This window comes from Phocoena sinus, chromosome 13, assembly GCF_008692025.1.
Source record: "Phocoena sinus isolate mPhoSin1 chromosome 13, mPhoSin1.pri, whole genome shotgun sequence".
Classification (NCBI taxonomy): Eukaryota; Metazoa; Chordata; class Mammalia; order Artiodactyla; family Phocoenidae; genus Phocoena; species Phocoena sinus.
The window spans coordinates 73,031,918-73,176,096 of NC_045775.1; the positions used below are offsets into that span (position 1 = coordinate 73,031,918).

Sequence of the window (144,179 nt, forward strand, 5' to 3'; positions counted from 1 at the left end):
ATTATGTCTAAAAAAACAACATACATACCTTAATTAAAAATACTTTATTGCTAAAAATGGCTATCATCTGAGCCTTCACCGAGTCATAATCATTTTGCTGGTGGAGGGTCTTGCCTTGATGTTGGTGACTGCTGACTGATCAGGGTTGTGGTTGCTGAAAGCTGGGGGTCACTGTAGACATTTAAAATAAGACAACAATGAAGTTTGCCCAGTCAATTGACTCTTCCTTTCATAAATAATTTCTCTGGATCATGCAATGCTGTTTGATAGCATTTTACCCACAGTAGAACTTCTTTCTACAATTGGAGTCAATCCTCTCTAACCCTGCCTCTACTTTATCAACTAAGTTTATGTCATTTGCTATCTTTTCAACAGTCTTCACAGCATCTTCACCAGGAATACATTCCATTTCAAGAAACCACTTTCTTTGCTCATTCATAAGAAGCAACTCCTCATCTGCTGAAGATTTATCCTGAGATTGCAGCAATTCAGTCATACATACAAAATGTATTTCTTAAATAATAACACTTGAAAGTTGAAATTACTCCTTGATCTATGGGCTGCAGAATGGCTGTTGTGCTATCAGGAATGAAAACAGCAATAATCTTACTGTACATCTCCATCAGAACTCTTGGGTAAACAGCTGCATTGTCAATGAGCAGTCAGATTTTGAAAGGCTTTTTTTTTTTAATTTCTGAGTTGTGGGTCTCAACAGTAAGCATAAAATATTCAGTAAATCATGTTGTAAAGAGATGTGCTGTCATCCAGAGTTTGTTGTTCCATTTACAGAGCACAAGCAGAGTAGATTTCACATAATTCTTAAGGGCTCTCAAATGTTTGAAATGGTAAATAAACATTGGCTTCAACTTGAAGTCAACCAGCTTCATCAGCCCCTAATAGAAGAGCCAGGCTGTCTTATGAAGCTTTGAAGACAGGCATTTACTTCTCTCTAGCTATGAAATTCCTAGGTGACATCTTCTAATAGAAAGCTGTTTTGTCTACATGAAAATCTGTTATTTAGTGTAGTCATCTTCATTAATCACCTTAGCTAGATCTTCTGGATAACGTCTTCCAGCATCTATATCACCACTTGCTGCTACACTTTGCACTTTTATGTCATAAAGACAGTTTCTTTTTCCTCAAACCTCATGAAGCAACCACTGCTTACTTCAAACTTTTCTTCTGCAGGTTCCTCACCTCTCTTGCCTTCATAGAATTGAAGAGACTTAGAGCCTTGCTCTGTATTAGGTTTTGGCTTAATTGTACATTGTGTTTGGTTTGATCTTCTATCCAGACCACTAAAACTTTCTCCATATTAACAATAAGTCTCTTTCACTTTCGTACCATTTGTTTGTTCACTGAATTATCACTTTTTATTTCCTTCAAGAACTTTTCCTTTGCGTTCACAACCTGGTTAACCTTTTGGCACAAGAGACTTAGCTTCCTGCTGATCGCAGCTTTCAACCTGCCTTCCTCACTAAGCTTCATCATTTCCAGCTTTTGACTTAAAGTGAGAGATGTGTGACTTCCTCTCACTTGAACACTTAGAGCTATTTTGTAGTGTTATTAATTGGTTTAATTTCAATATTATTGTGTCTCAGGGAATAGGGAAGCCCAAGGAGCAGGAGAGATTTTGGGGGAAAGGCCAGTTGATGGAGCAGTCAGAATACACACATTTATCAAGTTTGCCATCATCTGTGAATGCTTGTTCATCATGCTCCAAAACAGTTACAGTAACAACATCAAAGATCATTGATCACAGATCACCATAACAGATATAATAATAATGAAAAAGTTTGAAATGGTACAAAAATTACCAAAACATGACACAGAGATGCAGAGTGAGCAAATGCTGTTGGAAGAAAGGTGCCAATTGACTTGCTCTACACAGATTTTGCCACAAACCTTTAATTTGTAAAGAATGCAGTATCTGCAAAATGCAATAAAGTGAAGCAAAATAACATGAGGTATGCCTGTACAATGTCAAACACTATGCTAGACATATAGGAGGTAAAATGTATATGATATCAGATGTTTTCCTTACTCTTGTGGAATGGAAGTGTTTTCAATTCAATATTTTCAAAAGAGATGGAGACATTGTGTCAATTTCAATAATTATTGCCTGACTATAGATGCATTGTTACAGATAAAGGTTTAAAGAATACATACTTCATTGCAATCAAATTAGTAATTTCATAATTCAAATCCAAATTTAGGACTTTCACAGTATATGCTAATTTTTAACTAGGAATATGTTATAAGGTGGTATAGTATTTTGATAAAATAAACAGACACAGACACAAAAGGAAAATATTCTTGTGGAAAAGATTTTTGCTCCAGATTATCATTGACCACACTATAAATAAGTAAATGATCCCTTAACTATATATAAACAGCCTCCCCACTCATACCCATACACTAGCCTAATAACATTTTATTTCAATGAGTTTTTAGTTGAAAAATGTTGTTTTGGAATGGATGTTTTTCCCTGCTTCTGTGTAAGATTATCAAGTCTTTAAAATATAAAATGCAGAATTTTGACTTTAGCTCTCACTACAGTTCATTAAATACTTTAGTGTTTGGCCAAGACAACTTTGTACCAGAGGCTGAAATGTTTTCTCACAACATATGTGCATTTTTAATTATTACGGTGGTCCAGGGGTGATGTAATAATGGTCATAAAAAAAAAAGGGAGACCAAAAGAGCTAGTTTTTGGGAAAGTAAATGTGCCCCCTCCTGGGAGAAACAATTGATATATAGAATGCAAAGATAATTAGGCTGAAGATATGATAAAAGTGCATCTGAAAACTAAATGCTGCTTTGAGGTAAAGTATTGAAACCTTGAATAATATTCCTCAATATCCAAATGTTTCTTGATATCCCTCAGGAAGAACAAGGGGCTCTGAACAATGAGTCACAAGAAGTACACTTTTGGGCTTCCCTGGTGTCGCAGTGGTTGACAGTCCGCCTGCTGATGCAGGGGACACGGGTTCGTGCCCTGGTCCAGGAAGATCCCACATGCTGCAGAGCGGCTGGGCCCGTGAGCCATGGCCTCTGAACCTGCGGGTCCGGAGCCTGTGCTCCACAACGGGAGAGGCCACAACAGTGAGAGGCCCGCGTACTGCCAAAAAAAAAAAAAAAAAAAAAAAAAAAAAAGTACCCTTTTGTAAAGGGCATGAATCAATGAACTTAACCCAGATCATTTTCTTGAGAAAATGGCCAAGTACGCAAATCTAATGGAAATCTAATGTGCTATAATAATGGATTCCTGGCATATTTTGATGTAGAATAACTTTTAGCTGAGTTTTCATTGTGTGGGTGGCAAGACGCAAACATATCTATGTCTTTCTACATGAGTACATGCCTTGGCAGAGTATATTTAGAGGCTAGAGTAGCTCTAGAGAACAGATTTTGGACTCCCAGCAAATCAGAGTAGGAGGATACTTACACCTTGCTTGTGGAGAAACTACTAGCTAATTATTTGTCATATGTGATACTACAAATCATGACAATCCTCTTACGTACAAAGTGGTTGGGTTTGTGCAGAATTTGCTTTAATTAAAAAGAATTTGAATGAAGTTCTTAGGTACTCTTTATATAATATAAATCTTCTTATATTATACACTGTGTGTTACACTGTGTTATGCCCTTTCCATCCCCTTGGGCTGTTACCAGTCTTTTATTATCTTCCAGTTCTCAGAAGAAGATTGGATATTAACTATTTCCTTCATGCCAGAGTTAAATCTGTGTTTCCAGATGAACCTCCTATTTTGAACTGAAGGTCAGGCCATTTCCTATTTTAAAATAAAATAAAAGAAAATGTACTTTTATAAAATATGTACATTTTAGGAGTTGTGTGAAATTTATTTATGCACTTATTTTTTAAATTTTTGTTATCTGTGTGCTAGGTAGTAAATTTTTATTCTTGAAAGATTTTGAGACTGTGTGGAGAAGACAGATATGTGGTAAAATATCTAACAAAAATGGGGATCCCCTGGTGGCGCAGTGGTTCGGGGTCCACCTGCCAATGCAGGTGACGCAGGTTCGTGCCCTGGTCTGGGAGGATCACACATGCTGTTGAGTGGCTGGGCCCGTGGGCCGTGGCTGCTGGGCCTGCGCGTCCGGAGCCTGTGCTCCGCAGCGGGAGAGGCCACAGCGGTGTGAGGCCCGCGTACCGCAAAAAAAAAAAAAAAAAAAAAAAAAAAAAAAAAAAAAAGAAGCTAACAAAAATGTAGTTGGTGCTATTAACTCAGATAGTATTTTTTGAACTTATATAATATTTTATTGCCTTAGTCAATGAGGAGATTAAATTAAAAGAAAAATATAAAACATTTAATGACAAGCATTTGTAAAAGAGAGATGATAATACTTCATTTTAGAATGAATTCTTATACCCCAGAAACTACCTGCTTTAGGCAGTCAAACCTTCTTCGTGTTATATACTTAACACTTGTCATATATTTTGTAAATCAGTTAAAAGTCTTTAAAGTATTGTTACAGGCAACTGAACAATATTAATGTTGTCTACTACAACTTTCCCTCCTTAAATGTATGAAGGACATTGATACCTCTATAACTTCACCATTTATTTATTTCCTATGAAGACCCTATATTTATGGTAAAGTTGTATGTAACCTTGAAGGCCTGGTTTATCACATTATCACCTCCTTTCATCTATTATAGCATATTATTCACAGAAGAAAGGGAAATTGTTTATATATATGTATACCTTCATGTCACTTCAAACAAAATTCTTGCATAAAACTCCAATATGGAATTAAAACTAGGGTAACATACAATTGTTTTGCATTCTGATATTTCCAGAACAATCTAAAAGTCTAGACCTATTGTCTGATAATTATCAATAACACACATTTCACTTAAAAATTATACGAACATCTAATTATAGTCCTGTGTTCCTGTGAAAATTGATAGTATGCAAGGTGTTTTTGTCTCCAAGACTTAACAATTTGTTGTTATTTTTTAATTGAATTAAATTTAAAGTATTTCCAAGGAAATACAGATTGTAATAATGGAAAGGTAACCGTTTCAAATTAACTCTTCCACTGAAAATAAATTGAAAAGTAGAAAAGAGCATGGACAAAATCTCTTTAAAATTATTTGACAACTCTCAATGAAGTAGAGAATTGCAGGAGAAAGAACTAAATAATACTAGAAGCTCACAGCTCTGAGCTCAGTATCTGGTTCTGTTTTTTATATTTAGTACCCACATAATCCCCAAAACAGGAGAAACTGATGCATAAATTTCAGAAGTGAGGCAGAATTTATAACATACTCACAGAACAAAGGGGGCAAATTTGGAGTTTAGGGTTTACCACAAATCAGCATGCCTGGTAAAAAAACCTATTACTTGAGGTTAGATTTAGAAGTCTACATCTTGGGAGTAATGATCCACTGATAATAGATCAGGACTCCACTGAACAGGACACTACAGATATTGAATCCTAGCTTTACTTAAATACCTAATTGGGTTAGGTAAATTAAACTTACTAGTGTTGCCAACCTAGACGCGTGGCAAAAAAAAAAAAAAAAAAATGATTCAACAGACAGACCTTCAAATTCTTTCTACAAATATTCATATTCATTTTCTGAAACTACCAAAAGATAACAGGTGCATAATCTGAAAATATATGGACAAAAGGAAAGAGAAACACAAGATAATACAAACAGAACAATGGTGGATCCAGATAGTGGGGCTTTTAGAAAAAGATTTTTAATTTCTTTTATATACTTTTTTTAAACATCTTTATTGGAGTAAAATTGCTTTACAATGGTGTGTTAGTTTCTGTTTTATAACAAAGTGAATCAGCTATACATATACATATATCCCCATATCTCCTCCCTCTTGTGTCTCCCTACCATCCTCCTTATCCCACTGCTCTAGATGGTCAAAAAGCACTCAGCTGATCCCCCTGTGCTATGCAGTTGCTTCCAACTAGCTATTTTACATTTGGTAGTGTCTATATGTACTTGACACTCTCTCACTTCATCCCAGCTTACCCTTCCCCCTCGCCATGTCCTCAAGTCCATCCTCTACGTCTGTGTCTTTATTCCTGTCCTGCCCCTAGGTTCTACAAAATCCTTTTGTTTTAGATTCCATATATATGTGTTAGCATATGGTATTTGTTTTTCTCTTTCTGACTTACCTCACTCTGTATGACAGACTCTAGGTCCATCCACCTCATGACAAACAACTCAATTTTGTTTCTTTTTTATGGCTGAGTAATATTCCATTGTATATATATGGCACATCTTCTTTATCCATTCACCTGTCGATGGACACTTAGGTTGCTTCCATGTCCTGGCTATTATAAATAGAGCTGCAATAAACAATGTGGTACATGACACTTTTTGAATTACGGTTTTCTCAGGGTATATGCCCAGTAGTGGGATTGCTCGGTCATATGGTAGTTCTATTTTTATTTTTATAAGGAACCTCCATACTGTCTCCATAGTGGCTGTATCAATTTATATGCCCACCAACAGTGGAAGAAGGCTCCCTTTTCTCCACACCCTATCCAGCATTGATTGTTTCTAGATGTTTTGAGAATGACCATTCTGACTGGTGTGAGGTGATACCTCACTATAGTTATGATTTGCATTTCTCTAATGATTAGTGATGTTGAGCATCCTTTCATGTGTTTCTTGGAAATGTGTATATCTTCTCTGGAGAAATGTCTATTTAGGTCTTCTGCCCATTTTTGGAATGGGTTGTTTGTTTTTTGATATTGAGCTGCATGAGTTGCTTGTAAATTTTGGAGATTAATCTTTTGTCAGTTTCTTCAGTTGCAAATATTTTCTCCCATTCTGAGGATTGTCTTTTCATCTTGTTTATGGTGTCCTTTGCTGTACACAAGCTTTTAAATTTCATTAGGCACCATTTGTTTATTTTTGTTTTTATTTCCATTTCTCTACGAGATGGGTCAAAAAGGATCTCGCTGTGATTTATGTCATAGAGTGTTCTGCCTATGTTTTCCTCTGAGAGTTTTATAGTGTCTAGCCTTACATTTAGGTCTTTAATCCATTTTGAGCTTATTTTTATGTATGGTGTTAGGGAGTGTTCTAATTTCATTCTTTTACATGTAGCTGTCCACTTTTCCCAGCACCACTTATTGAAGAGGCTGTCTTTTCTCCATTGGATATTCTTGCCTCCTTTATCAAAGATAAGGTGACCATATGTGTGTGGGGTTATCTCTGGGCTTTCCATCCTGTTTCATTGATCTATATTTCTGTTTTTCTGCCAGCAACATACTGCCTTGATTACTATAGCTTTGTAGTATAGTCTGAAGTCAGGGGACCTGATTCCTCCAGCTCCATTTTTCTTTCTCAAGATTGCTTTGGCTATGCGGGATATTTTGTGTTTATATACAAATTGTGAAATATTTTGTTCTAGTTCTGTGAAAAATGCCATTGGTAGTTTGATAGGGATTGCACTGAATCTGTAGACTGCTTTGGGTAGCATAGGCATTTTCACATTGTTGATTCTTCCAATCCAAGAACATGGTGTATCTCTCCATCTGTTTGTATCATTAAAATTTCTTTCATCAGTGTCTTATAGTTTTCTGCATACAGGTCCTTTGTCTCGTTAGGTAGATTTTTTCCTAGGTATTTTATTCTTTTTGTTGCAGTGGTAAATGGGAGTGTTTCCTTAACTTCTCTTTCAGATTTTTCATCATTAGTGTACAGGAATACAAGAGGTTTCTGTGCATTACTTTTGTATCCTGCTACTTTACTAAATTCATTGATTAGCTGTAGTAGTTTTCTGGTGGCATCTTTAGGATTTTCTATGTATAGAATCATGTCATCTGCAAACAGTGAAAGCCTTACTTCTTCTTTTCAAATTTGGATTCCTTTTATTTCTATTTCTTCTCTGACTGCTGTGGCTAAAACTTGCAAAACTATGTTGAATAATAGTGGTGAGAGTGGATAATCTTTTCTTATTCCTGATCTTAGCAAAAATGATTTTAATTTTTCACCACTGAGCATGATGTTGGCTGACAGTTTGTCATACAAGGCCTTTATTATGTTGAGGTACGTTTGTTCTATGCCTAATTTCTGGAGGTTGTTTTTTTATCATAAATGGGTGTTGAATTTTGTTGAAAGCTTTTTCTGCATCTATTGAGTTGATCATATGGTTTTTATCCTTCAATTTGTTAATATAGTTTATCACATTGATTGATTTGTGTATATTGAAGAATCCTCGCATTCCAGGGATAAACCTCACTTGATCATGGTGTATGATCCTTTTAATGGGCTGTTGGATTCTCTTTGCTAGTATTTTGTTGAGAATTTTTGCATCTATGTTCATCAATGATATTGGCCTGTAGTTTTCTTTATTTTTGACATATTTTTCTGGTTTTGGTATCAGGGTGACGGCCTCATAGAATGAGTTTGGGAGTGTTCCTCCCTCTGCTATATTTTGGAAGAGTTTGAGAAGGATTGGTGTTAACTCTCCTCTAAATGTTTGATAGAATTCGCCCGTGAAGCCATCTGGTCCTGGTCTTTCGTTTGTTGGAAGAATTTTAGTCACAGTCTCAATTTCAGTGCTTGTGATTGGTCTGTTAATATTTTCTATTTCTTCATCGTTCAGTCTCAGAAGGTTGTGTTTTTCTAAGAATTTGTCCGTTTTTTCCATGTTGTCCATTTTATTGGCATAGAGTTTCTTGTAGTAGTCTCATGATCCTTTGTATTTCTGCAGTGTCTGTTGTTACTTCTTCTTTTTCATTTCTAATTCTATTGATTTGAGTCTTCTCCCTTTTTCTCTTGATGTGTCTGGCTAATAGTTTATCAGTTTTGTTTATCTCTCAAAAGAACAGCTTTTAGTTTTATTGATCTTTGCTATTCTTTTCTTCATTTCTTTTTCATTTATTTCTGATCTGATCTGTATGATTTCTTTCCCTCTGCTAACTTTGGGGTGCTGTTGTTCTTCTTTCTCTAATTGCTTTAGGTGTAAGGTTAGGTTGTTTATTTGAGCTGTTTCTTGTTTCTTGAGGTACGATTGTATTGCTATTAACTGCCCTCTTAGAACTGTTTTTGCTACATCCCATAAGTTTGGGGTCATCATGTTTTCATTGTCATTTTTCCTAGGTATTTTTTTTATTTCCTCATCAATTTCTTCAGTGATCTCTTGGTTATGTAGTACTGTATTGTTTATCATCCATGTGTTCATATTTTTTACAGTTTTTTTCCTGTAATTGATATGTAGGCTCATAGTGTTGGGGTTCGAAAAGATACTGGATATGATTTCAATTTTCTTAAATTTACCAAGGCTTGATTTGTGACCCAAGATATGATCTATCCTGGAGAATGTTCCATGTGCATTTGAGAAGAAAGTGTATTCTGTTGTTGTGGGGTGGGACATCCTATAAATATCAATTAAGTCCATCTTGTTTAATGTATCATTTAAAGCTTGTGTTTTCTTATTTATTTTCATTTTGGATGATCTGTCCATTGGTGAAAGTGGGGTGTTAAAGTCCCCTACTATGATTGTGTAACTGTCTATTTCCCCTCTTACAGCTGCTAACATTTGCCTTATGTATTGTGGTGGTCCTATATTGGGTGCATAAATATTCACAATTGTTATATCTTCTTCTTGGATCAATCCCTTGATCATTAGGTAGTGTCCTCCTTTGTCTCTTGTAATAGTCTTTATTTTAAAAGTCTATATTTTCTGATATGAGAATTGCTATTCCAGCTTTCTTTTGATTTCCATTTGCATGGAATACCTTTTTCCATCCCCTCACTTTCAGTCTGTATGTCCCTAGTCCTGGAGTGGGTCTCTTGTAGGTAGCATATATATGGGCTTTTTTTCCCATCCATTTAGCCAGTCTATGTCTTTTGGTTGGAGCATTTAATCCATTTACATTTAAGGTAGTTATTGATATGCATGTTCCTATTAACATTTTCTTAATTGTTTTGGATTTGTTATTGTAGCTCTTCTCTTTCTCTTGTGTTACCTGTCTAGAGAAGTTCCTTTAGCATTTTCTGTGAAGCTGGTTTGGTGGTGTTGAATTCTCTTAGCTTTTGCTTGTCTGTAAAGGTTTTAATTTCTAAACTGAATCTGAATGAGATCCTTGCTGGGTAGAGTTATGTTCATTGTAGGTTTTTCCCTTTCATCACTTTAAATATGTCCCACCACTCCCTTCTGGCTTGCAGAGTTTCTGCTGAAAGATCAGATGTTAACCTTATGGAGATTCCCTTGTATGTTATTTGCTGTTTTTCCCTTGCTGCTTTTAATATATTTTCTTTGTATTTAATTTTTGATAGTTTGATTAATATGTGTCTTGGCATTTTTCTCATTAGATGTATCCTGTATGGGACTCTCTGCACTTCCTGGACATGACTTATTATTTCTTTCTCATATTAGGGAAGTTTTCAAGTATAATCTCTTCAAATATTTTCTCAGTCCCCTTCTTTTTCTCTTCTTCTTGTGGGACTCCTATAATTTTAATGGTAGTGCATTTAATGTTGTCCCAGAGTTCTCTGAGATTGTCCTTAATTCTTTTCATTCTTTTTTCTTTAACCTGCTCTGTGGTAGTTATTTCCACTATTTTATCTTCCAGATCACATATCTGTCCCTCTGCCTCAGTTATTCTGCTATTCATTCCTTCTAGAGAATTTTTAATTTCATTTATTTTGTTGTTCATCATTGTTTGTTTGCTCTTTAGTTCTTCTAGGTCCTTGTTAAATGTTTCTTGCATTTTTTCCATTTTATTTCCAATATTTTGGATCATCTTTACTCACATTACTCTAAATCCTTTTTCAGGTAGACTGCCTATTTCCTCTTCATTTGTTTTGTCTGGTGGGTTTTTACCTTGCTCCTTCATCTGATGTGTATTTCTCTGTCTTCCATTTTGCTTAACTTACTGTGTTTGGAGTTTTCTTTTCACAGGCTGCAGGTTCATAGTTCCTGTTGTTTTGGGTGTCTGCCTCTAGTGGCTAAAGTTGTTTCAGTGGGTTGTGTAGGCTTCCTGGTGGAAGTGACTGGTGCCTGTGTTCTGGTGGATGAAGCTGCATCTTGTCTTTCTGGTGAGAAACACTGCATTCAGTGGTATGATTTGGGGTGTCTGTGACCTTATTATGATTTTATGCACCCTCTCTGCTAATGGGTGGGGTTGTGTTCCTGTCTTTCTAGTTGTTTGGCTTAGGGTGTCCAGCACTGTAGTTTGCTGCTCGTTGAGTGGAGCTGGGTCTTAGCATTGAGATGGATCTCTCTGGGACAGCTTTCCCCCTTTGATATTACATTGAGCTGGGAGGTCTCTGGTCGACCAATGTCCTGATCTTGACTCTCCCACTTCAGTGGCACAGGCCTGACACCCGGCTGGAGCACCAAGACCCTGTCAGCCACACAGTCAGGTACATTGGGAGTTTCTTGACTTTTGGGAAGTCTGAGTTCTTCTGCCAGTATTCAGTAGGTGTTCTGTAGGGGTTGTTCCACATGTAGATGTGTTTCTGATGTACTTGTGGGGAGGAAGTTGATCTCCACATTTTACTCCTCCACCATCTTTAAGATCTCCCCGCTGACAAAGATTTTTAAATAACTTGTCTTAGTATGTTTAAGAAATTAGAAAGCAAGATTGGCAGTTTTGCCCATGTGCAAAGAAACAAATGGAAAAATAAGAAATAAAAAAGATAGAGTAACTTAAGAACAGATTGGACACATCAAAAGATAGAAGATGGTTCATACAAAAGCAAAGCAGAATAATAGAAATTATTGAAAATGTTATAAAGAAAGGGGTATAGTGAAATATTCTAATATGCATATAACTGAAGAGAGAGAGACTAATATAGGGGAACTACTTAAAAGATAAGTACTAAATTTTTTGAAAATAGGGAAATATCAGGCCACAAAAGGCACAACAAATTCCAAGAAGGATAAATGCAAAGGATAGGCACAAAACCCAAAATGTCAGAAATAAAACAATAAAAGAAAAGGAAAAAAAGTATTAATAGAAATAAAATGATATTACATTCAAAGGAGCTGTATATGGCAGTTAAACTTTCAATAGTAATTGTATATTTTAGAAGACAATGGAATTAAAATTTTAATGTGTGACAAAATGGAACTGCCCATGTAGAATTATAAACTAGCAAAAAATATTCTTCTGAAGTAAAGCCTTACAGACAAATAAAAGGAAAAAAAAATACTAGTGGAATCATATCAAAAATAGGAAAAATAATTTTACCAGAAGAAACAAAAAGTAATCCCATAAGGAAGCTTAAAGAAACCAAAAGGAAAAAAAAAAGTTAACAAAATGGGTAAATTTATAGGTTAATCTAAATGTATCTGCCTTCACAATACTAACATGTTTTTTTTTTTACTAACATGTTTTTGAAATTAAAATATATTTAGAACCCAAAACCATACTCAAATATGATAAAAGTTATAATTTATATTAGAGAGAGAGTAGAATTATTTTTTTTAATAAATTAATCACAAAGGAACAAGAAAGAACACAAAATGGCTTATGGAACTGGTAGAACAAATTAAAATTTATAATAAACTGGTAAAAATAAATCAGTTAGACAACTACTATTTGTCGCATAAGAATCTACCCACAGTTTTGGTGAATTACTGAAACAAATGTTTTGTAATATTTCATGATTTGGGGCATCAAAATTCAAGCAGTGCTTGCCTGGCAGATTTCTCTGCTATTTTTGCTGACTGTTGATTGAAATCCTCTAGTGGTATTTAGTTTTGATCTGGAGAGTCAGAGATTATTTTATTCACATGCCTTTTGCTTTGGCTGAAAGATATGGAAGATTGAGTTCATCTGGGCCTTTCTCCTTCTATGAGATCTCAGGAACTCTATGTATTCTCTCCAGCAAGATAGTTAGGATTCTGAAAAGTTTCTCTGGGCTCATAGAATAATGGTTCCAAGAAACATAAAGTGCAAGTTGCCAGTGAGTAAATTTGTCCTTTTGTTCTCAAATTATTTTGTCTTTAGATTCTCCTTTAGCTTAAATGTTTCAAAAGAAAAATAGTATAGAGATATTTTATGTCATCTTATATCATTCAATATGCTATTATTTATTTCTTAAAGTAAACTTTAAAAGGAACTTCTAGATATGTCAAATTGAAGGTGAAATTGCTTATGTCTAAGTTAAGAACAAGGATAAAACATAGAGAGTATATGAATAAGTTAGCACTAGCAAGAGCAAAGTGATTGACAATATTGTATACTCCCAGGTGTATTATAAATACTGTAATGATAGAGTGTCCCTAGAGTTATACCGTTTTATATTTAAACTTCTGACTCCTATAAAAGTATAATTACTCTTAAGAGACATAAGAAGTTTAAATACTCTGTAATTTATAATTACTGAAAACCATATATATATATATATTAGGAGGAGATATTGTTAAGTGACTTACATTAGAACATGACACATATGAGGCAGCATAGGAGAACACAATTTTCATAAGAATAATGTCTGAGTTCATGTAAATATACAGATTTGGGAAGTAGGGAGATATTAACAACTGTCTTCACCACCTTGGATATTTTGCCCAGAAAGGAGATTGTGTACAATGTCCCTGTTAAAAAAGAAAAATAAAGTGAAAGATTCCCCAGCAAAGCAGCAAAGCAAATAATTTTCTTACTAACTGATGCTGCCAAGAATTAGAGTTGGAGTGTCTGTATTTTAAAGGTAAGCAAATTTAGCTGTAGGGATGCTACTTCAAAAGGACACAAAACTCATCACACAATTATGACACCATCCTGGTTCCCTATCCCATGCTGTCACATTCTCATTCCTTCTCAGAATGTTAACAGTTTAGGATTATTGGACTGTGTGTGTGTGTGTGTTTGTGTGTGTGTTGTAGGTGATATGTTTCTTCTGAGCTATGGCTATAGGACTGGGAAATAATGTTGGCTGGGAAAGAAGGAAAGCTAATGATGATGGAAATTTCATAGCTCAGAACAATGACTATGTGTCTCTGAATAAACCATATCTGTCATGTGTAGTAAATAAAATCATTTCCAGGTCTCTCTAGTTTTTCTTCTGCATCATATCTAAACTTGATAATTCCTATTCATTTCCAAAGATTAGAAAGTATCTTACAGTCTCTAAGAGGTAATAAACTTATTCCTAGAATGAAAAACACAAATTTAAACAGTATCTTTTCTTGCCTCTCTTAGTTTTGTCATTTGCAACTGATGTAATTGAAAATGCAGAATTTGTATACCCAAGAATATTAATTATTAAATATTAATATTCCTGAGAAATAAAGAATATTGGAAGCAGAAAACTCTCAATACCAAATTGAACCACATTATTTATGTTAATATAAGGGCTGGGATGAATACTTTGCATCTGTATACTTGGTGAGATATAGCATTCCCTAAAGTCTTGTTCACAGTCAATAAATAAATATTTAATAAATATTTATTATCTATGCATTGTTGCATCATGTTTTTGGTAGAAGGGATACAGAGGTAAACAAAAACCTACCCTCATGGAGAAAACAAGTGAGAAGACCTTAAAGTAGAGGGATATTTGTTTGCACAAATAATAGCAGGTCAGGAGTGAAATCAGAAATGGAGAGGCAGATTACCTGTAAACCTGGAGACATGGCCAACATAATTTACAAATTAACTGCATTTAAGATTTGAAAGGTATCAAAGATAAACTACAACAATTTTTTGTGAAAATGGAAAGATGGATATGTCATTTACTTAGGTGGAGAAGTCTGCATATGAGCCAGTATTGGTTTTTTTTTTTTGGTGGGGGAGAGTGTTGGGGGTAGGAGAAAAGAAAGTGTGTCTTGGAATTACTGAATATGAGATCACAATAAGCATTCAAGTGGAGATATCAAGAAGGCAGGTAGATACATATGAGTTTGGATTTCAGAAGAAAGACACTGTTTAAAAAGATAATTTGGGGGGGCTTCCCTGGTGGCGCAGTGGTTAAGAATCTTCCTGCTAGTGTAGAGGATACAGGTTCGAGCCTTGGTCCAGGGAGATCTCACATGTCACGGAGCAACTAAGCCCGTGTGCCACAACTACTGAGCCTGTGCTCTAGAGCCCACGAGGCACAACTACTGAGCCCACGTGCCTAGAGCCCATGCTCCACAACAAGTAAAGCTACCACAATGAGCAGCCCACGCACCACAGCAAAGTGTAGCCCCTGCTCGCCGCAACTAGAGAAAGCCCATGCGCAGCAACGAAGATCCAATGCAGCCAAAAATAAATAAACTTTTCCAAAAAAAAAAAAAACTTTTCAATAAATAAAACTGTCATTTACTTTAAAAAATAAATAAATAAGTTGGGGAGTCATCAGCCTTTAGACAATAGAATGTCAATAGAATGTGTAAAATAAATAATGACCATAGACAGAGAAAATGAAGTCTAGGACTCACATGTAGCCATTCAGTTGCTGTTAAGGCACATGCAAAGGAACCTCTGAAGTGTATGATGAGGCTTAAGGGAGAATGTTTCCTTACATTTTCTAGCTTCTAGAGGTTGTCTGCCTTCCTTGCTCATGGTTCTTTTCCATCTTCAGCAATGGTCAGTTAAATCTTCCTCACTTTGCATTATTCTGACACTGACTTTTCTTCTGCCTCTTGTTTCCACTTTTAAGGGCCCTTGTGATTACACTGAGCCCACTTAGATAATCTAGTGTAAACTATTTTTAAATCATCTGATTAACAACCTTAATTCCCCTTTTCTGTGTAACCTGAAACCTTCAAAGGTTCTGGGGATTAGGATGCGCAGGTCTTTAGATGGTTCCTTATTCTCCCTACCATGAAAGGGAATAAATGTAAAGTTGAGTATTGATGATAAGCAACATGAAGGTCATTAATAATCTTGACAAGCAATGTTTCTGTAGAGTAGTTTGTATAAAATAATTCTAATTGGAATGTATTTAGAAGAGAAGGGGAAGATGAGATTTAGATAAAAAATCTAAAGATAGCTCTTTTGAAGAGTTTGATAAAGGGAACAGGAGATGAGTTCAGGATAAAGTGTTCTTGAGAAGAGAGGTGAACTGATAGGATATAAACTGATAAAATGAACCATTACATACAGAACCATGCAAGATGTAGGGAAAAGGGAAAAATTACAGGAATAAAATCCTTGACTAGAAGAATGATAATGGAATTTAGTGAAAAATAATATGGTTGAATTGGATAGGACCTTCATCCATAGCGAAAGAAAGGATGGTAGAATACAGAGGTAAGATTTCAGGTTGGTCAATCTGGTGGGGATGATGTTAACAAAATCTGCTATAGTGTTTATTTTCCAGGGATGTCAGAAGTCAGGCAATCAGCATAGAGTGAGGAAGGGAGAGAAGCTTTTAACATTTAAGAAGAAAGTTGTGAAATAGTCACTTTTTACAGTACCTCAAAATATTTTCACATCATGGTACACTTGGAAAATTATATTTGTGCAAAACACTGGAAGACATGTAAGAGTGCTCACAGCTGGAGGTAATTGGGAGTAATTGCAGGGTAACTAGGGTCTATAAGTCACTCCAGACATCTCCTAACTGCTCTGTGAGTACTGGAACATATATTTTGCAAACTTGTAATGTATTTGAGGCGTATCAATGTATGGTAACAAAATGGTTGGGAAATGGGCATAGAATGGAAGAGTAAACAGACTAGGGAAAGTGTTAGAAATGATGAGCAACTCCCTTAACTTTATTTTTCTTTCACTTACTTGAGACTATGACATAGCTGTGTGGTTTTCAATAGCCACATCTAGATGCATGGGTGAGAAGGAGAGCGGGCAGAGTCAATATGAACTAAAGTTGATTTTTACCACAAGTTGAGAGAAAGGTAAGGAAATAAGCATGTAGGCGGAGGATTGAATGTAGTGATAGGCCATGGGAAGAAAAATAAAGGTGTCACTGGGAATGAGGGATACGGCAAAGATGGTAGGATCAATACAATTTCCTTGACAGAACTGTAGTTCTGTCAAAGGATGTAATTTTTAAGAGATAAAGGTCAGAATGCAAAACAATTACAGCCTAGATTCTTATATGATTGCAGTTACTGGCAGTGGCCAAATTTTAGGGTATGACTATCAAAATAGTGGCTGATGTAGGGAGGTGGAAAAGATATTTGAAGAAAGAAGATGCCAAGGTATCAGAAGTATCAATAAGATTTATGACAAGATTAGTGTTGAGGTGAGAAGAAAGGGCCAGGGGTTAAAACTTTTAATCGTAAACTCCAAATGTGTTTTCTGGACCTCTCTTCTCATATGCTGGCTGAGTACTCACTCTGCTTTTAAGGACCAAGCAAAATCGTGCAGTAGCCATTTTCTTGGATTTAAAATACATTTGCTGGAAAGTCCAGTTCTTCTGCCTCTACATGCTTGTTTTGGATCCATAATTACAAACCTCAGCTGGAGTCTTGATGTTGCCAGATATTGATCTTTATTTCCCTACTCTCCTGTCTGACTGCTTCTTTCTTTTTCCTCTTCTTTCAAGTACAAAACGCTTCCTCCTCTTTCCACATTCCAGATAAAGGCCCCTCTTTCTAATTTTGTGAAAAAATTGAGGCAATCAGAAGAGAAATTCCATAGACTCCAGCTAGCAGATATACATACCTACCACTTTCTGCACCCACTCCACATTTCAGTTCATTTAGGTGAACTTTGCAGTCCTTATTAAAGTCAATTCCACCAAAGGTGTTTTAGATCCTATCATTTTCTTTTCTACTTACGACATTGCTACAGCATCATCATTTTTCCATCGACAATGGATCCTCTCAGAGCTAACAAGGATATCATATATGTGCTTTTATATGTTTATAAATGTTTATATATGAATTCCATCTTATAAAAATTCAGTAAGAATGGACCCTGATAACACTCTTCCAACAGTTAGTGAGCTATTTCATTGCTTGCTTCAGCAGCTGAGTTGAAAATAATTATCTATATGCACATTTTATCGATTCCTTTTCTCCCATCTCCTCTTCCTTCATTCTGTTTCATTATATTGAACTATACGTAACATTGTATGCATAATTTATATGTAAAAATACAGATTCCAAGTTTATATTTTGATGAGTTTTAGCATGTATATGCATATTCAAGCAACCCAGAACTCTATGAATATATAATATTTCCATCACTCTAGAAATTTCCCTAACATCCATTTCCAGTCATTTCCCCCAAACCCCTCTGAGGCAACTAATATTGGATTGGCAACTGTATTATTATGGTAACAATGGGAGAGGAAGCTGGAGAATATTTGTTGAGACAAAATAATGGAGATATTTAAATGATATTAACATTATCCATATATTGTCTAGGTAGCGGTATATTTTATTCTGTTTTATCAAGTGAAGAACCTTTTTGAAGTTTCCTTCAATACACTAAATTAAATATTTTAATATGCTTACTTACTTAAGAATAACTGTTGCACAATGACGTGGGTCCTGATCTTTAAGCCAGTCTAATATAAGTGGTATTTGGCTGCTTGGAAATCTTGATTCTGAAAATTGAGTATCATCTCCTGAAAATATGAATAAATAACCCATGATCTTACCACAAGCCATTGATTTCACTTTTGGAATGTCATGGGGCCAAAGCCCAAAATACGTGTTCCCTTTATAGGCTCTGTTTACTTACACTTCTAACCTTTGAGTAACTATTCCAATTGGAGAGGTTCTTGTCTAAACCTTACACCAAAATTCCCAGCTTACCTTTTTTTTTTTTTAACATCTTTATTGAAGTATAATTGCTTTACAATGGTGTGTTAGTTTCTGCTTTATAACAAAGTGAATCAGTTATACATATACATATGTTCCCATAGATCCTCCCTCTTGCATCTCCCTCCCACCCTCCCTATCCCACCCCTCTAGGTGGTCACAAAGCAACAGGCTGATCTCCCTGTGCCATGCGGCTGCTTCCCACTAGCTATCTATTTTACGTTTGGTAGTGTATATATGTACATGCCACTCTCTCACTTTGTCACAGCTTACCCTTCCCCCTCCCCATATCCTCAAGTCCATTCTCTAGTAGGTTTGTGTCTTTATTCCCATTTTACCCCTAGGTTCTTCATGACTTTTTTTTTTCTTAGGTTCCATATATATGTTTCAATGTTTACTCTAATGCTTCTGAGATCAACCTTTATTTATTTATTTGTTTGTAGCAATTTCCTGCCCCACTCAGCATATACCCTCTAAATATTTTTAATCCAATTTCCATACCTTAGGTATAATTTTTCAAGATTGATTTATTTTGCATATGCATTTATATTTTAATCATTATTTTACTGTGATTATTTTCCTAATAGAAAACTTTCCTTATATTTTCTCTTTCACCTATATTAATATAAATTAATACAATAAAATTTTGAAATCTACCCACCTCCTAAATGTCTATTTAAGTGTATGCAAGGTTGACTGCAATCTTTGAACTCAATTGCTGAGTCAATTTCTGCCTCTACTCTCCTCAGCCAAGCAGCCCTGAGCTGCTTGATTCTTGTATCCATGGATGGTCTGTTCCTATTTCCTTATTGTCATAGGTGACTTGTAGTTTTATTACAGTGCTTTAGATTATCTCTAGGTTAGCTTCTATTCTACTTTTGTTGTTTTATTTTTTAAAATAGTCTTTGCTTAAAGAGGATGATGAGCAAACAGTTATATCAAGCTCTCAATAAAATAGCTTTAAACATTAAAATTTAATTAGAAGGAAAACTTGATTTTGCACTTTAATGTAGCATACCAAGTTTAACAGATGTTGTTTCGGTGTTGGTGACTCCCTAGTCCACAGACATTAAACAATACAGGAAGTTGCCTGGTCTCACATCCTGAAACATTGTTAAACTCTTCTGGAGATAAGAGAGAGGAAAAAAGCACTATCACCACAACATTAATTTTCATTGTTTACCATCTCCTAACTCCTCCCAAGTTGCTAAAGTTGAATTCTCTCACTTGTTTTTTACACACTCCATATGTCTACCTTTATGTGATTCTTCTCATCAAATCATGAATTTAAGTGTGATGCTATTTATTTTTACCTCCCACCCACACTGAGGTGTTCACTTAAGATGACTCTGAACTCAGCCCATAATGTTCTGGGTTTTCCACTAGCTATGTGCTCTGTGGAAAATTGTTTAACATTGCCTTGCCCTGTTCTCCTCCTGACCTCATAAGATATTGAGGAATTTACATTAGAAAATACATGTACCTCACTTTCCACAGATCCTGCCATTGATAAGCAACTCAAAAAATGTTAGGGGTTATTATGATTAATTATGGGAAGGTAAAGAATACCTTCCACAGATTCTGTATTTATCAGTTCACTTTCTTCCCACTATGTACCCAGCATTATGAGAGCATTATTTATTCAGATGTTTTCCTGATGTACATTAGCATGCATACATCCCTTTACCATACTAGTATTCCCTTGCTGTTGCCCAGATAGAGCCTCCCACATTTATTATTTTCCTGATACTAAATTAGAAGTAGTCTCCTTCCCATTATGTTAGAAAAGATATAATACATGTATATATAAAGAAAGAGAAGCCAGGAATCCAGATTATACATGGGGGACACTTCCAAAATGTTTTCAGAGTATTTCAGAAACTAACCAGAAAATAAACAGGGTAAACTTGAAAGAAGAATCTTGTCAGAACTGTGAGGGCTCTCCAGTGTCCTTCAAATTCCTCATATATATATATATTTAAAAACAATCTGAAAAGACATCTGCTTCACAGGGAACAGCCCCACCTCCCAGATTTTGTTTGCCCATATCAGAAAGGCTACTTATCCTAGGATAAGAAAACAGAGAGCCCCTGTCATAAGTTCAGTGGCTATATCTTCATAATAATTTTAAGTAGTTTTTTTTACCTCTTCATCACTAAGAGTCCTGAGGAGTTATGCTATTCTTTCAATTAATCAAAACATTTTTACTTCTGAATCCTTTGCCTTATATCCCAAACTCAGATAAATACCTAGACATCTTGATATGGCAGCTGTCACTACTAATTGCCAAAGTTTCCCTCTCCACCTCCCAGATATATGGTGAGATTCCCTTCTCTTTTGTCTTTGTAGTCAGTCAGCTGGACCACGTACCTCATTTTGGACACTGAGCTGTGAGCAGACATGGCATGTTATACTTCTGGACTACAGTATGCTACTACTAGTGCAAACTCCTTCAAAGTTCTTTTCCTCTGGCATGGAGACTGGCCATGTCTTCAATAATGTTCTCTGTATCTGCCTGATTTTTGAATGATGATGTTGAGTTGGGTTTGGGCATACGATGTGAATGAAGAATAAATTCAATTTTTGTTTCAAGCTCTTTAGATAATGGGGTGGTGTTTTACTGCAGCAAGCTTATCCTCTCTTGCCTGATGGTCTGGATTTAATTTCTCACTTTGCCCCCCACGTTGGACTTCAGAATTTCAAGCTGCACCCCACAATTATATATAACATCCAAGAGGTACTGTTCACCTATGTTATCCCAGGACTCTGTATGAGCAAAACAGTAAATATATTTTCCTCTTCTCGAGTGAGATTGTGGGGCTCAATCAATTACAAAGAATGTGGAATCAAACTTCAATTTTTAGATTTCAGAGAGTGATCATTTTTACTTAGCATCTTCCAATTAACATTTTCAGCATCCTAAAACAATTGCTTTATTTGGATTCAATTCAATTCTTGTTTTTCCTTTCAAAATTCATAGCAGTTGTTTTGTTTCCTGGTTGAGTTACCTGTCTTGGACCCTTTTAATCTAACCTGAAAGACCCTGAAGTTCTCTGTTCTATTTCAGTAAGCAATCTAAAAGCCTTATCTAATTTATTGGATAGGTCAGGGTGTTCTTAAATGAATAAACAATATGTATAATAATTTTTTCACAAAATAAATTTGTGGAAATTCTTTATTAATAATTTAGACAAAAATAGTGGCATTTCACATCAATTCAAGATTTTTTTGCAATTAATTTTCAATAATTTCTTTTTAGGTTTTGGGATGCTGATGTTTACATATTGACTGATTTTTTTTCTTTTAAGTCCTAGATATACATATATTGTAGCATGTCTAAATGAACGAAGGACCTGAAACAATATTCTTGGTGATCAGGCTTAAAATGTGCTAAAAACAACAGGAAGTGTTAGGTGGCCTTTGACTCAGATCTTCACTGATCCAATTTATTGCAACAGTTCTGCTCCCACCAACTTGATTCAGACTGTCTCTACGTTAACAATGTTTAGTTAAGTAACTGTGACACTTAAATCTTATAAAAAGGCAACTTGATTTCAGATTTTCACAAAGTGGAGACTGTGTCTGATTACTCTATGTAAAATTCAGCGTCCCAAGTTGAATTCAGTGGAAGAATTCAGACCTCAACCTTCTTGCCCACTATACCCCAAACCCCTTCACATTCACTCCAAGGAAGAATATATATGCTAGTTTTATCACAAGAAAGCATTTTTGTGAGAAAGAGAACCTATATATTACCAACAATGTAACTGTGAATGTCAGTAATATAAGGAGATTGGGAGAAGTTTCAGATGGTTATTCAAAATGATGATTCAATCAAATATAGTGATACTAATGGTCTTTGTATTTTTCAGGTCTAAATTTCAAAGCTACAAAAATTATAGCACATGGTCCCTTTTTTTTCTTTCAAATAATGGAAATGGCACCTTTTATGCTTCCTGTGAACACCCTGCCATCTTTGAACTTTTCTCCCTCTTCAAGCAGGGCCGTTGCTCTAGTATAAAAAGGCCAGGGAGAGTGGTTTCCCAAATTGCATAGTTCTCAGTTAGGAAATGATTACATTTACCTCTTTTCTGGATCCCACTCCAATCTTACTGAATTCCTTGAAGAATGTGAGACAAAAAATGCATTTTTCTGTACATCTCTACAATATTGGTGCTACCAATCCATGGCACATGTATGGTCATTGGTTGAGGCACTGCCTTTAAGTTTTGACTGTAACCCTTTAGAAAATTCCACTTGTATAAAGCCTCCTGCATAGAATTACTCTGCCAAGTGATACCTTTATTAAAACACATGGTTTAAGAAATAATGCTTAAAAACTAATAAGTCTCTCCATATTTTCCATCACAACTTATTATACAACACACTCAGTCTCTGAACATTGATGTTCTTTCTTTCTTTACCTTCTACTCTCCAAAAATTTCCCAAAAATAATATGTTCTTAGTATTCTACCTGGTAAAAAGAAGCAGAGAATATGAGTGAGTGAGTTCATCCAGATCTTCATTAACATATGTGGCTCCTGTCTAAAAATCTGATATTTAATAGCTGTGCCAGTTCTCCTAAACTCCATCTTATATTACTGATATTCACAATAATATTACCTGATGACACAGAGAATCTATTCTTCACAAAAATGTTTTCTTATGACAAGACAGCACACTTTCCTAATATCATGTGAGGTTCCAGGACCATCTGACAGTTTTTTGTTTGTTTGTTTGTTTTCTAATCAGTTACCCTATGTTTCCCATTTTGGAGCAAATGGTAAAAGCCATGTGATAAAATTTAGGCTAATAGAAATTGCTAATGTGTTAGAAGTGGTCATCAGTTTCACTTTACAAACACATGTTAAGTTGATTAATCGCCTTCTGCAGTGCTTTGAAATCAGTTCCACTGGTGTTAAGGAAAGCAGAAGTGAGGGTCAGCTTTACATCTGGGCAGGATCTGATTCCTAGGGATTAAAGTCACTCAGGCCTGACAGAAGCAAGTGACAGCTCTCTGTGCCCAGCTGCACTGCCATATCTGTGAATGACTCACCTTCATTTTTCCTCAGTCTTTTCTCATGCAATGCAAAGACATGACACCGTGTGTGTGTGTGTGTGTGTGTGTGTGTGTGTGTGTGTGTGTATGTGAGATAAGATTGCCTTCAGATGCTAGGTAGCTGCTGGCTCACTTTGGAGAATACTAAAAAGGAATTTATACATCAGCACAGGTTTCACAGATGAGTCTCTCTCTACTTTCTCTTTCCCTTTCCAATCTATGTTGCTAGATAATTTATTGAGAAAAGGCCTCTAAGTAAGGTTTTTTTTTTTTTTTTTTTTGTGGTACGCGGGCCTCTCACTGTTGTGGCCTCTCCCGTTGCGGAGCACAGGCTCCGGACGCGCAGGCTCAGCAGCCATGGCTCACGGGCCCAGCCGCTCCGCGGCATGTGGGATCTTCCCGGACCGGGGCACGAACCCGTGTCCCCTGCGTTGGCAGGCGGACTCTCAACCACTGCGCCACCAGGGAAGCCCTAAGTAAGGTTTTTATAGCACATAGTTGGAAGCTTGCCACTAATCTCCTCTGGCATGATAAGCCTATGCCAGTCTCTTTGGTTTTCCATCTTCCCTCTCTCTATTTTTCCCTTCACTAAATTGATCCTTACCAAATAAAAGAACAAAAACACATTGATGAGTCAAAAATGGGTTTAGTTTTAATAATTTACTATGTAATTTTATGGCAAGCCTCTTAATGATGCTTAATTTTCTTAATGCTCTTAATCCTCTGTAAGAAAAATGTTGATAATGCAACACATTATAATATTTGAGGGAGGAATGTGTTCCTGAAAGTAATTGCTTAATTACTTTAGTGGACTGTGTAATGCCGACTTGATGTGCCTCTCCATCTGTTTTCTTTAATTTATTGAATTGATGTCATTTGACAAAAGAGCAAGTGGAAGTCACATGAGATGGGGTGGAGAATAGGTCATCATCTTCAAGGCTTTTGGGAACAAAGGCTGGTTCAGAAACTTAAGTCTGCCAGCTGACTTGTAAAATCCTGAACTTCAGTGCTGAACCCCTGTGTTTAAATTCTGCCTCCTGTTATTCACAATTAAGTGAACTCAGGTAAACCTTACTTTTCTCAACTACAAATTGGGAATTCTCTCCATCCTCCACGAAATTTAGGCTTGCATTGCTGGATTATTTTAAATATACTAAATTTTAGTAATATAACCCTGCTTTACTTTTATTTTATTTTTGGCTGCACTGGGTTTTCGTTGCTGCGTGCAGGCTTTCTCTAGTTGTGGCGAGTGGGGGCTACTCTTGGTTGTGGTGTGCAGGCTTCTCATTACAGTGGCTTCTCTTGTTGCTAAGCACAGGCTCTGGGTGCGTGGGCTTCAGTAGTTGTAGTGCTCAGGTTCAGTAGTTGTGGGGCACGGGCTTAGTTGCTCTACGACATGTGGGATCTTCCCGGACCAGGGATCGAACCCACGTCGCCTGCATTGGCAGGCAGATTCTTAACCACTGCACCACTAAGGAAGCCCTAGCCCTGCTTTTAAAGTTAATAATCCAATGTCTCCTAAATAACCATAAAATGATTCCTAATCTTACACTCAATTAAATAAATAAAATGGAATAAATCCATGTAGTAGTTCAGAGGTTTTATGAAAAACTTATAACTTTGCTTCAAAATTTCAAGTGTATAAGAATAAATAAATTAGATAATGAAAAAAATCAGTAGTGTGCAGATAAATGACTAACAACTGACTTTCCAAAAATAAGAATAAATAAAATTTAAAAGATTTTGAGGGGAAGAAATAGAGAGAGAGAAAGACAGAGAGAGAAAGAGTATGGAGGAAGAGGAGTAGGGGGAAAAGGGAGTTGGAGAGAGGGAGAAAATAGCAAAAAAAACCCAAATTTTATTTTTGCCTATTTCCAAAGCATTAATACTCACTCTCACTGCTACCTATTTCAAGTAGCTAACACCAGTTGGTTCAGAAAATTCCTAAAAATGTAAGAATTAACAACTACAAGTCAGCATAAGTCATCTGTAACATACAGTCAAAGAATCAATAACTTTGATCAGATCCTCAAACAATATCTATGACTAAAGAAATGTTAAGAACCACTGGCTTTCAAAATAAAATCAAACAACCATCATTTCACATATAAGGTTCTCAAAAACATATCTCTACCTTAAAAGCTTTGTTGTTGTTTTGTTTTTGTTTTTTGCCATCCTCTTTTTCTCTTCTGAAACCATATATGTTTACTTTATAAACTTTCACAATTATATCTTTACCTTATTCCAATTACTATGAATAGTTTTCCATCTCTATTTCTGTCATGTAACTAGTCTTCAAGTCTCATTTTAATTTTCATCTCCCTTTACCTGGAATGTTTCATTCTCTTTCCCTAATTTAAGTAAAAATATTTGTCATTACTTCATTGTTTCTTATTCTACTTTATAAATTATTTTTCATGTCACTATTTCTGTCATATTTCTTCAAGGAGAACTTCAGTGTTTTCAAGTCATGCCATTTAGTTCAACAACTAATTTACATATACAGCAATTTATTTACCAAGTTATTTGCAAACCGTAAAAACTTAGATGTTTTCTGTGTGAAGATTTCTTTTTGTGGCAACCAATTGTCTTTTTTTCATTATTTTCATCAAAATTTTATGAAAATCCTATTCTTATTAGAATTAATATTTATATAGTAGTAATTAGAATTCATCTTTCTATGTCTTTGTATTCAGCTGTGTCCTATTTCATCACTGTTTGACACTATGTAGAAAGCTCGGTATTTTACCTTATGCCAAAATATATATTTTCATACATGCTCAATGCAACTTATGATCTTCTTAAGATAAGATGTCTTCTTAAAGAGACATTTGTATGCTGACTCTAAAGTATAAATAAAAGATGGGAGGTTTGTTTTCATTTTATGAACTTTAAAGTATGAGGAATTAATATTTCACTGTGTATATCATACCTTTTACAATGACATTTATGTTATATTGATATAAAGCATATTTGAACAATGACAGTTGTAAGAAGTTTTGAGAATAAATGTATAGTTTGAATAACAGGAAAATTTTTCAATGCCAATAATATCATGCTAAGGAAACAATAGGGGAACAATGAAAGTCTTCTTTGATTTTTGAAAACATTTAGTTTTATTTTTGTCTGAAGTCTTAGATTTCCTAAAGAGTTACACATTAAAAAATCATGAATAATTGGTTAAAATATATAATATAAATGGAAATACCATTTATGATACAAGCAATATACATTAAGTGTCTAGGAATAATGATAACATGAAGAATGAATGACCTATATTACATAAGTTACAAAATCTGAGAGAGGAAAAAAATGTGAACAAATGGGATGATATAGCAGATTTCTTGAGAAAATGCTTAAATGTTGCAATGTTGTCTATTCTCTAATTAATCTAAAATTCTTAAAGAATTTTTCTTATAATCTTATAAAAAATTATTTCACACACAAAAAATAAGTGGCTAAGTATATTAAGGAATTATATCTAAGAATTTAATGGTAAGGAAAGCTAGACTTACCTGATGTTTATTTATGTTTATTATAAACCAAGGATAGTTACAGCAGTTGAAAATTAGGAAGAGTTGACAATTGCAAAAACGTTTTCATATTTAGCTCTTCAAAGAGCTAAAAAGATCTTTACTGAAAAGATCAAATAATATAAAAACAAGGGAAAAGTCTGTGTGTAATGTAAAGGAGAGTGACACCCATATGCCACATACAAAGAATTAAACTTTGCAAAGTATGTGAAAAGGCATTGTGGATTTTTCTCAAAAACCGCTTCAGACAAAACACCACTGAGTTCTAAAGAAACGAAAAGAAGATGAGTATATCTTATTTCAATATGAACTTCACTTCCTCAACTTCTAGGGGAAAAGGCTGGGACCTAAATGGATCATGAAACAGAAAAGAAAAATTATTGAAAGTATCCATTATCAAGAGACAACTAGGCTGAGAGATCCAAAGATAAACTAAGCCAAATTAGGTCAAACTCTTAATGATGAGAGTGTTTCCCATAATTCGGCATTTTCCTAATATGTTGAGTTTCTCACTGGTGGGAACTAGAGAAGCATCACCAAAAAGCCTGGCAAAGCCACATCTTATATGTGACATGGAGATTAAGGCAAAATAGTATAGCTGATTCACTTTGCTATAAAACAGAAACTAACACACCACTGCAGAGCAGTTATACTCCAATAAAGATTAAAAAAAAAAAAAAAGACAAAATAGAAACAAAATAAACATTGGCCCAGCTTCTTCATAATTAGAGAATAAACCATGCTATTATTTGGGCCTAATTTCAGAATGTTGGTGATAATGCTCAAATGCTGCTTAGAGTAAAATGCATAGCTTTAAAAGTATTTTGTAATAAGAAAAACATGTATAATACATTATCTATACACTTAACTCAAGAAATTATAAAAATAATAAGAAAAAAGCTTAGTGAAACATGAATAAGGATGTAATAATGATCAGTGATAAAAACTGAAACAAAACCTGTCAAACTGATAAATATAGCCAAGGTCAATGGATATTATAAGAAAAACTTATTGTTATTCAAGAAATATTAAATATATAAAGTATATTTAGAATTATGTAGGGTAATTAACTATAATCAAATTTAGCAAATAATGTAAAATTTTCTAATAGATTTTACATAGAAATGAGTCAAAATTATAGTAGGTTGATGCATTTGTATGGAAGTAATATCTAATGAAGGACAATACATACATTCTAGTTTGATTAAATGAAGAACATATTTAAAATATACCACATAAAAGGAAAGGGAAATTTATTTTAAAATACCATTTTAAAGTTGCAGAGAATAAGACTATAATATAAGCATAAATCTAGATAAATATTTCAATGGAATAGGATAGAAAGTCTGGTAAAAGACCCACACAGATACAGTCAATTGATTTTTAACTAAGTTACCAAGGCAATTTATGGAGAGGATTGTTTTTGTAACAAGTGGTGCTAGACCAATTAGATATTCATATGCAGAAATATGAATTTAGATCTATACCTTTCACCACATACAAAACTTAAATAAAGATAAATCATATACCTAAACATAAAACCTAAAGCTATTAGAATTCTGGAAGAAAGAATAAAATTTTTGATCCTGAGTTAAGCAAATATTTTAAAATACGATACCAAAAGCCTGTCCACAACATTTTTTAAAAAGCTGGACTTCATCAAAATGTAAAACTCTTCTTCAAAAGATGATATGAGGAGAACAAAGAGACAAGCCACAGAGTGGAATAAAATATTTAAGAATCATATATCTGAAAAAGGACTTTCATCCAGAATGTATTAATAACTCTAAAAACTTAGTAATAAGAAAGCAAACAAATCACTTTTATTCATTTATTTTTATAAATTTATTTATTTATTTTTATTTTTGGCTGTGTTGGGTCTTTGTTGCTGTGTGCAGGCTTTCTCTAGTTGAGGTGAGCAGGGGCTACTCTTCTTTGTGGTGTGAAGGCTTTTCATCGCCATGGCTTCTCTTGTTGTGTAGCATGGGCTCTAGGTGCACAGGTTTCAGTAGTTGTGGCACATGGGCTTAGTAGTTGTGGCGCATGGGTTTAGCTGCTCCATGGCATGTGGGATCTTCCTGGGCCAGGCATCAAACCTGTGTCCCCTGCATTGGCAGGCAGATTTTTAAGCACTGTGCCACCAGGTAATCCCATAAACAACCCACTTTTAAAATGGCACAATTACTTGAATATGTACTTTATCAAAGACTATATAGGGATGACAAATAAACACTTGACAAATAAACATCATGAATTATTTGAAAATTCTAAATTAACACACCCATGAGTTATCACTACACACACATTAGAATGTCTTAAATTAAAAGTGTGACAGAATGAAGTATTAATGAGGTTGCAGAGCAACTGGAACTTTGTCACTGCAAGTTGGGCTGACATAGCCGCTTGAAAACAGTTTGGCAATTTCTTAAAAATTAAACATTATATATATATATACATTCTAATTTGATTAAATGGTATATATATCAATAATACATGAACTACATTACATAAGAAAGTGCTATAATGAGAGAAAAGAATGAAAAGAAAATAATATCTGATGTAAGAGGAAATAAATGGAATGAAAAAAATTTTCAAAAAAACTCTAACAGCAAAATCAAAATACTTATTAGAGAACATGATTTATGTATAGACTATAAGTTCTAGAGACTATCATTTAGGTGCAGTACAAACAAAAAAGGTAAAAGGCTGGAAGATTAAAATCATGTGCAATTAAGTAATAGATATTTGGGCAAAAGTGATGGCAATACAATGTAGAAATATTGGTAGTTACTGAAGAAAATTATGAAACATGCTATATAAAAGCAGCTATTACAATAGAAAAAGAAAAAATTTCCCTGATTTCCTCATCACTTCTCTGTACCATGTAGTCAAACAATTACTCCTTTTCCATCCTGACTCAATAACTCCATATTCTGAGATTTGAAATCTTCCCCAGTGAAAGAGCCAAATCTGTCTTATTTCAGGAAATCACCTTACCAGACAAACCTATCCATATCCTCAGAGGTTTCAATCAGAGTTACAATACCTCACTCAAAATAAAACAAAGAAAAAACTGACACCTACATATCTACAGTTTTGTTGGAAAGTGTAGGAATGTCTTAGTAAGAATAAAAGTTATCAGATAAAAATTAAGGCAACTATTGAATTCCAGAGAAATATAAATGGAAAATACTAAAAAGAAAATGTAAAAAGTTTATGCACCTGTGACATTATTTACATAGTAATTATTGTATAAACATTAAATATTTAGTTAACATATTTGTGAAAAAATACATTAAAAGAGAAATTGCATATATGGCTTGGAGGGGTGGTATCAGAAAGATGAATATCTAGCTGCCATAAAAAAATTCAAAGGATAGTGTCTAAAAAGGGGAAAAATATCAAGAAATAATAGTATAAACAAGCTGTTTTGATATATGGGCTAATTACCAACAAAAAGTTACGTTAAAAGTTTGAAAGTTGTTTCTTCTAAAAGAAATTGAGACTGAGTGCAAACAATTTATAATTACAAAACTTCTACAACCATTTAACATTTGTAAAAAATGATGTGGATTTCCTAATTAATAGATGTAAGATTAAATTGAAAATAATGATATAATTAACAGCAAAATTTAATGTTTGTGAATATTCATGTCTGAGCAACACTGAATCCTACATGCAGAAAAATTAAAGCAGAAAAATAAATGTATTTATACAGGTAATGCATTGCTCTTAAATTTCATGGATAAAGCAGCCCAAATAAAATAAGAATGCAATTAATCTCCATAATAATGTTCTGTTCCATTGATAATACATATGCATGTATATGTGTGTGTTTCTAAGTGTATAAAATATATTAAATATGTAACAGAATATAATAAACCTGACTCTATATTGAATCTAATCCTTTAGCTCCAAGCTTTGTGCTCTATTGCCTGTGCTTAGTTATGCTGACTCTGCACTTTTTTAAAAGAATGTTGCCTATAGCCTGAGGCTCATAATAGCTCTAGGAGGCTCTGCCTCCTAGGCTTGACCTTTAGTAGTATAACACGTTTCTGTTCATATAGAGATAAAAATTTGCAGAACAGAAAATAGCAATTGTCTTGTTGGATGTTTATAGGAACAATGACCAGACCTATGTGGACGGCTGAAAGAACAAAGGGTTATCACATCCCCTCTGGGGGTCTGGCCAGCAAGAAGAAATTTGCAACACCCAGACACAGCCCTTCCATTTTTAGTATAAAAGAAGACTGAATTCTAACTCAGGTAAGATGGTTCATTGGGAAACTCATCCATCATCTTGATCTGCTGGCTTTTTGAATAAAGACACTATTCCTTGCCCCAACACCTCATCTCTCTATTGGCCTGGTCTGCAGTGAGTGGTGCGAGCTTGGACTCCTTAACAAATATACTATATTTGTTTTCCACAGCTCATCGAAAATTAAAATCTCTCATAAACTCCAATAAGTATTGATCATATTATACAGCAGAATTTGTAGAGCCTATATCTTCTGACTGCAGTGAAATGGAAAGTTCAACGTATTACATCAACTAGATAAGACGAATAGCAATCTCTTTGCTAGTTTTCTGATTAAAAAAAGAACACATACACAGCTTTAGGTTATATATAATAATGGATATATTTTGTTCTTAACTTATATTGATTAACTGAGTTAAAAATTCTAGGCTTACAATTACTTTAGTTCAGCAGTTTGGCAATATTATCATATTATATTGTCTCTGTACATGCAGATGAAGAATCTGCCATAAAGCATGATCTTTTTGGTTGTCTCTGACTTGGCTTAGCTAGGTAAATTCTTTTCTCTATGCTTACTTTTTATGAACCTCACCCCATACCCCTTTATTTTCATTTTTATTCTACATTTTTAGTATGATTTGTCAGTATAAATTTATTTTCATTATTATTGATACTACTCAAATTTGACTATGTTATTTTTAACCTGATGCATCACATCTTTCTTAAATTCTGGAAAGTTTTTAAACTTTCTATGTCTTAGTGTTATCTCTCTCCAGTGATTTTCCATTCCTTAATTAAGTCAATATCACGTGGAATTTTAATATTCCTATTCCACCTTCCATATTTCTTGGACTTTGTTTTCCTTTTTAAAATTTATTTTAAATTTTACATGTTATCTCTATGTGTAAGATTACTCTGATTTATTTCTTAAAATAGATCTTTTAGTTTCCTATTATTAACCCCCAGGGAGTTTTCATTTCCAAGACTATATTTCTTTTTGCTCTAAATTCTCTTTTATTATTTATTTATGACTACTATTTTTCAGGATTCCATTTTATTGTTTATTTAATTCACTTTTTACCCCTTGAATTATTTAAAATGTACTTTCAGACTGTGATATATTTCTCAAGTTTTTGTTGATCTTAATTCTGTTATGTATGTCTATTGGATCTCCTTCATGACAGTTCATTTGTGCATTGTTTGAATGTGCGTAAGTTTTTACTATGAGTTTATCCTCGTTGAGTACTGTTCTCCTGTAACCAACCCCTGGGAGCCCCCACTTCTACCCAATCCTATGATTGAGTTGTGTGTACCACATTCCACAAACACTCTTCTGAGTGTTTCCACTGTTGCTTCTGCACGTTCTCTAGGAATTCCACAAGTAAAGAACCCATGTTTACATTTGTAAACATGTATCCCAGACGTAGCATATTTTCATTTCATGTTTACATTTGTAAACATGTATCCCAGACGTCTGTATAACAGACGTAGCATATTTTCAAATTTCTTAGAAATGTGTGATGGTCTTTGCATTTTGATTACTAATGGTAGGTAGGAACAAAGGCCAAGCTACTTTGTCTGAGTTTCTGGGCATGTCTTTCTGTTCCTCTATTCCCCTCCCACCGAGGGGAGCAATCCCAACATTTTGTCTCTGCCTCCTGTAGGCCCAAAGCAATGTCAGCCTTCCTCTGAGACATTAAAAGAACAGCCACTACTTAGTAAGGGCTCTATATAATTGTCCTATAAATTTGGTCTCATGAAGCATTAGCTATGAACACAGTGCTTTAGATTTCAGTTCCCTCTTTGATTTCAGTACTTAAAAATAGCCATGCATTTCCTTTTTAGCTCAACAATTAGATTTTCTGTTTATGTTTAAGTAAATGGGCAAAACACCGTGTTTCATTCATAGAGTAAAATACTTTGCATCAGTTAAATGTATTTAAGTCTACGTGTATCAATAAAGACAAAAAAATAACATTACAGAAATGTAATATTTAATTGAGAAAGAATAGATACAGTATGATTACATTAAAAAGGAAGACACACAACAGTGTGATTTACAGATGTATGAACATATAGGCAATTGTAAAACCTATTCAGTAATTGTAGGTATTACCTTCAGAGAGTAGACACAGAGAGAGATGAGAAGCCCTTTTGTGGGCATGGCAGTGGACTTAGCTCTTTTTGTAACATATGGTTAACACAAAGCAATAAAAGCAAATACAGCCAAAAATATCTATCAAATCTGGTACATGATACTCCAGAGCATATTATGCTATTAAATTTATCTGGTGTAAAAATATTACATATATTTCTTTGTTATTTTACTGAATTTCTTCTTTGGTTCTGATTCCAATATACAAAATACAATGATAGACAAGAATTGAGAGTGGGATGGGTAGAGAAAATGCAGTTTAGTATTTTTTTATTGCATATGGTGGACATTTTATAAGAAAATGGGATTGTTTTATAAATGTGTTACATAAATAGCCTTTGTAAAAATAACAAAGAAGAAAATATATTCTGAAATGGCAAAAAATCCTCTTCCAAAATTTTGGACCATAGAACATAAGCATATTTTTCATTTAAAAATAATTAATTTTAGGCATAAAAATAATAATGACATGCTTTATATAGATTTGTTTGGATAAATGGTTTGATTACAAAAGTGACCCCTATAGATTTAGTACATTTGAACAGGTCTATTACCATTGGGACAGTATAGAAAGATGTTTACCCTTGTTATCAATCATTTTTACATTTTTAAATTAATTTTTATTGGAGTATAGTTGCTTTAAATGTGTTAGTTTCTGCTGTACAGCAAAGTGAATCAGCCATATGTATACATATATCCCCTCTTTTTTGGATTTCCTTCCCATTTAGGTCACCACAGAGCATTGAGTAGAATTCCCTGGGCTATACAGTAGGTTCTCATTAGTTATGTATTTTGTACATAATATCAACCGTGTATATATATCAATACCAATCTCTCAGTTCATGCCACCCCCCCTTACCCCCTTGGTATCCATACATTTGTTCTCTATGTCTGTATCTCTGTTTCTGCTTTGTAAATATATATAAGATCATCTATACCAATGTTTTCAGATTCCACATATATGAGTTAATATACAATATTTTTTTTTCTCTTTCTCACTTACTTCACTCTGTATGACAGTCTCTACTTCCATCCATATCTCTGCAAATGACGCTATATCTTTCTTTTTATGGCTGAGTAATATTCCATTGTGTATATGTACCATATCTTCTTTATCCATCCCTTTGTTGATGGACATTTAGATTGCTTCCATATCCTCACTACTGTAAATAGTGCTGCAATGAACATTGGGGTCAATGGATCTATTTGAATTATGGTTTTCTCTGGGTATATGCCCATTACTGGGATTGCTGGGACATATGGTAGTTCTATTTTTAGTTTACTAAGGAACCTCCATACTGTTCTCCATAGTGGCTGTATCAATTTACATTCCCACAAACAGTGCAAGAGGGTTCCCTTTTCTCCACACCCTCCCCATCATTTATTGTTTGTAGATTCTTTGACGATGGCTATTCTGACCAGTGTGAGGTGATACCTCATTGTAGTTTTGATTTACATTTCTCTAATTATTAGTCATGTTGAACATCTTTTAATGTGCCTCTTGGCCATCTGTATATCTTTTTTAGAGAAATGTCTATTTAGGTCTTCAGCTATTTTTTGATCAAGTTGTTTGTTTTTTTGATATTGAGGTGCATAAAATGTTTATACATTTCAGAGATTAATCCTTTGTCAGTTCCTTCATTTTCAAATATTTTCTCCCATTCCAAAGGTTGCGTTTTTGTCTCATTTATGGTTTCCTTTGCTGTGCAAAATCTTTTAAGTTTAATTAGGTCTCTTTTGTACATCTTTGTTTTTATTTTCATTATTCTAGGAGGTGAGTCAAGAAAGATCTTGCTGTAATTTATGTCAGAATGTTCTGCCTGTGTTTTCCTCTAAGAGTTTTGAAGTGTCTGGCCTTACATTTAGGTCTTTAATCCATTTTGAGTTTATTTCTCTGTAGGGTGTTTGGTAGTGTTCTAATTTCATTCTTTTACATGTAGCTGTCCAGTTTTCCCAGCACCATTTATTGAAAAGACTGTCTTTTCTCCATTGTATATTCTTGCCTCGTTTGTCACAGATTAGGTGACCATACGTGCATAGGTTTATCTCTGGGCTTTATATTCTGTTCCATTTATCTGTATTCCTGTTTTTGTGCCAGTACCATACTGGCTTGATTACTGTAGCTTTGTAGCATAGTCTGAAGTCAGGGCACCTGATTCCTCCAGCTCTGTTTATCTTTCTCAATATTGCTTTAGCTATTTGGGGTCTTTTGTATTTCCACACAAATTGTAAAAATTTTGGTTCTAATTCTGTGAAAAATGACATTGGTAATTTGATAGGGATTGCATTGAATCTGTAGATTGCTTTGCATAGTATAGTCATTTTCACAATATTTATTCTTTCAATCCAAGGACATGGTGTATCTCTCCAACTGTTTGTGTCATCTTTGACTTCTTTCATTAGTTTCTTATAGTTTTCTCTGTATAGGTATTTTGCCTCCTTAGGTAGGTTTATTCCTAAGTGTTTTATTCTTTTTCACAATGGTAAATGAGATTGTTTCCTTAATTTTCCTTTTTGATGTTTCGTTATTAGTGTATAAGAATGCAAGAGATTTCTCTGTATTAATTTTGTATCCTGCAACTTTACTGAATTCACTGATGAGCTCTAGTAGCTTTCTGGTCACATATTTAGGGTTTTCTATGTATAGTATCATGTCATCTGCAAATAGTGACAACTTTACTTCTTCTTTTCTAACTTGGACTCATTTATTTCTTTTTCTTCTCTGATTGCTGTGGCTAAGACTTCCATAACTATGTTGAACAGTAGTTGTGAGAGTGGACATCCTTGTCTTGTTCCAGATCTTAGAGGAAATACTTTCACTCTTTCACAATTGAGAATGATGTTTGCTGTGGGTTTGTCATATATGGCCTTTATTATGTTGAGGTAGGTTCCTCTATGCCCACTATCTGGAGAGTTTTTGTTATAAATTGGTGTTGAATTTTGTCAAAAGCTTTTTCTGCATTAATTGAGATGATCATATGTTTTTTTATTCTTCAAATTGTTTATGTGATGTATCGTAATGTTTGATTTGCCTATATTAAAGAATCCTTGCATTCCTGGGATAAATCCCTCTTCATCATGGTGTATGATCCTTTTAATGTGTTGTTGGATTCAGTTTTCTAGTATTTTATTGAGGATTTTTGTGTTTCTGTTTATCAGTGATATTGGCCTGTAATTTTCATTTTTGTGATATCTTTGTCTGGTCTTGGTATCATGATGGAGGCCTACATCATGTAGAATGAGCTTGGGAGTGTTCCTCTCTTTGCAATTTTTTGGGAAGAGTTTGAGAAGGGTAAGTGTTAGCTCTTCTCTAAATTCTAAATAGAATTTGCCTGTGAAGCCAACTGGTCCTGGACTTCTATTTGTTGGAAGATTTTTAGTCACAGTTTCAATTTTGTTACTTATGATTGGTCTATTCATATTTTCTATTTCTTCCTAGTCCACATTTTTACATTTTTGATCATTTTCATCTATTTGCAAATAAATCATACTAGTTTATTTTCAAATCCAATTCAGTCTACTCAATGAGGATTTTTTTTTTTTGCTCTTTCCAGCATACACTAATTTCATGAGTGCCTATGATTTGTGACTCATTTCTTCTTTATAGAGTGCTCTCTCTGATCTCTGTTGTCTCTCAGATCTATTTCAGCTTTTAATTTCTTGCTTGAATTTATTATAAGAGGTGTGGATAGAGTTTGCAATAATGTTCCGTTTTCTGCCTATTTAAGGATGATTTTCAGGAGAAGAATGGGATTTATTTTTCTCTACTGTCTTAATTCCAGAAGGCAACTAAGTTGTTTACATTTTTCCAAAACTTTAAGTGTGGTAAAAAGATTCCAAGTTCACTTTATGATTTTATTATTATTCCTATACTTGTGTCTGAAGAAAACAGAATGAATAGATAAACAAATCCTGAGGAAACAACAAAGAATATTTTAAAATATTATCTTAGGTATATGAAAGTTGTCCTTTATAATGGTATTTATCATTTTAAATGATAAAATCAGAGAAAATTAGGAAAAGATAAATAATCTATAATTGTTTTCATCGAATTTATTATGTATTTTGGAAGTAAGAAATAAAAGAAGAGATAAAATTAGAATCACATTCATTCCATAAGCTAAAATACATCCCAGATGGTTTTTATTTATTTATTTGTTTATTTCCAGATGGTTTTTAAATAATAAATCAGAAAATAGCTTTAAAAATATAAATGAATACTAGGTCTCCAAAAGGAAATACCTCTAAACCTAAAAGCAACAGAATAAAATTTATAATCAGAATAGTTACATCTTTGTTTAAAATGACACCAAAATATAAAAATGTTGATCATATACGGAATTTGTGCAAATCTATGCAAAAACCATTGGTAATCTAATAGATATACAGAGAAAAAAATAAGAAGTATTTAACAAGACTTTATTATGTGTAATAAAGAAACTTTAAATATTAATCTGGTAAATATTCAAACAATAATTGTAGGTGATAAGAAGCATGCAGTTATTGATGGATTATCATATCGCAAATCATATAGTTTTATGGAATTGCTCTACGTCATGTATATTACTACCTGCCATTTTATAAATGAGGTAACAGTCTGGCAGCGAGATATTTAGCTTGAAGCAGAGGAGTTAATAAGCGATGAAGTCAGGATGGGACAAAAATATATTTGACCCAGTAACTGAAGCATCACAAGGCATCACTATTTTTTTCCCTTATATAAGTAATATTTAATTAACATGGGCTGCTAGTAATATAGTGTACAAAGTTAGAAAGAAATTAGCAATATTAAAAAAAATTTAATGTCCATGCCATTAGATCCTCTCTTTGGTTCTGGAAATGTTATTTCTCTGAAAATATTTTAAGGATATGATTATAAAGACAAGAATTAGTTGACAAACATATGCTTGTTGAATTTTAATCAATCAATAGAGGATATGCCAATATATATTCTTGTTATGATAGTAGTTATTTCAACATCATGATTGTAATTAAACAAAGAGAAGCTTAATAACATGTATACCTCCTGTATTCATAGGAGATACCCAAGAAAACTAAATACTCTGAAATGGCCCAAGCCACCACCTTAAATAACATCTCCACCTAAAGACAAAAGATGTTGTAAGGGGATGCCATTTAAGGAAGGTTGCCAAGAAAAGCAAAGTAACAAAGACAGATTGTTATACACATTTAAGTTGTTGCCTTCTGCATTGATAAGAGTTGCTAGATTCATCTGTCTTTTTCTGGTATAGAGAGGGAGACTCCTTTACAAGTAGAGATTTCCCTTATAAACGTAAATGGGTCTTGTAAAGTGGTAACTTGGTTTTCAGAGCTTCTCTTATGTTTGCAGTTTCTCAATAATAACTAGCTCAATATAATCCTTATGCCAATGAGACATACTTTGGGGTAGCAAAATTCTGTTCCCCTTTAGTCCTGCCTCTGAAACTTCAAATAAGAACTTTCAAGTCCAGAAGTTTAGTTGATAGATTGCTCCTTCATACTGAACCAGTTCTTGTCCTGAAAATTGGCCAATTCAGTTAAACAATTGTGTCTCATTCAGGAGGCAGTGACGCAGCCGTGCTCCCAAAGCTAGCCCTGTATTATTCCAGAAATCAGGTATTTAATAAGGCATTTCTATGAAAATGAGAAAAACAAAGGTTAGTAATTGAAGCAGGACATAAACCCAGTTTGAGTTCTGAGGGAAGTCAGCTGAGAAGATTTCTAGATGTCAGGGTCAAAGCATCTTTTGCACATTGAATGTTTCTGATGATGTAATTAAGTGTCCAGGTAAACTTTCTGAGTGACCCACATGCAATATTACAAAGATTATCTAAAAAAGGAGCTGTTCTAAAAATTTCTCTGAAGTTCATATCCAGTTGTTCATGCATTTAGCTTGCAGGGCTTCAGGGAAAAAGGCAGCATAAGTTAGTGATTCCAAGTCAAAAGGGTGGGAGAAAATTGAAACATTAGTTTGGAGAGTTCTAGCTAGGTAATTGAGGAAATTAGAATAATTCAGGATCCAGTCCAGCTAACAGGCAAATAACCAAACGGCAAATACAATTAACAGAACTAGAATCTAAATTCCACAAGTGTGTCTTGGAAAATATTTGGTCTCTCTAAAATAACCCTTATTTCTTTTAAAGATAGCAAAATTAAGACTACTTTTTTTTTTTTTTTTTTTTGCAAAATAAGTCTAGTTTCAATAAACTTGGCCTGATTATTTACATAAGTAGAGCAAAAGTAATGACTGACCTATAAAGGTTATCTTGAATCTGCTTTGCTTGAACTTTTCATAAGGAATCTGATTGGATTTTAAAAAACCTCTCAATCCCAAGCAGACAAGCCAAGGACCTGTCATCTGTCTTAGCCTGTAATGTCTGTTTATTTAGGTTAATTAGTCTCTTCTCAAGGTCCCCCAAATATCCTGAGGTACGTGTACCTGCCAGGAAGTGATCTTCCTTACTCACCTAGTTAGGCTGTCAGAAACTCTATAAAAAAGATAAGGCTGTATCTCCAAGAGGCTTTATTGACTTCATAAAGTAAACCTAAGTTCTTTAAAGCTGTTGGGTGTATCTGATTCTACGCACATTCTCAAATCTGACATTCCAGTCAAAGCTTTGAAAATTAGTATTTCTAATTGTTTCCTGTTATAAGGAGAACAGGTTCTAACTAACTTAAAGAAATAAATTTCATGAAAATAAGACTACTCACTAACAATTTGTGAATTCTGGAGGGATCAGGTAGGGAGACAAAGTAATTGTTTCAATTCTACTTACAAGGATATAATTTTAAAAATTGCTGTAAATCATAGTTAGCTTAAGATAAAAGAAAAAAAAGGTTTTCTTAAATCTTAAAACAAAACATTAAAGAACCAGTAATGTTTCAAACAAAGTCATAAAAATTATCAGTTCATTCAGTCTCAGTTATTAATTATTGCTCTGCTTGGATCCAGTTTTTCCATTAGTTCTATATATTCTTACCTAGTTTACTTTTGTGATCTTAAAAGTTATCAGAAGCCTGTGCTTGCCAGAGTCCTTTCTATGAATCTCCTTGAAGATGAAGAACTTTTGCAGAAATACTTTTTCAAAAGAATCAGAGTAAAACAATAACACTCTATAAACGACAAAAGACTTTAAAATGTCTGTAGTTAAAGATTTAATGAAAGTTCATTATAATGTAGTTGACAAGAAAATTATTATTTCTGTGACATACAACATTTTAATAGGCAGAATTATGACCGATAACATTATACCAGGGTGTATCAGAATTTTAAGAATTGTGTACAATTTATGGAACATATATTAAAAACATATATCCACACAAATATGTCTAAGAAGGTTTAGCATCATGTATATGACAATGCTTCCCACATAATTTAACATATCAAATAAGCCTAATTAGTTTAATATATCTCCTTTGATAGGGAGAGACAACAAATTTTTTGATATGTTCCAGGGACCCACTGGAAAAATCCCAAAGTTACTTCCAGATCAAAAACACTTTATTTAGAATTTGATTTGGGGAAGTCTGTCAAAAATATCAAAAGTTTTGGACACTTGACTAAGTAAAGATCACTGATCATTATGAAACAATGCTCAGTTATCATTTAAACAAAGTGACAATAAAAAATTTTAAAGGCAAATACAGAAGCCTACATAGTTGTGAGCAAAACTTGGCTCTATAAATATTAGAAGATTCAGTTTTCTTAAATAATCAAAGGCCTGATTAAGATAGCATGAAGCACATTGAAACTATGTTGATAAAATACAAAGTGTTTGCTTTCTAGGCAGATTACTTAAAAGGTAAAGAAAAACATTTAACAACTTCTTATCAGTATCAGACCAACAGTCCAAGAAAACTTTGTTCTTTTAACAGATGAAAGAAAATTAAATTCCAGTTTTACATAAGGACACTATTGATATTAAAGCTTATTTTAAAACCCTTACAATATATTCATTTAATTTTAGTCAATGTGACCACCCGAGGTAAGATTTCCTCTCTCTCTTCAGAATGTTCTATACCATTTTGTCCTTTTCTCTCCTCTTTCCCATTCTGAAAAAAAAAAAAAAAAAGTTTTGTGACAAAATTACTTTCATTCCCCTTAAAAAAATGCACCTCCATACCTCATATTGATAATTTTGTTTTAGTCTAAAACACATCTTATTTTCATTGTATATGGAGTTATTTCTCTTATTTTAGTAATGTTGATTACACATATTAATTAGAATTCTTAACCCTTAGAAGCATTAATTTGTAGTGAAAACTAAGAAGCAAGCAATTATGAACTTTCTGTTATACCAGCATTCTTTAGATTGGAAAATTTATGAAAATATTTCATAGTTTCTAGAAGCATATGCTTCATCATATAAAAATTTTCAATGTGGCACAGGTGTGTTTACTAACAGATCAAACTATCTTTAGTTCTCTGCAACAAGGAAGTGTTAACTGAAAAAAAAAAAAAAACACACAGCATGAGAGTTGTGAGTTAAGTTTTATTTGGGGTAAAACGTGGACTATAGCCTGGGAGACAGCCTCTCAGATAGCTCTGAGGAACTGCTCCAAAGAGGTCAGCATACATGTGATTTTAGTGAAGTGGGTACATGCAGTCAAGCACACACTTTGGCAGAAGGTTGCTGCAAGTCACCAGGAGCAGATGTCTTTGTTAATAATTTTAGTGCTTTTCTAGATATTAGAAGATGCAAAAAATTGGGCTCATAAAATCTCCTGAAAATATCTAACCATCTGAAGACTTGTTCTGCCATTTTTTTCCCAGAGCAGAGTGCCTCATTCCTGACCTCCACCCTGAACTCCTTTTAGGCTGTTTTGAAGGTTAGCGACCACAGTAGCTACTGACTTCATCCTTGTAAAGGCAAATGGAAAGTGACGATTTTTGGTTGGCAAAAGCCCAAAACAGGCCAAACTATTTTCAATAATCAATGCTTCAGTATTTTATCTTATTTGAAAATATCAATATTCAGTAAATTTCCATCATTTAAACTCAGCAAAGCTCTAAGGTTTCAAGATACCAAAAAGATCCATTAAACTATTTAAGTACACATAACAAAATATAGTTATTGCTGAAAAGTCTACCTAAAAACTCTTATCCCACTTACACCTGTCTAAATCACATGTTCACAACAATTTTGTTTATATTACCAAGCAAAGTTTCATGAGGCATTAGACAAAGCCAAACATCAGAAATCATCTCAAGGTTTTTTTTTGTTTTTGCTGACAAATTTTGTAACAAAGACAACATAAATTTGACTAGTAAACCCAGGTAGAATAAAAATTGCATGTCTGCATTATATTTAATGTTGATAACTCTGAAGAGTTGCTTATTTTAATTAAACCAACACACTTCAACTAGGTTTTATTTACTAAAGATTATCACAGATCACAAGTACTTGAAAAGCATTTGGGATAGTCTATATATCTGAGAATTTTAGAATACCCAGTCTTTATTTAAAAATTAATTTAGGCAATACCATCTGCAGGTAGAAAAATATCACACATATATAACATACATATATAGACACATGTAAACCTACAGACCAACACAAACAGAGATGTTATAGCAATTGTTACCAAATTTTAATGATGACAGGTTCAGTCATGCAAATCTAACTAGTTTAAAAGAGAGAGGAGTTTGACCCAAACTGAGTTTTGGCAGTAGGAATAAATTAAATTTACCAGCCCAGATGGCTAAAGTTTTTACTTAATATTTGTAGAGAGGACATTTAAGATTTTTTTATTAGCCTAATTTACAAATAGTTCCTTTTATCTCCTTCAGATGAGAAATTCTCCATAAAGTTTGCATTTGAAAGAATAGCTCTTAGGTCCCAGAGAAGACAGGGTAGAAGATTTACATCTCAAAGGTACAGAGAAAGTATAAAAATTTTCTCCTAGAAGTTTTGGGGAATATATGCCTGTTATCAGAGGTGTATGGAAAAAATTATTATTTTTGAATTTCCTCTTTTTCTTAAGTGCAGGATAATTCTGTTTCCAGTGTCCCATTATATACAAGACTTTGAGACAAATAGGAGGGGTTTGGGGCTTGGTAAAAATGATAGTTGGGTTTTGAATTGCCTCTGGACCCATATTTCTGGTTTTGCAGAGCTTTGCAAGACAAAGTTCCTTCTAATACCTCAAAGAATTAGGTTGTATCCTGAATATCAAGTGACTGACCTACCTATCCAACTAAACTTTGTTTCTTTATAGTAAGGCAGATTTCCAACTATGATGGAAATCAGAAGATCTCTACATCCTAGTGCTTTAGTGTGACTTTAAAAAGTTTATCAAAGCCTTTAAGGAAGGCTTTCTTTTTTTTTTCTGAGCACACAATTCAACCTTGGATCGATTTACATTCTGGAGGAAAACCTCTACTATTGTTTTTATTAGCCCCTGAACATTGACCTCCAGGTGATCCTTTACCTGTGAAAGCCTGAATGAAATTCCAGTCATCCATTTCCTCTGTGAGGGCTGTTTTGCCCTGGCGGGGTGGGTGGGGGTGGGGTGGGGGGGTGGGCATATGGGTTGCCTGGTAACCACTATAATGTGGATGGGAAGAACACCCCTGTGAGTGTGGTTGTGAATGTCCATTGATCTAACTCTTCGCAAATTTTGGTGTGATCTTCTCAAAGTGGAGACAAAAGGTCTTTGTAATTTCATTTTATTAAAGGAATCCTTAAGGCTAGCTGCCAAACTCTTTTGTGTCCTCCTTTCTATTTGATCTGTCTTTAGGTACCAATAAGGCAATTGTTTAGAATGAGACCTCACTATTTTTTTTCAAATATAGAAGTTTATCTAATTCAAAGAATCCATCATCTTGGTATTGACAAGTGTAGAATCTTATATTAAATCCAATGGTAACTCAAACCAATAAGCCTCTTTATGGGTTAACCATGGATGCAAAGGCATCCCAAAAGAAATTCAGCCTTCACAAGATCCAGAAAATCCACCCCCAAAGTCATCCTAAGAAAGCAAAGAACACTGTTGTCACAGGTGGTAAGCACCGTGTAGTGCGCTAGTTTCCCATGAGAACAGGAAACACCTTTAGTTACAGACCTACTAATCTGTGACACTGGGCAGGAATACCGGAATGGGACTTTTTAAGCATTAATGAGACAACAAGGGCCCCTTATGGATTAGGACACTTATAATAAACTCCCCTGAGAGCTGGCACAGTTGCGCAAAGAGAAATCTGCTTCTTGGATCCACAGCCTACTGGGCTGTCTGCCTAGTGGGTGCTGGTACATGCATACTCTATCTGGAGGATACCAGAGATAATATTCTCACTGGTCACAAAGCCAAGCTCCCAACACATAAAACAAGCCAAAAGGAAAACCTCATCACACATATGATTCTCTTCCTTATGATAAATGACACACAAGACAGAGACAAAAGGAAACAATTACCATCTCTAAGAGGAAGAGGATCAATTGAAAACAAGAGTACTCAGAGTTTTAACAAAGTTACTATACCTAAGAAAAAAGTTCACACAAATTTTTTTTCCTACTAATCTATATTTGGAAAGGAAGGAGCAAGAAATTTTTACCTACCTCTCTTGACCAGGCGCTACGGAGTGAGATCTGGGAAAGCTAACTGTGCACAATTCTTAGCCTTCACTAGCTTCTGCTAGCTTTTTAGGATCATGTCTGTAGCCTCTAAAATGAGTATGGTGTCTCAGAAAGTCCTAAACTGGTTTCGAAACTGGAGGCAGGGGGCCAATAATTTTCCCTCTACCCCTCTAGGTTCTTGGCTGAGACATCCCTGTAATAAAAAGACAAGTTAAGAGGAGAAAAACAAATAAAATTTTAATAACATGTATCCCTACTTTATACATGAGAGGTACCCAGAAACAGAGAGCAGCTCCTCATACCATGATCTTTTTTTAAAAAGGAGGATGAGAAAAAGTCACTTAAGTTAAAAACCGCCCGCGGGATTCCGCTTCCCGCGGGATTCCGCTTCCCGCGGGATTCCGCTTCCCGCGGGATTCCGCTTCCCGCGGGATTCCGCTTCCCGCGGGATTCCGCTTCCCGCGGGATTCCGCTTCCCGCGGGATTCCGCTTCTGGCGTCCTGCAGGATGAAGGTACTGGGATTCTTCTGGCGTCCCGTAGGATGAAGGTACTAAGTCATTTTATGTAAGGGACTTGGGCCTGCCCAGATTTTGGAATTGTGGAGAGGGGTCTGTGAGGGTGGTTCCTGGAGCCAGTCCCTTGGGACTTTAAATTTTTAATTAAGTATTTACAGTTGGGGCATCCCTGGTGGCGCAGTGGTTGAGAGTCTGCCTGCCGATGCGGGGAACGCAGGTTTGTGCCCCGGTCCGCGGGGATCTCACGTGCCGCGGAGCGGCTGGGCCTGTAGGCCTTGGTCGCTGAGCCTGCGCGTCCGGAGCCTGTGCTCCGCAACGGGAGAGCCACAGCAGTGAGAGGCCCGCGTACCGCAAAAAAAAAAAAGAAGTATTTACAGTTGAACAAAGGCCTGTTATTTCTTTAACTTTTTTAAAGAAAACACTTAATTTTCCTCAGCCTACTGAGCTTATGGATGCAACACCTGAAATTTTCTACTACAAAAGTTAAGGCAAACATGGTGTCAAGAATATCTGTATGTTAAACTGGGTCATAAGAATTGTAGACATTGAACGTTTTTGACTGACAAAAATAGTGCTTTCATGGGACACAACCTACTACGTAGACAGTTCTGAAGCAGTTAAATATGTAGGTGTGTAAAGCTCAGTCTGTTCTGCTATACGTCATTCTCAAAAGACCTTATGAGGAAATTTTAATGGAAATTCAGTTCTGTGCAGAAGAAAGATCCATGCCTTTGGAATCAACAAGTCTTGGGTTTGAATACAAGAGCTACTAAATAGTCATGTAACCTCATTAAAGTTAATCAAATCTCTGAAGTTCAGGTTCCCCCTTCAAATTGGGACAGTGGTATTTTCTTTTTCTTTTTTTTTTTTTTTTGCGGTACGCGGGCCTCTCACTGTTGTGGCCTCTCCCGTTGCGGAGCACAGGCTCCAGACGCGCAGGCTCAGCGGCCATGGCTGACGGGCCCAGCCTCTCTGTGGCATGTGGGATCTTCCTGGACTGGGGCACGAACGCGTGTCCCCTGCATCAGCAGGCGGACTCTCAACCACTGCGCCACCAGGGAAGCCCGGTATTTTCTTATTGGGGTGTAATATGGATTAAATGGAAACATTATGCAAAATCTATAGGTCTTTTACATATTTAAACAAGAACATTGAAGCTTTTCTCAAACTGGTGTTTCAAGATAGTTTCTGTATGTAAGGTAAATTCCCAAATTATCAAAATAAAGAGAAGGTAGCATTAAGGTACAAGGAGGCATAACCACACTTAGCCTTATAAGTGCCAAGCTATTGTGACAGGAGAGAGGAAAGAATGAGTCTTGATGGAATTAGCTTTTTTCTGAAATAATGAGTTCCCTATCACTGAAAATGGTAAAGAAGCAACCAAAATTTTATCTGCCAAAGATTGGTAAGAAGTATTCTACTTTGGGATGGATGTTGGGATAGATTGCATTTAATATCTAAGATTCTATGATTGTATAAAAGCTTAAAAGCTCAGTTCAGAACATCAAGTATTTTCAGTTTTACAAAACTTACTTCAAAGGAAACAAGCAGACTTCTATAAAAGGCTCAAATGATTTCTTAGAAATCAAATTGGTCTTGCACAAGAACTGTTTGATGACTGAAGTATAAATGAATCAGAAACATATGGATTAAATTTATTATGAAATACAATAAGAGGAAAGTAGTGCTTGGCAAAATCTTTTTGGGCCTCTTGAACCAAAAATCTTTGGAAAATCATTCAAGATGTTTTAATGACCTCAAAAAGCAGCTGGATTTACTCTGGCCTGCTATAGTCAATTTGAAGCCTTTAATTTCCTTTTTCTATTGTCTCTGGACAAAGTTCAGTTCAATTTTCTACCAGCTGTTGACTGTCTCTGTTTAGTACAATGGCTTTTTACTGTCGTTGTTTTAAGTATGTTTGCTTGTTTTATACATTTAGGGAAAAAAAGACTAAAAAGTTTCTACTGTTGAATATTTCAAAATACTTGTCATTACTATTTAAATTTTACCCCGAAATGTCTTCCTCTGCCAAACCATTTGACTTAAGGGTGAAATTCATAGGATCTGTTTGGAATAGAGAGTTGATAAAAGTAGAAAGGCCTGCAAACAGATCTCCAGGGGCAGTGCAATATTTGATGCAAATAGCGTTGGCTTGAGTATTTAATAGAGAAAATGGGAATTTAGAAATAAAAATACCACTGGGGAATATCATCATGTTAAAGCAGAAGCTATGTGTCAGTTAAAATTTACCCTGAATAGTAGAATACAGTATAGAAGTTGAAGTTCTTGTAAACTGTCAAATCTTTAATTCATATTTATTTGATTTTACTTAACTTTTGAAAAATTTCATTACCTTAAAAATTCAGAATTTTTTGTACTGGCATAAAATATTAAAAATATTGCTTTGGACTTTCTTTCCAAAATAATACCCAGCTCACTAGCAAATTCTCAAAAATGAAAATTTTGCATAGAAATTTCCCTTCTAGATTGGTACTTTACTCCTTTCTTCCATCCTTCAAACAGCAAACAAACATAAAACTACTGTCCCAAACTCAATAAATCTTGTAAGACCTCTTACCCATCTAATTAGACTCTTGTTGTTTTAAAAAAAAGAATGTTCCACTCATTACCAAACATTAGGGTTTCATTTGTGAAATCCAAAAATATTGCATTGGGGAAGTAATAAAGAATTTCAAAATACTGAATTAACTACACTATATTAGTATGAAGTAGCTCAGTTGACTCAGTGAAAATAAACAATGCAGTTTATGGGTTCAGTTTTAGGTCAGAGTAAAGTGCACATATATACATTTTCTACCAACTTGTGATCTGCTTATTGAATAGTAGTTTTAAGAAAAAAAATAATGCATACTCAATTATATAGCTAAATATATTAATCTGGATACAGATTGTTTTAATACATACTAATGCCGGCCCATGGAAAAAAATAGATTGGTTTGAGATCAGTCAAAATATTCAGCTAGATTGTATATTCTTTAACCCTTCATTAGCTCCTAAAGTAGTTTTTTATAGTCAAGTAAGAGTTCAATAAAGAGTCTGTGGAGGAAGGAAAGGATTTCTTTCCTCTGTGATTATTTAATTATTTTCATTAAAATCAGTATCGGGTGGGGGGTGTGAGGAGTTAGAATCATGGTGGAAATATTCAACTGTCAAGGCAGGTCGCCGTTCAATATTTATTAAGGTCTATTGGAACTCCACCCACCATCCATCTAATCATTTACTCACTCATTAACTAATTATGCACAAAATTACAGGCCAGGCACTGTGATAGGTGCTGTGGACGTTTCAACAAAGAAAATAAAAGCCTTGCTCTCTTGAGCGTACCATGTAGTAGGAGAGAATAGACATGTTAACTATAATAGTGAAGTGCTGTGGTCTACCTATAGAGAAAGCACAGTAGTGGCAGAAAGGGGTGTGCAATTTAAAACTACCAGGAGTAAGAATGGGTGGTCAGGAAAGGCCTCAGAGTGGCAAATCTCAAAAGATGAGTAGCTGTCCCTCAAGTGGATGGTGAGGAAAGGAGCACTGCAGGTGAGGAAGCAACTTGAGCCAAGGCAGGGAGGCAAGATACAGCTTAGTTTGGAAAACTCCATAACTTCAGCATAGCTGGAACTCAAGTTCATAGTGTCATAAATTTCATCTACATCACAATGATACTGAAAGAGTACGAGTGTGGAGCGTTTTTCTATTTGATCTCAGATGCATTGCGTCTTTCTCTTTCTCTGGTCTTTGCCTTTGGGAAAAATATTTCCAAGATCCCTTGATATTTCGCTTCCCGTATACAGTTGGCCTTTGAATAATGCTGGGATTAGGGGTCCCACCCTCCCCCCAAAAAAATAAAAAAAATTTAAAAACCTAGATTTCTAATTTCTTTCTAGACAATATAACTAATATAACATTTTAAAATTAAATATAGATATTTTAATTACTTATGAATATCTTTGTGAATTTATTGTGCTAAGTTGAATTGATCTTTTTTTTTAATCTGTGACTTTGTTTTTAATTCTCAAGCCTTATGATCAGATAATTTACGAATCTGTGCTAATGATAGAGCTCCTCTACCTTAACCCTTCTGAGTTGGCAAAAGCATCATTACCAATCACACATCTACAGTAGTTCTACAGTTGTGTTTCTGAATACCTCTTTAAAAGTCAATCCTGAATTATAACTTAGTCTGACTTTGTAAAGAATTCACAAGCAAGTTTCCCAACCTATCATGTCACAGTGAATTTTAAAAACACCTGATCTTAAAGATCATCTATTAAAAAAAAAATTAAAAAGATCATCTATAAAATGTGAGAAGTACTAAATATTCTTTATCTGATGCTATACAAAACCACACTAAAATGCCCTTCATTAAGTAAAACACAATATTTTAGATGGAGAATTTTAATTAAATTGGCATATTTAAGAGCAAAAAGATAAAGTGGACATTGTCAGTGTATCTTCAGCCCTTGCCTTAACAGGTGAATGAACACAACTTGAAACACAGGTGAATCTTGCTGGTCTATGAGACAGTGAAGGGAGCTTCCCAATATTTAAATATATTAATATAACCAGTTATAGAAATATAAATATAAAACCAATCTCCTATAGGGTTTGAGAAGGCATTTACCATATCCCTGAAAAGTTTAACATTCCTTATTCAAGTTTAATCATCTCTTTAGAAGGGGAAAAGAGTGACAGTTCTTGCTGAACCAGAATTACTATCAAAATTCCAAAAGCTGACCATATTCATTTAGCCACAAGCCAATCTTATTTAAATCAGGACAGAAATATTACATCAGCTATTCATGATCTGAATTCTAGTGTATGAGATCAATTTAAATATGGTACACATAAAAAGTCATGAGACATTTGTTTCATAATAAATAAGGCAGTGGCCAACTATTACTCATTAGTAGCTTTTTTGAGATAAGCTATCAAGTCTGCCCTTTCTCCCTTCTCCTTAATGCCAGCAAAGATCATTTTTGTTCCAGGGATGTACTTCTTGGGATTCTCCAAATACTCCATCAGCGTCTCCTCTCCCCAGGTGATGCCTTTGTTCTTGTTGGCATCTGTGTAAGAGAATCCGACTGCCTGACCTGTCTTTCACCCAAACAGACCATGGAGATTTGGCCCAGCCTTGTGCTTTCATCCTTTTTCCACAGTATGGCACTGGGCACACTTCTGAACAAAAATCTTCTTGCCCTTCTCAACATCACCCATTTTTAAATCGTTCTTTCTCCGTGTACGACCTAAGCCGTTCCCGCTCGCAAGCCAAACGTCCCGCTCTCTAATCCCAAGGACACGCCGGTCTGCACCTATGTACGGGTGAAAATGCCGGAATGATCTTCTTAAATAAATCGTTCTAACATACACCTAAAATTTACGGTGTTATAGCTCTACACTAAAAAAAAAAATTAGAAGTCAATTTTTTCTTTATAATTTGAAGCATAAAAATAATTTAAAGTTTAATAAATCACATACATTTGTATTTATTACTTAGCTTTGGTAGTTTGATTTTAACATATTGTCAATATTTGCTTCAAATTTTTTAAGGAAAAAAATGACTACTCTTGTCTACTTTTGGAAATACATCTCACCATCTGTGTGTGTGTGTGTGTGTGTGTGTGTGTGTGTGTGTGTGGTCATAGAATTTATAATAGGCACTAATTATGTCAGCCTTTGCTATGGAAGTAGACATTGTCTCTATTTTCCAAAGCTATGAGTACACCTGCTCTTTGCTCCACAGGGAAACACTATCTTTGTCTTTCAAGGCCTATAAGAAAACCTGCCATTGTCTACCTTACAAGGCTACTTGATATAGAGATATTGTTAACAGTCAAGAACAAAGGGTAGTTAATATGTGCAGGAACATGAGACATCTATGAGTAATTATTTTGCAATATGCCTTGGCTGAAGTCAGCAGAAAAGGAATTTACTTAAATGATGTTGGGTAGTCCACAGAATCACATCCAAAACTTCTACTTGGGATGAGTCCTGATCATTCTTGCACCTTTGCATCAATGCCTTCCAAGGGCAGGTGCGTCTAGATGGTGCATCCTAAGTCCTGGTACAACATTTTTGCTGCAAGGGAAATAATTATCCAAAACTTTTGAGTCTATAGACAAAGGATGACTTTACCACCAACTAATATTAGTTTAGAAAGGAAATTTCTCAAATATAGAAAGGCATTAAAATACTCAGTTACAGGTGTCGACTACATTAGTTTGGGTTAATATAATGTCTGAATTTTAACTCTGTGATTGACAGAATTATGGCAAGCATGTTCTTTGTTCCCTGATGTTACACCAAAATTTGTTACATTATGTGGCAAAAGGAACTTTGCAGATGTAATCAACATTGCTATTCAACTAGCCTTAAAAAAGGGAGACTCTCCTGAATTATCCAGATGGTATCAAGTAATCATATGAGTCCTTAAAACAGAAGAAGAAAGCAGAAGAGGAATCAGAGATTCCAAGCATAAGAAGGATGCTATATCATTGCTGGCTAAGAGATGGAAAGAGCCATGTTGAAAGCATGAGAAGGAAACGAATTCTGCCAACAAGTACACTTGGAAGAAGACCTCAAGCCTCAGATGAATTTGATATTTAAATGCTAGCATGTAATTATGGAAATCTTAGTTCATAAGAATTGTAGATTAGTTGGAATATGAAGGCACTGACATTTCCTTTCAGAGAGTTCCAAATCTCAGTATTGCCGCTTACATCCATGGATTGCAAAGAGATTAAGGAAAAAAGTAACAATCGTCAAACACATGTGAACAGTATCATATGAGCTCTCGATCTCCAACAGTGGTTCTCAAACTTCGACATGTGACAGAATAACCTGGAGGACTTGTTGAAACACAGATTGCTTGGTTCTTCTGCTCCCTTCCCCTGTCCCACTGGGAGCTTATGACTCAGTAGGACTGGAGGGGAACTTGAGAATTTATATTTCAAACACTTCCAAATAATGCTGTAAGTCCAGTGACCACCATAAAATAACAACTAGCCTGTGATATTACCCATGTTTTAAAAAAAAATGTTTCTAGGAATAACTGCAGAGCCCAGAAATGGAAAGGAAGACTAAGCATCTTACTGTTTTGATAGCAGTTCTTTAATCAGAATCCATAGGGAATTTCCAGTTAATTATTTGAAAATAAATTTAAACACTACTAGTCCTCTTAGGTTCCCAAAGTTATATGGGGGATATATTTCTAATCTACTACATAAAGCAACATGTTGCAAATGGAAAAATAACAGAATCCATGATCCATTATACTTACTAACTGCTAAATTTGGCATAATTGTTTGATATACATGTGAGCTTTGTCATTGTCATTTTAAAGTAGGGATAAATCATAACACTTCATATGTGTAGCAGTATAAGTTGATATAAATGTGAAAATACTAAATCAGTATCTCTAACTGGTATTTACAATCTACAGCTCTTAGAAATAATGGCAAACATAAAGTTAACATTGTATACCTTTCATACAGAAACTCAATTTCCTAGAGCTGAACACTTACATCATTTTTAAATGTTTACAAATGTTAAATACAAGAACATAAACTATAATGTACTGTTTAGTAATTAATTATAAAGTGAAATTGCTGTAACCAAAAAATGGATCAAAGCTTAGTGTACTATAGTACTCAAAAGCCCTCCACATACCCCTTTCTAATCACAACACTATTTTCCCAACATAACGCTATCCTTAGGTTTATGGTAATTTCCTTGACTTTTCTCTTTCACCTTACTCCTCAAGTGTGTATCTGTAAACACTAGAGCTCATCTTTATCTTTGGTATTTACATAAGTTTAAATTACTTTCTCTATCATTTGTTATCTGGCTACCTTCACTCATTTTTATGTTTGCATTATTCATCCCTGCGGTACATGTAGCCACAGCTTATTTTTCTCTTTGTGCTCATCCACACATAAGCTCACAGTCAACACACACATATTTTTGTTAGGTACTTTCCTAGGAATAAAATTGTATGGTCAAGTAGTATGCTTCCTTATGTTCAATTTTGGTAGATGATGCTAAGCAATTTTCAAAGTTCTGTAACAATTTAGAATAAATGAGTGTTCCAATTTCTCCTCATTCTAACCTATATGTCTGTATGTATAATATTGTAGCCATTTTTGCACGGGGAACATATTTTTACGTTGTGGTCTTAATTTGCATTTCCTGATTATTAATACGGTTCAGCACATTTTAGTCTGTTTTTGTTTGTTTTCTGTATGGAGTGAAGATCATTTGATTCACTATCAAAACATGAAATACCTGTTTGAGTTGCTTGCTTATGTTTTTCTATAACATGGTCAGTCTCATTTCTTATGGGTTTATGGAAATTACATGTATTTTGGATATGAGTTCTTTGTGGATGGATCATCTCCGTTGAGCACAGTGTCTTCTTTCCAAGTACTGTAATATTGCTCAATCATATTTTTATATTTTTTTTTATAATTCTCTAATGTTTCTGTCTCTTTTGCTCTCTTGAATGTTTTTATTACTGATAAATAGAAATATAATTGAGTTCTAATTTATGAACATGAGAAACGACAGTTTGACATGAGATCATTAAATTTTTTTATGTATATTGCAGGTGAAGTCTTCTGTTCCCAAACTCTTCTTTGTAGGATGATATGATAGCTATGGGAATATTTATGTTTAATATTATTTTAGCTTGTCCAATTTTTGCAGTTCTGTCTTCTTAGTAATTTGTCAATTTGTTCTAACTTTTTAAATTTGTCAATATAAAATTGCTATAATACTATCTTTTCATTTTAATATCATATTAAACATCCAGGATTTGTAATAATGACATCTTTTTTCTTTCTGTTATTGGTCAACTGTGTTTTTCTCTTCTTTATATTCATCAGTTTTGCATGCTGATTAGTTGAATTGTCAAACAATCAACATTTTGTTAGTTGACTCTCTGTATTGCACGTTTTCTGTTTCATTAATTTGTACCCTTATGTCTGTTATTTTCCTTTTTATGTCTTCTTTTGATTTATTTTGCTATATTTATACAATTTCTTGTGTTAGAATCTTCAACCATTCTTTTTCTGTCTTGTTTGTTAACATATATATATCAGGCTATATTGTGTCATCACTGCTTTAAATATGTCCAAAAAACTTTATAACATTTTTATTATCATTCATTGCAAAATATTTACTTAATTTCATTGTGATTTCCTCTCTGAACAATAAGTTATTTAGATCTTATCTGGGTAATTATTCACTATAGTATTATGTCCTATGTTTTCAAACTGATGGTTTATTTTTTCCCAATTTTTAGTCTTTTTTTGGCAATATGTTTGCTTTAAACTATCTAGTCTGCAAGCATCCAAAGTTATTTTGAAGTGTCTAAAATTTATAACATTTATTATAAAGTTCCACAAAAAGTTAAGAACAATTAGTACCTATTATATCAAATAATCTCTGCCTTGATGTTGAGAATAATGTTATTGCTCATGATAAATGAATGACAAAAAGAAAATTCTGTGAGATGAAAACAATGTTTTTATATGAAGATAACAGAAATCAAGAAGAAGCCTATTGTGACAGAGTTGTAGGAGCATATATTTCTTAGTGAAAATACTGACATAATCATATTTTAATAAATAATACTAAAGATATTATAGGAGAAAACTAAATCACTGTAAATTAATTATTAATCATCTAATACTTTGTGTTTAGCATTATGTTTATGTTAACTTCTGCCTAGGCTTTGCAAATACAGATTGCCTAGTGTAAATGTAGTAAATCCTGAGTTATTTCAATCTTGTGTCAACATACTTAATCAGTGAACATGCAATCTAAAAATGTGAAACTACCCCACATTTATGATTATTTTAATGTTCTGTCTCACCCGTCTATCCTCTGTCTTACAAGCATGTGCCATGGCACTTTGTTATGTTCATGTAAGGAAGGGAAATTATTACCAAGTCATTTATTTGTTACCAATAAAACAATTCATTTGTTTTCACAATTACAACAAATAGTCACATAAGGAAATGCATCCAAATCAGCATCTTGCTGTTAGGAAAAATAAAATTACCTCTCTAGCCAAATTCTGGATTAATTGAAAATTGAATAGTTTTCCCATATTCCAAACCAACGGCTACATTGCCCGCACTGTAGGGCCAATGTATTGAACTATGACTTTCACATTGTGAAAACATGGTCCTATCAGAATTTCGTTTAGAGTTTTCACAGAATTTTGCCTATGACATGGCAACATAAGAGATATTGGACTTTTGGAGACCAAAAAACTGAGATTTAGGAATATGACTCAAGGATGAAGTTAATAAAAAAAAAAAAAAGCTTAGCCATTCCTGAAATATCAAGAATAACTTAAACTCTTCAAGTACCTAGAGCTTTTTTTCCACATAGAGAAAAACCAAAAGAATATTAATTACATTGAAATATAGGGCTAGACTATTAGAGGGTTTATCTAAATATGAGAGTTGATAGCAGTGGAGAACAGAATATTGAAAAATTTAACAGGTTTCCCTTGTGGAAAGCTGTGATATGAGAGTTAAGAGTTTATCAAGTCTATATGTTATTTTAATACAATTTGAAGTACATGTACCAAAGTGTTCATAGGTTTTCACTTTGTTTCCCAATACCAATTTGTATTAATAGACTTTATTTTTTAGATTAGTTTTAGATTTTCAGAAAAATGAGAACATAGTACAGAGTTATATATACACCCGACATGCACAGTGTCTATCATTAATATTATACATTTATATGATATGGTATGTATATTTCATTATGATACATTGTTATTAACTAAAGTGTATAAACTAATCAGATTTCCTTAATTTATACCTAATGTCCTTTATCTGTTCAATGGGTGTAGAAGTCTCCAACCATAAAATGGTTTTGTCTTTTTCTCTTTTCACTTCCATCAGTTTTTGCCTCGTGTATTTTCATTCTCTAATATTAGCTACATACTGATTTTTTTTTGAAATTAATATAGCGACTCCATTTTTTTTAGTGTTAGCATGGTACATATTGCTCATTTTCTTTAGTTTTAATCTATCTGTGTTTTTTTTATAATTAAAGTTTTCTTATAGACAATACGTGGTTAGATATTATTTTATTATTCTACTCTCACAGTTTCTTTTACTTGGTATATTTTCACATGTAATGTGATATTTTATATAGTTGGATTAATAGCCACAATGTCTCTGACTCTGTTATACTTATTGCGATTGTTTTTTTCCATTTATAATGAGAATAATTGGTATACATCACTAAATAAATTTATATATACTGTGAAATAATTTCCACAATAGGTTCAGCTAACATTCAACCTTCTCATATAGATATAATAAAAAATAAAGAAGAAAAAAAAGGAAAAAAAATCCTTGTGATGAAAACTCTTAGTATTTATGCTCTTAACTTTCCTACATATCATATATCAGTGTCACCAGTGGTCATCATGTTGTACATTATATCCCTAGTACTTGTTTATCATATAACTGGAAGTTTGTAACTTTTGACCACCTTTCTCCAATACCCTCTGCCCCAATTCTTTTTTCAGTTTCCAGGAATCACAAGTCTATTGTTTTTTGTTTTTTTTTCTTAAGGTTCCCAAGACGCCCAATATAAGTGAGATCATACAGCATTTGTCTTTTTCTGCCTGGTCAATTTCACTGAGCATGCCTTCCAGTTCCATCATGTTATCACAAAAGATTGGATTTTCTATCTAATTTTTAAGGCAGAATAATATTTTATCTATCTATCATCTATCTATCTATCTACCACAGTTATTTATCCATTCAACAATCAATGGGCATTTAGTTTGTTTCCATGTCTTGGCTCTTTAAAATGATGCTGCTATGAATAGCAGGGTGCAGATACCTTTGCCAGTTAGTGTTTTCATATCCTTTGGCTATATTCCCAGATATGGAATTGCTGAATCATATTGTAATTGTATTTTTAATTTTTTGAGACTCTTCAAAACTGTTTTTGGTAGTGGCTGTACCAATTTATATTCTGCCCAACAGTGCACAATTGTTCCCTTTTCTCAGCATCAACAATAGGATTTGTTATGTCTTGTCTTTTTGATGTTGACCATTCTAAAAGGAGTGAGATGATATCTCATTGTGATTTTAATCTGCATTTCCCTAATGACTACCAATGTTAAACATCTCTTCATGTACTTGTTGGCCTTTAGTGTATCTTCTTTGGAGAAATATCTATTCAAATATTTGCCCATTTTTTAACTGGGTTATTTGTTGTCTAGCTATTGTGTTGTGTAACTTCTTTGTATATTTTGGATATTAACCCGGTATCATATATACGGTTTGCAAATACATATATATATATATATATATATATATATTTTTTTTTTTTTTTTTTCCCATTCTGTAGGTTGTTTTTTTTTCACTTTATTGATGGTTTCTTTTGCTGGGCAGAAGTTTTTAGTTTGATGTAATCCCACTTGTTTATTTTTTATTTTGTTGTTGTGCTTTAGGTGTCATATCCAAAAAATCATTAGCAAGATCCATGTCAAAGAACTTTATTCTTATGCTTTTATTTAGAAGTTTCATGGATTCAGGTCTTACATTTAAATCTTTAACTCATTTTGAGATAATTTTTGTGAGTGGTGTAAGATATGAATACCATTTTACTCTTTTATATATGAATATCCTATTATTCCCAGCACTATTTGTTGAAAAGACTGTATTTTCTCCATTGAATACTCTTGGCTCCCTTGTTAAATATTAGTTGACCAGGTGTTCTTGGGTTTATTTCTGGCCTCTGAAATCTGTTTCATTGGTCTATTTTTTGCCAGTACCATACTGTTTTGAAGACTATAGCTTTATAGCATAGCTCAGAATGAGAAAGTGTGATACTTCCTGCTTTGTTCTTCTTTCTCAGGATTTCTTTGGCTATTTTGGGTCTTTGGTGCTTCCACATAAATTTTAGGAGTGTTTTTTTTTTTTTTCTACTTCTGTAAAAATTGCCACTGGAATCTTGATAAGAATTGAATCTATAGATGGCTTCTTAATCAATTTTTAACAATATTAATTCTTCCAATTCATAAACATGGGATACATTTTCCATTTATTTGTGTCTTCAGGTTCTTTCATCAATGTCTCAGAGTTTTCAGAGCAGAGATCTTTCACCTCTTGGTTAATTAATTCCTAAATATTATATTGTTTTTGATGCTTTTCTTTGTTGGGAGATAGTTGATTACTGATTCTATCTCTTTACTAGTAATCACTTTATTCAGATTTTCTAGTTGTGGTAAGTTGTATGTTTCTAAGGATTTTAAGAATTTTTCTATTTCTTGTAGGTTTTTCAGTTTCTTGCCATATGTTTCCATGGTAGCCTCTTACGTTTCTTTGAATTTCTTTGGTATAAATTGTAATGTCTCCTTTTTCATTTATATTTTTTTAATTTGGGTCTTTCTCCTTGGTTATTCTAGCTAAGTTGTTTTTTTTTTTTTCAATTTTGTTTATCTTTTCAAAGAAACCATGTTTAGTTTGGTTAATCTTTTCTATCGTTTTCCTCTTTTCTATGTCATTTATTTCTGTGCTAATCTTTATTATTTTCTTTCTTCCTCTAAGTTTGGACTCAGATTGTTCTTCTTTTTCTAATTCTTTAAGGTGTAGAATTATGTTGTTTATTTGTTATTTTTCTGGCTTCTTAAGGTAGGCATTTATTGCTATGAATTTTCTCTTAGAACCTCTTTTGCTACATCCCATAATTTCTGGTATGTTATATTTTTATTTTAATTTGTACCAAATACCTTTTTTTAAAATTTTCATCAATTATTTCTTCTTTTATCCATTGGTTTTCAGTAGAGTATTGTTTAATTTCCATGTGTTTGTGAATTTTCCAGTTTTCCTATTATTGTTGATTTCTTGTTTTATGCTATGGTGGTCAAAGAAGATACTTGATATGATTTCAATCTCCTTGAATTTAGTAACACTTTTTTTGTGGCCTAACTTACATTCTATCCTAGAAAATGTTCTCTATGTGCTTAAATAGATGTGTATTCTGTTGCTTTAGATAGAATATTCTGTACTTGTCTGTTAGGTTAATTTGGTCTATAGTGTTGTTCAAATGTGCTGGTTCCTTATTGATCTGCTGTCTGGATGATCTATCCATTGAGAATACTATATAAAAGCTCCCAACTACTATTAATTTATTTCTCTCTTTATCTGTGTTAGTTTTTACTTTATATACTTAGGTACTCTGATGTAAGACCCATCAGTAATTACCATTGTTATATGTTCTTGATGTACCGTTCCTTTTATAATTGTATAATAATCTAGTTTGTCTCTTTTTACCATTTTTACCTTAAAGTCAATTTTGTTTAAGTATAATTACCCCCCCCCTTTTTGTTTTTGATTACAATTTGCTTGAAATATCTTTATCATCCCTTCACTCTCAGTCTATATACATCCTAAAAGATAAAGTAAACCTCTAGTAGGCAGCATATTGTTGGGGTATTGTTTATTCATGTATTCAACCGTTCCATTTATTTATTTATTTATTTTTTTGTGTGGTACGCGGGCCTCTCACTGTTGTGGCCTCTCCCATTGCAGAGCACAGGCTCTGGACGTGCAGGTTCAGGGGCCATGGCTCACAGGCCCAGCTGCTCCGTGGCATGTGGGATCTTCCCAGACCAGGGCACAAACCCATGTCCCCTGAATCGGCAGGTGGACTCTCAACCACTGCACCACCAGGAAAGCCCTCCATTTATCTTTAAAGTAATTAGTGATGAGTAATTTTTGATAAATAGCAAGGAATTGGCACTGCCACTTTGTAGATTGTTTTCTGGTTGCTTTGTAGAGCCAGTTTTTCTTGTTTCTTCTGCAGCTCATTTTTTGTGTTTTGATGTCTTTGGGTATCAGTATTCTTTGACTTATTTTTTTGCATTTTATTTATTTATTTTTATACAGCAGGTTCTTATTAGTCATCAATTTTATACACATCAGTGTATACATGTCAGTCCCAATCACCCAATTCATCAAACCACCCCCCCACCCCCTGCCACGTTCCCCACTTAGTGTCCATATGTTTGTTCTCTACATCTGTGTCTCAATTTCTGCCCTGCAAACCAGTTCATCTGTATCATTTTTCTAGGTTGCACATACATGCGTTAATATACAATATTTGTTTTTCTCTTTCTGACTTACCTCACTCTGTATGACAGTCTCTAGATCCATCCACGTCTCTACAAATGACCCAATTTCATTCCTTTTTATGGCTGAGTAATATTCCATTATATATATGTACAACTTCTTCTTTATCCAGTCATCGGTCAGTGGGCATTTAGGTTGCTTCCATGACCTGGCTACTGTAAATAGTGCTGCAATGAATATTGGGGTTCATGTGTCTTTTTGAATTATGGTTTTCTCTGGGTATATGCCCAGTAGTGGGATTGATGGGTCGTATGGTAGTTCTCTTTTTAGTTTTGTAAGGAACCTCCATACTGTTCTCCATAGTGGCTGTATCAATTTACATTCCCACCAGCAGTGCAAGAGGGTTCCCTTTTCTCCACACCCTCTCCATCATTTGTTGTTTATAGATTTCCTGATGATGCCTATTCTAACTGGTGTGAGGTGATACCTCACTGTAGTTTTGATTTGTATTTCTCTAATAATTAGTGATGTTGAGCAGCTTTTCATGTGCTTCTTGGCGATCTGTAGGTCTTCTTTGGTAAAGTGTCCATTTAGGTCTTCTGCCCATTTTTGGATTGGGTTGTTTGTTTTTTTTTAATATTGAGCTGCATGAGCTGTTTATATATTTTGTAGATCAATCCTTTGTCTGTTGAGGCATTTCAAATATTTTCTCCCATTCTGAGGGTTGTCTTTTGGTTTTGTTTCTGGTTTCCTTTGCTGTGCAAAAACTTTGAAGTTTCATTAAGTCCCATTTGTTTATTTATTTTTTTTAATTTCCATTACTCTAGGAGGTGGATCAAAAAAGATCTTCCTGTTATTTATGTCAAAGAGTGTTCTTCCTATGTTTTCCTCTAAGAGATTTATAGTGACCAGTCTTACATTTAGGTCTCTAATCCATTTTGAGTTTATTTTTATGTATGGTGTTAGGGAGTGTTCTAATTTCATTTTTTTACATGCAGCTGTCCAGTTTTCCCAGCACCACTTATTGAAGAGACTGTATTTTCTCCATTGTATATCCTTGCCTCCTTTGTCATAGACGAGTTGACCATAGGTGTGTGGGTTTATCTCTGAGATTTGTATCTTGTTCCATTGATCTATATTTCTGTTTTTGTGCTAGTACCATATTGTCTTGATGACTGTAGCTTTGTAGGATAGTCTGAAGTCAGGGAGTCTGATTCCTTGAGCTCCGTTTTTTTCCCTCAAGACTGCATTGGCTATTTGGGGTCTTTTTTGTCTCCATACAGATTTTAAGATTTTTTTGTTCTAGTTCTGTAAAAAATGCCATTGGTAATTTGAGAGGGGTTGCATTGAATCTGTAGATTGCTTTGGGTAGTAGAGTCATTTTCACAATATTGATTCTTCCAACCCAAGAGCTTGGTATATCTCTCCATCTGTTGGTATCATCTTTAATTTATTTCATCACTGTCTTATTGTTTTCTGCATACAGGCCTTTTGTCTCTCTAGGGAGTTTTATTCCTATGTATTTTATTCTTTTTGTTGCAATGGTAAATGATAGTGTTTCCTTAATTTCTCTTTCAGATTTTTCATCATTAGTGTCCAGGAATGCAAGTGGTTTCTGTGCATTAATTTTGTATCCTGCAACTTTACCAAATTCATTGATTAGTTCTAGTAATTTTCTGGTGGCATTTTTAGGATTCTCTATGTATAGTATCATGTCATCTGCAAACAGTGACAGTTTTACTTCTTCTTTAACAATTTTTTTTAATTTCTTTTTCTTCTCTGATTACCGTGGCTAGAACCTCCAAAGCTATGTTGAATAATATTCGTGCGAGTGGACATCCTTGTCTTGTTCCTGATGTTAGAGGAAATGCTTTCAGATTTTCACCATTGAGAATGATGTTTGCTGTGGGTTTCTTATGTATGGCTTTTATTATGTTGAGGTAGGGTCCCTCTATGCCCACTTTCTGTAGAGTTTTTATCATAAATATGTGTTGAATTTTGTCAAAAGCTTTTTTTCCATCTATTGAGCTGGTCATATGGTTTTTATTCTTCAATTTGTTAATATGGTGTATCACATTGATTGATTTGCATATATTGAAGAATCCTTGCATCCTTGGAATAAATCCTACTTGATCATGGTGTATGATCCTTTTAATGTGTTGTTGGATTCTGTTTGCTAGTATTTTGTTGAGGATTTTGCATCTATATTCGTCAGTGATATTGGTCTGTAATTTTTTTTTCTTTGGTAATATCTTTGTCTGGTTTGGGTATCAGGGTGATGGTGTCCTCATAAATGAGTTTGGGAGTGTTCCTTCCTGTGCAATTTTTTGGAAGAGTTGGAGAAGAGTGGGTGTTAATTCTTCTCTAAATTTTTGATAGAATTCACCTGTGAAGCTATCTGGTCCGGGACCTTTGTTTGTTGGAAGATTTTTAATCACAGTTTCAATTTCATTACTTGTGATTGGTCTGTTCATATTTTCTATTTCTTCGTGGTTCAGTCTTGGAAGATTATAACTTTCTAAAAATGTGTCCATTTCTTACAGGTTGTCCATTTTATTGGCATAGTGTTGCTTGCAGTAGTCTCTTAGGATGCTTTGTATTTCTGTGGTGTCTGTTGTAACTTCTCCTTTTTCATTTCTAATTTTATTGATTTGATTCCTCTCCCTCTTTATCTTGATGAGTCTGGCTGAAAGTTTGTCAATTTTGTTTATCTTCTCAAAGAACCAGCTTTTAGTTTTATTGATCTTTGCTATTGTATTCTTTGTTTCTATTTCATTTATTTCTGCTCTGATCTTTATGATTTCCATTCTTCTGCTAATTTGGGGTTTTCCTTGCTCTTATTTCTCTAGCTCCTTTAGGTGTAAGATTAGATTGTTTACTTGAGATTTTTCTTGTTTCTTCAGGTAGGTTTATATAGCTATAAACTTCCCTCTTAGAATTGCTTTTGCTACATCCCGTAGGTTTTGGATTGTAATGTTTTCATTGTTATTTGTCTCTAGCTATTTTTTGATTTCTTCTTTGATTTCTTAATGATGTCTTGGTTATTTAGTAACTTATTGTTTAGCCTCCATGTGTTTATGTTTTTTACGTTTTTTTTCCCCTGTAATTCATTTCTAATCTCATAGCTTTGTATTCAGAAAAGATGCTTGATATGATTTCAATTTTCTTAAATTTACTGAGGCTTGACTTGCAACCCAAGATATGATCTATCCTGGAGAACGTTCTGTGTGCACTTTAAGCAGAAAGTGTAATCTGCTGTTTTTGGATGGAATGTCCCATAAGTATCAATTTAATCTTTCTGGTCTATTGTGTCATTTAAAGCTTGTGTTTCCTTATTAATTTTCTGTTTGGATGATCTGTCCACTGATGTAAGTGAGGTGTTCAAATCCCCCACTATTAATGTGTTACTGTTGATTTCCTCTTTTATAGCTGTTAGCAGTTGCCTTATGTATTGAGTTGCTCCTATGTTGGTTGCATATATATTTATAATTGTTATAACTTTTTCTTGGATTGATCCCTTGATCATTATGTATTGTCCTTACTTGTGTCTTGTAACATTCTTTATTTTAAAGTCTATTTTATCTGATATAAGTATTGCTACTCCAGCTTTTTTTGATTTCCATTTGCATGGAATATCTTTTTCCATCCTCTCACTTTCAGTCTGTATGTCTCCATAGGTCTGAAGTGGGTCTCTTGTAGACAGCATATACATGGGTTTTGTTTTTGTATCCATTCAGCAAGCCTGTGTCTTTTGGTTGCAGCATTTAATCCATTCACATTTAAAGTAATTATCAATATGTATGCTCCTATGACCATTTTCTTAATTTTTTTGGGTTTGTTTTTGCCGGTCCTTTTCTTCTCTTGTTTCTCACTTAGCGAAGTTCCTTTAGCATTTGTTGTAGAGCTGGTTTGGTGGTGCTGAATTCTCTTAGCTTTTGCTTGTCTGTAAAGCTTTTGACTTTTGTGTCAAATCTGAATAAGGTTCTTGCCAGGTAGAGTAATCTTGGTTGTAGGTTCTTCCCTTTCATCACTTTAAGTATATCATGCCACTCCCTTCTGGCTTGTAGAGTTTCTGCTGAGAAATTAGCTGTTAACCTTTTGGGAGTTCCCTTGTATTTATTTGTCATTTTTCCTTTGCTGCTTTCAGTAATTTTTCTTTGTCTTTAATTTTTGCAAATTTGATTACTATGTGTCTTGGAGTGTTTCTCCTTGGGTTTATCCTGTATGGGACTCACTGCACTTCCTGGACTTGGGTGGCTATTTCCTTTCCCATTTTAGGGAAGTTCTCAACTGTAATTTCTTCAAATATTTTTTCAGGTCCTTTCTCTCTCTCTTCTCCTTCTGGGACCCGTATAATGTGAATGTTGTGCTTAATGTTGTCCCAGAGGTCTCTTAGGCTGTCTTCATTTATTTTCATTCTTTTTTCTTTATTCTGTTCCTCAGCAGTGAATTCCACCATTCTGTCTTCCAGGTCACTTATCCGTTCTTCTGCCTCAGTTATTCTGCTATTGATTCCTTCTAGTGTATTTTGCATTTCAGTTATTTTATTGTTAATTTCTGTTTGTTTGTTCTTTAATTCTTCTAGGTCTTTGTTAAACATTTCTTGCATCTTCTCTATCTTTGCCTCCATTCTTTTTCCGAGGTCCTTAATCATCTTCACTATCATTATTCTGAATTATTTTTATGGAAGGTTGCCTATCTCCACTTCATTTAGTTTTTTTTCTGGGGTTGTATCTTGTTCTTTCATCTGGTACATAGCCCTCTGCCTTTTCATCTTGTCTATCTTTGTGTGAATGTGGTTTTTGTTCCACAGGTTGCTGGATTGTAGTTCTTCTTGTTTCTGCTGTCTGCCCTCTGGTGGATGAGGCTATCTATGAAGCTTGTGCTAGTTTCCTAATGGGGGGAACTGGTGGTGGGTAGAGCTGGCTGTTGCTCTGGTTGGCAGAGCTCAGTAAAACTTTAATCCACTTGACTGCTGATGGATGGGGCTGGGTTCCCTCCCTGTTGGTTGTTTGGCCTGAAGCGACCCAACACTGGAGCCTACCCAGGCTCTTTGGCTGGGCTAATGGCTTACTCTGGGAGGGCTCACACCAAGGAGTACTTCCCAGAACTTCTGCTGCCAGTGTCCTTGTCCTCACAGTGAGACAGAGCCACCCCCTCACCTCTGCAGGAGACCCTCCAACACTAGCAGGCAGGTCTGGTTAAGTCTCCTATGGGGTCACTGCTCCTTCCCCTGGGTCCCGATGTGCACAGTACTTTGTGTGTGCCCTCCAACAGTGGAGTCTCTGTTTCCCTCAGTCCTGTCGAAGTCCTGCAATCAAATCCCGCTAGCCTTCGAAGTCTGATTCTCTTGGAATTCCTCTTCCCGTTGCCAGGTTGGGAAGCCTGACGTGGGGCTCAGAATCTTCACTCCAGTGGGTGGACTTCTGTGGTATAAATGTTCGCCAGTTTGTGAGCCACCCACCCAGCAGTTGTGAGATTTGATTTTATTGTGATTGTGCCCCTCCTACCATCTCATTTTGGCTTCTCCTTTGTCTTTGGATGTGGGGTATCTTTTTCGGTGAGTTCCAGTGTCTTCCTGTTGATGATTGTTCAGAAATTTGTTGTGATTACGGTGTTCTCACAGGAGGGAGTGAGAGCATGTCCTTCTACTCCGCCATCTTGAACCAGTCTCTCTGCTTTGACTTCTTTATTGTGCTCTTTTGTGTAGTCCCTATAGGATTTTCCCTTGTAGTTATGATGAGGCTAACATAAAATATCTTACATTTATGATTCTGTATTTTAAACTGATAATACTGAAGTTCAATAGACTTTGTAAACTATGCTTTTACTTTTCTTCTTCCTCACACTTTAGGTTATTGCTGTGGTAATGTACATGTCTTTTTTTATATATATATATTCTGTAACTAATAATAGCTTATTATAGTTATGTTTATTTTTCCTGATTTCTTATTTTTTTAACTTTTACCCTAGAGTTATAAGTGAATATGCACCACTATTACCATATTGCAGAACCTAACTATGACTACATATTTACCATACCAGTGAGATGAACACTTTCTTTTTACATTTTTATTATGTTAACTATCAGCATTTTACTTTCATTTAATAAACTTCCTTTAATATGTCATGTAAGTCTAGTGTGATGGTAGTGAACTCTCAGCTTTTGTTTGTTTGTTTGATAAAATCATTATCCCTCCTTTATTTCTGAAGGACAGCTTCATGGAGTATAGAATTCTTGGTTGATAGTTTTCTTTCAGTATTTTAAATATGAGATCCCATTCTCTCCTCGTCTGAAAAGTTTTTTTGAGAAATATGTCCATAGTCTTCTGGAGGTTCCCTTGTAAGTAACTTCTTTCTTTTTACTTGCTGTTCTTAAAATTCTTTCTTTGTCTTTGATGATTTAATTACAATATGTCTTGGTATAGCCCTCTTATGGTTTGACATATTTGGGGTCCTTTGGGCCTCATTGATCTAGATATCCATTTCTTCCTCCAGGTTTAGAAGTTTGCAGCTCTTATTGCTTTAAATATACTTTCTTTTCCTTTATTTTTCTCATCTCTTTCTGAAATTTCTATAACATGAATATTGCTTCTTTACATTGTGTCCCATAATTCCCATGGGCTTTCCTTACTCTGTTCATTCTTGTTGTTGTTGTTGTTCCTCTGACAATGGAATTTCCAGTGTCCTGTCTTCCAGGTTGCTAATTCTTTCTTCTGCATGACTGAGTCTACTTTTGACACTTTCTATTAAATTCTTCAGTTCATTTATTGTATTTCTCAACTCTAGACTTTCTGTTTGTTAGGGGTTTTTTATGGTTGCTATTTCCTTGTCAAACTTCTTGTTTTGTTCATGCATTCTTTTCTTCATTCCATTTGGCTGTCTATATTTTCTTATAGTTTACTAAACTTCCTTAAGAGGATTAGTCTGTAATATTTCTCTGAGAGTTCATAAATCTCCATTTCTTTAGGGTCAGTTATTGAAGCTTTATTAGTTTCCTTTTTTAGTGTCATATTTATCTGTATTTTTATGATATTTGATTCCTTAATTTGGTATCTATACAGTTGAATAATCAGGCTCCTCTTCCAGACTTCACAGGTTTACACAGATTATTCATCACCAGTTAGCTCAGTTTGGGCTTCTGTTTGTGTCTACCAGTAATGTCCTTGGGCAGATGGAACCTTCTATTATAGTCTATTTTTGGATGCACCTGTTCAGGTTTTGAGGATGGGAGGGCATGCCTCTGGCTCAGATCAGTTGGATAGAACTATCTTGGTTTCCTAGTCAAGTGAAATTGCAGAATGGGTTTTATGGTTATCAGGATTCTCTGGTTGAGACTGTGTACTCTTTATATTTAGCAGTGGATGAATTAGCTTCCCTGCCCCTGCCCTGGTAGGACAGCAGGATAGTAATCAGAGCCTATACAATCCATTGTTTAGGGACATAAATCAGGCCAGACTGTGCACCAAATTCCAGGGTCTGATGAGGCCACTAGTTTTGCTCTGCAGATGGGGTATGCCAAGGCTGTGATCTCTGTTCAAGTGCCACTATACATAGTGTTTTTGAATGGGCAACACAGCTTCCCATGTGCTCTGGTTAGCGCCCCCCTCCCCGTTCAGACAGGCTGAAGATTGTATTTAGCAATGAGCAGCACAACAAATTAGATCCCTGCTGCTGTGCAGTGGAAGAAGGAGCTCTAAAGCTGATAAAGCTCTTTCTTTGTTGTGTTAACTCAAGCTGACCTACACCCCAAATTCCCTGGCAAAACAGGGCCACTGTCTTTGATTTGCAAACTGTTGACTCTGTCTCACTTCTCTAGGCTTGAGCGGCATTGGGCTGCACAGTTTCTAGGAGTTGTCCCCAGCTCTTCTGGTTAGAGGGGTCTAGAAGGCACTCTCCTTAGTGAATGGGGCTATGTCTCAGGAGGGGCTTTGCCTATGCAGGAGGGTGAGGGAACACTCTAGGTTATTCTCAATTTTCCAAAAATGCTGTCTCCTGTTGGGAGGACTGACAGCTAGCCTCAGCCTTGGCTATGAATTAATCCTCTTGCTGGTGCATAGTAAGGGAACCCTCCTTTTCCACTACTGACTTTGCTCTGGGGATGATCACCTCTGCCTGCCTCCCTCTCAGCCGGAGCACTGCTGGGCTGCACAGCTTGCAGGAACTGTTGCCAGCCCTTCTGATCAAATGGGACTGGAAGACGTTCTCTGCAGTAGATGGAGCTAAGACTCTACTTAAAAAGGCTAGACATGGGCAAACCAGGTTCTTTGGCCAGCAATACTAATCAGGCAGATAGTACCCTGCCAAATTCCCTGGTCAGAGTGTATCCCTAACTTATTTCTTCAGATGAGCAAAGTCTATGGTTGGGATTACTACTTGGGCACTACAAGTATAAACTTGGTCTATAAAGATCCTTGTGCTCTTTGTTGCAAGCACTGTCCCCTCCTCTGCCATAGTCAGACTCTCAGTGGTTGAGCCCAGCAGATTTGCCTGCAATCCTTGTGATGTCAGATAAGAATAGGGGTTTCCACAATGGGACCCTGACTTTGTGGGTAGGGCTGGTTGTCCTCCTTAAGTTCTCTTTTCGCACTAGAGGAACCAGAGTAGTATGTGCCACCTCACTGCGTTGTCTTGCATTGGGCCTGAGGGAGGGGCAATGTGGTAAAAATGTAGTGACTTCTCTTACCTTCTAATGCAATCTGTCTTGGTCTCTGTGGTGCAGGGTGGGGCTTCAGTCTCACCCGTGTGTTCTAGGATTTTCTAAGTGGTGTCTTTTCCTTGAATAATTGTTAGTTGTTCTTGTGAGGGGAAGCACAATCAGGAATGAACTGTATCAACATCTTTGTGACTCCCTCCAGTCCTGCAATTGTTCTTTGTTTCCTTTTCCTATCCTCACCTCTTTGTTTTCTCTGATTTAATTTTTTATTTTATACAATTCAAGTTTCTCTTTTTTTCTTATTATACTTCTTTAAAAAATATTTTTAGTCATTGCACTAGAGTTTGCCATATATGTTTAAAACTAATCTAAGTCCACTTTCAGATAACTTTATTCCAGTTCTTGGGTAGCATTGGTATCATACAGCAGAATATTCTGAATTTCTCCCTTCCAACCCCATAACACTGCTGCCATTCATTTCATTTATCCTTATGCTGTAATTGCCAAATACATTTTTACTGTTATTACTTTGAGATAATATCTGGTCAATTAATTAAGAATATAAAAAGTAAAATATTTATTTTACCTTCATTTGTTCCTTCCTTGGTACTTCCTTTCTTTATGTAGGTCCAAATTCTAACTTATATTGTTTTTCTTTTCTATGAAGAAATTATTTTAACATTTCTTATCGGGTATGTCTACTGGTGAAAAGTTCTCTCCATTTTGCTTTTTGGATAAAGTCTTTATTTCTCCTTACTTTTTGAAGGATAATTTTACTAAATACAGAATTCTAGGAGGATTTTATTTTTGTCTATCAGTAATATATATTTCACTCCACACTCTTGCTTGTTTGGTTTCTGATAAGAAGTCCAATACAATTCTTATTATTCTTTCTATAGTCAATGTAATTTTTCTTCTGAGTTCTTTTCAAGATTTACCCTTTGTCTTTGGTTTTCCATAGTTAGAATATTATATGCCTAGGTGTAATTTTATCAGCATTCATACTGCTTGGTGTTCTCTGAGTTTCCTGGATCAGTAGTTTGGCATCTGGATATTTTTTTCCTTTTACCCCATTCATTGTCTCTTTGCTTTTCAGTTTGGGAAATTTCTATTGACATATCTTCAGACTCACTAATTTCTTCCTTGGTTGTGTCCAGTTTGCTGATGAGCCTAAAAATGGCATTCTTCATTTCATAGAGTGGTTTGATTTTAGTATTTCCTATTGATCATTTCTTAATAGTTCCACCTCTTTGCTTACATTACCCATCTGTTCCTACCTGTGTCTACATTTTTCCATTAGAAATTTTAACATATTAATCACAGTTATTGTAATTTTTTATCTAATGATTTCCAAATGTATATCATATCTGAGTCTGGTTCTGATTCTTGCTTTGTTTTTTCGGAATGAGATTTCTTTTTACCTTTTAGAATGACTTATAATCTTTTGTTAAAAGTTGGAGGTAACATATATGTCTGTTGACTAAAAACAAATATGCACTATCTAAAAGTTGAAAGTTATGTTTTATTGGGCAGGCATACTGAGGACTTGAAGCTCGGGAGGCAGCATCTCAATTAAGCCTCAGAAAACTGCTCCAAGGAGGCAAGGGGGGAGGTAGGATATATAGGAGTTTTGCAACAAAAGGCAGGTAGTAGGAACAAAAGATTACTGTTAAAAAAAGAAAACTAGATATCTCCAGTTAAGGAATACAGCACTTTTCTATGTATAGGAATATGCAAGAGTCTAGACTTACTGAAATAATTCTTTTGATATGTACCTCAGCTATCTCGGGCCAGTATCCTGTATTTTCATATCCTGAGTTTCCTCAGGGTTCACCATCAGGAGTGGCTGCAGTCTGATGGCTGATAGATGGCAGGTATTCTTTGTTTCCTTCCTGAGTTTCCTCAGGGCTTACCAGCTCACCATTGGAGGTGGCTGCAATCGCTAATGACTGTGATATCCTTTGTTTACTGATATGGCAAGATGTATTTTTTTACTCAAGAAAAACTTGTTTCCTTTTTTTTTTTTTTTTTTCCTTCTTACTCTCCCCAGTTGTTATTGTTTTCCCTTGAGAACTTTTTCTTACATAGAGTATGGGCCTTGCAGTGCTTTCAGTTGTAATCCATTGTTACTATACTGGAGCCCTGTTTTCGTATAAGGTATGGGGGAGGGGAGTGTTGTATAATGTTATGATTAAATCTTGGTCTTTTAGTCGTCTTCAGTGCTTTAGAGGACCTTAAATTTTTGGCTCCACAGATGATCCATTAAGACTAATGAGGGCTGGGATTGACTAATTGTCTTTCGCTGCATATATAAGGCTCTAGTAATGTTACTTCCGATGGAAAGAAGGTGCTTGTTACCTTCTGGGCATATTTCCAATTACTTTTCCCTTTCCTTTGCCTGAAACAATAGGGCATTTTCCTAGGCTCCTTACTTCAGTAATCTAATAGAGTTCCAGGTTATAATACCTACAATAGTATGGAATCCCTCTAAGACTGTGGGCCCAAGGAGTTTCTCAATCTTAAATTAATCTACACTCATCCTGCATCAATTCGTTAGAATCCTTATAAAAGTGTTCCTATCAGTGAATGTACATTAGCTTTTGCTTCAGATAAGATGATCTCACTGGTTATTCTCTGTATTTTCCTGTCTCTTTAGATTGCAGGATAGGGGTTTGCCCTATGACCTCAGTCCTCTGATGAGTATAACAAAAGTCATTGGTTTTCACTTTGTTCAGTTTCTTTTCTTATTGTAAGAACAGGAGTGATATTTTTCAAATCTTTTTTATGTCATAGCAGTCCACCTTTTCCCCAATATTTTTATTTTAAAAGCTTGAACTTTGATTCTTTACCTGCAGGACAATAAAATTCATAAAATGTATACCTTCACGTGAAATTTATATAAACAGTGATGTCTATAAAATTCATTAAATGTAGAACTATATTGTCCCATTACATCCTTGCAGAATATTATTTTTTTAAAAAAGATGTTATTTATAAGAATCATTCTACCTATTCTAGCCAATTCATCATTTGAAATATTTTTTTATGAATCATTTTCTCTCCATTCTATTGGCATCAGTCAAAATAAATCCACAACTTTTCTTGAACTCTTTCTTTGCCACTGTAACATAGGTTTTCATGCTTTTCCAGTAACTTTCTCTTCCTTTTCTTATTTCAAAATCAAAATCCAAATAAATAAAATTAAGTGCAAACCAAGATCTTTTATCTGGTTTACTTCACATTTCCAAACTTTTATCCGTTTACCCTCACTTCTGCCCTGTTTACTGTTTTACAAACATACTTTGTTTTTTCTTGCATGAAGGAGACATTATGTCTGTATTTATTACAATCCACTGTGATTTCTTCCTAGAACACTTTAATTGCTTCCTAACTTGTTTATATATAACATCCAAAGTGACCAGCTAAACTTCATTTAAAAGTAAATACAATCAAGCCATTTTTCTGTTCAATACTCTTCAGTGGTTTCTCGTCATACCTAAAACAGAAATTTCTTACCTTGGGGCTTCCCTGGTGGCGCAGAGTTTGAGAGTCCGCCTGCCGATGCAGGGGACACGGGTTCATGCCCCGGTCCAGGAAGATCCCACATGCCGTGGAGTGACTGGGCCCGTGAGCCATGGCCGCAGAGCCTGTGCATCCGGAGCCTGTGCTGCGCAACGGGAGAGGCCACAACAGTGAGAGGCCCGTGTACCACGAAAAAAAAAAAAAAATCTTATCTTGGCCTAGTAGGCCCTCCTTGGAGATGGTTCTGACTTTTTCTTCAGTGTGTCTCCTATTATGTCTTAAAATAATTTCACAGCAGCGTCAGTGGTCCTTTTATGGTTCCTGAGATGAAGCAAGATCGTCATCTCAGGGACATTGACACCACTCTTTATCTGGTTGGGATGCTTTTCTCCTAGAACATGCCTTTTATGACTTGCCCCCTCGTTTTCCATTGGCTCCTCTGAAGTTAACTCCTCAAAGAACCCTTTCCTTACAACCCCTCTGTAATAGGTTCTATCATTTTCTATCTTCTTTCCCAGATCATCCATGATATTTTTCTGTCCTCTTACCTGGCATATTTTTCTTGATAGTCTTTTTTACCATATTAACTACTATTGTATTATTTTTTTAACTTGATATATGGTACCTGTATTATATTACATTTCTATGAGTACAGGATTTTGTCTGTCTTGTTTCTTCTTATATCCAAAATAAATTAATAATTACATTTTGAATAAAATAAACTAGATTTTATACATATCCAAATTTCAATCATTTATTATGCTCCAATCAAGTTTTGCTTGATGCATGAGGCCTTCCCTACCTAATCTGTATATGTTAAACTTACTCTTCTTAATTGAAATAAGAATTATGATATTATAATTTATTGAGGATTGATTTCATTAAGTTTTTTTTCTATCAGTGTTCCAGCAAACTCCCATGTTGCCAGATCATACCTCAATACCTACACCCTAAACTCCATGCAGTTATATACATCCTCTCTTCTGTCCCCATCTCTCACTCCTCCACAACTGTTGTGACTCTCTCTCTGTGCTCTCTACAGTTTATAATTCATGCCAGCAAAATGCCCTAGATCCCTAAACTCTTTGACTAATGTTGCATTATCATTCTTGATGTAATTGATACTCAGGTTTTTCCTGAGACCTAGGTAACCCTGTGGCTCTCTCAGGTGGTACTTGTCTGATCCCAAAGTCTTTGTACCGCTTGTTTTTTATTGCTTCTCCCTTCCTATCCCAATAATGTTGAATGTTTTGATAACAAGCTATATTATCCAATACACTTCATTATAGTCATTTACCAACTCACTATTTAATGGTCTTAAGTTCTGGTTCACTGTCATGTTTTCCAACACTATTCTATTTTAAACTTTAAGTGACTTGAATATATTGATATATACCAATAAACTGGCCTAATAAACTGTTGATAGGAGGCCTATCAACAAACTCCTCTTTGAAATTGCCTTCTCATATTAATTTCCATCAACTGTAGATATTGTTTCCCATAGTCATAGCCTAGACCTGGTCCTTCTAGTAACTACAATTTCCCAGTAATCTAAGTTTCAAACATTCCCTCCTCTATGTGTTTGCATTTCATTCCTTCATAGAAATTTAAAATAACATAGTTAGTTATTGTCTTCTCACAGATTCTATGTGTCCAGAGTCTGGTCATGACTTATCTGGGCCCTCTGCACAGTTGCATTCGCAAAGTTAGTGAAGGATGGGTTCTTTTCTGTGGGCTCAACTGGGGAATGGTCTGTGTCAAAGCTCAATCATGTGTTTGGCAGGATTTATTTTTTTGTGTCTATAAGACTCATGGATGCTCTGGCAAAAGCAGCAAGGAGAGCAACTCTAGAAGGATTCTAATATAAAGTAGTCATGGAAGTAACAATCATTACTTTTGCCACATACTATAAGTTTGAAGCAATTCACAGGTACTGCCCATACACAGTGGGAGGGTATTATAAAGAGCATGAACAGCAAGAGGTGGGGATCACTGGGATTTCCTTAAATAAAGAGATCCTTAAATCCATTAACACTTCCAACTCAAATACCATTTCTCTGTTTTGTTTACAGAAAAACTACTTGGAGTTTTCTGGACTTGCTGCCTTGATTTTCCCTTGTTGTCAGTCTCCTTGCATGCATTCAATTCATGATTTTCTCCACCATTCTCCCCAAACTGCCTTAGTCTAGGTCACCAATCACCTATATATTACAAAATGCCATGGTCAGTTCTTAACTTTCATCTTACTTGACCCATCAGTAGCAGTAGTCATCTAATAACTTCTGTCTCCTTTAAAATCTCTTTTTTATATGACTTCTAGAACATAGCATTCTCTTGGTTTTCCTGCTATTTTACTAGAGTCTTTTCTCCTGTTTATATTTCTGACTATGCTTTTTTCCCTGAAAAACTTTCCCTTGAAGTACTCCAGGTCTTATTCTTTGAACTTCTTTTTATTTATTTAATTTTTACTTTATCCACTATTTTGATGATCTCTTAAATTCTCATGGTTTTAAATATAACCTGTGAATCAATGATTCCAAAATTTATATATTTATTCTGGAGGCCCCACTTGAACTTATTTTTATTAAACTGCATTCTCTATAGTAGCCTCACACTGATGTTTAATAGGAATCTGCCTTAAACTGAAATTCCTCTCAGTTGTTGACAACACCCTCCACTTGATAAAGCCAACATATTTGCAACCATTCTTATCTTCTTTCTTTCCTATATCTTGCTTGTTTTCCTCCCTTTCTCCTTCCTTCCCTCATTCTCTCATCATCTTCTCCCTCTCTATCTCTCTCTTAGCCCCAATAATAAATTCATCACAAAACCTCTTTGGCACTCATTTCCAAATATTTCCAGAATATGCTCATTACTGATCCTATTCTTGACTACCATTCTGGTTCGTGACACTGCCATCTTTCTTCTGGATTATTGCAATAACCATCTATCTGTTCCTCTTTCTTCTCCCCTTGTTTTATACCCCCTTCCAACAATCCCCAATTTCAGGGTCAACTTTCCATATAGCAAATAAATCTATTTATTTAGTTAGTTTTTTAAAGACTTAATTTCTTAGAGAAGTTTTTAGCTTTCAACAAATGCAGACCAGAGGGGGAACTGAATTCAGGAGAGTGCACATCAACTTTTATATGACCTATCAGCAGTATTTTTTTGTCTACTTTAAACACTTCCTTTACATGATTTCCAGTGGAAGAAACAATAGATATGAAAATTAAAAGAATGAAAACCAAAAATACATTAGCTACTTTTTATGTGTTTTGCAGGTTTATAGGATTTGATTGTATTTAACTTTATATATCACCAAAAAAATATACAGCTATTATCCAAAAGTGAATACGACAGACTTGAAAGTTAATACCTTCTGGCTATTATGATTTGTCTATTTTTTTATGTCAATCCACTATAATTTGATATTTTGATTTGTGATATACTAGATATATGACTCCAGAAAATATTCTTTACAAAAAATGAATAACAACCTACCTCACAGGAAGCCTACTTAGAAGACACTTCAACAGAATGCTATGAATCAATATATAAATTATAAATTGTTATAAAGATTTTGTATTTTAAAGCACCCTCCCCCCAAAAAATCCTATGAATTTTGTCATCAGTTACAATTCAGTTGTGTATTTCACTTCCTTGAGTCTTAAATCTCTTATAAGTTGCAAATAAGTACCTTAGCTCTGACTTTGAGATTTGAGCACTTGATCAAAAAGTGTAGAGCCATACTGTTAATCCCTTTGAGAAAAGATCTTTTTATAAATTTCTTGGGCATTTTAGAGATTGCTTTCCTTTTTCTTTACTGTTCTGGAAAATATTTTTAATAGACTATATTTTAGAGTAGTTTTAGGTTTATAGCAAAATTGAGTGGAAGACATAGAGGTTTCACATATATCTCCTGGCCCTATTCATGCAGAGCTTCCCATTAACATCCCTCCAAAGTGGCACACTTGTCACAATTGATGAACCTGAATTGAGGCATCATTGTCACCTGAAGTTTACATTGGCTTCACTCTTGGTGTTGTAAAGATTGTTTTAAAAATGATTTTTTTTCTATTAATACCAGCTTAAAAGCATATGCCAAGGGATTCTCATATCAAGGAAAATTAAGAGAAAACAAAGCAGGTTTCTTTTATATTGAGTATTTATCTGTGTCATGATTTTAAGGACAGATAAAAAGCATTTCTTTCCATAACTCACTTAGCTTGCACACAATTTATTCCTTATAGGAAGAAACCTTATTGAAAATCACCACAGTCCCAGAAGAATGCTCAGATCTTGTTCCAATTCCCAATATAGCATCTCTAGAATTTTTTATTTTTCGTAAAAAGTAGCCACTGGCAAGTTATTTAAAAATGTGAACATTACATTTGATGTAATGAATCTATGCACTGCTGTCATCATTGAAGGATTAGCAAATTACTACTCTTTATCCTGCTTTATTTAAACTTCCAAATAAATAGAGCAATAAAGAAAGCAGAAATTATAAGAGAAGCCACCAGAAGATTCTACATAGCAATGTTCACCTTAGTTATGTTTCTTAACTGTATGGCACATTAAAGTTCAGATGACTTTTTTCTGCATCTCATTTTATCCTCACATCAACCCCATAAATTGAGCATAAATACCTATTTAATTTATTTAATTTTAGACTGGAAAGAATAATCCAGTGTGAATAAGTGACATATCCAGGGTCCGACACCTAGTAAATGGTATAACAAGAACTAAATTCCAGGTCCTCTACTCTGTCCTGAACTTCTAGAGTGGGGGGCATTTATTAGGTAATATGGGCAAACTACCAAGGAAAGCAAAAGGAAGAGATAATGCATAGCAGGGAAAGGATTGTGGTCACAAGACTGCCGGTACCAGAGTGTAGTGAAAGTGTTTGCATAGTGTTGGCTAAAAGCATGTGAGAAAAGTGGTGGCAAGGGAAAGAACTGAGAAAACAATGTTGGCCAGAGCCGTATATCCTTGGTTAAACAGCTTGGACATTTCTATTTTTTAAGACAACAAGAAGCCATGAAGTTTCCATAAGGGGGATGAAATAATTAGATTTTAGTATTTGTAAGATCATTCTTCAGTATAAAGTATGGTTAATACGAAGTAAGAGATGAAACAGGAAGAATAATGAGAAAATTATTGCAATAATGCAGGTAAAAAATAAGTATGAGAGTGTTTAAAGTATGGGGATAAATTGACAGGTTAGAAAACTAGAATGATTTTTGAAATGTAGGAACTCATTGGCTAACTGTATGTTAGAGTTGAGGGGTCAGACTTTATCCATCAAGACTTAATGAATGTAAACTATATTGAGGACACATTGAATGAAGCTGTAAAGGACACCAAGATACACAAGAAACTTCTTATAGAGAAATTTTCATTATTAAAGTCCTGCTTGAAAATTTGAGTCCTGCTTGAAATATTTAGGAATATTTCCAATAATGTGAAAGCTTTGAAAATATTTTTGAATAATAATTAATGAAAATAAATTTGCTTTATTGGTTTCTGTTTCCACATGTAAGGAGCTTGATCATCACCACACTATCCATCAACAAGTAAAAAGCTCAGCCAACTTAAAAATCAACAATTCTTCTAGAATGTGTAAGAGAGGTAAAGATACAGGGCAAACCACTATCTCCAAGGTTCAAAAGACATAGAGGCAGAAACAGGTGATCATAGCTTACTAAAGATGAGGTTATGGGGTGGAAACCTCCATGGAAACCAGTGTCAGGGTAGGAAAACCTGAACTGTAATTGAGGAATTACTGGAAGTTCAGTGTGGAAAACTCTGAGAGTTAAATATTTCAAGGAGACCAAATCATCAGGGAGACCTCCAAATTTTGTGAGAATTTCCTTCAGGAACTCAACCAGGTTCTCAAAGATAATATTGGCAAAAAATTCCCTCATGCTTATGGAAGCGAGGAGGGAAACAAAACCATTTTGAAATGTGCCACAGTATTATGATTATGATTATGATTATGATTATTATAAAGGCCTGCCCTCAGGAGAAACTCAGGAGAAACTAGTTAACCACAATCTAACTTTCTGGGGTATTATTATGGCCTAAATGATCTGGGAAAGAGGAAATAACCAATACCAGTAAGCTCTAATCTCCTAAATGGGAGAAAGAAAATACTCAACTCCAGCCAACCCTAACCATACTCTCCTGCCCAAAGAGGAAGAAGAAATACTGAGAAACACTCGTTAGTTCACAGTCTACATGCATAGGTACACTGAAAGCCTAAGACCTAATCACAGAACTATAGAATGCTTCCCAGGCCCCCACTCTTCACCTGCACACTACTACATGCCTATTTACAACAGTTCCTTTTACATAGTACATTATGTCTCGCTATTAAGAAAACATCACAAGTAAAAAAGGAATCACAAGGCATATCAAAAGGCAAAATCACAGTCTGAAGTGACAGAGCAAGTGTCAGAACCAGGATGGCAGGGAAGTTGATATTATCAGATCAGAAATTTAAAACAACCATGATTAATATGCTAACATGCTAATGGGTAAACAGAATGCAAGATAGATGGGCACTGTAAGCAGAGAAAATGAAATCATAAGAAAGAACCAAAAAGAAATGCTAGAAATAAAAATATACTCAAAAAATGAAGGATGCCTTTTATGGGCTTATTAGTAGATTAGACTTGGCTGAAGGAAGAAATTCTGACTTAGAGAATATATCAATAGAATCATCAAAAACCAGTAAGCAAAGAGAACAAAGACTGAGAAATCATAACCAACAAGTGTGGGACGACTACAACAGGAATAATATATGCAAAAATGGAATGCCAAAAGAAAAAAGAGAGAAAGGAATAGAAAAAATATATGAAACAATAATGATTTAGAATTTCCCCAAATTAATGTCAAACACCAAACCATAGATCCTGGAATCTCAGAGAACACCAAGCAACATCAATGCCAAAAAGCTGTTACCTAGGATGATGATTTTTAAACTACAGAAAATCAAAGATAAGAAAAAAAAAAAAATCCTGGAACAAGCCAGTTGAAAAAAACACCTTACGTATAGAATAGCAAAGATAAGAATTACACCTGATTCCTCCTCAGAAACCATGCAAGCCAGAAGAGACTGAAGTGAAATAAAGTGTTGAGATAAAAACCCAACCAACCTAAAATTCTGTAGCCTGTGAAATATTCTTCTAAAGGTGAAAAATAAAAAGTTCCTCAGCCAAACAAACATTGAGGGAATGTGTTGCTAGTAGATGTGCCTTTCAGGAGATGTTAAAAAGAAATAATTTAGAAAGAAAGAAAATGCTATATAGGTCAGAAACTTGGATCTACATAAGGAAAGAATGAGCATCGAAGGAATAAGTGAAGGTAAAATAAAAACATTTTCTTATTTTAATTGATCATACAGATTAGAAATTTTCAAAATAGTGATAGCAACACTGTGTTTTATCTAAATTTGTGTACTACGTGTGCCTGTATATAAGTGAATTGAATGACAGCAATGCTGTAAGAGATGAGAGGGAGGAATTAGTATTAGTTTGTTACTATACCTTAATAACTACTCCTGAATCAGTGTGGGGTTATTTGAAAGCATATTTTGATGAGCTGTAATTATGTATTGTGAACTCTAGAGCAACAAATAAAAAAGTAAAAAATAAAACGTGCTATGTTAGGAAAGGAGAGAAAATGGAATCACACAAATCAATTCAAATATCAAAAGACAGAAAAAAATGAAGAAGACAAAAAGAGACATAAAGAACAAAGGCACCACAAGAAAATAATAAGAAATATGGTAGGTATTAGTACAACTACATCAATAGTTACTTTGAAAGTGAATGATCTAAATGCACCAATTAAAAGGCAGAGATTGTCAGAATGGATAAATAAACTGTGGTATATCCAGACAATGGATGATTTTTCAGCACTAATACAAAATTAGCTGTCAAGCCATGGACAAAACTTAAATGCATATTACTAGGCAAAAGAAGTCAATCTGAAAAGGCTATGCACTATATTATTCCAACTATATGACACTGAGAAAAGACAAAACTATATGAAGGCACTAAATAAGTGTTTACCATGGGTAGGTGTGGTGGGGAAGGGATGAACAGGTGGAGCAGAGTACTTTTCGGGCAGTGAAATACTTAGTATAATACTATAATGATGGATAAATGGCACTTATTTGTCTAAATCATAGAATGTACCACACCAAAAATGACCTCTAAGGTAAATTATGAACTTTGGGTGGTTATGATGTGTTAACTTAGGTTCATCAGTTGTAACAATGTACCACTCCATTGGGGGGGATACTGATATCGTGCAAACTTATGCATGTGTGCTGGCATGGGAGTACATGGGAAATCTATGTACTTTCCTCTCAGTTTTACTGTGAACTAAAATTGCTCTAAAAACAGACTCTGAAGTTTTAAAAAGTGTTTTATCATAGTTGAAATATAGAAGAATGCAGGTTCTTTTAGCTATTTCAATAGCTGTTAGGTTGAAGTGAGGTATTTTTTATTTCCAGTTGGACAAATGGGTAGACATTACAGATAAGGAATTTTGAGGTCAGCATAAGGATCCAGCTTTAACTCACAAATTAGTAAACACATCCATCCTAAGGTTGTCTAGAGGTACAGTTCTAAAGAAATAATATCTGCAGTGTGTAAGAGACTGGACTATAAAGCTACCTCTCAACTCCATAATTCTAGCATTAATTCTTATACACACGGATACTTGTAGTGGAAAAATTGGGCCAATTCAAACATTAAAAAAATGCAGACTGAGGTAAATTATTGGTAATTTTTTGTTTCCTCCACTGCAGTCACACAGCTCTGCCCTTCTCCTCCAGGTTTATGAATTGACAGAAAGGACATAAAACACTGAAAGGTGTGAAGCAGTTCCCAGCACAATTTTTGGTTTGTTTTGTTTTCTAGGTTCCACTTCCCTGACCCACAAGTTGTAGACTTACAACTATATTTTGCAGGTATTTTGAAATGGAAAACTATGGGCAGCTCCTATATCTTATTCCTTAGCAACAAACTTGTTTTTATCCAGATTCCAGTGTGTAATGACGATTTTCACACAGTACTTACTGTTGAATATCGTTAGGGAGTTTCTGGAAGTTTTGATTCAAAATTATGTTTCTTTGGGTAGGATTTCACTTTTTGCTTTAAGCTTATTATAGGCAGGGGGGTTTTAGATTAGATTGCAGTGTAATATTTCCCCTAAATTTCTCTCCAACCAAGTTAGTCAGTGCCTGATTGTTCTGCTGTTTGGATTAGTCTGATTCTCTTTCATCATCTTGATATGTAGAAGCTTCAAGGAATTACTCAATCCTAATACTTAATGAGAGGTACAGCCTGCTTAGTCTTACCAAGACTAAGCAAAATTCTTATGTCTAAGAAGAGTGCTGGAGAGGAAAGGGCACTAGGGCTCAGTATGAGGAGGAAGAAAAGAAGTTAGCATTTCCAGCTTTACTTTGATTTTTCTGATTCCAAAACATTATAAACTGCCAATGGACACAAGAAAATCTTCTATTCTTTTTGAAAACTTCTTTTTTTAATAGGAAAAATAAAGAAGAAGGAATAGCAGCTTGCTGGCATAAGCTCATAAACTTATGTGTCTCATAAGTTCAGCTTTGAGGTTTGTATGGACAGCTGGAACCCAGGACATTGTGTGGTCTATGCTGGAACCATCTGAAGTTTTAGCTGCAACAGCTCTTGGCTGGTGATGGAATGGTGAAAAGATTCACTAAAATGGCTTGGTGTGAAGTAGAAGGGCTTAACAACAGTACTGAAATGCTTTTGTCTTTTATTTTCTTCATTTCCCTCTCCTCATTTTTACACTTTGAAATACAAAGAATCCTTGAAAAATGATTATATCGATGCATATGTTAGCAATTTTGAAGGCTAAAACAAGGCATAAAATTATCAATTCTTTAAATGTCTACATAGCTAATCTCCACAATTTAAGTGTGCACCTTTCAAAGGCAAGAATCACTTCTAACACCACTTATAGCTCAGCTTTCTCAGGTGAGTAATCATAGAGGTCATTCAATGAATAAATATATAATACAATGCAAATACATCCAACATGGACAAACTAAAACAAGGTTCAATTCTTTCACTCTGCCTAGTAATTTTTAGTAGACAAAAAATTCTTTAAACTTTGTTTCCATAATTCTCTCTGATTTACAAATTATTATGCCCAGAACAACTCTGAGTACAACTGTGTGATGAAACACAGTCACATCAATACATGAAATTCACATAGCACATGTTTTCTGATGTAGAAAATTTACCTGGTAAAATGTTAATATCAATGTCTACATCACATAGTCATTGCATAATATTAATTACCATATATGAATGAAGCATTTATAAAATATCTGGTACATAAATCAGTTGATTGATATAATATGGTTACTGCTATTACTAGTAACATACGGCATAACATTTCAGAGTGCAAATTCTGAAGTCAGCCTACATGAGTTAAATCTGAACACTGTCATTTGCAGGCTGGATGCATGGACAAGTGAGAAAATTCTCTCAATGCTTCTTTTTTCTCATCTCAGAGAAGTTCCCTCAAATTAATTCTTAAATGCATTACAAGTTTTTAATTTTTCTCATCAAGGGAAATGTTTTCCATTATTTTTCAAATGTAATACTTCTTCATTCCTTCATAAAATAATTTTCTTGGAATTTTACCTGGCTGGATAATAGAATTAGTTATATACTTATTTCAAAATTTTAGTTATAAAGATACAGTTAAGTAATTAACAGCTGGTCAAAAGTATAATATTAAATATAGAGTAGTCAGTGATAATAGTAGGTGATACCAAGATGTAAGGAGAAAGAACCTGATTGCTCTTGTGGCCAGAAGATAGATACTATCACTTTAATACGTTCTGCTTATGAAGTAGAAAGGACCCATTTAAAAATAATCATAAAACACTTTTCCCTTAGTTTAGTTTTTTTAAACTGACCATAAATTATATACCTATGAAATAAATGAAGTAAGAAATCTCCTACATTGGCAGAAATATAATTCCTTTCCATTAAGAATTTTGAGATTTGTTTTAATAACCAGATCAGTTAAGTTACATTTTTATTTGTCTTCCTTAAAGCTGAACAAAATTTGTCCATCCTTTCTAATGGCATTCTTTGTGAATGATTGTTTTCCTTGGGACACATTATAATTTAAGACTCTGAGTTCAATATATCAAATGCACTTAACCAAGTAAAAGAAATTTATAGTATGACAACAATAGTGGTATAAAATTATTTGTTATGAAATTGTTATAAATATGAACTAAAACCATTTTGTAAATATGGATCTCAGAGATGTAATTTGTATCCAATTATCACATCTGAGTTCTAAATAAATTAAAATAAGAAAAAAAGAATTTATGTTTCACTCCAGTCAACTGATCACAAAAAAAGACAGTAATGTAGCAAATGAAAACAAAATATCTGTAAGACATGGAAAACAAATAGCAAAATGACAACAGTAAGTAAGTACCTTGTCAGTAATTACTTCATATGCAAATGGACTAAATTCTCCAATCAAAGGCACAGATTAGTGGGATGAATTAAGAAACACATGACCCAACTCTATGCTGTCTACAAGGGACTCACTTTAGATCACAATACACAAATAGTTGGAAAGAAAACGGAATGAATAAAGATATTTCATATAAATAAAAAAAAAGAGAACAGGGGTGTTAGTACTAATATCAGATAGAAAGACTTTAAATCAAAAAAGTTTACAAGAGATAAAGTACATTTTATATTAATGAAAAGTTCAGTACAGCAAGAAGATGGAGCAATTATAAACATTTGCATGCCATATAACAATATACCATTAAAACTTATGAAGCAGAAATTTATAGAACTGAAGAGAGAAATAGAGAGTTCTACCATAGTGGTTGGAGACTTTCAGACCTTATTCTCAATAATTGATTGACCAACCAGACAGTAGATAAGAAAGAAAATATAGGACTTGAAAACACAATAAACCAATTATATCTAACAAATGTTTACAGAATGCTTTACCCAACAACAAAATAAACATTCTTCTTAAGTGCATATGGGTCGTTCCAGGATAAACCATATATTAGGTCACAAACTAAGTCCCAATAGATTTAAAAACACAGATCTCACAAAAAGTATCTTTTCCAACCACACCAGGATGTATTATAATTAGAAATCAGCAACATAAGGTAAACTGGAAAAATTACAAACTTGAGGAAGTTAAACAACACACTCAAACCACCAATGGCTCTATAAAGAAAAGACCAGAGGGAAATAGAAATACTTAGAGGAATGAAATTGGAAACACAACATATAAAAACTTATGGGGCAGAGAAAGCAGCATTAAGGGGGAAATTAATAAATGCTTAAAAAACAAGAAAGAACTCAAATCAATAATCTAACATTACAAGTTAAAGATAGCTAAAAGAACTAGGAAAAAGAGAATATTCAAATTACTAAAATCAGAAATGAAAACGGAGATATACTACCAATTCTACAAAAATTAAAAAAAAAAGAGACTACTGTGACATTGGTAGGTCAACAAATTGGATAACCTAGATGAAACAATTCCTAGAAATATATAACCTACTAAGATCAAATCATGAAGAAATAGAAAATCTAAATCTAAATAGACCTATAACTGGTGAAGAGACTGAATCAGCAATTAACAATCTCCCAATGAAGGACAGCCCTGAACCTGATGTCTTTGAATTCTTCCAAACCTTTAAAAAATAATTAACAGCAATGCTGCTGAAACTTTTCTAAAAATTGAAAAGAAGGGGAAACTTCCTATCCCATTCTTTGAGTACAGAATTAATATGATTCTAAAATCAGCCAAAGCAACTATAAGAAACAAAAACTACAGATCAATGTCCCTTTTAAACCCTGATGCAAATGCCTTAACAAAATACTAACAAACCAAATTCAACAGCATAGTGAAAGGATTATGCAACAGGACCATGTGGGATTTATTCCTGGAATGCAAGGATGGTTCAACATATGAAAATTATTCAGTGTAATACACCACATTAACAGAATGATGGCCAAAAAAAATGATCATCTCAATGCAAAAAAGCAGTTGACAAAATGTACCACCCTTTTATTATAAAATTACTCAACAAACTAAGAGCAGAAGGAAACTGCTTCAACATAATAAAAGTCATATATGAAACACCCACAGTAAACATTATACTCAATGGTGAAAGACTGAAATCTTTTCTTCTGAGATCAGGAACAAGGCAAAGATGCCTGATTTTTCCATTTTTATTCAATATATTATTGGAATTTCTAGCCACAACAATAGACAAGAAAAGGAAAAGAAAGACTTTCAAATTGGAAAGTAAGAATAAAATTGTTCACTGTTGACGTGATCTTATACATAGAAAATCCTAAAGATAGCACACACACACATACACACGCAAGTTGTTAACTGGTAAAAGCATTCAGTAATGTAGCAGGATACAAATTCAACACACAAATATTAGTTGCATTTCTATACACTAAAAATAAACAATCTGAAAAGGAAATTAAGAAAATGGTTCAATTTACAATAGCATCCAAAGAATAAAATACTTATGAATTAAGGAGGTAAATTATCTGTAGGATGAAAACTGCAAATTATTGCTGAAAGAAATTAAAGAAAGTATAAATAAGTCATAAAACATGCCATGTTCATGAATTGGAAGGCAGTATTGTTACGATGTCAGTATTTCCCAATGTGTTCTGCAGATTCAGTTAAATACCTATTAAAAATCCAACTACATATTTGTTTTTGAAAAAATAGAAAAAAATCCTAAAATTCATATGGAATCTCAAGGGACAACCTCAAATAGCCAAAATGATCTTGAAAAATAAGTTGAAGTTGGAGGACTCTTAATTCCTGATTTCAAAACTCCTACAGAGCTACATTAATCAAAACTGTGAGGTACTGGCATAAAGACAGACATAGAGACAAATGGAACAGAGTAGAGAACCCAGAAATAAACACTCAAATATATGGTCAAATGATTTTGAAGAGTGTGCAATTCAATGGGGTAAGGCCATCTTTTTAACAAAAGGATTGGGGAAAATAGAAGCTCCACTGCAAATGAAAGATGCTGTACCATTACCTAACACCATATACAAGAATTAACTCAAAATGGATCAAATATCTAAATGTAGGAGCTAAAACTATAAAACACATAGAAGAAAAGACAGAGCAAAAATTTTCACAACATTGGATTTAGAAATGGTTTCTTGAAAATGGTACCAAAGGCACAGGCAACAAAAGAAAAAAAAAAAAAAGACAAATTAGACTTCATAAAAATTTTAAAGTTCTGTGCATCAAAATATACTATCAATGGACTAAGAAGACAACACACAGAGTGGGATAAAATATTTGAAAATTATACCTCTAATAAGGATTAATATATAGAGTATATAGACAACTTCTAAACCTTAACAACAATAAAGCAAACAACTGGATACAAAAATAGGCAAAGACCTGGAATAACTAGTTCTCCAAAGAAGATATACAAATTGTCAATACACTCATGAAAAGAGGCTCAAGATCACTAATCTTTAGTGAAATAAATATCAAAACTACAATGAGATACCACCTGACAGTCATTAGGATGGCTACTATGAAAAAAAAAAAAGCAGAAAATAACAAGTGTTGGCTAGGATGTGGACAAATTAGAATCCTGTGCACTGTTGGTTAGTGTCTTTAAGACTCTTAAAGAGAGAACTGTAGAATATCCAGTGTCAGCCACATGTTGCTCATTGAAAACAGAGTATGTAAAATGGTAGAACCATTGTGGAAAACAGTATGACAGTTCCTCCAAAAATCACAAATAGAATTACCATATGATTTAGCAATTCCACTTCTGGGTATATACCCAAAATAATTGAAAGCAAGTTTTCAAAGAAATATTTGTATACCCACGTTCATAGCAGCATTATTCACAATAGCTAAAACATGGAAGCAACACAAGTGTCCATTGATGGATGATGAATGAATAAGCAAAATGTGGTATATACATAAAATGGCATATTATTCAGTCTTAAAAATAAGAAAATTATGACATAAGCTGTAACATGGATAAACCTTGAGGGTATTATGCTAAGTGAAATAAGTCATGCAGAAAAAGACAAATACTCTGATTCCACTTATATGAGATACTTAGAATAGTCAAAAAAATAGAGAAAGTAAAGGGAATTGTGGTTGCTAGGGGTTAGCTGGAGGGGAGGAATGGGGAATTATTGTTTAATGGATATAGAGTTTCAGTTTTACAAGGTGAAAAGCATTCTGGAGATATATGGTGGTGATAGTAGCATGACACCATGAACGTATTTAATACCACTGAACTGTGCACTTAAAATGATTAAGGAGATAAATTTATGTTATGCATATTTTACCATAATAAAAAATGTTGGAGACATATGATTTGGTAGGATTCAATTCTCAGTCTTCATGTACTTTTCTAAGGAAATAGACAAGTATGACTTCAGTTTAAAATGAGACACTATCTTGTAGTTGGTAATTACAATTAGGAAAACCATACTTGATTTTACCTGTCCTCTTGAGCTGTTTCAAATCGAATTCCACAGCATCAAAATGCAAACAGTAGGATATATCCTTTTGGCATTTGAATACGCAGTGCAATGCGAATGCCAAAATCTTAGTGGTAGATGTCTTTTTAAGACTGGACAGTTGGCCCAAAAAAAGGAAGTTGAGAACATTTGAGTTGTACCCTGAAATTTTCCCCCAAAATAGGAAATATTTTTGTCCTCAGAATTACATACTAAAAATGATTTCATAAAAATAAAATTAGTAAGGATAATTCTTTGTTCTGCAAGACTCCTAGATAGCTTGATTACCTGTCTTAGCATAAAATGTGACATATTTCATCAATCTAAGAGAAAAACAAGGAAACTTGTTTTTTGTTTTGCTTTGTTTCTTTTTGTAGTATGCAGGCCTCTCACTGTTGTGGCCTCTCCCGTTGCGGAGCACAGGCTCTGGACGCGCAGGGTCAGCGGCCATGGCTCACGGGCCCAGCCGCTCCGCGGCATGTGGGATCTTCCCGGACCGGGGCACATACCCGTGTCCCCTGCATCGGCAGGCCGACTCTCAACCACTGCGCCACCAGGGAAGCCCAGGAAACCTGTTTTTAAAACAGTTAATTTAATATACATAATATTCTGAACTCCCTACTACATTAATGATTTTACCTCCACCTGGACTAACTCTCCTTGGCATAAAAATATTACCCATGGTGTTTAACCACAAAACACAATCCTGGTAACTTTCTCTCTCCAGGAGTTGGAATTCAGATTCATAAACTTCAGACCAGAAAGTACTTCAATTTCTACCAGGTAAATTTGTCACCAATATATGGCTGCTTCCTGAGACATTGTTCTAATTACCAGAAAGTACAGGCAGTAAGAAAGAGAGAGATTTGAAGAAACATTTTGTCTAACAATATTAAGGCATCTCAGTGTCTTTAAGAATTCTCAAAGAGAGAATAGTAGAATATCCTGTGTCAGCCACAGGGTTGCTTATTGAAAACAGAGTGTGACACATGTCAACTGTTGTGACGAAGCCTCTGCTAATCCTACTGCTTGTCTCAGTGCATGTCCTGTTGTATCAGATTTAGGGTGGGCGAGAGGCGGAAATCTTGTCTACTCCCTTGTTACACACAACTGTGATTTCTCCACAGCCTTGCAAACCCTAGAGTTCCTAATTTTAAATTATCCCACATTCTCTTTAATCCCCAAACAGATTCAAGATCAGAGTCTTTACCATGCTATTTGGCACTTTGGTTCAAATTAGACACAGGCATCCCTCTGGCAGGATGCAACTTCTTAGCAGTGTTTAAGTTAGGTGAGTAAAGTGACTCAGATTTTTAGTTTCTACTTACCCCATCCCTAGCTGGGCATCTATGTGAAGTGCATCAACTTCATAATCATTTGTGGCTCTTAGAAATTCTAAATGTTAGATCAGGACATGGTCTCTCTCTCTCTATTTCATGCTGGTCATGGAACCAAGCCTTCCAATAACCATCTAGGTACTGACTTGGACTTCATTTTATCACTGCAGAAACTCTCTTTATGAAAAATGGAGCATCAGAGGTAGAAGCCTGAGAAAACCAATACTTTCTCTTTTAGGAGGCTCATAGATGTATATGCAAATTTTATCACACTTCTTACTAAACTTCAGAGTTTAAGATTAAAAGTGATACACAATAGAGTAGATATTTCCAAGTGTAAAACATGTCTTTTTATACCAGCATTATTAAAGAGAGAACATATTGGTTACAAGCAGTTTGATAATCCTTGACAGCCATGAAAGCGAGAGACATACGGTCAAACAGGAGCAATAACCATTTCAGCAATGTCCAGATGAAGACAGCCTTAGCCAGTAATCTGAGAATATTCACGATCTTCCAAGAAGTCAGCTGTAAGGTGGAGATGGATCACTAGGCTGATTTTACCTGATGTCATTAAATTTTAAATTCTGACCCTTCTTGTTTTGATTCCATACCTGCCAAATAAATATAGCTTACCATGTCTGGTTGCCAATAGTGAGAGAACTGATCAATTTAATTTCTGTTTTTAGTGACAGATTTATTTAATATTATACATTTCAAAATAGGCATTAAGTTTATAGATAATCCCTTAGACTTACTGAAAAAAAATTAAAAACTTCACTTGGTGTGCAGGCAAAATATAATCATAAATGATAAGGGTGCTTTTTCTGCCCAGCAACCCAAATTGCTTATCTTACAGAAATGCCTAAAGAGGAGGACATTTGACAACATGTGTCTTTCTACTGAGCGCAGTGGCATTCCCTCTGATAGTAATCACATCCACAGTTGGTTCTCTGTTATCACTCGATCTATTGCTACATCTATTAAAGGTCTCCCCTGTGTGTACCATAAACATCACATCTTGCATATTTGGAAAGCATTTCACTGATGACCACAATGTTCACACATATCATCTCATTTAATCCTCACTGTACAATTGGTATTATAATTAGTATTCTACAGAGGCAGACACTTAAACTGAGTGAATAAGGGACTTTCTTGGTTTTGCAAGCCTACAAATACTGAGACCAGGATTGAAACATAAGAGTTAACTACTCTTATAAAGGCTCCGGAGTTTGAAACCAGCTCTGTTCTAAATGATTATATAAAGATTATGTATGTAATCTTGTCTTTACTCACCACTTCTTACTCATGGCCAGGGAGAAAGGCTAAGCATTAGAATGAATTTCTAGGTAACATCTAAATGAAATTAGTTTGCTTAAAGCGTTGAAAAAACAAACCTGGGAATTTTGATTCATGCCTTCTTGCAGTGACCAAATATTTACTCACTCTGGAGCTCTACTTTATTGACCCAACTAAAGAGAGAATGAGTTTTAGATATGATTTCTTCAAATGCTGGCTAATTATTTAAACTCAGAAGAAAAATAAAGAAGAATACCAATACGAATTTTCATAGCAAATAAACAATTTTAGAAACTCGGCATTTATCATTGTTTCCCACAGAAAATGTCCAGGTTCTCAACTTAGTGATAAGGTTGTATACTCATGACAATGTGGGACTGAAGCTCTTAAATTCCATGTGTGTAAATCCATGGAGAGTCATGAAAAGTTGACACTGAATTTTTTAATATAATATCAGGAATGAAAAGTATTTTCATCCAGCGTAAGAAGTTCTTTCCAACACTAGAAATCTGTTTATTGAATAGACTACATTCCTCTCAAATATGTATAATTGTCTTTGTCATCATGAGTCTGTTTCTGGCCTATTCATCCTTTCCATTATTGATTCAAATATTACAAAATTTTTAATTCCTAGAACTAATTACACTGAGCTTCATAATAAACTTTGACAGGTAATAGGATAATTTTATTTACTTGCTATTTGGAAATGTTCCTGACTTGTTCTTGACCCTTTTAATTTTCTTTAAGAATGTTGGAAATGCTTGAAAAAAAACTATAGAAAAGCATTGGTGAGATATTTATTTGATTTGCCCTGTTTTAGAAATACATTTGAAAAGATTTGATGTCTCCAGTTGTTGTGTTATGTTTGTTTGTTTTGTTTTTAAGATCAATTTGTTTTATATTTTCTCATACTGCAGTAGTATCTCTTTCTTAAAATGAAAGGCTCATCAAATTCCAACCTTCCACAAATACTGTGCAGAATTCTATCTCGTGGGTGTCTGAACAGTCTGTGTTATTCCTTACCTCCTTCTGGGTCCTAGTGTGCTATGAGAGAACTTTGTTACGTATAAGCAAAGAAGAGATGATTCTACAACATGCTACAATAATGGCACTCATTTGTGTTTTTTTTTTATCCAGCAACAGAGAAAATGTAATTCCCCAGCAGGCCACAGGATCCAACCTCCCTATTCAAACTTAAAGGCCCTGTAATTTGGCCTTTAAGTACTTGACTCACTCAAAAATTTGGCCCATACTCAACAACCCTTAAATCTAGTATCTATTGTGACTTAAGATCAACACATCTTCTTGGTCCACACCCACGTATCTTTCCAAACAGTTCCTTATCACTTGGAGGTTCGGTCTCTATCACAGAGATGTTTAATATGATGACCTACAAACTGATGTCAGCTGAGGGCAGCACCAAAACATGACACCAAGAGGTCTTCAGTGAATCATTAAGATTCTTCAAAAACTACATGTGAATACTACTATAATCCTCCTGGGTTTTAAAATGTTGTTCTCTATCAAATGTACCAAAAAGGAATCATTATCCAGACTCTAGAGGCAAGAAGAGCAACCAGAAGGCAAAGGATATCTGCACTCCAGTTTCAAAATTTGCTCCTTTGGGAAATTTTCAGTGTTCTTATTACATCTTCTTCATGTTGGCATATTTTGTTATGCATTTCCCACTCTGAGCATTGAAAGCTTTGCAGCTAAATGAGCAAAATCCCCACAATTGGTATCATATTTCCTGAATTATCTTACAAGTCCAAAACCTGACAGTAATCAATGGGACATAAATAGACAAAGATGAATATAATTATCTTAAGATTCTAGAAAACATGAAAGTTTTATAGGTAAGGACTTCATTCATGTATCTGGGAGCACAATAAGCAAATTATGCTTGATTTCAAAATCTTGATTCTTTAGGAGGAATCCCGTATTTTTTCTCTTAATTGTGACTGATGCTCACCAAAAAACATAAGCATAAATAATAATATAATAATAATATTAATGAGTTAAGTTTTATTGAAAATTTATTGAATTGAATATGTTGATATACATGTATATATATATATGTATATATATATACACACACATATATATATAACATGGTTTTTGATTATGGAATATATATTTTATTCTATTATTTAAAAAAAAATTGAGTATGATGAAACCAGCATGAACCAATGTAACTTAGGTACTTATTATATATCTTCCTGTCTTAAACTTAATATTTACCAACTGCTACTTGAATATGATTTAATTACTATATTTTGTATTTTCAGGTACCTTATAGCCTATGTTCTGTATTTTGCCTTTGATTTAGTAAAAAATTTCCATTTCTTAATACATGACATCAATTTTTTTCATTAATGTTTTATCCTTGTTTCATTTCATAGTACATCCTTAATTAATATATCAATCTGTCACTTCTCTCTGAAAACATAAGGCTCAATCCATTTCTTCTTTTTTTCACAAAGAAATAGGTATAATTACCTCTGCCCTTTTAATTCTCATTTATAATCTTGCTCAAAGGTGCAAGAGCAAATTCAAATGGCCCTTTTCTGTGAAGATGTTAAAACAATAGAGAACCAGAATTATCTGGCCTCAGCTTGCTGTCTACATTAATATGTCTTTATTGTCCCATTGTTTTCCTTAGCATAATTTTATTAAAAATTCCAGAAGATTGTGGCCCAAGAAAATAACTTTAAACTTTATTACCGGAATTTCCTGAAAGACTCATTAACTCTTCTTTTTTTTCTCTTGAAGTGTCATTTTATTGATATCAAGCTAGACTTCTATTTCTCATATTTCTTTGCTGACCTGACAGTGATCATTTCCCCCCCCCCCCTTTTTTTTTTAACATCTTTATTGGGGTATAATTGCTTTACAATGGTGTGTTAGTTTCTGCTTTATAACAAAGTGAATCAGTTATACATATACATATGTTCCCAGATCTCTTCCCTCTTGCGTCTCCCTCCCTCCCACCTTCCCTATCCCACCCCTCCAGGCTGTCACAAAGCACTGAGCCGATATCCCTGTGCCATGTGGCTGCTTCCCACTAGCTATCTACCTTACATTTGTTACTGTATATATGTCCATGCCTCTCTCTCGCCCTGTCACAGCTCAACCTTCCCCCTCCCCATATCCTAAAGTCCGTTCTCCAGTAGGTCTGTGTCTTTATTCCTGTCTTGCCCCTAGGTTCTTCATGACATTTTTTTTTCCTTAAATTCCATATATATGTTTTACCATAGGGTATCTGTCTTTCTCTTTCTGACTTACTTCACTCTGTATGACAGACTCTAGGTCTATCCACCTCATTACAAATAGCTCAATTTCGTTTCTTTTTATGGCTGAGTAATATTCCATTGTATATATGTGCACATCTTCTTTATCCATTCATCCGATGATGGACACTTAGGTTGTTTCCATCTCTGGGCTATTGTAAATAGAGCTGCAATGAACATTTTGGTACATGACTTTTTGAATTTTGGTTTTCTCAGGGTATGTGCCCAGTAGTGGGATTGCTGGGTCATATGGTAGTTCTATTTGTAGTTTTTAAAGGAACCTCCATACTGTTCTCCATAGTGGCTGAACCAATTCACATTCCCACCAGCAGTTCAAGAGTGTTCCCTTTTCTCCACACCCTCTCCAGCATTTATTGTTTCTAGATTTTTTGATGATGGCCATTCTGACTGGTGTGAGATGATATCTCATTGTAGATTTGATTTGCATTTCTCTAATGATTAATGATCTTGAGCATTCTTTCATGTGTTTGTTGGCAGTCTGTATATCTTCTTTGGAGAAATGTCTATTTAGATCTTCTGCCCATTTTTGGATTGGGTTGATTGGTTTTTTGTTACTGAGCTGCATGAGCTGCTTGTAAATTTTGGAGATTAATCCTTTGTCAGTTGCTTCATTTGCAAACATTTTCTCCCATTCTAAGGGTTGTCTTTTGGTCTTGTTTATGGTTTCCTTTGCTGTGCAAAAGTTTTGAAGTTTCATTAGGTCCCATTTGTATATTTTTGTTTTTATTTCCATTTCTCTAGGAGGTGGGTCAGAAAGGATCTTGCTGTGATTTATGTCATAGAGTCTTCTACCTATATTTTGATCTAAGAGTTTGATAGTTTCTGGACTTACATTTAGACCTTTAATCCATTTTGAGCTTATTTTTGTGTATGGTGTTAGGGAGTGATCTAATCTCATACTTTTACATGTATCTGTCCAATTTTCCCAGCACCACTTATTGAAGAGGCTGTCCTTTCTCCATTCTACATTCCTGCCACCTTTATCAAAGATAAGGTGTCCATATGTGAGTGGGTTTATCTCTGGGCTTTCTATCCTGTTCCATTGATCAATCTTTCTGTTTTTGTGCCAGTACCATACTGTCTTGATTACTGTAGCTTTGTAGTATAGTCTGAAGTCAGGGAGCCTGATTCCTCCAGCTCCTTTTTTCGTTCTCAAGAATGCTTTGGCTATTCGGGGTCTTTTGTGTTTCCATACAAATTGTGAAATTTTTTGTTCTAGTTCTGTGAAAAATGCCAGTGGTAGTTTGAGAGGGATTGCATTCAATCTATAGATTGCTTTGGGTAGTAGAGTCATTTTCACAATGTTGATTCTTCCAATCCAAGAACATGGTATATCTCTCCATCTATTTGTATCATCTTTAATTTCTTTCATCAGTGTCTTATAATTTTCTGCATACAGTTCTTTTGTCTACTTAGGTAGGTTTATTCCTAGATATTTTATTCTTTTTGTTGCAATGGTAAATGGGAGTGTTTTCTTGATTTCAATTTCAGATTTTTCATCATTAGTATATAGGAATGCCAGAGATTTCTGTGCATTAATTTTGTATCCTGCTACTTTACCAAATTCATTGATTAGCTCTAGTAGTTTTCTGGTAGCATCTTTAGGATTCTCTATGTATAGTATCAGGTCATCTGCAAACAGTGACAGCTTTATTTCTTCTTTTCCGATTTGGATTCCTTTTATTTCCTTTTCTTCTCTGATTGCTGTGGCTAAAACTTCCAAAACTATGTTGAATAAGAGTGGTGAGAGTGGGCAACCTTGTCTTGTTCCTGATCTTAGTGGAAATGCTTTCAGTTTTTCACCATTGAGGATGATTATGGCTGTGGGCTTGTCATATATGGCCTTTATCATGTTGAGAAAAGATCCTCTATGCCTACTTTCTGCAGGGTTTTTTATCATAAATCAGTGTTGAATTTTGTCAAAAGCTTTCTCTTCATCTATTGGGATGATAATATGTTTTTTCTCCTTCCATTTGTTAATATGGTTTATCGCATTGATAGATTTGTGTATATTGAAGAATCCTTGCATTCCTGGAATAAACCCCACTTGATCATGGTGTATGATCCTTTTAATGTGCTGTTGGATTCTGTTTGCTAGTATTTTGTTGAGGATTTTTGCATCTATGTTCATCAGTGATATTGGCCTGTAGTTTTCTTTCTTTGTGACATCCTTTGGTACAAAGGTGATGGTGGCCTCGTAGAAGGAATTTGGGAGTGTTCCTCCCTCTGCTATATTTTGGAAGAGTTTGAGAAGGATAGGTGTTAGCTCTTCTCTAAATGTTTGATAGAATTCGCCTGTGAAGCCATGTTGTCCTGGGCTTTTGTTTGTTGGAAGATTTTTAATCACGGTTTCAATTTCAGTGCTTGTGATTGGTCTGTTCATATTTTCTATTTCTTCCTGATTCAGTCTTGGCAGGTTGTGCATTTCTAAGAATTTGTCCATTTCTTCCAGATTGTCCATCTTATTGGCATAGAGTTGCTTGTAGCAATCTCTAATGATCTTTTTTATTTCGTCAGTGTCAGTTTTTACTTCTCCTTTTTTATTTCTAATTCTACTGATTTAAGTCTTCTCCCTTTTTCTCTTGATGAGTCTGACTAGTGGTTTATCCATTTTGTTTATCTTCTCAAAGAACCAGCTTTTAGTTTTATTGATCTTTGCTATTGTTTCCTTCATTTCTTCTCCATTTATTTCTGATCTGATTTTTATGATTTTTTCCTTCTTCTAACTTTGGGGTTTTTTTGTTCTTTTTTCTCTAATTGCTTGAGGTGCAAGGTTAGGTTGTTTATTCGAGATGTTTCCTGCTTCTTAAGGTGGGCTTGTATTGCTATAAACTTCCCCCTTAGAACCGCTTTTGCTGCATCCCATAGGTTTTGGGTCGTTGTGTCTCCATTGTCATTTGTTTCTCAGTATTTTTTTATTTCCTCTTTGATTTCTTCAGTGATCACTTCATTATTAAGTAGTGTATTGTTTAGCCTCCATGTGTTTGTATTTTTTACAGATCTTTTCCTGTAATTGATATATAGCCTCATGGCTTTGTGGTCGGAAAAGATACTTGATACAATTTCAATTCTCTTAAATTTACCAAGGCTTGATTTGTGACCCAAGATATGATCTATCCTGGAGAATGTTCCATGAGCACTTGAGAAAAACGTATATTCTGTTGTTTTTGGATGGAGTGTCCTATAAATATCAATTAAGTCCATCTTGTTTAATGTATCATTTAAAGCTTGTGTTTCCTTATTTATATTCATTTTGGATGATCTCTCCATGGGTGAAAGTGGGGTGTTAAAGTCCCCTACTCTGAATATGTTACTGTCGATTTCCCTGTTATGGCTGTTAGTATTTGCCTTATGTATTGAGGTGCTCCTGTGTTGGGTGCATAAATATTTACAATTGTTATAACTTCTTCTTGGATCGATCCCTTGATCATTATGTAGTGTCCTTCTTTGTCCCTTTTAATAGTCCTTATTTTAAAGTCTATTTTGTCTGATATGAGAATTGCTACTTCAGCTTTCTTTTGGTTTCCATTTGAATGGAATATCTTTTTCCCTCCCCTTACTTTCAGTCTGTATGTGTCTCTAGGTCTGAAGTGGGTCTCTTGTAGACAGCATATATAAGGGTCTTGTTTTTGTATCCATTCAGCCAATCTGTGTCTTTTGGTGGGAGCATTTAGTCCATTTACATTTAAGGTAATTATCCATATGTATGTTCCTATTCCCATTTTCTAAATTGTTTTGGGTTTGTTATTATAGGTCTTTTCCTTTTCTTTTGTTTCTTGTCTAGAGAAGTTCCTTTAGCATTTGTTGTAAAGCTGGTTTGGTGGTCTAAACTCTCTCAGATTTTCCTTGTCTGTAAAGCTTTTAATTTCTCCATCAAATCTGAGTGAGATCCTTGCTAGGTAGAGTAGTCTTGGTTGCAAGTCTTTCTCCTTCATCACTTTCAGTATGTCCTGCCACTCCCTTCTGGCTTGTAGGGTTTCTGCTGAGAGATCAGCTGTTAACCTTACGGGGATTCCCTTGTGTGTTATTTGTTGTTTTTCCCTTGCTGCTTTTAATATGCTTTCTTTGTATTTAATTTTTGACAGTCTGATTAATATGTGTCTTGGCATATTTCTCCTTGGATTTACCCTGTATGGGACTCTCTGTGCTTCCTGGGCTTGACTAACTATTTCCTTTCCCATATTAGTGAAGTTTTCAACTATAATCTCTTCAAATATTTTCTCAGTCTGTTTCTTTTTCTCTTCTTCCAGAATCCCTATAATTCGAATGTTGTTGTGTTTAATGTTGTCCCAGAAGTCTCTGAGACTGTCCTCAGTTCTTTTCATTCTATTTTCTTTATTCTGCTCTGCCCATAGTTATTTCCACTATTTTATCTTCCAGGTCACTTATCCATTTTTCTGCCTCAGTTATTCTGCTATTGATCCTATCTAGAGTACTTTTAATTTCATTTATTGTGTTGTTCATCATTGCTTGTTTCATCTTTATTTCTTCTAGGGCCTTGTTAACTGTTTCTTGCATTTTGTCCATTCTATTTCCAAGATTTCAGATCATTCTTACTATCATTATTCTGAATTCTTTTTCAGGTAGACTGCCTATTTCCTCTTCATTTGTTAGGTCTGGTGCATTTTTATCTTGCTCCTTTATCTGCTGTGTTTTTTTCTGTCTTCTCATTTTGTTTATCTTACTGTGTTTGGGGTCTCCTTTTTGCAGGCTGCAGGTTCGTAGTTCCTGCTGTTTTTGATGTCTGTCTCCAGTGGCTAAGGTTGTTTCAGTGGGTTGTGTTGGCTCCGTGGTGGAGGGGACTAGTGCCTGTGTTGTGGTGGATGAGGCTGGATTTTGTCTCTCTAGTGGGCAGGTTCACGTCTGGTGGTGTGTTTTGGGGTGTCTGTGGAGTTATTATGATTTTAGGCAGCCTCTCTGCTAATGGGTGGGGTTGTGTTTCTGTTTTGCTAGTTGTTTGGCATGGGTTGTCCAGCACTGTAGCTTGCTGGTCGTTGAGTGAAGCTGGGTGCTGGTGTTAAGATGGAGGTCTCTGGGAGATTTTCGCCATTTGATACTATGTGGAGCTGGGAGGTCTCTTGTGGACCAGTGTCCTGAAGTTGGCTCTCCTACCTCAGAGGCAGAGCCCTGACTCCTGGCTGGAGCACCAAGAGCCTTTCATCCACATGGCTCAGAATAAAAGGGAGAAAAAGTAGAGAGAATTAGTATAAGTATGAAGAAAGCAAGCAAGCAAGCAAGCAAGAAAGAAAGAAAGAAAGAAAGGAAGGAGGGAAGGAAGGAAGGAAGGAAGAAAGAAAGAAAGAAGGAAAGAAAGGAGGGAGGGAGGGAGGATGGAAGGAAGGAAGGAGGGAAGGAAGGAAAAAAGACAGAAAGAAAGAAGATACAGTAAAATAAAATAAATTATAATAAAGTTATTGAATTAAAAAATAATTATTTAGGAAAAAATAAGGGACGGATAGAACCTTAGGACAAATGTTGGAAGCAAAGCTATACAGACAAAATCTTACACAGAAGCATACACTTACACCCTGACAAAAAGAGGTAAAGGGGAATAAATCATAAATCTTGCACTCAGAGACCACCTCCTCAATTTGGGATGATTTGTTTTCTAAAGGAGGGAAGGAAGGAAGGAAGGAAGGAAGGAAAGAAAGAAAGAAAGAAAGAAAGAAAGAAAGAAAGAAAGAAAGAAAGAAAGAAGGTAAAGTATAATAAAGTTATTTAAATTAAAATTAATTATTAAGAAAAAAATTAAAAAAAAAAAAACAAACATGGACAGATAGAACCCTAGGGCAAATGGTGGAAGCAAAACTATACAGACAAGATCTCACACAGAAGCATACACATACACATTCGCAAAAAGAGGAAAAGGGGAAAAAATAGATCTTGCTCTCGAAGCCCACCTCCTCAATTTGGGATGACTCGTTGTCTATTCGTATATTCCACAGATGCAGGGTACATCAAGTTGATTGTGGAGCTTTAATCCACTGTTTCTGAGGCTGCTCGGAGAGATTTCCCTTTCTCTTCTTTGTTCTCATAGCTCACATGGGCTCAGCTTTTGATTTGGCCCTGCCTCTGCGTGTGGGTCGCTGGAGGATGTCTGTTTTTTGCTCAGACAGGAGCCGCTGATTCGGGGGCTCTGGTGCACTCAGGCCAGGGGGAGGGAGGGGCACTGCGTGTAGGGCTGGCCTGCGGCGGACGAGGCCGCCGTGACATTGCACCAACCTGAGGCCCGCCGTGCGTTCTCCCGGGGAAGTTGTCCCTGGATCCTGGGAACCTGGCAGTGGCGGGCTGCACAGGCTCTGCGGAAGAGGGGTTTGGATAGTGACCTGTGCTCGCACACAGGCCCCTTGGTGGCGGCAGCAGCAGCCTTAGCGTCTCCCGCCCGTCTCTGGGGTTCGCACTTTTAGCCGCGGCTCGCACCTGTCTCTGGAGTTCCTTTAAGCAGTGCTCTTAAACCCCTCTCCTCGCGCACCAGGAAACAGAGAAGAAAAAGTCTCTCGCCTCTTCGGCAGGTGCAGACTTTTCCCCGGACTCCCTCCTGGCTAGCCGTGGTGCACTAACCCCTTCAGGCTACGTTCAAGCCGCCAACACCAGTCCTCTCCCTGTGCTCCCACCGAAACCCAAGCCTCAGCTCGCAGCCCCGCCCGCTCCGGTGGGTGAGCAGACAAGCCTCTTGGACTGGTGAGTGCCGGTCGGTACTCATTCCTCTTTGGAGGAATCTCCCCGCTTTGCCCTCCGCACCCCTTTGCTGTGCACTCCTCCGCGGTCCCGAAGCTCCCCCCCTCTGCCTCCCGCAGTCTCCACCCGCGAAGGGGCTTCCTAGTGTGTGGAAACGTTTCCTCCTTCACAGATCCCTCCCACTGGTGCAGGTCCCGTCCCTATTCTTTTGTCTCTGTTTTTTTCTTTTTTTCTTTTGCCCTACCCAGGTACATGGGGAGTTTCTTGCCTTTTGGGAGGTCTGAGGTCTTCTGCCAGCCTTCAGTAGGTGTTTTGTATGTGTTGTTCCACGTGTAGATGTATTTCTGGTGTATCTGTGGGGAGGAAGGTGATCTCCACGTCTTACTCTTCTGCCATCTTCAAGGTCCCCCTGACACATTAACTCTTAATAGAATTACCAGACATCCCAATTGCATTGAACTTTTGGCCTCAGAAGTTTGCTTTGTTTTTCTCCCAAATCATAAATTTTATTTTATTTTTTTACCAATCTTAACTAAATCTCATAATAAGAGATTTGCCTTCAACTAAACCTCAAAATTTCAATAAATTTGACCTTGTCCTTGTTTTCCCTGGGAAATATTATAAAGGCCTTGCTGAGGTGGTATTTTCCTTTACGGAGGTAAGAAATAATTTAAACTTTGTCCTATCTACATGCAGTAGTAGTGATATCTGAAAAGCAAGCATTCCTAACAAATACCTAGTAGTCTTCAATTCTCAAGGATTAAGTTCTGGAAAGAAAATATATTAGAGATGTAACATAATTAATATGGAAACACACCTAGGTAAATTGAATAAATTTAAATAAGTGAAAATGAAATAGCTGAATTCACTCACAACATGCTATTCATTAATTGTATTTATATATATTTTTTGTTTTCAAGAGTCATATTTTATTTTATTTTATTTATATTTTATTGAGGTATAGTTGGTGTACAATATTCTATGTTTCAGATGTAAAACAGTGATTTGCAATTTTTATACATTATATTCCATTTATAGTTATTGTAGAATATTGGCTATATTCTCTATGTTATACAATATATCCTTGTGGCTTATTTATTTTATACATAGTAGCTTGTTTCTCTTAATGTCCTACCCCTGTCTTGCCACTTCTCACTCCACTCTCACCACTGGTAATCACTAGTTTGTTCTCTATATCTGTGAGTCTGTTTCTTTTTTGGTATATTCACTAGTTTGTTGTATTTTTTAGATTCCATATAAGTGACATCATACAGTATTTGCCTTTCTCTGTCTGACTTATTTCACTTAGCATAATACTCTCCAAGTCAATCCATGTTGTTACAAATGGCAAAATTCCATTCTTTTTGTATGGCTGAGTACTATTCCATTGTACAGATATACCACCTCTTCTTTACCCATTCACCTGTTGACGGACTTATGTTGCTCCCATACTTTGGCAATTGTAAATAATGCTTCTGTGAATATCAACGTGCATGTATCTTTTTGAACAGTTTTTTTTTTGTTCTTTCAGATATATACCCAAAAGTGGAATTGCTGGGTCATATGGTAGTTCTATTTTTAGTATCTAAAAAACATCTATACACAGTAGCTGTGCAAATTTATACCCCATTAATGTTGTACAAAGGTTCACTTTTTCCACATTCTTACCAATATTTGCTATTTGTGTTTTTTCTTTTCATGACAGCCATTATGACACGCGTAAGGTGATATCTCATTCTGGGTTTGATTTGCATTTCCATGATGACTAGTGACACTGAGCATCTTTTCATGTGCCAGTTGGCCATCTGTGTGTCTTCTCTGAAAAAAATGTCTGTTCAGATCTTCTCACTTTTTAACTGGGGGTGTTCTTTAGTACTGAGTTGTACACGTTTTTTATGTGTTTTGAATATTGACTGCTTATTGGTCATGGCATTTGCAAATGGTTTTTCCCATTCAGTAGAATTTTTTTTCACTTTGTCCATGGTTTCCTTTGACATGCAAAAGCTTTTAAGTTTAATTAGGTACCATTTGTTTCCTTTTGTTTTTATTTCCTTTGCTTTAGGAGATGGATCCAAAAAGTATTGCTATGATTGATGTTAAATAGTGTTATTCCTATATTTTCTTCGAAGAGTTTTATGTTTTCCCATCTTGCATTTAGGTCTTTAATCCATTTTGAGTTTATTTTTGTATATGGTGATAGAGTATGTTCTAATTTCATTATTTTACTTGCAGCTGTCCAGTTTTCCCAGCACCACTTACTGAAAAACAATGTCATTTCTCCTTTGTATATTCTTGCCTCCTTTGTTGTAGATTAATTGACCAAAGTGTGTGGGTTTATTTCTGAGTTCTCTATTCTGTCCCATGGTCCTATGTATCTGTTTTGTGCCAGTGCAATACTGTTTTAAGTACTGCAGTTTTGTAGTGTAGTCTGAAGCCAGGGAACATGATTCCTCCAGCTATGTTCTTTCCCAAGATTGTATTGGCTATTTGGGGTATTTTTATTTTTTTATTTTTTTACATCTTTATTGGAGTATAATTGCTTTACAATGGTGTGTTAGTTTCTGCTTTATAACAAAGTGAATCAGTTATACATATACATATGATCCTATATCTCTTCCCCCTTGAATCTTCCTCCCTCCCACCCTCCCTATCCCACCCCTCTATGTGGTCACAACTCACCGAGCTAATCTCCCTGTGATATGTGGCTGCTTCCCCCAGCTACCTATTTTATATATGTCCATGCCACTCTCTCACTTTGTCCCATCTTACCCTTCCCCATCGCCATATCCTCAAGTCCATCCTCTAGTAGATCTGTGTCTTTATTCCTGTCTTACCCCTAGGTTTTTCATGATATATTTTTTCCTTAAATTCCATATATATGTGTTAGCATACGGTTTTAGTCTTTCTCTTTCTGACTTACTTCACTCTGTATGACAGACTGTAGGTCCATTCACCTCATTACAAATAGCTCAATTTCATTTCTTTTTATGGCTGAGTAATATTCCATTGTATATATGTGCCACATCTTCTTTATCCATTCATCTGATGATGGACACTTAGGTTGTTTCTATCTCCAGGCTATTCTAAATAGAGCTGCAATGAACATTTTGGTACATGACTCTTTTTGAATTATGTTTTTCTCAGGGTATATACCCAGTAGTGGGATTACTGGGTCATATGGTAGTTCTATTTGTAGTTTTTTAAGGAACCTCCATACTGTTCTCCGTAGTGGCTGTACCAATTCACATTCTCACCAGCCGTGCAAGAGTGTTCCCTTTTCTCCACACCCTCTCCAGCATTTATTGTTTCTAGATATTTTGATGATGGCCATTCTGACTGGTGTGAGATGATATCTCATTGTAGTTTTGATTTGCATTTCTCTAATGATTAATGATGTTGAGCATTCTTTCATGTGTTTGTTGGCAGTCTGTATATCTTCTTTGGAGAAATGTCTATTTAGGTCTTTTGCCCATTTTTGGACTGGGTTGTTTGTTTTTTTTGTTATTGAGCTGCATGAGCTGCTTGTAAATTTTGGAGATTAATCCTTTGTCAGTTGCTTCATTTGCAAATATTTTCTCCCATTCTGGGGGTTGTCTTTTGGTCTTGTTTATGGTTTCCTTTGCTGTGCAAAATCTTTTACGTTTCATTAGGTCCCATTTGTTTATTTTTGTTTTTATTTCCATTACTCTAGGAGGTGGGTCAAAAAGGATCTTGCTGTGATTTATGTCATAGAGTGTTCTGCCTAGGTTTTCCTCAAAGGGTTTGTTAGTTTCTGGCCTTATATTTAGGTCTTTAATCCATTTTGAGCTTATTTTTGTGTATGGTGTCAGGGAGTGATCTAATCTCCTACTTTTACATGTACCTGTCCAGTTTTCCCAGCACCACTTATTGAAGAGGCTCTCCATTCTCCACTGTACATTCCTGCCTCCTTTATCAAAGATAAGGTGACCATATGTGTGTTGGTTTATCTCTGGGCTTTCTATCCTGTTCCATTGATCAATCTTTCTGTTTTTGTGCCAGTACCATACTGTCTTGATTACTGTAGCTTTGTAGTATAGTCGGAAATCCAGGAGCCTGATTCATTCAGCTCCGTTTTTCATTCTCAAGAGTGCTTTGGCTATTCAGGGTCTTTTGTGTTTCCATACAAATTGTGAATTTTTTTGTTCTAGTTCTGTGAAAAATGCCAGTGGTAATTTGAGAGGGATTGCTTTCAATCTATAGATTGGGTAGTAGAGTCATTTCAACAATGTTGATTCTTCCAATCCAAGAACATGGTATATCTCTCCATCTATTTGTATCATCTTTAATTTCTTTCATCAGTGCTTTATAATTTTCTGTATACAGATCTTTTGTCTCCTTAGGTAGGTTTATTGCTAGATATTTTATTCTTTTTGTTGAAATGTAAATGGGAATGTTTTCTTGATTTCACTTTCGGGTTTTTCATCATTAGTGTATAGGTATGCCAGAGATTTCTGTACATTAATTTTGTATCCTGCTACTTTACCAAATTCATTGATTAGCTCTAGTAGTTCTCTGGTAGCATCTTTAGGATTCTCTATGTATAGTATCATGTCATGTGCAAACAGTGGCAGCTTTACTTCTTCTTTTCTGATTTGGATTCCTTTTATTTCCTTTTCTTCTCTGGTTGCTGTGGCTAAAATTTCCAGAACTATGTTGAATAAGAGTGGTGAGAGTGGGCAACTTTGTCTTGTTCCTGATCTTAGTGGAAATGCTTTCAGTTTTTCACCATTGAGGACAATGTTGGCTGTGGGTTTTTCATACATGGCCTTTATTATGTTGAGGAAAGTTCCCTCTATGCCTACTTTCTGCAGGGTTTTTATCATAAAGCGGTGTTGAAATTTGTCAAAAGCTTTCTCTGGATCTATTGAGATGACCATATGTTTTTTCTCCTTCAATTAGTTAATAAGGTCTATCACATTGATTGATTTGCATCTATTGAAGAATCCTTGCATTCCTGGAATAAACCCCACTTGATCATGGTGTATGATCCTTTTAATGTGCTGTTGGATTCTGTTTGCTAGTATTTTGTTGGGGATATTTGCATCTATGTTCATCAGTGGTATTGGACTGTAGTTTTCTTTCTTTGTGACATCCTTGTCTAGTTTTGGTATCAGGGTGATGGTGGCCTCATAGAATGAGTTTAGGCATGTTCTTCCCTCTGCTATATTTTGGAAGAATTTAAGAAGATTGGTGTTAGCTCTTCTATAAATGTTTGATAGAATTCGCCTGTGAATCCATCTGGTCCTGGGCTTTTGTTTGATGGAAGATTTTTAATCACAGTTTCAATTTTAGTGCTTGTGATTGGTCTGTTCATATTTTCTATTTCTTCCTGATTCAGTCTTGGCACGTTGTGAGTTTCTAAGAATTTGTCCCTTTCTTCCAGGTTGTCCATTTTATTGGCATAGAGTTGCTTGTAGTAATCTCTTATGATGTTTTGTATTTCTGCTGTGTCAGTGGTTACTTCTTTCTCATTTCTAAGTTTGTTGATTTGTCTTCTCCCTTTTTTTTCCTGGTGAGGCTGGCTAATGGCCTATCAATTTTGTTTATCTTCTCAAAGAAACAGCTTTTAGCTTTATTGATGTTTGCTATCATTTCCTTCATTTCTTTTTCATTTATTTCTGATCAGATCTTTATTATCTATTTCTTTCTGCTAACTTTGGGGTTTTTTTGTTCTTCTTTCTCTAATTTCTTTAGGGGCAAGGTTAGATTGTTTATTCGAGATGTTTCCTGTTTCTTAAGGTAGGATTGTATTGCTATAAACTTCTCTCTTAGAATTGCTTTTGCTATATCTCATAGGTTTTGGGTCATCGTGTCTCCATTGTCATTTGTTTCTAGGTATTTTTTTATTTCCTCTTTTATTTCTTCAGTGTTCACTTCGTTATTAACTAGTGTATTGTTTAGCCTCCATGTGTTTGTACTTTTTACAGATCGTTTCCTGTAATTGATATCTACTTTCATAGTGTTGTGGTCGGAAAAGATACTTGATATGATTTCAATATTTGTAAATTTACCAAGGGTTGGTTTGTGGCTCAAAATATGATCTATCCTGGAGAATGATTTATGAGCACTTGAGAAAAATGTGTATTCTATTGTTTTTGGATGGAATGTCCTATAAATATCAATTAATACCATCTTCTTTAACGTATCATTTAAAGCTTGTGTTTCCTTATTTATTTTCACTTTGGATGATCTATCCATTGGTGAAAGTGGGGTTTTAAAGTCCCCTACTATGAATGTGTTACTGTAGATTTCCTCTTTTACGGCTGTTAGTATTTGCCTTATGCATTGAGGTGCTGCTATGTTGGGTGCATAAATATTTACAATTGTTATAACGTCTTCTTGGATCGATCTCTTGATCATTATGTAGTGTCCTTCTTTGTCCCTTCTAATAGTCTTTATTTTGAAGTCTATTTTTCTGATACGAGAATTGCTACTCCAACTTTCTTTTGGTTTCCATTTGCATGGAATATCTTTTTTCCGTCCCCTAACTTTCAGTCTGTATGTGTCTCTATGTCTGAAGTGGGTCTCTTGTAGACAGCATATATATGGGTCATGTTTTTGTATTCATTCAGCCAGTCTGTGTCTTTTGGTGGGAGCATTTAATCCACTTACATTTATGGTAATTATTGATATGTAGGTTCCTATTCCCATTTTCTTAATTGTTTTGGGTTTATTATTGTAGGTCTTTTCCTTCTCTTGTATTTCTTGCCAGGAGAAGATCCTTTAGCATTTGTTGTAAAGCTGGTTTTGTGGTCCTGAAGTATCTTATCTTTTGCTTGTCTGTAAAGGTTTTAATTTCTCCATCAAATCTGAATGAGATCTTTGCTGGGTAGAATAATCTTGGTTGTATGTTTTTCTCCTTCATCACTTTAAATATGTCCTGCCAGTCCCTTCTGGCTTGCAGAGTTTCTACTGAAAGATCAGCTGTTAAGCTTATGGGGATTCCCTTGTGTGTTACTTGTTGTTTTTCCCTTGCTGCTTTTAATATGCTTTCTATTTAATTTTTGACAATTTGTTTATGATGTGTCTTGGCATGTTTCTCCTTGGATGTATCCTATATGGGACTCTCTGTGCTTCCTGGTCTTGATTAACTATTTCCTTTCCCATATTAGGAAAGTTTTCATCTATAATCTCTTCCAATATTTCCCCAGTACTTTCTTTTTCTCTTCTTCTTCTGGAACCCCTATAATTCAAATGTTGGTGCATTTACTGTTGTCCCAGAGGTCTCTGAGACTGTCCTCATTTCTTTTCATTCTTTATTCTTTATTCTGCTCTGCAGAATTTATTTCCACTATTTTGTCTTCCAGGTCACTTATCCGTTCTTCTGCCTCAGTTATTCTGCTATTGATCCCATCTAGAGTATTTTTAATTTCATTTATTGTGTTGTTCATCATTGCTTGTTTCATCTTTAGTTCTTCTAGGTCCTTGTTAAATGTTTTTTGCATTTTCTCTATTCTATTTCCAGGATTTTGGATCATCTTTACTATCATTATTCTGAATACTTTTTCAGGTAGACTCCCTATTTCCTCTTCATTTGTTAGGTCTGGTGGGTTTTTATCTTGCTCCTTCATCTGCTGTGTGTTTTTCTATTTTCTCATTTTGTTTATCTTACTGTTTGGGGTCTCCTTTTTGCAGGCTGCATGTTCGTAGTTCCCGTTGTTTTTGGGGTCTGTCTCCAGTGGCTAAAGTTTGTCAGGTGGGTTGTGTAGGCTTCCTGGTGGAGGGAACTAGTGCCTGTGTTCCTGTGGATGAGGCTGGATCTTGTCTTTCTGGTGGGCAGGTCCATGTCTGGTGGTGTGTTTTGGGGTGTCTGTGGACTTATTATGATTTTGGACAGCCTCTCTGCTAATGTGTGGGGTTGTGTTCCTGTCTTGCTAGTTGTTTAGCATAGGGTGTCCAGCACTGTAGCTTGCTGATCGTTGAGTGAAGCTGGGTGTTGGTGTTGAGATGGAGTCTCCTGGAGATTTTTGCCATTTTATATTGTGTGGAGCTGGGAGGTCTCTTGTGGGCCAGTGTCCTGAAGTTGGCTCTCCCACCTCAGAGACACAGCACTGACTCCTGGCTGGAGCACCTAGAGGCTTTCATCCACATGGCTTAGAATAAAAGGGAGAAAAAGTAGAAAGAACGAAAGAAAGAAAGAAAGAAAGAAAGAAAGAAAGAAAAGAAAGAGGAAGAAAGAGGATAAAATAAAACAAAGTAATGTAAGGTAAAATAAAATAAAACTATTAAAATAAAAAAATTATTAAGAAAAAAATTTTTTAAAAAAAGTAGAAAAAAAAACCCAAAATTGATGGATAGAACCCTAGAACAAATGGTGAAAGCAAAGCTATACAGACAAAATCTCACACAGAAGCATACACATACACACTCACAAAAAGAGGAAAAGGGGAAAAAAATAATAAATCTTGCTCTCAAAGTCCACCTCCTCTATTTGGGATGATTCATTGTCCATTCAGGTATCCCTCAGATGCAGGGTCCATCAAGTTGACTGTGGAGCTTAATCTGCTGCTCCTGAGGCTCCTGGGAGTAATTTCCGTTTCTCTTCTTTGATCACACAGCTCCTGGGGTTCAAGTTTGGATTTGGCCGCGCCTCTGCATGGAGGTCGCTGGAGGGCATTTGTTCTTCGCTCAGACAGGACGGGGTTAAAGGAGCCGCTGGTTCGGGGGCTCTTGCTCACTCAGACCCGAGGGAGGGAGGGGTACGAAGTGTGGGGTGAGCCTGTAGCAGCAGAGGCCAGGGAAGCTACCCGCCTCCACCAGCCTCAGTATCCACCAGCGAAGGGGCTTCTGTTGTGTGAAAACATTTCCTCCTTCACAGCTCCCTCCCACTCGTGCAGGTCCCATCCCTATTCTTTTGTCTCTGTTTATTCTTTTTTCTTTTGCCCTACCCAGGCACGTGGGAATTTCTTGCCTTTTGGGAGGTCTGAGGTCTTCTGCCAGCCTTCAGTAGGTGTTCTTTAGGAGTTGTTCCATGTGTAGATGTACTTCTGATGTATCTGTAGGGAGGAAGGTGATCTCCACGTCTTACTCTTCCACCATCTTCCCCCTCTCTGGGGTATTTTTTGTTTTCACAGAATATTTAGAATTATTTGTTCTAGTTCTGTGAAAAAATGCCCTTGGCATTTGATAAGGATTACATTGAATCTGTAGGTTGCCTTTGGTAGTATTGTCTTTTTAACAATATAAATTCTTCCAAATCATAAACATGGTATACCTTTTCATCTTTTTGTGTTATCTTCAATTTCTTTCATCAATGTATTACTAGATTTTTCTGTGTACAGGTTTGTACCTTCTGTAGGTAGGTTTATTCATAGGTATTTTATTCTTTTTAATGAGATTATAAATTGAATTTTTTCTTTAATTTCTCTTTCTGATAGTTCATTGTGAGTGTATAGAAATGCAGCATAGCTCTGCATATTAGTATAGTATATACTATACTAGTATAGTATATTCATAGTATATACTATACTAGTATAGTATATAGTACAGTATATACATAGTATATATTACATAGTATATACTGTATAGTATATACATAGTGTATACTATACTATACATAGTAGTATATACATAGTTCTGTATATTAATTGTGTATCCTGAAATTTTATTAAATTCATTTATGAGCTCTAATAGCTTTCTGGTGTTGTCTTTAGAATTTTCTACGTATAGTATCATGTGTTCCACAGATAGTGACAGTTTTACTTCTTCCTTTACATTATGGATTTCTTTTATTTCTTTCCTTGTCTGATTGCAGTGACTAGGCCTTCCAATACTATGTTGAATAAAAGTGGTTACATTGGTCCTCCTTATCTTGTTCCTGATCTCACAATAAATGCTTTCAACTTTTCACTGCTGAGCATGATATTAGCTGTGTGCTTGTCATATGTGACCTTTATTATGTTGAATATTCCCTCTAAACCCATTTTCTGGAGAGTTTTTATCATAAATGGATGTTGAATTTTGTTAAAAAATTTTTTTGCATCTTTTTAGGGGATCATATGATTTTCAGTCTTCAATTTGTTAAAGCGGTGTATCACGTTGATTTATTGATGGATAATGAAAAAATCCTTGCATATCTGGGTTAAATCCCATTTGATCTTGATGTATGAACCTTTTCAAGTATTGGTGAATTTGGTTTGCTAATATTCTGTTGAGGATTTTTGCATCATGTTCGTCAGTGATATTGGCCTGTGATTTTCTTTTCTTTCTTTCTTTTTTTTTTTTTTTTTTTTTGTGGTATCTTTGTCTGGTTTTGTTATCAGGGTGTTGCTGGTCTCATAGAGTGAAATCAGCATTCCTGCCTCTGAAAATTTTTAGATTAGTTTGAAAATAGGTGTTAACTCTTCTTTGAAGGTTTGGAAGAATTTACATGTGAAGCCATCTGGCCCTGGAATTTTGTTTGTTGGAGTTGTTTTATTACTGATTCAGTTTCACTGTTGGCAATAGGTCTGTCCATATTTTTTATTTCTTCCTGATTCAGTCTTGGGAGATTGCAGATTTCTAGAAATTTGTCCATATATTCTAGGTTGTCCATTTTATTGGTGTTTAGTTGCTTCTAGTAATCTCTTATAGCCCTTTGTATTCCTGTTGTGTCAGTTGTAACTTGTTTTTCATTTCTGCTTTTATGATTTGTGCTCTCTCTTTTCTTTCTTGATGATTCTGGCTAAAATTTTATTAATTTTGTTTATATTTTCAAAGAACTAGCACTTAGTTTCATTGATCCTATTTTTTTTTAACTCTACATTTTATTTCTGATTTGACCTGTATGTTTTCTTTCCATAATTAACTTTGGATTTTGTGTGTTCTTCTTTTTCTGCATCCTTTTGGTGTAAGGTTAGGTTGTTAACTTAAGATTTATTTTCCCTGAGGTAAACTTGTATTGCTATAAATTTCCCTCTTAGAACTATTTTTTTCTGCGTCTTATAAAATTTGGATTTTGTGTTTCCATTTTTATTTATCTCCAGGTACTTTTTGATTCTTTTCTTTGATTTCTTCAGTGATCCATTGGTTGTTTAGTAACATTTTGTTTAGTCTTCATGTGTTTGTATTTTTTTGCAGTTTTTCCTTGTAGTTGATTTCTAGTCTCATAGTACTGTAGTCAGAAAAGATGGTTGATATGATTTCAATTTTCTTAAATTTACTGAGGCTTGTTTTATGGCCTAACATGTGATCTATCCTGGAAAATGTTCCGTATGCACTTGAAAATAATGTGTATTCTGCTGTTTTTGGATGAAATGCTCTGTATAAATCTATTAACTCAATCTGGTCTAGTGAGTCATTTAAGTCCAATGTTTCCTTATTTTTTTTCTGTTTGGATGATCTATCCATTGATGTAAGTGGGTTGTTAAAGTCCCTATTATTATTGGATTACTTCAGTTTCTCCCTTAATTTCTGTTAATATTTGCTTGACGTATTTAAGTACTTCTATGGTGGTGTATATATATTATATATTATCTTCTTATTGGATTGATCCCTTGATCATTATGTAATATCCTTCTTCATCTCTAGTAACATTCTTATTTTAAAGTCTATTTTCTCTTATATAAATATTGCTACACCAGGTTTCTTTTGAATCCCATTTGCATGGGATACCTTTTCCATTCTCTCACTTGCAGTGTGTGTCTTTAGATCTGAAGTGAGTCTTTTGTAGGCAGCTTATATATGGATATATGGGTCTTGTTTTAGTATCCATTGAGCTCTTCTATGTCTTTTGCTTAGAATGTTTAGTCCATTTACACTTAAACTAATTGTTGATATGTATATTCTTATTGCCATTATGTTATTTATTTGGGGGTGGTTTTATAGGTTTTTTGTCCTTTTCTTCTCTTTTCTGATGACTATCTTTAGTGATATGTTTGGATTATTTTTTCTTTTTCATGTATGTATATTCTGTAGAATTTTTGTTTGTCATTACCATGAGGTTTATATATAAAAATTGGTATATATACATGATTGCTTTAAGTTGCTAATCTCTCCATTTCAAATGCATTTTAACAACCCCTCAGCATTTGTACTCTCCTCCCCTCATGATTACACTTTTGATATTATATTTTACATCTAATAGTTTGTGTATCCCCTAACTGCTTAATGTGTGTATGAATGATTTTCCTAATTTTTTCTTTTAATATTCTTACTAGATTTGTTCATGGATGGTTTCATAACTTCACTCTGTATTTGACTTTACAGATGAGTTTTTTTTTTTCTTCCCTAATTATTATGTTTCTAGTTGTGGTCTTTTCTTTTTCCTTAGAGTAGTCCCTTTAACATTTCTTATAAATGTGGTTTGGTGGTGCTGAACTCTTTTAGCTTTTGCTTGTCTGTAAAGCTTTTGAGCCTGCCGTTAACTTTGAATGAGAGACTTGCCAGGTAGAGTATTTTTGTTGTAGGTGTTTCCCTTTCATCACTTTAAATACATCATGCCTCTTCTTTCTGGCCTGCAGACTTTTTTTTTTTTTTTTTAAAGAAAGAAACTCTTTAAAAACTTTATTAAAAAGTTTCCTTTTAAAGAAAGTCAGCTGACATCCTTATGGGATTTCCCTTGTATATAAATTGTTGCTTTTCCCTTGCTGCTGTTAATATTCTCTCTTTATCTTTAATTTTGCCATTTTAATTATAATACGTCATGGTGTGTTCATCTTTGAGTTATTCTTATATGGGACTCTCTGTGCTTCTTGGATTTGGATTTCTGTTTCTTTTCATAGGTTAAGGAAGTTTTCAGCTATTATGTCTTCAAATATATTCTCAACCCTTTACTCTCTTCTCCTTAGGGGACCCCTACAATGTGAATATTAGTGTGCTTAATCTTGTTCCAGAGATCTCTTAAACTGTTCTCATTTCTTTTCATTCTTTTTTCTGTTTAGCATCACTTATTTCCACTACTGTGTCTTTCAGCTCACTGATCTCTGTATTATTATGTATACTGTTGATGCCTTCTAGTGTATTTTTCATTTCAGTTGTATTCTTTCTTTATCTATGTTTGATTGTTCTTTATGTTTTCTACCTCTTTGCTAAAAACTGCTAACTTCTCACTATGTGCATCCATTCCTCTCCTGAGTTCTTTGATCGTTTTTATGATCATTGCCCTCAACTCTTTCTCAGGTAGATTGCTTATCTCTACTTCACTTAGTTCTCTCCTGGGGTTTCATCTTGTCCTTTCATTTAGAACCTGTTCCTCTGCTGCCTCAGTTTGCCTAAGTTGCTGTTTTTATTCTTATGTATCTAGTAGGTTGATTGATTAAGTTTTCTGACCTTGGAGACATGGCCATTTGTAGTATTTCTGTGCATCCCAGCAATGAACTCCCCTCTCATCACCAGAGCTATATGCTCTAGAAGTTTCCCCTATAAGACTTGTGTGTGTCTTTCTTGTGTTAGGCTGACACTGTGAGCAGTCTGATAGGTTTGGTTGGCCCCTAGTCTGTTTGGTTCCCAGGCCCCAACTTGTTTAGAGGCTGCCAGCCTCTGGTTGGTAGGACTGGATCATGAGGTGGCTGACTGGAACCCTGGAGGGGCCCTGAGTCTCTTGTTGGCTTACTGGTGGGTGAGGTCAGGATCCAGGAGACCCCAGGGCTGTTGCCTGCTCACTGGTGTGTGAAACTAGGTCCTGGGGCTAGTGCTAACTTACTGGTGGGCAGACCCAGTCCTGGGGTCTGATTGCATATCTCACGGATGCAGAAATGTTGTTGGATTGCTGGTGGGTGGGCCCAGCTTCTGATATAGTTAGTTTCTGACATAGTCAGTTTCTGACATAGTTGGGATCTAGGGTGTCCCAAAGCTTGTGTGGGCCTGGTATTGGGTGGGGCCAAGGCCCATTCAGTCCCAAGGAAGGATCTGGCCTGTTAGTGGATGGGTTTTGTCCACAGGCTACTGGGTTGCAGTTTTCTTGCAGCTGGTGTCTGCCTGTTTGTGGATAAAACTGGCCCTAGGGGTAGAGTAGACTTCTTGGATGGTGGGGTTAGGGCCCAGGGAGTTCTAAGGCTGGTGCCTGCCCCATGGTGTGTGGAGCAGGTCCCATGATCTTTGGAAGTAAGGCACTGGGTGTTCTCCCTCTAGTGCCTGTGCCCTGGCATATCATGTTGGGTCCTGGGCCCTCTGTAGGCAGGGCCATGTCCAACAGTGGCTGTGCACTCAGGGGCTCTTAATGCAGCCTGTTTCCTAGTGGATGGTCTGTATCCATACCTAGTTTGTTGCTTAGACTGACACACCCCAGCACTGGTATTTGGATACAAGCTACCAGGCCAGGACAAGGCTGGGTCCTGGGCTAATAAGCTAGAGAGTGGATTTCAAAATAGTGTTTGCCAGCATCATTGTTCATGTGGTAGAACAATCTCCAAAATAGTTGCTACCAATATCTATGTACTCTGGGTGAACTGCAAGTACCTCCTGCCTCTTCAGGACACTGTCCAGTATGAGAAGGTAGGTCTGACCCAGGCTCCTATGAAATTACTGCTTCTTTCCTGAGCCCTGGAGGTTGTGAGATTTTGTGTGCACACTTTCCTTTAAGAATTAAGTTTCTATTTCCCCTAGCCCTCTGAGACTACTGAAATTAAGCCCCACTGGCCTTCAAAACCAAATGTTCTGGGGACTCATCTTCCCACCCTAGGGCCCCAGAGCTGGGGAGTTTGACATGGGGCTTGGACCTCCTTTGGGAGAACGTCTGCAATTGTAATTATTATCCCATTTGTGGGTCACTGACCCACGGGTATGGGACTTGATTATATAGTGACTCCACTCCTCTTACCCATCTTTTTATATCTTTAGCTGTAGAAGAACTTTTCTGGTAGGTTTCAGGCTTTTTCACCGATGGTTGTTTTACAAATATTTTTTTTTGTTTCCATGTGCCTGTGAGAGGGGATGAAATCAGGGTCTTTTTACTCGCCATCTTGGTTGCCAGCCCAAGAGATGGTTATTCATTGATTTTAAAATGCTCTCCATAGTAATAAACAGAGTTGTTAATTTGGATTTGTATGTATCAGCTTCAAATCATTTTTGTATAGACAATTTTTCCTCTTTACTAAACTGTCTCAAATATCAATGCAAGTTATGTCTTGGACAAAAATTTTCTACTGTTATTTTAATAAGATGTGAACAAAAGCCAGATATCAGTTGATAGTTTCACTTCACTAAAGATAAGGGGGAAGAGGCGGAGTGGATAAGAAAATGCTGTGAATATTTTGAACAAAAGAATAGTTAATTATATTCATGTTCTGTTATAGAGATTACTAAAATTGTGGAAGGGAGTGAGAACAACTAAACACTGCTCATAATTTTGTGAATTAGTTACATCCAGAGTTTGTGAAATTAGCAGTATTCCCAATGTTGTGGAAGGCTTAAAGTAGTCACACATCAAGAATTAAACAATGCACAGCAAACACAAAGAGAATTGAAAGAAACTCCTAAAACGAGGCAGCAAATATTACAGAAAATTCTCTTAAATAGTCAAAACTAAGACAGCCTTAAACCAGTACTTTAATGATCTCTTTAAATAAATATTTTTTTCATAAAAGCAGCTAATTATAATCAGAAAAATACATTCCATAAAAGAATGTTTTAAAGGTTGCAGTTTTACATTTCTGACCAATATGAAATTATTTTTCAGAATCAGAGGGAAGAAGGCAAAAACTAGCTGCTTACATAGTTTTTTGTTGTTGATAATGGATTTACTGAGATATAACTTACAAATTTAACATGTACAATTTTCTGATTTTTGTGTATTCACATAATTGTACAACCACCACCACAATCAATTTTAGAATACTCGTGTCACTCCAAAAAGAAATCCTTTACCCATTAGTCATCACCCTGTAGTTCCCCAGTGATCCCAACCCTAGTCAATTACTAACTTATTTTCTGTCTCCATAAATTTGCCTATTCTGGAAATTTCATATGATGCCAAACTGATATCATAGTGGACTAAGCACAGTTCAGGAATGCAAAAATAGAGTCAGACAGCCATTGATGATCTGGTTTTAGTCATCCCCACACCACTGAGAACTTGAACTTTCTTAACTGTACCAGATCCAAGGACACCACCAGCCACATTCAGAACAAAATCTGCCAGCTGCAACCTTATAGTCTCAATGACATCCTTGTAACTATGAAACTATTTCAGACCACTATGAATCCTTACTTAACAAGCACACTTACTAATTGCCAGATCCAATTACAGTTCTTGAGAAACAAGTTGTGTAACTAAGTGCCTTGCAAAGCCTTGCAACTTTTTGCCTTTATAAGATTCCTGCATTTTGTAGTCCAGAAGAACACAATTCAGATGCTTTTTAGTCTTTGTCTCCCAGGCTACACTCCTAACAAACCCAAATTAACACTTCTTTATTTCAATCAGGTTTCCCTTTCTGAAATGTTCATTAACATATGTAAATGTAATCATATAACATGTGATACATATATACAATATAGTACATGACCTTTTATGTCTGGCTTATTTCCCTTAGTATCTTTTCAAGGTTCATCCACCATGAATAAGTACTTCATTATTTTTTATGACAGAATAATATTTCATTGTATGGCTATAGCATACTGTTTAACTGTTTAACTCAACAGTTGATAGAACTTGGTATATATTTCATTTTTTCCCATTTCAAATAATATTGCTATGAACATTCATGTAAAAGTATTTGTATGGTCATGTGTTTTCAATTATCTTGAATACCAAAAAATATAATTTCTGCATCAAATGGTAACTCTATGTTTAACTTTTGGAAGAAATACCACTATATTCCAGAGGAGTTGTATAATTTTAAATTTCCATCAATAATGTATGAGGGTTTCAATTTCTTCATATCCTTATTAACACTTATCCTATGGTGTGTGTAGTGGTGTCTCATTGTGGTTTTGATTTGCATTTTTCCTGATGGTTAATGATGTTGAGCATTCGTTTATGTGTTTGCTATTTTATGTCTTCTTTGTAGAAATATCTATTCAGATCCTTTACCACCTTTAAATAGGGTTATTTTCCTTTATTAATCTGTAGGCATTGTTATGTTTTCTAGATACAAGTTCTTTATCAGATATTTGATTTGAAAATATAACCCCTTTCAGTGGGTTATCTTTTCACTTTTTTTATGGTGTCCTATGAAGTGTATGTTTCAATTTTGATGATGAAACATAATTTATCTATTTTTATTGTTTTGTTGCCTGTGCTGTCTGTGCATTTGGAGTCTTATTTAAACATCCTACCAAATCCAAGCTGACAAAAATTTAACCCTCTCTTTTCTTCTAAAATGTTTATATTTTAGCTGTTACATTTAAGCTTCTTATCCATTTTTTCCCTTAACTTTCCTGTATGGTGTGAGGTAGGGGGTTCATTTAACTTATTATTATTATTTATTTTTAATTTTTTGTGGTTCATGGGTCTCTCACCATTGCGACCTCTCCCATTGTGGAGCACAGGCTCCGGATGCACAGGCTCAGCGGCCATGGCCCACGGTCCCAGCTGCTCCACGGTATGTAGGATCATCCTGGACTGGGGCACAAACCCATGTCCCCTGCATCAGCAGGCAGACTCCCAACCACTGTACCACCAGGGAAGCCCCCATCTAAATTATTTTGCATTTGTGTATTCAGATGGTCCAACACCATTTGTTGAAAATCCTTTCACAATGTATATGTATATCAAATTTTCACATTGTACACTTTAAATATATTTAAATTTTATTTGTCAATTTACCTCAATAAAGCTGAAGAAATCAATTTATTGTAGATATAAATGTTTGTTCTGAACTTTCAATTCTATTATATGTCTCTTTCCTTGTCAATACTACACTGTCTTTACTACTGTATTTGTGTAGTAAGCCTTTGAATTAGGAACTGTGAGTCCTCCAATTTTGTTTTTGTTTTTCAATGTTATGTTAGCAATTCTGGATTCAGCACATTTCTGTATGAATTTTAGGATTAGTGTGTCAATTTTTGCAAAGAAGGTAGCTGGGATTCTGATAGAAATTGTGTTAAACCTGTAGACAATTTGTAGGTCAATCTTAACAATAGTAAGTATTCTAATTCATGAATTTGAGATTTATTTCTGATTATTTAGAATCTCTTTGATTTTTCAATGATTTTTTATAATTTTGTCCTTCATTTGTTAAATTTATTTCTAAACATTTTATTCTTTCTTATACTATTGTAAATGGATTTGTTTTCTTAATTTCCTTCTGTATTGTTCATTGTAATTGTATAGATTTTTGTATATTGATTTTGATGGTGCTACCTTTCTAGACTTCTTTACTATTTCTAATAATTATTTGTGGATTCCTTCAGATTTATTTAGAAGATCATGTAGTCTGAAAAAAGAGATAGTTTTCATTCTTCCTGTCCAATATGTATGATTTTTACTTCAATTATTTTTTGTCCTAATTGTCCTGATTAGAACCTCCAGAACATTATGTTAAATAGGAATGACAAAATTGTACATCATTTTTTTTGTTCCTGATTTTAGGAGGAAAGCATCCAGTCTCACTATTATGTATGATGTTAGCTGTGTGTTCTTCAAAAATGTTCTTGATCAGGTTGAGAAAGTTTCCTTCTTTCATAGTTTCTTGACTGGTTTTATTAATAAAGAATGCAAATTATGAAAAATAATATTTTGGGTCTATCAAGTTTGTTATGTGGTTTTTGTCCTTTATTCTACTGATAAGATGTACATGTTCAAATGTTACTCTGATCTTGCATTCTTGTAATAATCCCCACTTGGTTATGATGTATAATCCTTTTTATAATTTGCTCTTTCAGTTTGCTAATACTTTGTTGAGAACATTTGTTTCAATATTAATAAAGTATATTGAACTATAGTTCTATTTTCTTGTGATATCTTTGGTTTTGATACAAGGATAATACTCATCTCATGGAATGATTTGGAAAGTGCCCCTTTCTGTAATAATTGTTGGAAAAATTTGTGAAGAGTTGCTATTAATTCTTCATTGCACGTATGGTAGCATTCACCAGTGAAGCCATCTGGGATTGGGATTTCCTCTGTAGGTAATTTTTTTGATTACTATTTCAACCTCTTTATTGCTCTAGTTCTATTATTTTTACTTTTTCTTTAATCAGTTTCAATAGTTTGGCCTTTCTAGAAATTTGTTTATTTTTTCTAAGTTATCTAATTTATTGACACACTGTTGTTCATTGTATTGTCTTATATTCCATTTTATTTCTGTAAGGTTGTTAGTAATGTCCTTTCCTCCATTTCTGATTTTAGCTATTTGAGTGGCAGAAGGGTCCCTGAATTTTGGAATTTATCAATTTGTGTGGTGACAATATTCCCACCATGTCCAGTTGTTAGCTAGCAATATACTGCTGAATGTGCTTGGAAAAATATGTGCAGTAGTACACCATTTTATAATGTTTCCACAATATAGAAACAATAGATGTAAAAAAAATCTCAAAGCTGCATGTAATAGAAAAATATTGTAAGTAAATAGGAAGTGATGTGTTTTGAGTATGGACTACTTTTTAATATATTTTTAATTGGAAGCTTATATATTTTAATTTTTAACAATTGTTTTATTAACTAGCTTTAAAAATTCCTTAAATTTAAACTGGTTCTCACCAACCATTAAAACTGGCTGTAGGACTTGCCTGGAAGTGACCAGCATTTAGGTCTGGCAGATAGTTTATACAACACTACACACCTTTTCTAGTTCATTTGTTGTGCTCATTCCTGAGAGTTATCTGTGTAAAAAATGTATGAGTGGATGAATTAAGGAACACAAAAAGTAATTGAAACTTTTTATTATTATTATTATTATTACTTGGAGCTGAGTTAATATTTTGCTACATGTAAAACTTTTCACTGCCTCTCAGATTTAATTAATTTACAGACCCTGAGTCATGGTTTGGATTGTGTGCCTTATTTTAGTTTGATAGAGTTGAATATTGCTTAAGTAAAATGTGTTATCACTTAAAATTGAAAGTATACCTGATTTATAGTCTGATATAAGAGGTGGTATAAAACTGTTAGACTTTTTAATTATTCACCCAATAAATATTTAGACTTTACTGTAGTGGTATATACTCTATGTTATCTTAATATTGACATGACAAAACTTCTAATATTCAGAAGAGCATAGCACTATCTAGTCAATAGTATTGCTATCAATAACAATAGTCAATAGCATTGCTATCTAGTCAATACTAATTTTATTGTAGCTTTTAAAAAAAAATCTCAATACTTTGTTCAAATAATTTACAATTCAAAAGCATTGTCTCCATTTAAATTTACAATACAAACCCCCAAAGACCCATAAAGGAGAAAAGTCAGATGTTTTCACTTTAAAGTTGTTCCACGAAACAAAAAAAGATGAGAGGATGGTTAGACACCTAGGAGGTGAGTGCATCTTTTCTGTACACAAAGTAAACGTCCAGTTGATCAAGATGATTCTAAGGAGTCTACATATATTATCCAGATGTCTATAGATGTGGTCAGATGGCATAAAAAAGTAGCATATAGGGAACCTGCAATCAAAAGAAAATAAGCACAGGGAATAAAATAATAAGGGCTGGTTTCAAAAGGGCATTGAGTGTTGGCTCTGTTGTGTATAGTCTGTGCAAAAAACTTGAGGCACATACAGTTAATTGAGACTAATTTAATACTTAATCTTTTGTTAACAAACAGAAGTGTCATGAATGTTCATTAAGATCACTTGTGGGCTAGAATAACTAGTGTGAGGTTGATGAGTAAAGAAAATAGTTAAGCCTGGAGGTATGTCAAACAATTATTAATTATAGGCGAGGATGAATTTGTTCACTTTGAAGAACAATGTGTTTAAAATGGTCATGGGAATTAGAGGTGGCACAGTCTGATTTGCTATTAGTAAAGCTCTCCTATGGAAGGAGCTACTAACTTTGCTAAGCTTTACTCTTTATTATTTTAGAGGTTTCTTGTCTAAAAGAGAAACAAAATTTACAAAGTCTCAAAATAAATTGAACATTGTGTTGTTTTTGACAATCGCATAGCAGATTTTTTTGAACTGCTACTATATATTATGTCCTGTCAAATATACATTATTTTTTATCTGCTATGTGGTAACTTTACATAAGCCTTTTTTCCAATCCCTTCGTATTCCCTCTTTCTTCTCTTGTCAGTTTTCTCCTGTATATCCATGCTTATGAGATAGAATGAGCAAAAATGCCCCCAAAAAGGACAGGAAAGAGTCAGGAAAATTAGCAACCTACTTGGGGCAAATGGTGAAGACCGAGGGTATGGCTATGAACAGGAAGAACACACTCTGAATAAAAAGATGTCCATGTTGGGAGAAAAATGAGACAGTTGAGTCTCAATGCGTATGCCATGGATCCAGAATGCAGAAATCTGTTTTCCTTAAAATGCCTGAAAAATAAATTGTATATGTGAAATTCAGTTTATCCTTTCCTGATATTCTCATTTTTCAGAAGTGATGCTGTTATTCACTTATTTTTACAGAATAGTTAGCTAAGAAGATTTATATAGAGTAAAAAAGAGAATAGTGGAAGATTTTAATGCAATTATGTTATATGAGCTCCATTAATTTACTAAATTGTTATCTCTCCCAAAAGGCCTTTGATGTAAGTAGAAAGTGTGTCTGAAACCAAAAGGAGGAAAAAATGGCAAAAATCTTGACCCCTTTCCCAACTTACAGTCAAGTTTTCATGAGGTGGTGGAAAGGGTGCTTTCAGATTTAAAAAGAGTGGTTATTTGAATTTTAGAATCATAAATAAGAGCTATTATATGGAAAAAAAACATTAAAGAAAACTTAAATAAGATCTTAATCTCAAAATGTACCATATTCATAAATCACAGCAACTCACTCATAATTACTGATAGTGTGGTGAATTTCTTTGGGAAGAAAAAAAGAAAGAGAATAGAACATTTTATATACTGGAACTTTTGAAATAGGTAAATGTGAATTTCCTAATAGTTTATAATATTGAAAAGAATTAATTCTGGTGAAATTACTGTGGTTAAACTAATCATCTCTATAGTCCCCCAAAGTTCCAACAATGAAATGTTTTTCTCTTTTATTGAAATGCACACAGAATGTGTAGGGCCACTTTAAGGAGACATTGCAAGTAGATCCAAATGGCTTGACCTGATATTTAGATATGTCTTTAATTCTTATCATGGAAAAAATCTGTCCAGTGGATATTTTGAGCGACAGGTTCTAAGAAACATCTCCAGTTTATGTAGAAAGCATGGAAAAATAATAACAAACTGTCATCTTATAAAGAAAAAAGCCTTTGGCAGTTCTCAGCAAGGATCTTGATTTTATTTGTAATCAACTACTTAGTCTTTACTGAAAATTTATATAACACTTAATTCATAACTATTGAATGCCTTTGGTTTTAACTGACAAGGTTTACAATGTGGGAAACTTAAGAAGTTGCAGTAACAGTTTCATGCCAAAGATCCTTAAATGAATAGTGTTTACTAACAACCTATTTTCTAAAGTTTGTGTGACAAATTTAGAAGAAACTTGTAGTCACACTTTTTGGAAAATGTATAACCTGGGAGAAAGCTAAGCAAGCACACGTGAAAATATTTTAGTTTTAAATACGAGGATTATTTTCTTTTTATAAACACTAGTTTGAACAAATTGTTGGTGTGCTGTTTCTGGAGTGGCTATGTGTTGTCAAAGAACTCTTCAAGATTCTTAATGAAGGAAATGACTTAATGACTTAAGGCATTATATGTGAAGGTTCAGAGAATGCATATATTATCTTCATGCTATGGGCATAGTTTGCACATGTGTAATGCTTATCTTTTCACAATAAATATCTTCTTATTGGAGAAAAGGTTACAGGTGCTGTCATACTGATAAAGTTCTTTTAACATTTCAAAGCATTTTATGTCTAATATTTATTCATTATTATATTACTTTGGCAACATTATTTACATATTTGCAGTATCTCTTTCACCCAACAAGATTAATAAAATACTCAAGGCTCATTTGTGCCAATATAGAGAGGACACATATGCTGTAATAAACTGTCTTGTAATTTATTTATTTAACAGATAGTATTTATTGGTTATTCGCTATTCTTACATAAGAAAGCACTTCAAAATTCAGTACATTTAAATACCAATCATTTATTCCATCTTGTCAATCTGCTAGGTGCCTGGGGTTTGTTAATTTGATTGGACTGTCAGAAAGCTCTTCTTCTAGCAGTGGGGTCTGGCTTGAATTGGCAAATTGGGTTCACTTCTGCATTTTCATTTTGGATCCATGTCATAAGGAACAGGGAAGAAGTTCTTATTATGCTGATGGCAGGAACCTCAGAGGGCAAATCCACACTCCTAAAAACATTTCAAGCCTGTGCTTACATCCCATGTGTTAACATCACATTTTCCAAGAGGTTCACAAAGCCAAGACTGAAGCCAAGGGTCAGTGTGGTAGTTTCCACCCACCATAAGACCAAAGCAAGTCACTTGGTGAAATCCAACATAATGTTTTAGAGAAGCAAAGTCCCTGCATGGAGACGGTATAGAAAAGATAGACATAGAAACAAAAAGATATATGTGTGTGTGTGTGTGTGTGTGTGTGTGTGTGTGTGTGATATAAATTATGTTACTTTTTGTGAACAAAATTTATAATTTCTAAAATTAAATTACTTTTATTAGTTTTGCTTTGTGTTACTGACTTCTAAACTTTTATACTCTCTTTAGAATGAAGGAATTCCTTATCTGGGATTGGTACCAGCTGTCAAAGAAAAATAAAATTACTTCAGTTTCATCAAATTCTAAGTTTATTTGAGTGTACCACAGTTGGAGAACGAGGCAAAGCAAATCAAAAACAAAGGTAATCAGCTGAAAGCAGGGCAAGCCCAACTATTTAGTGGCTAAAAGCAGAAAATAGAGATAGTTATTGGGCCTCTTCTTATTGGTTGGGTTGGGGACTTTCCAAAATTCCATCAAGGATTGTTTATCATTATATGATTGACCATTGGTTTGAGATGACTTTAAGGAAATGAGGGCTTTGGGAAGAAAAGCTAAGCTTAAGTTTTGTTTCTTGAATTGTACAGACCTAAGGTCCATCATTAGGGGTTTACCAAGGTGCCTACGTTTTTAATTCTTTTCACACAGGTGCTTGGCTCAAAACTGTTTCTGCATTCTTATTTTATAGGTCATCTAAGTCATTTCATTGTAGGCCAATACTCTTCCAGTTTCATCTGAGAGCCAAGCCCCTCCCCATTTTTCTAACACAGTCATTGGTTACTGATTGACATTTTTAATCTAAAAAGTAAAAATAAAATAGCAATAGCTAATATTATATAATGGGCTAGATAACTGCTGAAATGCTTTACATACTTACTGTTTAAAATCTAAGCAAATGAGATAGGCATATCTATGACCCCCATCTTAGTGAGAAAGATACTGGGATTTCTAAAGATTTCTTTTGCCCCAAGTCAGAAATCCAAGTCCATGGGTGGGCTGGTACTTGAATGTTGTCTGTAAGATCCTAGAGTTATGCTGCTAATGGCTATTAATATGTGGTCTCTTAGCAGCTTGATTCTACATGTTAGAACTAATCTCAATTCAGGTAATTTTTTGCAATATATTTAAGATATGTATCCCTTCCTTGTACCTTGGAGGATGTTCACAACTTTTTCCAACTTTATATTATCAGAAAAATTAATATTTTAAAATTTACATTTCATCTACATTATTCCTCCATAGACATCATATTTTTAATCAGCTGTGCTTTTCCTTTTCCAAAGTCTGTATGCATATTTCATATATTTCAGATAGCTAGTTTGTGTATGCAAATAGGCATTTTAAGCTTCATAGAATACAAAATTTTAAGATGTAGTCATAATAATATAATGATTTCTTATATTATTCAGGAATGAGTACATTGCTACATTCTTAAATTATCTTTTGCCAGCTTATTTTTAGAGGTAAGATAATATTGCCACTAATAAATTCAACAAATATTTATTTACATATTATGCTATAATAGTTTTTGATCTACAGGTTGGATATATAAATTTAAATGATACAAAGATCTTAACAGCAGAGACTTAAAATCATACGAGAGTTCCCAGATTCACCTGGGGATGCTGGAGTCATGGTGCAGAAGAGAGACCAAACCAGTTTAAAATCAGAAACCACCTCCTCTGGTTACTGACTTTCAGAAGTTTTTGGTCTGTGGTTTTCTTCAGTGATGCTGCACAGGCCAGGCTTGGTAAGTGAACTGGGGAAGAGGAAGATGAATAAAACATGGTTCCCTGATTTCAGCAGCTCACAGTGAACTGGGGGAGATAGAAATTTCTGGAGGTCACAAGTTCAAGATCAATGTTCTGGCAGATTCAATTCCTGGTGAGAGCTGTCTTCTTGCTGTGTCCTTACAAGGTAGAGAGTGAGAGAAGGAGCTCTGGACTCTATTGCTCTTCTTACAAGCTGCGTGGCTGACAGGGTCTTGGTGCTCTGGCTGGGTTCAGTCCTGTGCCTCTGAGGTGGGAGAGCCAACCAAGTTCAGGACATTGGTCCACCAGAGACCTCCTGGCTCCACATAATATAAAACTGTGAAAGCTCTCCCAGAAATCTCCATCTCAGTACTAAGACCTAGCTCCACCTAATAATGAGCAAGCTACAGTACTGGACACCCAATGACAAACAACTAGCAAGACAGGAACACAGCCCCACTCATTAGCTGAGAGTCTGCCTAAAATCATACTAAGGTCACAGACACCTAAAGCACACCACCAGATGTGGTCCTGCCCACTAGAAAGACAAGAGCCAGCTTCACACACAAGAAATCATGCACCAGTCCCCTCCAAAAGGAAACCTACACAAACCACTGAACCAACCTTAGCCACTGGGGACAGACACCAAAAACAATGGAAACTACGAACCTGCAGCCTGTGAAAAGGACACCCCAAACACAGGATGTTAAGGAAAATGAGAAGAGAAAGAAACACACAGCAGATTAAGGAGCAAGGCAAAAGCCCACCAGACCAAACAGATGAAGAGGAAATATGCAGTCTACCTGAAAAAGAATTCAAAATAATGATAGTAAAGATGATCCAAAATATTGGAAATAGAATGGAGAAAATACAAGAAACTTTTAACAAAGACCTCGGAGAAACAAAGAGCAAACAAACAATGGTGAACAACACAATAAATGAAGTTAAAAATTCTCTAGAAGGAATCAATAGCAGAATAACTGAGGCAGAAGGATGGATAAGTGACCCATAAAGTAGTGGATAAAGTAAGATATAAAGTAAGAAGATAAAGTAGTGGAAATAACCACCACACAGCAGAATAAAGAAAAAAGAATGAAAAGAATTGAGGACAGTCTCAGAGACCTTGGAGACAACATTAAATGCACCAACATTCGAATTATAGGGGTCCCAGAATAAAAAGAGAAAAAGAAAGGGACTGAGAAAATATTCAAAGGGATTATAGTTGAAAACTTCCCTAACATGGGAAAGGAAATAGTCAATCAAGTCCAGGAGGTACAGAGAGTCCCATAAAGAATAAATCAAAGGAGAAACATGTCAAGACACATATTAATCAAACTATTAAAAATTAAATACAAAGAAAAAGTATTAAAACCAGCAAGGGAAAAGCAACAAATAACATACAAGGGAATCCACATAAAGTTAACAGCTGATCTTTCAGCAGAAACTCTGCAAGTCAGAAAGGAGTGGCAGGACATATTTAAAGTGATGAAAGGGAAAAACCAACAACCAAGATTACCCAGCAAGAATCTCATTCAGATTTGATGGAGAAATTAAAACATTTACAGACAACCAAAACTTAACAGAATTCAGCACCACCAAACCAGCTTTCCAACAAATGCTAAAGGAACTTCTCTAGGCAGGAAACACAAGGGAAGGTAAAGACCTACAAAAACAAACCCAAAACAATTAAGAAAATGGTAATGGGAACATACATATCAATAAGTACCTTAAATTTAAATGGACTAAATGCTCCAACCAAAAGATATAAAGTGGCTGAATGGATACAAAACAAGACTTGTATATATGCTGTCTACAAGAGACCCACATCAGAACTAGGGACACATACAGAATGAAAGATAGGGGATGGAAAAAGATATACCATGCAAATGGAAATCAAAAGAAAGCGAAGGAGCAATTCTCATATCAGAGAAAACAGACTTTAAAATAAAGACTATTACAAGAGACAAAGAAGGACATTACATAAAGATCAAGGGATCAATCCAAAAAGAAGATATAACAATTGTAAATATTTATGCACCCAACATAGGAGCACCTCAATGAACAAGGCAAAAGCTAACAACTATAAAAGGAGAAATCAGCAGTAACACAATCATAGAAGGGGACTTTAACACCCCACTTTCACCAATGGACAGATCATCCAAAATGAGAATAAATAAGGAAACATGAGCTTTATTTATTTTATGTATTGATTTTTGGCTGCATTAGGTCTTCAGTCAAGCAGGGCCTCCTCTTCCTTGTGGTGCCCATGTGATTCTCATGTGGCTTCTCTTGTTGTGGAGCACAGTCTCAGTAGTTGTTGCATGTGGGCTTAGTTGCTCTGAGGTATGTGGGATCTTCCTGGACCAGGGCGTGAACCTGTGTCCCTTGCATTGGCAGGAAGATTCTTAACCACTGCACAACTAGGGAAGCCTGAAACACAAGCTTTAAATGATACATTAAACAAGATGAACTTAACTGATATTTATAGGACATTCCATCCAAAACCAACAGAATACATTTTCTTCTCAAGTGCTCACAGAACATACTCTAGGATAGATCACATCTTGGGTCACAAATCAAACCTTGGTAAATTTAAGAAAACTAAAATTGCATCAAGTTTCTTCTCCAAACACAATGCTATGAGACTAGATATTGATTACAGGAAAAAAAAATCTGTAAAAAATACAAATACATGGAGGCTAAACAATACACTACTAAATAAGAGATCACTGAAGAAATCAAAGAGTAAATTAAAAAAATACTTAGAAACAAATGACAATGAAAACACAATGACCCAAAACCTATGGGATGCAGCAAAAGCAGTTCTAAGAGGGAAGCTTATGGTAATAAAATCATACCTCAAGAAACAAGAAACATCTCAAATAAACAACCTAACCTTACACCTAAAGCAAAAAAAAACAAAGTTAGTAGAAGGAAAGAATTCATAAATATGAGATCAGAGATAAATGAAGGAAACAATAGCAAACAGGAATAAAACTAAAAGCTGGTACTTTGAGAAGATAAACAAAATTGATAAACCATTAGCAAGACTCATGAAGAAAAAAAGTGAGAAGACTGAAATCAATAGAATTAGAAATGAAAAGGGAGAAGTAACAAGTGACACTGCAGAAATACAAAGGACAATAAGAGATTACTACAAGCAACTATATGCCAATAAAATGGACAACCTAGAAGAAATAGACAAATTCTCAGAAAAGCACAACCTTCCAAGACTGAACCAGGAAGAAACAAAATATAAACAGACAAATCACAAGCACTTAAATTGAGACTGTGATTAAAAATGTTCCTACAAACAAGTGCCCAGGACCAGAGGGCTTCACTGGTGAATTCTATCAAACATTTAGAGAAGAGCTAAAACCTATCCTTCTCAAACTCTTCCAAAATATAACAGAGGGAGGAACATGCCTAAGCTCATTCTACGAGGTCACCATCACCCTGATACCAAAACCAGACTAAGAGGTCACAAAGAAAGAAAACTACAAGCCAATATCACTGATGAACATAGATGCAAAAATCCTCAACAAAATACTAGCAAATGGAATCCAACAACATATTAAGAGGATCATACACCATGATCAAGTGAGGTTTATCCTAGGAATGCAAGGATTCTTCAATATATGCATATCAATCAATGTGATACACCATATTAAGAATTTGAAGGAGAAAAATCATATGATCATCTCAGTAGATGCAGAAAAGGATTTCAACAAAATTCAACACCCATTTATGATAAAAGCCCTCCAGAAAGTAGGCATAGAGGGAACTTACCTCATTATAATAAAGACCTTGTATGACAAGCCCATAGCGAACATCTTTTTCAACATTGAAGAACTGAAACCATTTCCTCTAAGATCAGGAACAAGACAAGGTTGTATTCAACATAGTTTTGGTAGCTTTAGCCACAGCAATCAGAGAAGAAAAAGAAATAAAAAGAATCCAAATGGGAAAAGAAGTAAAGCTCTCATTGTATGCAGATGACATGATACTATACATAGAGAATCCTAAAGATGCTACAAGAAAACTACTAGAGACAATCAATGAATCTGGTTAAGTAGCAGGATACAAAATTAATGCACAGAGATCCCTGGCATTCCTATACACTAATGATGAAAAATCTGAAAGACAAATTAAGGAAATACTGCCATTTACCATTGCAACAAAAAGAATAAATTACTTGGAATAAACCTATCTAAGGGGACAGAAGACCTGTATGCAGAAAACTATAAGACACTGATGAAAGAAATTAAAGATGATATTAACAGATGGAGAGTTATACCATGTTCTTGGTTTGGAAGAATCAACATTGTGAAAATGACTATATTACCCAGAGCAACCTACAGATTCAATGCAATCCCTATCAAACTACCAATGTCATTTTTCACAGAACTAGAACAAAAAATTTCACAATCTGTATGGAAACACAAAAAACCCGAATAGCAAAATCAACCTTGAGAAAGAAAACAAGAGCTGGAGGAATCAGGCTCCCGGACTTCAGACTATAGTACAAAGATACAGTAATCAAGACAATATGGTACTGGCACAAAAACAGAAATATAGATCAATGGAACAGGATGGAAAGCCCAGAGATAGTCCCATACACTTATGGTCACCTTATTTTTGATAAAGGAGGCAAGAATATACCATGGTGAAAACACAGCCTCTTCAGTAAGTGGTGCTGGGAAAACTGGACAGCTACATGTAAAAGAATGAAATTAGAACACTTATTAACACCCTACACAAAAATAAACTCCAAATGGATTAAAGACCTAAGTGTAAGGCCAGACACTATAAATCTCTTAGAGGAAAACATAGGGAGAACACTCTATGACCTAAATCACAGCAAGATCCTTTTTGACCCACCTCCTATAGAAATGGAAATGAAAAAAAAAAAAAAAAAACAAATGGGAACTAATGAAACTTAAAAGGTTTTGCACAGCAAAGGAAACCAAAAACAAGATGAAAAGACAACGTTCAGAATGGGAGAAAATATTGCTAATGAAGCAACTGACAAAGGATTAATCTCCAAAATTTACAAGTAGCTCATGCAGCTCAATATCAAAAAGTAAACAACACAATCTAAAAATGGGCTGAAGATATAAATAGACATTTCTCCAAAGAAGATATACAGATTGCCCACAAACACAAGAAAGGCTGCTCAACATCACTAATCATTAGAGAAATGCAAATCGTAACTACAATGAGGTATCACCTCCCATCAGTCAGAATGGCCATCCTCAAAAAATATACAAACAGTAAATTCTGGAGAGGGTGTAGAGAAAGGGGAACCCTCTTGCACTTTTTGTGGGAATGTAAATTGATACAACCACTATAGAGAACAGTATGGAGGTTCTTTTAGAAACTAAAAAATAGAATTACCATATGACCCAGCAATCGCACAACTGGGCATATACCCTGAGAAAACCGTAATTCAAAAAGAGTCATGTACCACAATGTTCATTGCAGCTCTGTTCACAATAGACAGGATATGGAAGCAACCTAAGTGTCCATTGACAGATGAATGGGTAAATAAGATATGGCACATATATCCAATGGAATATTACTCAGCCATTAAAAGAAATGAAATTTAGTTTTTTGTAGTGAGGTGGATGGACCTAGAGTCTCTCATACAGAGTGAAGTAAGTCAGAGGAGAAAAACAAATATTGTGTATTAAGTCATATATATGTTATCTAGAAAAATGGTACAGATGAACCTGCAGGGCAGGATTAGAGATGTAGAAGTAGAGAATGGACTTGAGGACATGGGGAGTAGGAGGGTAGGTTGGGATGAAGTGAGAGAGTGGCATGGACATATATACACTACCAAATATAAGATAGATAGCTAGTGGGAAGCAGCCACATAGCACAGGTAGATCAGCTTGGTGCTTTGTGACGACCTAGAGGGGTGGGATCGGGAGGGTGGGAGGGATATGCAAGAAGGAGCGTATATGGGGATATATGTATATGTATAGCTGATTCACTTTGTTATACAGCAGAAGCTAACACACCATTGTAAAGCAATTATACTCCAGTAAAGATGTTAAAAGAAAACTCATATGAAATAATCAATTTCAAAATGTCTTGGTTCAGTATAAATGCATGATACCTCTTTCACCAGAGATATCAATTCTTTCCACAGTTCACACCATTTGCATTAGACAGAGCTTCTATCTTTATATGATAGTCTTTGCCCTTAAGTTAGCTGACTTATACAATGTCATTTCTCTCTTTATATTTCATCTTTTATCTTATATTGAATTGCATTATATTTTGTCTGAGAATTATATGCTCGTTTTGGAAACAATATTAAGACTATCTCTGGCCCCTTTTTGTTTTTTTACTGATAGGATTTTGATTTCATCATCAAGATCAAGTTGACCTGTTTCCATTTTTACTCTTTGAACATGAATTTTTTCTCTTTATTTGAAGTCCTTTAATTCATTCATTCAGTAAGCATTTTCTTATTTCCTAGTATTCTCAAAGCATTATGTTATATATTCTAAGTGATACACAGGAAAATATGATATTCTTTCTACATAAGAGACACAATGAGGTGTATAAATATACATGGTTTCTGTTTTAATTTTGGCTCTGCCACATACTGCTAGAGTAGTATTTCACAAATTATTTTACTTAGTTTTTAATTTCTTTATTTATAAATTGAAAATAATACTTATTATTAGGAAGAACAAGAGAGTAAATACAAATATTTAATTAAATCAGTGCCTTGCATGTGATGAGTAGCAAAATACATTAAGCTATGCTTATTCATAATGATTATAGTTTATCAGGGAGAGTAGTAATATATATAACTATAATATTTCACTGAAAATATGGAGTATAATGGGATTGTTTTCAATTGAGTACTTAAGGGAAGAATGTCAAGAAAATGGTATTTGTTCTGATCTTTGAAAACTGATTATGACAAATCAGTTAATTTTTTATACTCATAAAAGTGGATAAATATTTTTGTCTTACCTCCTTCTCATTTTTACTGGTGATTTGAATATGATAATGTGCTCAGACAAGGTTTGTAAATCATAAACTCTTAAGTAAATTAAGGGATTCTACTAAAAGATGTTAATTCTTATTCCATTCCTAGTCTAGGAAATCCACTTTAATTTGCTTTCCCAAACTAAGGGTGAGTGTGCTATCTCTATAATGGTTAACTGTTAAAATATGGGTATAAATAAGCTAATGAATTATGTGAGTCACAGTTCTCATCTTATTGAACCAACTTTAAACAGTGCCAGGAACAGGAACTATCACTGTTGCCGGTACATTCTTTTGTCACAGGAGCTCTTTCTTTCTCACATGCGTTAGCATAGATTACCTTTCATTAGAGAAAATAAGACAAATCATTAATTTACAAGTCATCTTATCCTGAGGCCCTGTTTTTGAGGAAATACACACACATACACAGGGCTTCAGAAAACTAATTGCTTCCTGTGAGAGAACCTACTTTTTCTTAGCCCATACCACTTGGGAACATGAGAGAATTCTTCAGAAGTAAACCATGGCTTGCTTGATGGATACCTGGCTGGTTGTCACGGAAATTTGTGCTTGGGTATTTCTAGCTGAATTCCAAATTGGCATTCTGAACAAGTCTCATGAAGAAAGAGAGAGAAAGAAAGAGAGCAAAGCTAAACCAAAAGTTTAACTTTTCTTGTACTTCTAGGATCCCCTTTTCTTTTCGTTCTTTTCCTTAACACACCAACTACAAACGTCTTACTACAAGGATGAAAGAAAAATTATTAGCGGCAGTGATAGTTTCAGTATGCTAGTGCAAGCTTCATATTTAATTCAATTTAAGAAGTCCCTTCCTGATTTATTTGACTAATTTCTTATAAATATGTAACGCTTTGGCCATTAGCTAAAGAAGTGCGGGTTTAATAGATATAGGGTCAACAGTGACAAAAGTCTGGCAAAATAAAATCAGGAATATAAAAAAATCTCATGTATCCTGTATTTGAACAGAAGAACATGTGAAAAATATCCTAATAGACATTATCTTTGTTTAATAAGTAAGGAAATCTAGTCGTCTGGAGGAATAATATGGAAGCCACCTGATATACTTTAAGTAAATATCTCTAGATGTTAACCAGTGATTCCTAAATAACCCTCAAGTACAAAATTAAAGTACCTTCAATCACTACAACTGCTTTTCAATATTTTATTCAACAAATTCATATATATATATATATATATACATATATATATATTTAATTATTATTATGTACCTGGAAATGTGAAAAGACTGACGATCTGATAGGGAATAACAACAACTGAACCATAATAATACAAACAACAAAACAATGTCTACAACGTAAGTTACTTAGAGCATTAGAAAGTACTGTAAGGTAAGTGTTTTGAACTTTAGTTTACATTTGAGAATTTAATTGCTAGTAACTGGACCTAGAATCTGGGTCTCTAGATATTTAGTGTAAGATTCTCTTTATCTGGAATTTCTCAAATACTAATGCTGTGTTCCATACAATTGTCCTTCTTGTCTCATTTGAGTGGATGATACTTCAAGAAATTATGAAGCATTCATGCTTCCTCTGGTTATTTTATCTCCAGACTTTAAGATAGTGCTTAGATTTTAGAAGCCACTTAATAAATATTTGATGGCATGCATCATTATACAAAAAGTTTTCAAGTCCCTCTCCAATCTTTCACTTTCCTGAGATAGAATATTTTATTGGGACCATCATGTACTGATGCTTTACATAGCATTAAGCCCAGGGACTTGGTGTCTTGATCATGAAAGACCATATACAGATGGCAAGTCTTTTCTGAAAGGGGAAGAAAGTACATGTATTTTCATTCATTTGTGCTGTCTGCTGTGGCCAATAACATCCTGCAGATAAAAGAATCAATATTTTGGGGCTGCAGACTTAGCCTCAAATGTAAAAGCATTACTGGAGTGCAGTGTTTTGAAGCAAAAAGTAAAAGGAATGAAAAAAAAGCTTCTGTAAAACTTCAACATAATATTTTTTTCTTTTCTAAAAATATTTTTCACTTTGTGTTAACAGTGTTATTGGAAATGGACAGCATCATAACTAGAGTATTAAGAGAATAAGATTAATGTGAAAAATGCAGTAGAAATAAAATAGAATGTAGTATATAATTGCACAGTAAAGAGTGATTACTTTTATACCAAAAAAGGAAATAAAAATCCCTTTGAGATTAGCATTTCCAAAGGGACTGAATCTTTAAAAGGATTTAAGTTTCAAACTCACAAGTGAATTAAACCATGGGAAGTGAAAAAAGTCAAATATATTACCTGTTTGTGAAATGTGTTTTACAAGATATTCCCTGGATGAATATGGTAAAGAACACAAGGTGTTCACAATGAATTTAGAAAAATATAACTTTGAAATTTTCATGTTATTTGTCCAATTCTTCCTCGTTCCTTCCTCCCTCTCTCACCCTTGCTCCTCCTATGTCCTTTCTCTTTCTCCCTCTCTCTCTAACACACATACTATATATATATATATATACATCTTGATACAAAATATTCAGGATATATTCTCTTGTTGGTTTTATCCACCACTCTACACTTTGATCATGCTACTTATTTATGCTCCTCTGAGCTTTTAGCTTTCTTTTGATTACTAGTTTTGTTTGTTTCTAACATTATAATATTATATTATCATATAATATAATAATATTGATCCTTGAACTCAGGATAGGGAGAGAATTTTATGTATTTCTCAGTCATTCCCCACCCACCTTTGTCAAGAAATTCTCAAAGAATCAAGATTTCAAATACTGTTAAAATTAAGAATTATCCAGATATTCCACACTGCTCCAATATTTGAAGTGAGAAAAGATACATAGAAGTTAGGGTTAACAACATTAACAACACTGAAAGACAGACTACATTCACAGTTTAAAAATCAGTTAGTTTTGTCCTGGGCACTTCAGGACACCATATTTCCTATTGCTTCAAGTCCCCCTGAAACTTCCTTTTCCCTCTCGACACCTTTTTTCAAGAAAGAAATTAAATAACTTATTCTCACCGAGCTATACATAGTTTCAAATATGTGAACTGTAAAGGTTTTCAGCAACTTAAGTGATAGGAATGATGAGATTCAAGGAGTTGCAGGTGTTACTAGCTTGATGAAGTCATCAGAAAAGCTGCAAGATGATGTGAACTTCTGATGAGTAGCTAAGCCTTGGTTATGCCCATGCAATGGGATGATAGAGAAATATATCTAAACACTCTTCTCAGGTATCCCACCAGCAACTGTGCTCCGAAGGCCTCTCAACTTGTTTTCCCTGAAAGAAAATCACACCTTAATATGCTTTCTTAATCAACATTTACTTCTCCCAATTAGGGAGAAGTAGGGCTCCCAAGTAGGGAGGCTCTCCTCCCAAGTAGGGAGGCTGTAGGGCTCCCTACTTTGTATAAGGAAGTGGAAGGAGAGCACTCTGCTCATGGATCTATTAACTCTTATCATGGTCAACATTCTATTTCATTTCCTTACTGTTTGCTTTAGGTTTAGTTTTCAAATGTCCTAGTGACATCAAAGAATCTAGTGAACTTACAACAAAATCATGACATCTTGGTAAAATAAACTGATCTTTGTGAATGTACATCAAAAGCCTAGCTGACATTGATGGTTGAAGTTGGTTATGTTTCTTACAGTGATAATCTTGGAGAGGCACAGTATTTTTAACTGTTCCGGTCATTTCCACACATCTCATGTTGCTTAATCCTCAAAATAGCCTTGTTAAGAGAATTGTTATCTGCCTTTTATAGAACCGGAACATGTGCTTCTGACAAACAAAGTGATCCAGCATCCTCATATTGCTAGCTGTTACACAGTGGCAACTGGAGAGGAGTCCTGACCAGAACCAGGAAAACATGATGTGTTCTCTGCCTATATCTCCAACCACATCTTAGACTATTCTCACCCTTGGCTATCAAGATCCAGTTGCTCACAAGTACCTTGCTCCTGTCCAGTTTCTTAATTTTTTTTCTTTCCTTTGTCAATAAATTTACACATGATTTTCCTAAAATGTTCTTGTGATATATTCATTCCTTTGCTCTCTTAACTGATTCTTTGTATTTTTCAAGTGTCTGCCCAATAGATAATTTTCTTGGTGACACCTTCCCTTCCCTAACCCCTGGCCAAGTATTTTATCTCAGAGTATCTTACTATTTATTTTTAATCCTCACAAATATTTGAAAGTATTTAGTTTATTTACATAGTTAATTTGTCAATGCTTATCACCTCCACTATCCTGAAAGCTCCACAAATTCTAAGACAGTATTTTTCTTAACATTTCATGAAAACAGTGTGAAGCACAATTCTTAAGATAGAGTAAATGCAAACAATACATGAATGAATAAATGAATGAATGAATGAAGCAATAAATCTAGATCTCATTGCATTCCCATGTTTGTTTTCTTATGCTATTTTATCTCTTCTCTATATAAAAAGGTTTTGAAATAATACCTCCTTTTGGTGGCAAGATACATATTTTTCTCCTCTTTTACTCTAAGAAATGTTACTTTAAATGAGTGAATCCTCTTGTTTCTTTAGGTCTTCCTTTCTTTGTTCCTAAAATTAAAATGTGGTTAGATAGCCTCATCCACCAGAGGGCAGACAGCAGAAGCAAGAAGAAATGCAATCTGGCAGCCTGTGGAACAAAAACTACATTCACAGAAGATACATAAGATGAAAAGGCAGAGGGCTATATACCAGATGAAGGAAAAAGATAGAACCCCAGAAAAACAACTAAATGAAGTAGAAATAAGCAATCTTCCAGGAAAAGAATTCAGAATAATGATAGTGAAGTTGATCCAGGACCTCGGAAAAAGAATGGAAGCAAAGATCGAGAAAAAGCAAGAAATGTTTAACAAAGATCTAGAATAATTAAATAACAAACAAACAGAGATGAACCATACAATAATTGAAATGAAAACTACACTAGAAGGAATCAATAGCAGAATAACTGAGGGAGAAGAACGGATAAGTGACCTGGAAGACAGAGTGGTGGAATTCACTGCTGCAGAACAGAATAGAAAAAAAAGAATGAAAAGAAATGAAGACAGCCTAAGAGACCTCTGGGACAACATTAAACACAACAACATTTGCATTATAGGGGTCCCAGACGGAGAAGAGAGAGAGAAAGAACCAGAGAAACTATATGAAGAGATTATAGTCAAAAACTTCCCTAACATGGGAAAGGAAATAGCCACCCAAGGCCAGGAAGCACAGAGAGTCCCACACAGGATAAACCCAAGGAGAAACATGCCAAGACACATAGTAATCAAATTTGCAAATATTAAAGACAAAGAAAAATTATTGAAAGCAGCGAGGGAAAAACAACAAATAGCATACAAAGGAATTCTGATAAGGTTAAAAACTGATTGCTCAGTAGAAACTCTACAAGAAAGAAGGGAGTGCCATGATATACTTAAAGTGAGGAAAGGGAAGTACCTACAACCTAGATTACTCTACCAGGCAAGAATATCATTCAGATTCGATGGAGAAATCAAAAGCTTTATAGAAAAGCAAAAGCTAAGAGAATTCAGCAGCACCAAACCAACTTTACAACAAATGCTAAAGGAATTTCTCTAAGTGGGAAACAGAAGAGAAGAAAAGGACATACAAAACCAAATGCAAAACAAGAAAATGGTCATAGGAACATACCTATTGATAATTACCTTAAACGTGAATAGATTAAATGCTCCAACCAAAAGACACAGGCTTGCTGAATGGATACAAATATGAGAACCATATATATGATGTCTACAAGAGACCCACTTCAGACCTAAGGACAAATACAGATTGAAAGTGTGGGAATGGAAAAATATATTTCATGCAATGGAAATCAAAAGAAAGCTGGAGTAGAAATACTCATATCAGATAAAATAGACGTTAAAAAAAGAATGTTACAAGAGACAAAGAAGGACACTACAAAATGATCAAGGGATCGATCCAAGAAGATATATCAATTATAAATATATATACACCCAACATAGGAGAACCTCAATACATAAGGCAACTGCTAACAGTTGTAAAAGAGGAAATCAACAGTAACACAATAATAGTGGGGGAATTTAACACCTCACTTACACCAATCGACAAATCACACAAATTGAAAATAAATAAGGAAACAGAGGATTTAAATGACATAAGAGACCAGATAGATTTAATTGAGATTTATAGGACATTCCATCCAAAAACAGCAGTTACACTTCTCCAGTGTGCACAGAACATTCTCCAGGATAGATCACATCTTGTGTCACAAATCAAGCCTCAGTAAATTTAATTAAATTGAAATCATATCAAGCATCTTTTCTGACCACAATGTTATGAGATTAGAAATGAATTACACGGAAAAAAATGTAATAAAGCACAAACACATGGAAGCTAAACAATACGTAAGTAAATAATGAAGAGATCACAGAAGAAATCAAAGAGGCAATCAAAAAATACCTAGAGAAAACACAATGATCCAAAACCTATGGGATGCAGCAAAAGCTCGTCTAAGAGGGAAGTATATAGCAATACAAGCCTACCTGAAGAAACAAGAAAAATCACAAATAAACAATCTAAACTTACACCTAGAAGAACAAAGAACACTGAAAGTTAGTAGAAGGAAAGAAATCAAAAAGATAAGAGCAGAAATAAATGAAATAGAAATAAAGAAAACAATAGCAAAGATGAATAAAACTAAAACCCGGTTCTTTGAGAAGATAAACAAAATTGATAAACAATTAGCCAGACTCATCAAGAAAAGGAGGGAGAGGAATTAAATCAATAAAATTAAAAATGAAAAAGGAGAAGTTACAACAGACACCACAGAAATACAAAACATCCTAAGACACTACTACAAGCAACTTTTTGCCAATAAAATAAACAACCTGGAAGAAATGGACAAGTTCATAGAAAGGTATAACCTTCCAAGACTGAAACAGGAAGAAATAGAAAATATGAACAGACCAATCACAAGTAATGAAATTGAAACTGTGATTAAAAATCTTCCAACAAACAAAAGTCCAGAACCAGACAGCTTCACAGATGATTTCTATCAAACATTTGGAGAAGAGCCAACACCCATCCTTCTCCAATTCTTCCAAAAAATTTCAGAGAAAGGAACACTCCCAAACACTTTCTATGAGGCCACCATCACTCTGATACCAAAATCAGACAAAGATACTACAAAAAAAAAAAAAAATTACAGACCAATATCACTGATGAATATAGATGCAAATATCCTCAACAAATACTAACAAACAGAATCCAACAACACATTAAAAGGTTCATACACCATGATCAAGTGGGATTTATCCCAGGGATGCAATGATTCTTCAATACACATAAATCAATCAATGTGATATACCATATTAACAAATTGAAGAATAAAAACCATATGATCATCTTAATACATACCGAAAAAGCTTTTGACAAAATTCAACACCCATTTATGATAAAAGCTCTTCAGAAAGTGGGCATGGAGGGACCCTACCTCAATGTAATAAAGGCCATATATGACAAAACCACAGCAAACATCAATCTCAATGGTCAAAAACTTATAGCATTTCCTCTAAGATCAGGAACAAGGCAAGGATATCCACTCTCACTACTATTATTCAACATAGTTTTGGAAGTCCTAACCACAGCAATCAGGGAAGAAAAAGAAATAAAAAAAATACAAATTGTTAAAGAAGAAGTAAAACTGTCCCTGTTTGTAGATGACATGATACTATACATAGAGAGTCCTAAAGATGCCACCAGAAAACTACTAGAGCTAATCAATGAATTTGGTAAAGTTGCAGGATACAAAATTAATGCACAGAGATCTCTTGCATTCCTCTACACTAATGATGAAAAATCTGAAAGATAAATTAAGGAAACACTCCCATTTACCATTGCAACAAAAAGAATAAAATGCCTAGGAATAAACCTACCTAGGGAGACAAAAGACCTGTATGCAGAAAACTATAAGACACTGATTAAAGAAATTAAAGATTTTACCAACAGATGGAGAGATATACTATGTTCTTGGATTGGAATAATCAATATTTTGAAAATAACTATACTACCCACAGCAATCTACAGATTCAATGCAACCCCTCTCAAATTACCAATGGCATTTTTTACAGAACTAGAACAAAAAATTTTTAAATTTGTATGGAGACAAAAAAGACCCCAAATAGCCAATGCAATCTTGAGGGAAAAAAACAGAGCTGGAGGAATCAGACTCCCTTACTTCAGACTATACTACAAAGCTACAGTAATCAAGACAATATGGTACTGGCACAAAAACAGAAACATAGGTCAATGTAACAAGATACAAAGCCCAGAGATAAACCCATGCACTTATGGTCAACTAATCTTTGACAAAGGAGGCAAGGATATACAATGGAAAAAAAGACAGTCTCTTCAATAAATGGTGCTGGGAAAACTGGACAGCTACATGTAAAAGAATGAAATTAGAACACTCCCTAACACCATACACAAAAATAAACTCAAAATGGATTAGAGACCTAAATGTAAGACTGAACACTACAAAGCTCTTAGAGGGAAACATAAGAAGAACACTCTTTGACATAAATCACAGCAAGATCTTTGTTGATCCACCTACTAGAGTAATGGAAATACAAACCAAAATAAACAAATGGGACCTAATGGAACTTCAAACTTTTGCACAACAAAGGAAACTATAAAGAAGACAAAAAGACAACACTCAGAATTGGAGAAAATATTTGCAGATGAATCAATGGACAAAGGATTAACCTTCCAAATATATAAACAGCTCATGCAGCTCAACATGAAAAAAACCAAACAACCCAATCCAAATATGTGCAGAAGACCTAAATAGACATTTCTCCAAAGAAGACATACAGATTACCAAGAATCACATGAAAAGTTGCTCAACATCACTAATTATTAGAGAAATGCACATCAAAACTACAGTAAGGTATCACCTCACAGCAGTTAGAATGGGCATCATCAGAAAATCTACAAACAACAAACTCTGGAGAGGGTGTGGAGAAAAGGGAGCCCTCTTGCACTTTTGGTGGGAATGTAAATTGATACAGTCACTATGGAGAACAGTATGGAGGTTCCTTAAAAATCTAAAAATAGAATTACCATATGATCCAGCAATTCCACTACTGGGCATATACCCAGAAAAAAACCATAATTCAAAAAGACACATTCACCCCTATGTTCATTGCAACACTATTTACACTATCCAGGTCATGGAAGTAACCTAAATGCTCATTGACAGACAAATGGAGAAAGAAGATGTGGTACATATATACAATGGAATATTACTCAGCCATAAAAAGGAAAGAAATTGGGTCATTTGTTGAGATGTGTATGGATCTAGAGACTGTCATACAGAGTGAAGTAAGTCAGAAAGAGAAAAACAAATATCATATATTAACACATGTATGTGGAGCCTAGAAAAATGGTACAGATGAACTGGTTTGCAGGGCAGAAGTTGAGACACAGATGTAGGGAACAAATGTATGGACACCAAGAGAGGAAAGCCACGGGGGGTTGTGGATGGTCATGTGATGAATTGGGCAAGTGGGATTGACATGTATACACTGATGTGTTTAAAATTGATGACTAATAAGAACCTGCTGTATAAAAAAGTAAATAATACAAAACTAAAAGAATAAAAAATAGAAATAAAATAAAATAAAATTAAAGTATTAAATTGGATTAGTTCTAGAGGGATGTAATCCACTCTTCTTTCTTTTTGCCACTGGTGTCTAGAAGATAGCTTTTTCTGAATATCTAGAAAGCTTAGTACTCCATAGTCATTTTTCACTGTGACTAAAACCAGGGCAGGCTGAATGAAACCCAGTTAGTTTTTACTCACTGGCTAAATAAATGGGCAGTACAAGGGATGTATGTCAGTAAAATCTTTATGCATCTGGATTCAAGTCTCTTCTTTGAACTTTATGATACTACCAGAAAGATAAGCATATAGAGCTCCTTTTGCCTTCTAGATCTTACACATGTGGCAGGAAAGCAGAAAATGAACATAAATTCATAAATAATATAATTTCAGATAGTAAATCAGATATTACTTTCTTGAATTGTGTACTTCATAGATTTTACATCATCTCATGTTTTTCTACTTGATATTTCCTGTGCAAAAACAGTGTTCTTGGTTTTGAGGATATTATATATATCTAGGCAATCAGTAAATATTTGTTGATATATATATCCTGCAAACCTTTATTTAAAATATTTTATAAAATGATTTCCCCAAATGTGAAGTGTTATTTTCCCAAAACTGAGGTGTAAAGGTTCATCTTACTTTAGATGATGGATGGTCACAAAAGAATGATGGAAGTGCTGGTACTCCCCAGTAGACATTAAACAAAAGAGCCATCAAAAAGATAGAATAAAATTCTCAGAGAAACATGTAAAATTCTCAGAGAGAAGAATAGAACAGGAAGTTAAATTGAAGTGCATTGTCATATTCAATAATTTTTCAAAGACTCATTTAGATAGCATTCTTTTCCTGTACTTCCTGCTATTAGTATAAGTGCATGTTGTGTTTAAATAAAACAAATAATTAAACAGGAATAATAATAATTAAAAAAACAGGAATAATTACATTAACCCAAAACATCTATTCAAATGCCTTCAATTAATATTAACTTAA

At 34.9% G+C, this 144,179-nt stretch overlaps 1 pseudogene; it reads right to left on the reverse strand.

Annotated features, from left to right (window-relative positions):
* Window positions 1-50,672: 50,672 nt before the first annotated feature.
* Window positions 50,673-51,005, reverse strand: LOC116764527 (annotated as a pseudogene).
* Window positions 51,006-144,179: the final 93,174 nt, after the last annotated feature.